This window comes from Melopsittacus undulatus, chromosome 2 (assembly GCF_012275295.1).
Source record: "Melopsittacus undulatus isolate bMelUnd1 chromosome 2, bMelUnd1.mat.Z, whole genome shotgun sequence".
Classification (NCBI taxonomy): Eukaryota; Metazoa; Chordata; class Aves; order Psittaciformes; family Psittaculidae; genus Melopsittacus; species Melopsittacus undulatus.
This window is the reverse complement of record NC_047528.1, coordinates 88,368,163-88,512,341: the sequence shown is the minus strand read 5'-3', so window position 1 is coordinate 88,512,341 and position 144,179 is coordinate 88,368,163. Positions and strand designations below refer to the sequence as shown.

Genomic DNA, 144,179 nt, shown 5'->3' with positions numbered 1-144,179 from the left:
TAAAGACGTTTATGACAGAAAACCAATGCAGTTCTGTGTAGTAGCAAATGATTTAATTTCTGATGAAACGGTAGGCTTTTGTAGTGTTTGTGTATTTGTCTGGTTGGCAGTTACGAGTTGTATTCTTTCTGCAGTAAGGCTTGTACACTTGATTGTAGAGAGGGGCAATAGGATGGTAGATACCATTGTTTAAACAGAAAACCCTAAATATTGCTACTACCTTATCCATTACAAAATCAGGTGAGGTTTGTGGCATAAGCCTGAAATTTAGATTTTTGCACTGGAATAAAACATCAAATACATCTAGGGCAGGTTAAAAGTATGCGATGAGGGATCTGTTTATTAAATTATGTAAGACTTGGGGACCTTACAAGTGCTTGATAGCAACATATAAATGGACGGGCCAAGAGACTGGAGCAAAACTTGTTTTTTCCCTCAAGAGTTCCCAAGCTCTGGATATGTTAAAAGGAAAGTTCTGCTTTGCTGAGTTAGCGAGAAAAATAGCATTGATATTAATAATGCGTTGTGGAGATGAGAGACTATGGAAGGGAACAGCCATGCTTTGCATACTTCGCTGTGCCTGGATTTTCCTCCCCTGCGAGTCTGCGGGTGCAGCGTAGCTGTGTTGGTAGCAGTGACTGTTGTTGCCTGCACCTTCCTTTGGGGAAATTCAGAAGAGTAATTGAGCAAGTGGGAGATGAGTTCTCTTCTTATGAAAGTAACACACAACTCAGTATTTTCATGGTGAATAAGAGAAATGTAATTTTTTTTTCAATAAAATACCATTTCCTAATATTTGTGTTGTTTTTTGTTGGTTTTTTTTTTTTCCTTGGTGATATGTCTCTATTCTCAGTTTAGTGTAAGTTCCCAGGGATGGTAGCAGTGGGATTCATGTGCTGGCATTTTCCGCCCTCTCACAAATGCCTCCTGTAAGTTACCTGGAGCTGAGCCTTGTGCCTGTCCTGCTGGGTGTTACCTCTCCTCTGCTTGCCATCCACCTCAGGGAAGCAGAAGCAGATGCTTTTAATTTGGGCTGCTCATTAGCAGCAGCAATCAGTCTGGGAGGTAGGTGGGCCACTGCTCTGCCTCTTGATGCATGTGCTTGTTAACAAAAAAATTCAGAGTCGAGTTTAGAGCTTTTGTCTTGAGTGTGTATGTACAGTTTGATTTCCTTGTTGATGCAGAATTCAAACTCAGTTATCCAGAGTTTAGTGGGCAAACTGGTTTTGGTCCACATTACTGATTTAGTTAAGGTAAATGCTAAGGAATGTAATGTTTTGAGTAGACTATTTTTTTAAGCTGAGTTATTGAATAATATTATTAAGCTGAGTTATTGAGTAATCCCCTGAGTAGGGGATGGGATGTGTATATACACATGTATGAGTATGTGAAAAGGAGTTTGCTGGAGGTAGAACATGCTTTTGTGATCTGAAGAACAGGCCTGCTGTGAGGGACTTGGATGCTGGCTAGAGAGGATTTAGCATGGCTAGCGGGACAACATGATGATTTCTCCATCGAAGCAGGACTTTGTATCGTGGTCTTGTTAACAAACAAGCTGACATAAAAGTCATCTGATGCTGGTCTCTGTTTCTTCTCACAATTAGAATAATTTGTGAGTGTCTCACTCGGTCAAATAGAACAGCAGATTGAAAAAAAAATGGGGTTCTGAATCCATCCAGAAGCCTAATAGTGGTCTGGTTTAGTCAGTGATGAAAACCTAATCCTTTCCTATGATGTTTGTCGGACGAATCATGTAGAGGCAATAATACATCCTTCTCATGGGGAAATGAGAGCCCTGAAGTGCTCAGAAGGGGTTCTTGAAGCAGCTGAGCATGGGAACAACCGCTAACTGATTTCAGAGTTCAGCTGGGGGAAAGGCTTCCATTTAAAAATAAAGAAATAATTTTCTTTTTCAACGAAAACTGCAAGTCCGCAGGTTTGGTTTTTTTTAAACCTGACCCAAACTTTTACTATGAGAGCACAAACTGGGCACAGTGTTCCTGCAAGAGGAAAACAGGAATCTAGGTGTCACTGGAAATTCTCTGGCCATATAAGAAATTAACTAGACCTAAATACCTGATGGAGCTGCCATAATATCTGTTCAAATAGAAGCTCTTCTCACGAGAGCTTGTTTTATTACCCCAGGCACTTTGAAATTAGAGGGTTTAAAGTAAAACTTTTTGTTGCCGAGCTGTACATAAAATGGAGGGTGCTTTCTTAAGTAGTTTTGCAGGACATCAGCTATTTTGGATAAGCCATGTAGGTTTTGCTTTTTCTAGTAATAACCCTTGGTGACCTTGTCCTGGCTCCATCAAGAGCGGATGTCTCAGCCTGCTCCCGCCAGTGTCCACTGACAAGTGCCTGGGGGAAGCAGCATTCCTGCACCACCAGGCAGCTCATGTGCAGGCAGAGCCCCTTGTCTGCAGTTGATCCAAAACCAGTCATCTTTTTCTGTCCTCTACTTCCACAATGTTGATAGAGGCCTGCCAACTGCCAGAGCTTTGTTCACCTGCCAGAAACAACCTGTGCCTGCCAAGTTGCCCACAATGAGCTTCAGAAGCTCTGTTTGCCAGTGGTGCCGTGGTCACAGTCACAGAGGCAATGCTGTAAAAACCTAGTAGCTTTTACAACAGGACAGCCTGTCTAGCTTCCAAATGGCTTTTCTGTGACCTCCAGTGCTATTTTAATAACATGCCATCTTTTCAATATGCTCAAACATTTTTTTCTTGTTTTATTTTGCCTTTAGAAGCCCAGCCCATATGTTGGCACCCAGAGCAGATCGTAAAGATGCAGAAAACCCTGGATGGCTTATAACTAGGAAATGAGAAAGCTTCATATAGATTGCTTCTGCCTATGGCCCCTCACCCTCCCAAGTTAACCCTTCTCCCTTTTGGTTCTGCCAAAGCTCCAGTGCCTAACACAATGCCTAGACCTGTTTTGCATAACTCCTGAAGAACGGTGCTTCCAAAAGCTTCCCGGGGAAGCCTGCACCATGATTCACTGGGTTTTGCTCTTCTTGTGATCAGCTGACACTACACATGCTCTTTCAGGGTAAAATGGGCAATTCCCCTCTCTCACTGCAAAGCCCATACTTTAAATAGCTGTGGAATTTTACACCTTTACTTCACCAGGCTAGAGATCCAGTGGTTTTGCCTCTCCTCATTGATCCCTGCCTACCCGTCTGACCTTCTTATCTCTGCATTTTCCCACTATCTGCTAGTGCCTCTCTGAAAACATGGTACCCATGGTGTCAGAGGGCCATTTGCACAGGGATATGCTCCTGTCCTCTCCTCCTCTCTGTGGGAATTCTTAAAGAGCCAAGGCCACGTAGTGAGTGATCCCAATACCCTGAGCCTTCTAACTGTAAAGTAAGATTTTTGGTAGGCATAAGCAAGGGCAATTGTCTTGTTAGGCCTCTGTAATTTTCCACTGAAAACGTGCAGAGAGTGATCTCTGTCAAGGTTGTAGTTTCCCAGTGTATTTTTAGAGTAAGGTATTTAATCGCAATTATAACAAGTTATAAACATTAGCTTTGTAAATGTTAGTAACCTCTAGACTAACCAATTAGAGCTCAGTATCCAAGGCTGTTACATAAGAAACCTAAGGGTGTAAGGGTATAAAAGGAGCACTGTATCTGAATAAACTTTGGCAATCGCTTGATCACATTGATTGTCTCCGCATTGTCCGTGACTCCTGCATCAACACCTCCCCTCCTGTAGGACACCCTGCAGCACATCAGCCCTGTGGGAGCCTCGCCAGGAGATGTGAATGAACACAGTTTATGGCAGTTCAAGCCCCAGCCTCAGATACAGCCCAGACATAACAAACTTTGTTCATCACTTAAATCACAGCATAAATCTCCTGCACTAATATTCACCTAAGGTCTTTTTGTTCTATCTTCTAGGTCCCTAAAACTGTCTGACTCAGAACAGAGGCACTTTTAGCTTGCTAAAGGCTGGATGCATTTCATTTTCTATCCAGAAATGAAATATTGGTGCTATTATAGTCTGGCTTGGAATTCTGCCATTGGATTTAGTGGGGCCAGAACACTGAACTGTATTTTAATACTGTTGAGGTATTTCAAGCTACAGAATGATTTTTCTTAAGCAGGAGAGCTGACTAAATTAAACAAACAAAGTTCACCACCACCAGAAATGTCTATGACATTTACTGATTGTCACTACATCCTTCAGCTTTTGACTGGTGAAAGAGAGGTATGAAAACTGTAGTATTCTCTATAAAGTTCTGTAAGCTTTACATCAGTTTTGTAACTGAGTCTCATGTTTCCTAGGATGGTGTCTGCAAGCAGTTTCCTGGATGTCTCTTGATTCTTGCCATATTCACCTTAATACCTGCCTTCATTATAATGAGTTTATTTTCAGTATGTGCAGATTTTTATGAAATGAAACTTGTAACTTAAAGCATTTGATAGGAAATCTTATTATTTCCAGAAAGAAAGATTTTATCTGGAAAAAATAAATGCTTTGTCTACAAAGCAGAGAGTGGGTAAGTGTGCTTATGGTAAAATATTGTCTAGATAAATTTAACATTGAGCCACTTACCTATTATCAAGTCAGGTATGACTATTATCCAGGTCCTGTTAGTACAATGCAAACATGTTAAAGTTCTATGCAATGTGCAAAATAATCATTAAACATATACATTACATTCCTGTTAATACAACACAATATGTTAAAGTTCTATGCAATGTGCAAAATAATCATGAAACATATACATTACATTTACATGTACTTTAAAATGTGAACTGGTCATGCATGCATATGTGGTGTATATTGGACAGCCGGTCTTTCAAATGTACTGTACCAAAAGCTGATAGCAAATGTTGTATCCTATTCTGATTCAACTTCAGCCCTAGTAAGCGATAACCAAAACAAAAGGTAACTGTAGTTCTAACATTAATAAGTACGCATCAGGAGACAATTTTGCAATATTTTTAATAACGTCAAAACTCAAAATGGGAAATCTGAAGAGCCTTTCACGAGTGTTTCCTGATTTCTGATTCAGTAGCAGCACTTTTTTCTGGAGGAGTGAATTTCTCGAGTGACTTGATCACAAAACTGTACGTAAGTGTGTGTAACAACAGCTCCAGGAAAACACTTTGGTGGTGTTTCCACAAAACTGACTTGTTTTAATGGATGCTGACCTAAATGCTGACAGATCAAGACTGACTAATCAGGTACAGGAATCTTTATATAATTGTGCTGGCTTTGGCTGGGGTAGAGTTAGTTTTCTTCAGAGCAGCTGATACCCAGCTATGTTCCAGGTTTCAGACATGTTTTAGTTGCTGCTGAGCAGCTGCTTACACAGGGCTGGGGGCTTTTCTACTCCTCACACCACCACACCACTGAGGGCTGGGGGTGCACAAGAAGCTGGGAGGGCACACAGCCAGTACAGCTGGCCCCAACTGACCCAAAGGATATCCCATATCATATGGGGTCATGCTCAGCATGTAAAGCTGAGGGAAGAAGAAGGAAGGGGGGAACATCCAGAGTGATGGCGTTTGTCTTCCTAAGTAACCATTATGTATGACAGGACCCTGCTCTCCTGGAGATGGCTGAACACCTGCCTGACCATGGGATGTGGCGAATGAATTCCTTGTTTTACTTTGCCTGCATGCACAGCTTTTGCTCTACCTATTAAACTTTCTTTTTATCTCAACCCATGAGTGTTCTCATCCCACCTGGGAGAAGTGAGTGAGTGGCTGGGTAGGGCTTAGTTACTGTCGGAGGTTAAACCACAACACACACCACAGCTCTTCCTTACTCTGACTCTTGTGGCTGGTAAGTCAAATACAACTGAAGCCATCCTCACATAGAGCCCACAGGCAGAGTGTATCTGGCACACACTGCCAGCCAATGGCCATATGATGTAGCACACACTCTTTTTTAAATTACAGAATATTGATTACAACAGACATTACAACATTCAAGGCAGGGAGAAGACACTGAGGGGCATTACATAAACACTGCTGAGTGCCTGGATGCTGAGACTGATCAAGAAAGATTCCTGCTACAGCTGCTGGACATGCATTTTAGCATTGCTTAAAATCACCTGTGTTCAAGTAGGAGGTATTTTCTTGGCTGTTTGGCCTGGGATATTTTCCCCTCCCCTCCATTTGTTGTGTTTGGTTTTTTTTTCTAGCAAGCTTTGCCATGGCTTTTCTCCCTAACAAAAGGTGAAAGCAAAAGGCGAAAGCAAAAGGCAATAGTTTCAAAGACAGTTAACTGGACAAAAAATTGCTTGTTCCTAATCTTTAGAAGTTTGAAGACAACATTCAGTGAACTGAGTGATGGATGTGGAGGTGATGGGTAAGCAGTTTGTCACATTTTGGTTTTTTTTTCTTTTGAAATGTTAAAATACACATGGAATACAAACACTCAGAAGGAATGTCTCAGAGAATGATCTCAGGAAACTTAAGATGGGCACAGGTACATTCTGCAATATGTATGTGGGTTAGAGATAATCAGTTGCTTGAAAAATTTTGGCAGACGGAATGTTTGCCAGAGGGAACCTTATAGAAATAAAAGGGGCAAGGGGAGGAAAAGCTGAAGAAAATGCTGTTTCTCTAGTCCATAAAATACAGGCACAGCTGCTTAGCTGGGATAATTCAGACTCTTTTCATTGAGTGCCTTAGAGACATGTTCCTTTACAAGGGAAAAGAAGCTGGCTCCTAATGCAGAAGATATTAAACAAAGAAGTTAGAGCCATTGTCACTGTTCTTTTGAATTCACTGTCCCTATGTATCTGTGATGTGTTCTACACTTATATGAGTTAACACTAGACTAGAAACTGAAGTCCAGCAAACCCTTGTCTGCAAACTTAGCTTTAAGCACACAGGTAGTCTTGTTAGCCATTACAGGGGTGAAGGTGAGAGATGGGGGGACGACAGGACATCTCAGGAGATGCAGAAGAGGAAAGAATTGAAAATTCATGCATTTTCTTATGATCTTTCTAGGCAATTGTGATAGGAAGGCATCTGTAGGAATAGCTGGAATGCAAAAAACACCAGTAACTTGTTGAACCAAATTAATGCAGGTGCTGCAGAAGAAGGCATTGGCTTTCAAAATTTTACAGTTGAAGTCATAGCTTCATTTTGTGTTTTGTATCCCTTGGGTCACTCTTATTTTTCAAAACCACTGTGAAATTAAAACCTCTCCAAATCTGTGCAAATACTGCTTCAGTCTGGGGAAGATATAGGAAAGAAGGGGAATGAGAAAGGGAGAAAAAAGGCCTGGGATAACATCCAGAACTATTTTGCTACAGAATTCTTCATCTGCCAAGGACAGAAGAATGTCTTTCTAAAATGAATAGCACACAAAATGCTGAATGAAATGAGCATAAGAAGCTCTATCAATCAACAGTTATTTGGTGAAAGGAGCACAGTTTTTCTGGGCTGATGTGAGCTGACATGCTAAAAATGTCTGCCAAATATTACATCTGGAGAACTGCTGCTGCATAGTCTGTGGAGATCTTTACAGGTTTTCATTCTGCCAAGGTTCCCTAGGAGACCTGCCTCCTGGTGTGAAGACTGGAGCATGACCCCCAAAACTGACCTAAAACAGAAGATGAACTACAATGCTCACAGTCAGGTTTTGGGGGTACTCTGGGCACTGTAAGTAGGAGAGAGATGACACTTGTCCTCATAATCAAAATACTGTTATTGCAATCCTTTTTATCCTCCAAGGTGTGTTGGACATGGTGCTGCTGAGCAGCTGGTTTTCACAGGTCTGCAGACTGTGGGTGTTGATGTGCACATTTCTCACCCTAGTGAAAATGAACATTATAAAAGAAGTGAATATACCCTAAATCACACAGTCCTACAGCAAGGCTCGTTTCCTTTCAGTTACAGAAGTCAGTTCTAAGCATGCAGAAGTCAGGAAAAGCAAAAGTTAAGATTGTTCTTGGAAACTGTTACTGACCATAATCAGTATCTGCTGCTTTTCTCCAAGGAACAAGGATGCTTATAAAATGAAGCCATACACCATACTTTCATTCATAAAACTGTACTGTTTTCAGTTACATACTTGAAATGCTTTCCAACTCTATGGATAACAAAGAAATTCCTACCTTTCTCAGAGTTCTCTTTAGTTTTATGTTAACAAAGGAGCTCCAGCCACTGCCTCATAGCAGCTGCCCTGGCCCCACACACCATCTCTGGGGCTGATCCAAGTGGAATGTGTGTGAGGGAATGAAAATGGAAATGGGGAGGCAAGGAGATTTCTAGAGCAGCTGCCTTGGCATGGCTTCCCATCAGCTGCACTTGTCAGCCTTCACATGGGCTTAGCTGTGGACAGCAAGGGCTGGAGAGCAGGGTTGGAACCAAAACAAGTGGACAGATCTCCTTTGCATTGCAGGTCTTGGACAATGCATCCTTTATCTCAGAAAAGTACTGGTATGAGATATGCCTGCCACTAAAGAGGCCAAGCAGAACAAAAGATGCAGGATTTGTGATGCTCTTTTGGCCAGCATTCCTTCTTCAGGGATTTGCTGCAGTATGAAGCCCATGGCAGAGCTGTAATTGAAAACAGAGATGCTAGAAATAGCCAGAGTTTGAAGTGGAGGGGATGTCAGAATTGTTTGGGGGTTTTTTAGTGCTACTTGAGGTGAAACCAATACTAATTAGTCTGCGGTAAACAAAATTATTTGGTCAGATAGTTTGATAATTGCAGCATGCTGCTTTATTTTTTATTTGCCTTCCTCTACAAGTCTCTTTCTATCTCTTTTCCCTGATTCCAGCTTTGGAATCCAGTGTGGATTAGCTGCCTAGGCTTCCAGGTGGAGGAAGGTGTCTATTTTAGTTGTTCCAGGTTTGTCTCCTTTGTCCTAAATAGAATGGACAGATCTTTGTGTGACATGGTTTAGTGTGAGGTGTCCCTGCCCATGGCAGGGGGGTTGGAACTAGATGATCTTAAGGTCCTTTCCAGTCCAAACCATCCCATGATTCTAAGATTCTATGCCTCCTTGTCTTTTCCATTGTCTTTGTTCTGCATGGAGCAAGAGCTATGTAGTGTTTGGGATGATTTTAATGAAGAAAAAATAATAGAACTGGGAATTAATTTGTAGACTGACTGTCTGCTCTGTGCCAGGTGTGTACATGGGAAAGTACTTAATTAAGCAACAGGAGATGGTTATACGGCATATCACAGATAAAGAAACAGCTTGGTAGCCCACCCTCTCCTCAGGTACATAGGCTGGGTTACCTGGTGCCTTGGTGCTAGCAGTGTTGACTCACCCAGCTATTAAAACATTTTTGTTTTACACTCCCTCCCCAAGCACAGCTATCATACAAAGCTCTGAGATTTTAAAACGTATATACATTTTGGAGTTGTTTTTAATCAGCCTCCCAATCTTTAAAGGCTTGTAATATTTTTCCAGGCTTTCATAATTCCTTTTGATGAAATGGAGCTTTGACCAGGCCTTGTCTTCTCTCTTTAACTCTTTCGTTTTTTATCCTTTTCCAGGCTTTGTGGTGACTCCCATCTGTCATTGATGGAGTCCCAAAAGTGAATGTTGATAGCCGTAAGGGTGCCTTAACCAGCCCGTTCAGTGGCTGTAGAATGGCTTTGTTGTCTTCTAGCCTGGTTTTTCTTGCCTCTGTTAGCACATTAATTGTGGTAGCCACTGGATTGCAGCTAATCTTTTTGCTATTGTGTTAGAGTAATATAATAAAAGGGGAAAGGGAAATCAATAAAAAAGTCTTCACAACCCATCAGTGAATCAGATGAGTGTCTCAGCAAGGCAGTGAGTAAAGCATTTATCAGACTGTAAGCTTCTTGTATTAAAAACTAATGAGAAATAATAACTGGAAGACTCTAAATTAGCTGCACTTATATCTGGCCATAAAAAGGAAGATGCAAAGGAGTCTCTTTACGAGGCTTTTGGGAGGAGGATGATTTGGGAAGTGAAGTTAAATACCTTCCTACCATTAAACAACCCCTTCAGTGCTGAACCTGGGACAGCCCCTCTTTGGTGTTAAAATTTCACCATGGAGGAGAGGGCAGCCCAAAAGCCTGAGTCAATTGCTGTTTCTCAAGGTCTCCAGAAGGTCCCTTAACAGTTCCTTCTGTGCTGACAGAAAGACCCAGCCTGTCCTTCCATACCTGAAACTGTGACTGTGCTGTGGCAGCACGACTCCTGAAGAGCTCTGTGCCAGGATCCTCCCAGGGAGTGATTTCTCTTCACAGAGGTATTCCTATCATGGGATGGATGAGATGAGAAGACCTCGGCTAAGCTCCTTTATTTCTTCCCCCTCTTCCCTCTTCCTTCTCTTTTTCTACCCTATAGAAAACAGTAATTTTACAAGCTGTGGACCTCACACAAGTGTCTGGGCCTGGAGGAGGAATCGCTTCATTACGAGAGGGAAAAAAATGTTTGCTTCTCTTCACAGAAAACTGTCTTATTGACACCTTCTGAGTTTTTTAATGGATTTTTTGAGTCACGATACTTGCTGGTAGACTTTATCTCATCTCAGTGGTTTATAAAAACACATCCTTTCATGTGTTCCCCGCACCATACCTTTCTTCACAATGAGGAATTGTTCCTAGCAAAAACATATGAATTCATTCCGTGAAGTCTCTTTTGCAAAATTAACTTGATAACAAGCAGATTGTGAGTCTGCCAAGGTGACTGTCAGTCGTGTTTGCCGACCCTCTCTCATAATTTCCTCTGTATGTCAAGCATCACCTGGCTGGAGAGTACATGTGCATTTGGATGGGTGCAACATAACTACAGCAAGGCCAGTTCTGAGCAAGCTGCTACTGCTCCTACAGAACAGAGAAACCACAGCAGCACTCATGTGGTCCAGCCACCCTGAGCACTTGATAAGTTTCTCAGGGACTTTTGCATCCCATGCTGAATTTGCTGAAGGCTAGCTACCAAGCTAGAGAATTTAAAGACACTGACCCATAAAACATCCTGTACTCTCTACAGCTGTAAAACTTCATGGAGCCAAAGGGGCTAGCATTATAACTTTATGTTTAGACAGCCCCCATAGCAGCGTGCTTCTGGTCAGTGGGACAGTTATCGCTGCTGCTATTATGTGGAAGGTGAATAATGGTAATGCATTAATGATGGCTTGCAGGAGGCTGACACACAGGGAGAGATGCGACAGATGGTGCACAAAAGTAGTTCCTGCTGCCGGAGTGAAAGTAATCTGTTAAAATCTGTAGGTTTTGTCATGTAAGGGTAAATAGTGTTTTTACCCTGGGGCAATGAGGTCTGGCAGGATAGCAAGTGCTGTGTGATCATCTTTTCAGCGTTAAATGAGGGTTTTTTGACTTTTAATCCTATTTATTTTTTGGTGACCCAACTTCCAGGAGATTTTCTGACAGAGCAAACACTGCAGCTTCTGTTCAGGATGATGACTTGTCAGACCATCAGCTCTCTGGCTCTATTTGTGTTCCTGTAATGCAGCTGCAGGTTTTCTTAGGCTCTGCTACTGGGAGCCAAGACATCAGGGATATGTCTGTACTTTGTTAGGTGTTTTTCATAGTAGTCCATTTTGAGGATTTTAAAAGCTATCCTGCTTGGTTTGCTTCTTGATGTGGCTGATTTTGCTCAGTTCTGTGCTACCAATTAATAAGTAATTGTACAAAACTGTAACAAATCATGCTGCAGGAGCCAGGGACTGGCAGAGTGCTTTCCAGCTTTTTTTAGACATCAGTGAACAAACATCCTGTAGCTCCCTTAATTTGCTTGAAGATCTTTCCTGACCATATACAGTGCTCAACTGAATCCCTACTTGGAAAAAATGACAATAGCAACAAAAAAAGATAAAGCTGAAGCTGATTAATTTAAGGAGGCAGACAGCAAGGAGCAGTCATGAATTAAAAAAAGCAAACCTTGGTCATCAAAGCCAAGAACAGATGTGTGCTGGCTCTTCTATAAAAGCTGGAAGTCTGAAATTTAAATGGGTAGAGGCTAAAAATGAAATTGGGTGGAGTTTTAAATGATGATATTGATACAATGGACATACTAGAAACTCAGAGATGAGTCATGGGATAGCATAGTTGTGGGCTGTGCCTTATAAAGGAATTGCAGATTATGTTGTCCTACTCTGAGTTTAAAAAGAGCTTGGAGTCAAACCAGGTAAATAAGTCATCTGTGTCATACAGGTAACAGAGGATCCCTGTGATCTGAAATACTGTGCCTAAAAGGGAAGAATATTGAACAGAAGGATGCTCTCAGCCACCTGACCAGACTGGTGACCTTGACTGAGAAATGGGAAGGGTAATGAGAAAGCATGAAATGGCAGAAAACGAAGGAGATTGGAAGTCTGGGTGATGTCCTGCAGCCTGGGTAAATGTTATGAGAAAGTATGAGGCAGAGATTATGTCTGCAGATGCCATAAATAACTCTGTTACAGCAGCTAGGCAGAGAACACAACTGGGAAAATACAGAGCCTGGCTTCGACTTGAGCCGTGAGAATACAATTGCTATGGCTGGAAGTATCACCCAAGCATTTTAGCACAGTGACCACAGCACGCTCAAATTCAGCAAGGCCACAGGAACAAAAACCCTGCAGCAACCACAGTGTAGACCTTCAGAAAGGATAAAAATGTACAAATGAGAAAAGTCCTTAAAGATTAATCACAGTTTAAAAAGTGCTTGTAGATGTCATGGACACATTTAACGATATATTGAAAATTCAGAGTAGGGATATATTATGTGTTGAAAAAAGACTTTCAAAGTTGGCACAGGTAAAGAGCAAAGTAAAGGAAGAAGAGTATATTTTGCAGAATAAGGGGCAAGGTACAAATGAGAAAGATAAAGGTGAGTACACGTTCTGGGAAAGGAAATGTAAACCCCTAACAATAGGTAATAAAAACGTTCTTGGTAGCAGCACACTAAAGGCGTGTAACTAATAATAAGAAAATTTTCAAACATGTCAGAAACAGAAGGTCACTGGCAGAAACTTGATATAGCTGATAAATGATCAAAGTGGAAAAGAAAGGCAAAGCAATAGCAGGAAAGCCAAACAGATTATTTGCATTGGTGTTCACTACAGTGTAGGAGTTCAGCAGAGTTGTCATACTGAAAACTTTAATTGGGCAAGTCTGATGAAAGGTCTCAAACTAAACTGACATTAAAAGCCTTTTTAAAACAAACCAGTGAAACATACCAGATCAACAGGACCAGATGGCACTCAGGCAGGAGTTTCAGAGCAGCTCTGATATGAAATTGCCAAACTATTAACTGTGGCGAATAACCCATCGCTTAAATTAGTTTTGCTTAAATTAGCTTCAAGGTTAGAGGAAGTGAGACATGTGATGCCTACTCCTGAAAAGGTTCCTAGAAGAACTGAAGGAACTCTACACTCAAAAATCTGATTCTCATTTGAGGGGTATTTGTGAGAAGCATTATGAAGAAAAGAATTAGTAGACATATGGAGAAATATAAAATAATGGAGAAGAGTCAGCACAGCTTGTAAACCATGGCTCATAAATCTGTTGTTAGGCTTTTTTTTTTGCAAGAATCAGCATGCACATAGATGAATCTGATCCAGCAGACACAGTGTACTTGGATTCCTCAAAGCTTCTGGTGAAGTCTCTTCCTTAAATAAACCAAGTTGTCATAAGAGTGAAGGTTGTCTTACAGATTAGGAACTAGTTTAAAGACAAGAAACTAAGGGCAGGAATGTCTGTCAGTGTGTAAGGCAGGGCAGGGTCCCCACTCAAGGTCATACAGGGATGTGTGACCACAGGGAAGGACATAGCAAGGGTGCACATTGCATCCAGTTCTGGGCCCCTCAGTTCAAGAAGGACAGGGAATTGCTTGAAAGAGTCCAGCGCAGAGCCACAAAGATGATTAAAGGAGTGGAACATCTCCCTTATGAGGAGAGGCTGAGGGAGCTGGGTCTCTTTAGCTTGGAGGAGAGGAGACTGAGGGGTGACCTCATCAGTGTTTACAAATATGTAAAGGGTGGGTGTCAGGATGATGGAGCTAGGTTTTTTCAGTGATATCCAGTGGTGAGACAAAGGACAATGGGTGTAAACTGGAGCATAGGAGGTTCCACGTTAACATCAGGAAGAACTTCTTTACTGTGAGAGTGACAGAGCACTGGAACAGGTTGCCCAGGGGGGTTGTGGAGTCTCCTACGTTGGGAGATATTCAAGGCCTGCCTGGACAAGTTCCTGTGTGATGTACTCTAGGTTACCCTGCTCTTGCAGGGGGGTTGGACTAGATGATCTTTTGAGGTCCCTTCCAACCCTTGGGATTCTGTGATTCTGTGATTCAATGCACTCATGAGGTGACAAAATTTGCCCACAACATGCAGTGACTTGAAACAATCAAAATCAAAACTGATTGTGAAGAGTTACAGAAAGATCTTGAGATTCTGAATAGCTTGAGAATAAAATAGCAGATGACAGTCATATTATCAAGTGAGGAGAAGTAGACTTAATTTTAGTGCACATAACTTTACATGCACAGTGGTGGGCCCTGAATAATTACCACTGAGGAAAACTATCTTGGTATTCAAGAAAGTTTACACTAAACCCACAGCAGTTGTTAAAAAGGTAAATGGTTGATTAAAAGACAGCAGGAAAGAAAAGAGGGAATAAAGTGGATTGTTTTGCCATTCTGTAGATCCATGGGGCGCTGTCATCTTGAAAGGTTCATGTTGCCCTGCTCATGTCATCACAGGAAAGATGCAGAAGAACCTGGAAAGACAGACAAAAAGGTGGCAAAGCTGGTGAGAGCTGTGGAGCAATTGCTAGATGAGTAGAAATGAAAAAGACAGGGACAGTTCAGTCTGATAGAGACAGCTAGCAAGAGAAGATATGACAGGGGTATGTAAAACTAAACACCACAGAGGAGGTGAATAAGGAATAATTACTTGCTCTGTTCATATTCAGCAGCTGCCAAATCACTCAGATGCTGCTGGCCCTTCACAGAGAAATGAGAGGTTGAGACACAGCAAAACCAGCTACTTAATCTGTCCATATGTCATTTCCCACATCCCTAAATTAGGATTTTTGTGTGAAGTACTGAGAATTTTGAGATAATATTGTGACATGCATGCAGATTGTTCAGGAATCCTGAATGATGGTGAGGTTGGACTGGCTGGCAAGTTGGATGAGGACAAGAAGAGCAACAATCAAAGTGCCTTGTGCTTTGGCCAAAGCCAAATGCAGTTCTGTATCCTGAATTCAGGGGTTGAGCTCTTCCTCTTGCCACCGAATCTGCAGGAAAAATGTTGTATTTGAACTGACAGTTTTGATCTGAAGCTAAACTCTGTGCTTCTCTGACTGTGTGGACATACACAAATTCAAAACTAGGCAGAAGCAAATGGGTCAGGGGTCATATGCTGCAGAGGGAATGATACTGAACAGGTGACTAAGATGCTTATCAGCTTTATAACAACATTTATTTCTAATATTTTGCTTTGTTACATACCTAACAAAAATGTTGCTTTAAATATTTTAGAGTGGATGTTCCAGCTAATGCTGGGAGACCTGTGTTTACAAAGTCTGTTCCTCTGCAAAGGGTTGTGTGTTGTGTGTCACTCCTCATTGATAGTTCACAGAAAGGGACAGAGAGAGAAAAAAAAGAGAGGAAAATAAGGTTCAGCTAGTGAGTCTTCACTTCCCACTGCAGTGTCATTTTTGCTGTTTACATTCAACAAGCATGCTAGCTTAGGGGTTATGTACTGCAGGAAATCTTCTATTTCCTGTCAGAAAGAAATACCTGCAAGGAGTTTGATAGAATTAAGGTATATGGTTAACTATTCAACTGTATGAAAATCGGTGATGCGAGGGTATCATCAGTATTGAAGTATGACTGATCAAACAGTACTGGAAGAGAAAGGCCACTGACACCCACCCACTCTATGTCCTTTTCTCTCTTACTCTAAAAAAACACTTTGCTCTTCAGTACTCTGCTCATTTCAGCATGACTCTGTGGGGAGTGAGACACTCTTCAGCTCATGGAAAGGCAGGCTTGAGCCATTCAGTACTGAAAGCATCACTCCTTTGATATGTCCAGGTCCAAACAGAAGTTTTCAGGCATTGACTGATGCTCATGCTTCCTAATGAGGCTTATCTTGGGCATGTAACATGCCAGCATGATGAGAGGAGTAAAGAACAGTCAGAAACAAGAAATCAGTTCCCAAGCTACACTGCAGGTTGTAATTTTAACCAAGTTTGAATTCTTACATTTCAGTGCCGTCTCTTAAGAGGTCTGTGACTCCCAGTGTTTCCAGGGTGAAGTTGGCTGTTGAGGTGTGCTTAAAAGCTTAATTTGGGAGTGGGCTTTGAAAGATTTGCATCTTTTATTTCATGATAATGCAGAGTTTGGCTCTGAGCAAATTAGGGAAAGATGTCTGGGAGAAGGCTAAGGTCATAAGAAGAGAATAACAGCCCCAGGATAGTCATTAAGAGTAAACATACAGCCTATAGCAAGACTGATGGCTTCAGATTAATAAAGTGCAGAAAGAAATTAAAAATTGCCAAGAATCAAGCTGGGATAAATGTTGCAAAGGATATTAAAAGAAATTGTAAAAAACCCTAAACAACCAAAACCCATCAAAAACAATGTAAAAAACTTCAGATATCAGGAAAGTGAAGAAGTGGGACTGTCACATGGTGAGGGCAGGATGGAAATTAATACAGTCACCAAAATGAAATGGGTATTTTCTTTCGTTCTCAGCAGAATCAGTGAAGAATACAAATAAGGAAAAAGCAGGGTGGCTAGTGGGAATGGGAGCAGAAGGCTATAATTTCTCAGATGAAAGCTGATTAGAAGCTTCTCAGCATGCTTATTTCCACAAAACATTGGGAACAGTGGTGTCTGAGGCTGGTGAAGAAATGGCACACAAACTCTGAGCATCCTGCCTTAGGGCAAAGGCAAAACAAAAAGAAAGGACCCATTGAGCTGATCTTACAGTGCACAAGACTTTAGATAGTTCGTTTTGTTGTAATGGTAAGTATGATGAGAGACCTAACAGTATTATAGCAAAGCTAAACACTCCATCACATTTACATGATAGCACACTACACTGACAGCTGTCTGGGGAAGATGGCTGTTTTCCCCAGCCAAGGGAAATACCCATTTGGAGTGCTGCAGAGTATGATACTGTACTAGATGGAAAACTGTAGCTTTGGAGCTGAGTGAGAGTTGCCAGGGCAGCCAGTGACCAGGTTGGAGGAGGAAATGGGCTGGATTGAAAGGGGAACAGGGATGCTTTCCTCATTCCTAGTAATTCCTAGGTGTCCATCCTAAGCATACCAACAAATCTACCCAGGATTGATCTCTGTGATGCTGGTACACACAGACAAGATGGAAGTGCTATGCCTTGCAGGTGAACAAAGCAAGATGGGACTGTGGAAGGCAAGTCCTGCAGTCACAGGTGACTCCCACATTTAGGCACCTAAGTCTCATCAGCATCTCATTCACATGGTTTTGCTCTTGGGCTCTTAGCTAAGGGTTGGCAGAATTTCCATTCAAGGATATTTTAAATCTGCCTTTCTTTCTTTTTCCCATAGAAGTGATTTTAGAAGGCTTTCTTCCAAGAGCGATAGGTTTTGAGGGCATTGCTCTTCAGGAATCCTTTAGGCAAGAGTCTTAAAAATTTGCAGAAACATTTTACCATTGTTTCACCTGTGATTTTTTTCCATCAGTTTTGAGAGAAATCTGAAGAATAAATAGCTGTCAAAACAGGGTGCACACCACAAAAGCCATCAACAATCTGTAAGAGCACTTACAGTGTGGAGCTCTATGGTTTTCATTCACATGTTGGCAAATGTGCTAACACAGTTTTTTTCGTTTCCAGAAGGGAGGAAAGCAGTCCTTGTGTTTCGCCCACCTGAATATATAGGACAGCAGAGTGGCCAATCCTGCTGGATCTGAAAGTTCCTGTCTGGTTGTCTCTGTTGTTCAGCATTATGCTGCTCAGCAGGATCATGAGGCTTGCAGAAATAGCTCTGGTTTTCCATCATAGGCAGCAATATCATATAAGATTTGCCTCTGCTCTGTTGTGGCTTTGTGTTTGGTTTTGGGATTTCTTTTAATCTAAACGATAAAGACTAGTCCCCCTGCCCCACGACAAAGATACTAATTTTCTAGGCTTTAAATAATTCCTGATGCATTTTAAAGAAGACAAAATTAACTTTAATGGAGAAAACACTCTGAGATTATATAATGGTTCTCTTCTTTATTTTTCCTACCTGAAAACACACTTATCTTCTCTGTGGAGAATATAATTATGCAAAGAATAATGACCTTCCTCTGGTAAGAGAAGACTGAGGTGCCAGTTCAACTGATCACAAATGAAACCCAGCTGGTCTAAGGGAAAGTCTCCTTTGCTATTGATGGGAGATGGGGCAGTCAAGTATCTGTCTTCTTCAGAGAAGTGTGAGAGGTCTTGCAGAGATTCTTTCTGGGCAATATTCTCATGTCTTAATGTCCAAACTGTGAACTGGCCAAATCATATAAGCCACTGGTTTCAGACCAGCCCACTGTTTGGTCATAAAACATGTCAGAGTGGTACAAAAAATAATTGAGAGGGTTGAGTTAAACTAAAATCATGCACACATGAATGCGTTCTAGTAAAAATGGGGAAAAGAGAAATAGGTGCATTTTGGTTTTGCTGGAAAGTCCTTGTGGTAGTGATCCTGTGCAGGTGATTGCTGGTTTTGGCTTTTCTTCCCAAAGAGGGAAGAAGTCTGTTAATTAAAAAATACTGAGCAACACTGTCCAATGAGAAAAAAAATATCCAGATTGCAAAGTTTTGTGGCATAGCCTGTTGTTTGTTGAAGCATATTTATCTTCTGATTCTTCCAAATCCCTTACCCTCTGCTATATATATTTGCTGTGGACCAGCTGTGATTCCTACAATAGCAAAGCTACTAACAACTCAGCTGCAGCAAACACTGTCCAGACCTCTCCCAGTTAGCATCCAAATGTTACTCAGTAGTTAAAAAAAATGAAAGAGCAATCCTTCGCACATAGAAGACATGTCTCTCACTGTATCAGCAAGCCTACATCATGTCTCTGATACTTTGAATAAGTGACTTCCTCCTGTGAGGGTTTGCTACCACATGGTGTAAAGCAGTTGCAAGAAATAATATATCCATCCTATTATTCCAGAAATAAGAGTGTTGAAAAGGTGTTTCTGTCTTTTGTGGCTGAGGAGTTCTCACCTTCTGAAAATCACTGGGGAAGTGCATAGTTATTTTTTTCTTTCCATATAACATGAATAATACAGGAGGGAGAAAGATCTCTGTTTAACCAGAAGTACAATAGCTACCACAGATGATTGTGTGGTCCAGAATGCTAACATGGATAATGAGAACTCAGTAACACTACTGCATAACTGAACTACTCCATAATTTACACAAGCTCAGATAAAAGTAGGTAGAACTGCCTTCAGTTTGTGAAAGCATTAGCTTTAATGCCTTGGCCAAGCTGAGCCCTGGCTGTACTTCTATTTGATATGTATCAACATTTTCTTCTGAGGTGATGCACTATCATGCATACATAAATATTTAAGATGAATTGTGAAATTTGCCATTCCTTCTGGAAGGCCTATCATTATTCTGATAGAAATACTCCACTTTTACTGAACAGAGAAAGCAATTTTCAAAGCCAGATCTTATTTCTACAAATGCCCTGGCAAGTAGAACCATAAAGCAATTCTTCTTGCTGACTACTGGGAGCCATAAGTTTGCATTTACATAGCCTGTTTCTTAACCCAGCTGCTCACATTTCTGCAAGCCCATGCTGGTTGCAAACCAAATAGCACGTGCATTATTTGTCTCTTCTTACCAGTAGGTAAAGGGGGGCAGTGATGGGTTCAAATATACACAGTCACAAAGCAAGTCTTTGAAGAAGGTGGGTTCAAATGGGGAGGCTTTTCACCTGCTACAAGAAGCTGCAGCAGAGACATAAAGCTTAAAATCCCCCAGTAGGCATACAAATAGGGATTAATGTGGGTGATTTTCTGCTTAGAATTTGGGCTCAGCTTCTTGCTGTAGTATTCCACCGGGCACCAAGAAAACCCTTAGCTTAGACTTACACGTAAGAGGGCAGGAAACCGTGCAGGGTCTCAGGATGGTTGTGGAGGTCTTCAAAAGGACAGGGAGGAATGTGGAGTCAGTGCACTTCTCTCAACAACACGAGAGAGGTGGTTAATCCTAGATCACACTAAGGGAGGAGGGGAGAAGGGAAAATCCCTGGAGATCCTGGGTAGCTCTGGATCACTCTGGTGAGCAGCTGTGCACAGTAAGGTAGGTCCTACATGGGGAGATCTACCACTTTGTCTCATTCAGTGAGCTCTGCTAAATGCCTTTTTCCTGCTCCAGTTATGACATGTCTCTGCTTTAACTGTTTCATGGTAAAAGCCCTTTCATGTCTCACATTAAAAGATGGGAAGATGCCCAACAAGATGGTATTTGCTCTCTAATTACCTTGAATCTCAACTTCCAAAAGAACAGGGAAGAGCCATTGAATCTAGGATTACTCTGTACCTCAAGTGGAAAAAAATGACCGATAACCCAAGAAATGGGTCTTGTATATAACTATCATGTGATATTGGAAATTATATTAAGCATTAGGAAGACTTAAAACAGAGGAGGCACCGAGCATAAGAGGGGACTCTGCAGGAAGTGTCTGTTCCAAAGGACAATTAAAAGAAGATTTCAGAGGGGTTTGGCAGGTCACAGCCTGATGCTTTTGTCATCTTGATGGAAATCTGGCTTCTTGCAGCTGTTTTTGCTGCTGTCATCAGATGAAGGCAGAAATGGGAAATGCCTAGGAGAAAAGGATAATTTACCTTGTTGCTGTGACAGTTCCCAAACATGGTGGTCTACAGCTGAGACTAGGGTGGGAGAATAAGGATCAGGGGACACAGCCTACCCCTTCCATTAAAGCAGCAGAAGAAAGAGAAGACCTGGAAAATGGAAGAGATGGACTTGGAAAGCTGCCAACTTTTAAACCCTTTCCATTGCTTCAGATACTCCATATATACATATAAATACAGAAACAGATATAGATAAATGCTAATATAAAAATCAGCTGATAAGTGTAATCGTTTAGGAGAGTATAAAGCTATGAGTGAGGGGACTAGCTGGTGAACAGATGGGGTCTCAAGAGTTGTGAACCATTTTATTTCTTTATGCTTTCCTTCATGTAGGAAACCAATGCAGCAGAACGCAAAATGAGGTCTTAGAGAAACGTAAGGGATTTTATATTAAGCAAAATTGATTTCATTTACACTCATTCTTGGCCAGATTTCACCCTCTATGCTCATACCCTGTTACAGTCATGCCCAGTGAGGTAGATGTGCATGCATGCTCAAGTGGTCTGGCTGAGGACCACATGTATGAAATGTGGAGAACAAGAAACACAGGCTTGCAGATCTTGTTCATTAGTGATGCCAAAGTGGGTTTGGACAGGCCTTTATATCCATTAGGAGCCAACTGTTACGGTACCACCGTTTTCCCTCAGAATTTTGCTTACTACATCTTTCATGAACATTATCAAAATCTGCTGTGCTTTGCCTGTGCTTCCATTATTGGGGTATCTGAGAAGTATCACCAAGAAGAAGGGCCTCTGCAATATCCTGTCGTTTTGTCCCCTTCCTCGTGTGGGATCTGCTGTTGACAAACCATATCAGCTGTAGCTGTGCCTGAGCACAGGCCTTCTGATCTTGGCATAAACACCTTCACTAGTACATCATTGCTGTCAGTCTGCCCTCCAGTACTAGCAGAGGCTGCTTTTTAACCCTAGTTTTGCTGGTTTTTTTTTCTGGTGTTTTCACATACATGTTTCCATTTATGCTTCATTCAAATCAGACTTACTTGTGTTACAGACCTCCATGGTTGAGTAACTTTTGCTTGGTGATGGACATGCTGTGTACATTTGGCTTCCCTATTACCTCCCGGCAGATGTTTTAAGAAGTCCCTGGGCTTTTTGTGGGTTATTTTTTTGGTTTTATGGATTGATTTTTTTCACCTGGTTGAGGATAATCACCTCAGTTTTAAGCAGTGACTACAGTGGCTCTGTAAGTCAGGTTCTCAAGCCTGATTGTGTCTATGTGGTCATTTTGCTGGCTCATATAAGACAAGTTTGTTCATACTCTGAGCTGCAGCAATGAGCCTCAAGGTTAAACTCAGTTTCTCAGTTAGGCTTACTAGCTTGGGTACAACACAATGATGCTGAAGGTTCTGTAGCAACTTGTTTGTTTGCCTCTGGGTATAAAGCCCTGAGTGGAAATAGCCTTTGAAAACAGGCAGGAGTACAGCTGCTTTTCTTTTTCCCTAAGGGATAATACAGGGTTTGCATTAGGGCCGCTAATGTGCTGAGTTGTCATGTCTTTTCAGTCACTGAGATAAGCTGTTGTTTCTTTGCCTTTGTTAAAGGGAGCTTTAACAGATGAGGTCTGCCAGCTGCTTCTTGCAGCTAAGGGACACCCTCATTATCCTGTCTTATTTGGAGCAAATGACCAATGGCAGTATTTGGTTGGCTTTTACCTCCCTGATCTGTGAGGACTGTGCCCCTGCATTCAGGGCATATTTAATAAATGATTCCATAGCAGCAGTGCTGGCTGCTTAAGTGATTACTGCCACGTACTCCATTGCTCTTGGACCACTTATGCCTACCCCATTTTGCCTTTCTCTTTAAGTTTTTTCTGCAGTCTGATCAGCTTCCAGGTTTGGTTCCTCACAGGACTGCACAGACAACTGCTGTCAGCCCTGCGTGAGGGGCTATTACAAGAGGACTGGATTGGTGTTGCCAAAATTCCTGTTTGCAAGCCTCTCAGTGATTTAAGCTATACGTTCCGAGGAGAAACACTCCTGCTTAGGGGCTGCAGGGAAGGTCAAGCTAAGTAGGTGGCTGGGTTCTGCCCCCTTTGCTTGTGGGGCAGCGACTGTCCAGCAATAGCCAGAGAAAGGTTGGTTCCAGTTGTCAAAGCTCTGCTGAGATACAGATCCAGAGGAGGGCAACAAGGACGATCAGGGGACTGGAGCACCTCTCGTATGAAGACAGGCTGAGAAAGTTGGGGCTGTTCAGCCTTCAGAAGAGAAGGCTGCGTGGAGACCTCATAGCAGCCTTCCAGTATCTGAAGGGGGCCTACAGGGATGCTGGTGAGGGACTATTCATTAAGGACTATAGTGATAGGACAAGGGGTAACAGGTTGAAACTTAAACAGCAGAGATTTAGACTGGATATAAGGAAGAAATTCTTTACTGTAAGGGTGGTGAGGCACTGGAATGGGTTGCTCAGGGAGGTTGTGAATGCTCCATCTCTGGTGGTGTTCAAGGCCAGGTAGGACAGAGCCTTGGGTGATATGGTTTAGTGTGAGTGTCCCTGACCATGGCAGGGGTGTTGGAACTAGATGATCTTAAGGTCCCTTCCAATCCTAACTATTGATTCTATGATAAAGGTGATATGACCATCTTTATATTCAGAGCAGGGGGTGTGCAGCAGGAGGATTTATCACTCCCCAGATATCAAGTAGTGATGTCTGGGATGGCTAATGGTGTTGATGGGCTCTTCTCCAGGTGGTCTACTGGACTTGGAGAGCTGTTACCAGCCTCTTGTCCCCTTTCCCTCTACAGACAACCAACTTTCTCTCAAACCTCCTCTTGCATAAAGCCACCAGCCTCTACCAAGCGTTGTCCTGCTGATCCATGCACAGTGTGGTTTCTGAGGGCTGCCCAGGAGTTCTGGTTTTAGGCTGCTTGTTATGGCAACTGCCCCAGTGTACTGCTATTCAGCCTGGTACCCAACTGTATTTGTGCCTGTACCACTGGCTTGGCTCCTGCTATGGTTCTGCCTTGGACCCCTGGCCTCCCCCTGACACTGTCCACTTCATAGTCCTGTGGCTTTGGCTTCTGATTCACATGGACTCCACTTTTATTCACCCATCACGCAGCATGCACAACCTCTCAGCATTATTCTGCCTGGCTTCCAGTCTGCTTTGTACCTTGTCAAGCTCCTTGATGTCCTGCTTGCTGTTGACTGTAAGCTCCTGGTCTAGTTGCCCTCTTCCTGGGTAGGAAAACCTCTTGAAAGAGTTTTCTAACCACAGTTAGCTGTTTACTCCATCAAAAGTTTATATGTGTGGGGGAGTGAGGGCTACTGCATGTGAAGGGCTTGTAAAAAAAGGTGGGAAGAGAGTGAGGGATGTGCAAATGGGAAGCAGAGGGGCATGGTGTGTGTATCTTTGGAGCTTGTGCCACCTTCTTGGGGTTTTTTTGATGTGAGATATTTTTATTTCTTATTTTTTTTTTAATTAACAAAGTCCAGGGCAGTTTTCATGCTTGATAGCTTACAAGCCTCCTTCTTAACATAGCAGTGTGATGGATACCAGATGAGCTCATGGGAAGAGTCCACTGTTTTTAGAAGCAGGTCCACATGTACATTAAACAAAACTGAGACTCGTGACCTTCAAGTGAAAGACCAAAAGCTAAGCTAAGGTTTGCTTAGGATTTTGTTCAGTGTGGGTTTTGTTGAAATAGTATCTCTGGAAAAGAGGATGCACAAACAATATTGTGCCACTGGATTGCTTTCCCTCCACTCAGCCCCACAAAGTCAGCAGAGGATTATTACTGACTGCTGTGAGGTTGAGGTTTTATGTGGGAAATTTATCCAACTGGTAAGGTCTCTGCAGTAACTAATAACCCTTAATAAAAATATACATTCTCTGCCCTTTTTAGCATGTGTATTTTAAAGGTACTTTACAAAGGAGAAAACCAGTGTGCAGGTGTAGCAAAATGGAAGAAAAAATACTCCCACAAGTGACAACAGTTAAGTTTTTCAGATACATTTTCCCTTTTCTCTTGTGTCTGTATTTAAAACACAAAACAGGGAAATTCTCTGAGGAACCTTGAATAATAGCCAATTTTAATGCAGAATCCTCCATATGGATCTACTGGGTTGTAGACAGTGTGACCCATATTATCCTCAGAGGAAATATCAGATCAGCCCCTTCATAGCTCTCTAGCCCTCCAAATTAAACCCTCTGCAAGACTATGCATAAGCAGCCTTACACTAGTAATGTTAAATGGTACTATGTGACTCTGCAATCCAACAACAGACTTACATTAATATTATGAAATTATTGTTTACATTGCAGTAATTCCCAGATACTCCAGTTGAGAGCAGAGCCCCTATAGTGCAGCTCAGTTGTAAATTAAAGTTCAATTTAGGCCCTGGGAAGCATACTTGCTGAAGCAAAGGAAAGGGTCCCTGCTGGTGTATAGAAGAAAGTTTAATTGCCTTCTGCATGAGTGTGCTGCATTACCTCAGCTGAGGGTACAACCCAAAGGAACTGAGACAAAAGGGGCATAAATGCCAAGGGCTTGGGCTGGTTGCACACACAAGCAGTGTGTGCTTCTGCTTTCCCCTCCCTCTTTATATGTCACAGCTAATGTCATCCCACCTCATCCACCCTTTCCTTTGAACGTCCCTTCTCCAGCTACCCCACAAAAGTTCATTGACTGACCTTTCTTTCTCTCGATACATATGTCCAGCTCCCAAAGGAATACTTCCCTACCAATGCCTCCTCCAAACAAGACTCTCCTTTGCCCACAGTGGGAGCCCTCTCCAGCTGACCCCTTTCCCACCAGAGCTCCTTCCAGAAGGTATCCCATATTTGACACGTTTGAGAGATGGGCCAGTGCCAGCCTCCTAAAGCTCAACAAAGAGGAGTGCACATGGGTCAGAGCAATCCCAGGCACAGCTACAGGTTGAGCGGAGAAGGACTTGGGGGTGTTGGCTGATGAGAAACTGAACATGAGCTGGCTTCAGTGTGTGCTTGCAGCCCAGAAAGCCAACTGTATCCTGGGCTGCATCAAAAGAAGCGTGACCAGCAGGTCAAAGGAGGTGATCCTGACCCTCTACTCTGCTCTCGTGAGACCTCACATGGAGTATTGTGTGCAGTTCTGGTGTCCTCAACATAAAAAGGACATGGAACTGTTGGAACAAGTCCAGAGGAGGGCCACGAGGATGATCAGGGGACTGGAGCACCTCCCATATGAAGACAGGCTGAGAAAGTTGGGGCTGTTCAACCTGGAGAAGAGAAGGCTGCATGGAGACCTCATAGCAGCCTTCCAGTATCTGAAGGGGGCCTGCAGGGATGGTGGAGAGGGACTATTCATTAGGGACTGTAGTGATAGGACAAGGGGTAACAGGTTAAAACAGGGGAAGTTTAGATTGGATATATGGAGGAAGTTCTTTACTGTGAGGGTGGTGAGGCACTGGAATGGGTTGCCCAAGGAAGTTGTGAATGCTCCATCCCTGTCACTATTCAAGGCCTTGGGCAACATGGTCTAGGGTGAGGTGTTCCTGCCCATGGCAGGGGGGTTGGAACTTGATGATCTTAAGGTCCTTTCTACAAACCATTCTGTGATTCTATATCCCTGGGGAAGTATTGCTCTGAGCCTAACACCAGCATGCTTTAATGGCTCCAGACCCACGCTCTGCCCCAAGAGACAGAGTTGCTGCTTAGGGAAAGGTTCTGGGCAGTAAGCAGGGAGGAACTCACCCACACCACCATGTATTGCTGCAAATCCTCTATTAATTATGCTGAATGGAAAGCAAATGCCATGAAAGGCTCTCACCCTGTGAATCATAGCCTTTCTCATTAAGACAGAATAAGGGAAATAAAAGGGGAGTCTGACTTAATTTCTTTTCCCCTATATTACACGGAACTCAGACATGACCGCTACACAAGCAGTGATCCAACTGTTTAAATGACAAGTTAAAGCCCCAGGGTTCAAGTGCCATGGCTGCTTAAAAGTACCACAGTGCTTGATTTTGATTTATGTAAGTTTTGCAAATGGAGCTTGTAGAAATGTCTTATTCCCTTTTCTCTCTCTTTGGCTGCTGATGTATAACGCTGTAAGCTGACTGGTTTCTTATAGTCCTACAAGGAGAGAAAAAAGATTAGTAAGAAAATATTCCACAATATATCTGACTGTACTAGGGTGGAAATATTCCTTCTCCAAGTCTGACTGCTGTCACATTTTTGTTGGAATTTGTAAAAAGTGCATTATTTTTATCTTCCTATGTGACACAACATCACCTTTGCTACCATCCCAGGGACCTAGCAAAATCCTAGCTATGTTTTTAGCACTGCTGCTTACATGCTGTGACTCATGAGAGCTGTTCCACTGGTATTCTTCATTATCGAAGCTAAAAGTAGGTCCCTCTAAAGAAAAAAGACACTGTCAGATAGGAATTTTTATTAAGCAATGGGAGTTTGGGATTTTTGTTTGTTTGCTTGGTTTTATTATTTAGGAGACTCAGGAACACAGCTACTTGTTTTGCACAAAATTTTCCTGGGAGAAAATCAATGCATTTAATTTGGTTTTGAACCTTGCTGCACGATCAATACTGCTTCAAGACTAGAAGCAAATCCCATGGAAAGTGACTTCAATGTGAGATTTCAAATCAGTATCCCTAAAATAAAAAATGTGAAATCCCTTTCCCAAAAAAATACTGCTTTTGACCAAATCCACATTAAGAAGAGGGCTATACATGTTTGTTAGAAGAGACTAAACTCTGATACTGTTCTGAAAAGCTGCAATAATAAGGTGTAGAAATAACCTAAGAAGTGCACTCCATGTGTTGGTAGCCCTGTGAGGTAGTCTGTTCTCATGTGAATGTACACTTCTTCTGCCAGTGGTGGTCATGCCTGTTTGCCCAAATCCTTGGGCCCTAGACTCTAGCAATGTGTTTGTACATTCTCTTTTTATTGTGTCTTTGCCCTGATTTTTCACAAATCAAGGCAGATCCCAGACACATTTGCACTTTGCAAGTCTAGGCAGTGCTATCAGTTCATCTTACCTTGTGACTTCATCATTCACATTACTAGCTGCAGGAGGCTAAGGATGCATTCACCTGTATTGGGACTGGAATAAGCTACTGGCCAGTCTCTGCTAGAACACTGCTTCTTTTTCTAAGCACCAGTTGCCAGGTTTTCAGCCCTCCCTTTACCCTTTGTCCAATTTAATCTATTTTCTCCTTATATTATGATCTGGTTTAGCCCAGCCTATTTGTGACAGGGTGAATTTGGGTGCAATTTTTTTAAACTACCAGGTTTACATCTATAGATTCAATGATGTGACAGTTAATTTTAACCACAGACCTCCCATTTGTCTTCTGAATTATTTAAGTTTCTTTATGTTTACGTATACGTGAGAAAAATCTCTACAGAACATTGTAATTTTACCAGTGATGGTCTGCATAGTTCAGTGTCTCTCGCACATTTGTGATTTCAAAGGGAACTGTATTTAACGATGATGCCTCAGTAAGGGGCTGCCAATATTTTGACAAGCAGTTCCCACAAACATTTACCCCTTTAACCTGTGAAAGATCCTGCAAAGCACCTTGAGCGGATGAGTTTGCACAAAAGAGGGATTTGCGGATTACAAACTACATGAAGTTTTGATTATGTAGGATAAGCATCTCTACAGTACAATCCATCTTCCCAAAACTCTTGCTAGAACCATGCCTGTTGGGTGAAAAGACACTCAAAAAGAAAAAACCCATCAAACCCCAAACCAAAACCAAAACCCAAACACAGCTTTTGTGTTTTGGTTTTGTTTTTTTTTTTTTATTTTAATATTGTCAGAAGTAGGAAATCCACCATTACTATTGCTACAGCTTTCTAACAGCCAGAAATGGGAAATCCAACATTAGGACCATGGTAGTGGTTATCTATCCTCACATTTCAGATTTCACTTGCCATTTGTAGTCTGTGTTTACAGCTTTAGCTAGTCAATTGGACTTTTTGTTTGGTAGATGGAAAAGCCTTTATTTACCAGATTTCTGTTCCCGTGTAAATAGCTATTTAGAGCCTATGATGTAATTATCATTCCCTCCTTATTAAGCTGAACAGGCTGAGCTATCTGAGAAATCCCAAATCTTATTTATTGCCCAGTCATCAAGAACTGATGTATAGGAAACCAAAGACATTCTTCCTGTCACATCTTTGATGCCTTGATTAAATTTGTCTTCTAGCATGATTTTGTGTGAAACCAATGCTTATTTGATGGTTCTTCTTTCCCATTACTTGTTACCATGTTGTTCTCCTGAATAATTCAGTCAAGTCTACTTCCTTTGAGGATAGGTCCTTATTCTGCTGCAATAAGGCAACCCTGACTGCAGAGGTTTCTGTCTACATAGAAGCTGGAGCACAAAAACTGAATCCCTCAGCCCACATCACACTTGCAAGTTGTGTGTTGCTTCCAGAGCCGTTGGCTGTCCACCCTCCTTGCAGTGATTCAGAAACTGGTTTCATTCAGTGGCCTCCAAATTCCCAAAAAGTCCTAAAATTTCTTCAGTGTCACGTGAAGCTGTGATGCTGATGCTGGTGTGCACCATTACAAATGAAAGGCCTGTGAAGTTTGGAAGGTTCTAGGATCTGGATGACTCCATGATGCTCAGCTCCAGAAGAGGAAGAGCACTACTTCTCTGGTCTCTGCGTATGCCTTGGGCAGGATGCTGGTTTCCTTTTGGTTAGAGTGAACTTCCCAACAGGCATCACCTTTCTTTCAGGGGTAGTCAGATCGCTGTTTTGAAAGCAGACTTGACTATTCCATAGGTTCTGTTGAGCAATCATCAACAATTTTACCCCATACCACTCTTCACTGTCTTTGATCAAGTGTATCATCAGTTATTTGCTTCCTAATGACTTCCAGCTGTGCAGAGCTCCCCAGACCATTTTCCTGCAGCCTGTGGGCCTCTGTTCACCCCCCACCACACAAAATACTGCCTTGTCAAAATACATGGCTGGCAAATTTCACTTAATTCCGTTTCTTGATTTGGGGGAAGAGAAAACAACATGAGCATGACATTTGCTCCTTTCTGACAAGGCAGTTAGACTGAATTAATCCTTCTTGAGACCTGTCTTAACTGTTTCTGGTTTGCTGCAGTACATTTGTCCATGTTGCTGGATTTGTTATGTTGCTTGGTTTGGTTATTTCCTCAGAAAGAAGTTGCCCTTAAACTCCTGATTTAATAATTTCAGACTACTTTGAATGGCAGCTTTTGTAAAACAACAGCTATAAAATTTAAGGCTGCTAAGGGAATAGTTAGATATGACATCCTTGTCTCTAAATTGGAGCATCATCAATTTGATAGGTGGACCACTCGGTGGATAAAGAACTAACTGGATGGTCGCACTCAAAGAGTTGTGGTCAACAATTCAATGTCTGGCTGGAGACCAGTAACGAGTGGTGTCCCTCAGGGATCAGTGTTGGGACTGGTCTTGTTTAATATCTTTGTCGCTGACATGGACAATGAGATTGAGTGTGCCCTCAGCAAGTTTGCCGATGACATCAAGCTATGTGGTTCTGTTGATACACTGGAGGGTATCAACATCAACAATGTTCAGAGGGACATTGATACGCTTGTGAGGTGGGCTGATGCCAACCTCATGAAGTTTAACCATGACAAGTGCAAGGTCTTACACCTGGGTCGGAGCAATCCCAGGCACAGCTACAGGTTGGGCAAAAAGGAAATTCAGAGCAGCCCTGCAGAGAAGGCCTTTGGGGTGTTGGTCAATGAGAAAATGAACATGAGCCAGCTTCAGTGTGCGCTCGCAGCCCAGAAAACCAACCGTATCCTGGGCTGCATCAAAAGGAGCGTGACCAGCAGGTGGAAGGAGGTGATCCTGCCCCTCTACTCTGCTCTCATGAGACCTCACTTGGAGTATTGTGTGCAGTTCTGGTGTCCTCAACATAAGAAGGACATGGAACTGCTGGAACAAGTCCAGAGGAGGGCCACGAGGATGATCAGGGGACTGGAGCACCTCTCGTATGAAGACAGGCTGAGAAAGTTGAGGCTGTTCAGCTGGGAGAAGAGAAGGCTGCGTGGAGACCTCATAGCAGCCTTCCAGTATCTGAAGGGGGCCTACAGGGATGCTGGGGAGGGACTATTCATTGGGGACTGTAGTGATAGGACAAGGGGTAACAGGTTGAAACTTAAACAGCAGAGGTTTAGACTGGATATATGGAGGAAGTTCTTTACTGTGAGGGTGGTGAGGCACTGGAATGGGTTGCTCAGGGAGGCTGTGAATGCTCCGTCCCTCGCAGTGTTCAAGGCCAGGTTGGATGAAGCCTTGGGTGATATGGTTTAGTGTGAGGTGTCCCTGCCCATGGCAGGGGGGTTGGAACTAGATGATCTTAAGGTCCTTTCCAACCCTAACTATTCTAGGATTCTATGATCATAGTAAGCATATATTCTTCAGACAGTGAACATAGAAACCCTTTAATTTAAGACTGTAGATATTTCCTCTTATCTCCATGACATTTCAAAGCATAACTTAAGCAAAACTCTTCTCTTCTGTATTATCCCATGCTGATGGCCAGAATCCCCCAATACAGGTACAGCACTTGATAGTCCAGCAGTGCTGGTGAAGCTTTGAAAGCTTATTAACAACCCAAACCCAGGCAGCCCAAACCTGCTGTACCTCCTAATCATGGTCAATACAAAGGTTCCTATTATTTTCACAGGTGATGAATTGAGCTCACAGGAGCAAGTTTGAGTTAAGGAAACAGCAAGGTAAAAAACACCTCTACACAGACATCCACTGTGAGAAGGTGTCTGTATCCCCTCTACCCGATAAGCAAGGACTTATGGGCCAGGAAGTGGGCCAGGGGGATGGAGCACTGCTTGGTGAGACGAGCCAGTCATCAGCAGCTAGAAATGCAGCAGGGAAAGGTATGCTCAGGACATCAACAACCCTCGAGTGAATTTAGGATTGCCTCTCCATTTAACTAGTGAGGTTGCTGCACAGGGGAGGCCTGAGAGAATTTCCTTAAAAGCAGTCAAATGGCAGAGGAGGCATTTTTCAGGCACAGGTATCTCACTGTACTTTACAATCAAATAATTAACACCTACTAAAAACTAGGAAGACCATTCCAAGTTTAGAGGTAGGTAAATAAACATTGAGATGTTGGTGTGCAACATCCACTGATTTAATAACTGCTATCACAGCAGAACCAAGGAGTAGTTAAAGAAAAATTATAGACAGACAAGCAGATTTATTTGTAAAGTCTCCAAAAAGTAACTGAAAGCATCCCCTTTGTTAAATATGTCTTAAATTTAAAGCGAAGAAAATAATCCATACTAGTAACAAACTACCTTGGGATCTTTTTGCCTTACTGTTTCTCCCTCTTGGCAGAACTTGAGCTATCTCATGTCTTTTAATGAGCCGCCTCTCAGCTGGAAATGACAATTTCTACTATTTTTCCAAAAAACCCATGTTCAGACTGTGTAATGAAAGTCTAATCATCAGTACTTGTTCAGTAAACTGCATGGTGGAATATATTGTAAGGAAGTAATGTCTTGTTGATCTGAAAAAAATCAGAATACGCTCTACCTTCTTTACACTTTCAACAGTCAGACCTATGACTGGAAAGCTGGTCTCTACACACCTGAAATAAAATCAGGTTGATATAACCAGTTAGGACAATGATTTGTTTTCTTTCAAGACCCAAACCAGAAGGTTTGTTTCTAGAGCATATTTTATAGCCACTCAGGTAACCTGGGAGAAGCCAATGGCATGCCAGCACTGGACTTCTAAGATAACCTTGCAGTGTGCCAGGAGCACACTGCACAGAGAACATTTCTCTGCTTTACTTCAGATTTCTCATCCAGTTGGAAGGCAGAAGAGGTTGTGATCAATGGCTCTTTTTGATTGACTTCTCTCTTGCTTTGTCACACCTCTTTTTGCAGATGTATGTTGCAAACCCAACCACAGTGGGCAGTCTTGGGTGAGATCATGGCTCTGTGCAGCCTGGGCTGCCTGTGAGGTGGGAGATGCAGTTTGCTCATCCCCAGTCTACGTATGTTTTCTGTCTCAAAGAGTAACTGGGGAGTGGGGAGCCAGGAAAATATATCTGCATATGTTCAGGTATGTGTGTATGTCTGACCTTTAGCACTTCAACAGTTAGCATTTTAAAAGCTCTGCTGCAAGAAATACTGCCATGTCAAATTCTGTATGAGGGAAAATTCCATTTTTGTAGGTAAAAGGTTTTCATAGATTGGAAGTTCTGCTACACAATAATTCTAATTTTGATTCCATAGTAATTTCAGTCATGATTTAAGGCCTTGTTTGATGTTCACTGATTTGTATAATCAAGCTTTTTTTTGTCCTTCATCTTTATGCTATTTTCATTTTTCATTTGGAAAAGTTATTATTGCATTAAAACCATTAGAATAGGTAATTTTGCAATCATATATAGTTTTACAATACTTCATACTTCGTCCTTGTATGCAGAATCTCTATATATACTAAAATAATTAACTACTTTAAGACACATTTATCCAAATGCATATATTTTGCATTCCTAATGTACTGATTAATATGTCAGTAAAAAAAAGAAAATTAATGTGAACTAATTTGTGCCAAGCACTTTTGAGGAAGAATGGAACTCATTAAAAAATGGGATAAGTCTGTATTTCATATTTGTGATTTATGTGCTGTAGAACCTTCTCTGGTACCTGTCTGCATTTAAATTATTAAGCAAAGGAAGGACTACCCGCTCCTTTCCTCTAACTTAAAAACTTCAGAAAGTATTTTTCTTAAGTAATTGGACTTTTTCACATTTTAAGAATCTGCCAAGAGCTTATACAGTCACTGATAAAAAGAATGTTTCAGTTACACATACTCCATTACTGAACAGCTGCTGATGTTAGTATCTTGTATGTATTCCTTTTTTTTCTGTTTCATGTTTTGAGGATACTGTCTTTTTATGAAGTTCTCTTGAGATGGCAATGTAATAGCAGCAAAGCCAGAGTATGCTGCTGCTGCTTTTATTCTTTAAGGGTCAGGTAGTCAGTGAGACCAGTTTGGAGATTTTGGCTCTTAGTATCACTGAAGGCAGCAAATTCTAAAGATGCCTTGTTAGAGACTTCTATGCTTTTAGGCTAGGTTTAAATATGATGAATTTCTTGTTAGTCATTTATCAGTAATTAATGTTTAGGGCTGGAAGGGACCTTTCAAAGATCATCTAGTTCCAATCCCCCTGCCATGGGCAGGGACGCCTCACCCTAGACCATGTCTAGGGTCAAATTGACAAGTGATAATTTGATGAATCTTGATTAATAATAGGGCTATACAAAAACGGTCTCTGTTCTTAGACCTTTGTGTGCCCTGTGGGTGTGTTATGGAAGAGAAATATCATTTGCTTCTTGCAGTGCCTTTATTGTTCTTATCTGGCAAATGCCAAATGCCATGTCATATCTACAGCTTCCAGCTTCTCTTCTAGAGTGCTAATAAGGAGAGATCTTCTGGAAGATCTGCAAATATCCACTCATCCTTTTTATTAGGTTCACTCTGTAATGTAGAGCTATTTCCTGGGATGGTTTCAGCTGGCCTTCTGTTCTCTTCTGCTTGTGCACTTTCTCTCGCAGTGATTCACATGGTGTTAGCAGTGAAGTTAACTCTTGGCCATAGTGCTCCTCTACTAAAAAACTTTTTGCCTGTATATTGCTTTGGATTTTCTTGTTTTGAGTTCTGCAATATATTTACCACCAGATTATAGATGACAAATTATCTGAATGTTGCTGTGGTTTGGGGTTATTTGATTCTATCTCAGCAGGGTAGTTCCCCAAAATCAGACTCTGGTTTACAACAGGAAGTGCTTCTTCCATTAATCCTGTTATATGATTTCATAGAAGTCTTACTGTGAAGTCAGTCACAGTTCTTGCATTTGGATTAATGGATATCCTATTTTTAACCAGAAAATGTTTGCATGAAGGAGTGCTTTCTAGTCTAGTCTCTAGATTCAGTCCCATCCTTACTTTGCTACAATGATATCTTAATTCTCAGTGTATATATGGGAGCAGGCACAATGATAATGGGCTTTTGTAGCTCCAATGTCCCCACTGAAAGTTGGGAAGTACCTGCTGTCCATTTTCTTTGCAGATTTTCTCTACAGATTTTCTTCTCTGACATTTGATTACTGTGCATTACACTTAACTAGCGCTTCATGAATCCCCGTTTCTTTCAAGCACATTTTTATTTTCATCTGAAAGCAGAGACAGTCTGCTTCATATGATGATCCACTCAGTCATTGCTGCTTTCCTGTTCTGACACAAATGCATCCAAGCATTTCTTCCCAACTGCATATATGCTAAAGCACTGTTGATAACGCTGGATCTGCTGTACTTTACTCTCGTTTCCATTTCTGGCATATCCAGGCTGTAACATGACTGAGGAACTGGCATTTCTCAGAACTTGCGGTTTGTAAATGTAGGTTTTGAAGCAACCATGCCCGAGGCATGGGATTTCTAAGACTGTGTGAATTACAAATGCCCTTATGCTCTCAGAGGGAGGGGAGGGATGTTCACTGGCTTCTTTCTCTTCTCTATTTAGCTTCAGAAATGTGACAATTACATTGAAATCTGCAATAAAAATGTATGTATTCTATGCTGCACAACAATTCACCAGTATTATGTAAACCAGAGCGTCAGTAACAGATGTACAGACCAAACAGATACTGTGACATTTAATTTAATTTTGGTGATGTCTCGGGAAAATTACTCATGTGGAAAGATTAACACATACAGAAAGACTACAAAACCATACAAATAAGCTTAATGGAAATGTTTCTACAACCTTGCATAGTAGTTCCCACCTGGATCTGTGGGCTTAATTATATCCTTAGCTTATGGCATTAATTAATGGCACAAATGGGGTTTTATTTTCCTCTTGGATATATTGTTGTAATGCCAATCTGATGCCACTTGTGTCACCCACCAAACCACATCTGAGAAATCAAAGAGTCACACCTATAGAGCAGGGATTTTATATGATGATGACAGATAATATTGGACAATCTCCTCTGGCTACATTCATACATTAATAAATCAACTGAAATTTATTTTATGATACATACAGCAGTACCACTAAATCTTTATCCTTTTAAAAACAAGTTTATTGAGTTTCAGGATGGCAAAGCGACAGATAACTCCAGAATAGTATTTTGAAGTATATCAAAGCCATAGTGGGAAAGCATTTCCCCTTCTGTAGAGCAGCAGCTTACTGAACTGTAAATGCTTTAAAAACCAAGGAAAGCAGGAAAAAGCAACTTCTTCTATGCAGAGGTAGGAAATCAAGTTTTCATCTGTATTAGTGATCTGGCACATTGCACTCTTTTTTTTGTGTGTGTGTGTTTTACATGTGTATATGTAACAGAGCAACTTGCCAGCTGCTCCAGCCAAAACCAGCAGCAATGGCTTAGCTCCGAGTGGATAGGTTTTTACTGGAGCAGCCCACAAAATAGGTTCGTTGGTCTGTCAGCATTTGGTTCTGAATACTGAGGCATTGCATACAGTGCTGACTGCCACTGGAAACATAACAAAACTGAGCGGTATGCCAGTGCCACTAGAGCTAGATAGCCAGGTACTGCAGTTGACAGAAGCAATCCTAATGCAGTGCTAAAGCTGAGGAATCTCATTTGCCATCACATTTTGGTCCTCATCCACCATTCTGGCAATGCAAACGAAAATCAATTGACTAAAGTCCTGGTTTGAGCAGTAGCAGTCATTTTTCTCCTTGGTAGCTGGTGCAGTGCTGTGTTTTGACTTTTGGTCTGAGAACAGTTGCTGATAGCAAGTATGTTTTGAGTTACTGCTCAAATGTTTACTCTGATCAAGGACTTTCTGAGCTCATGCTCTGCCAGGGAGGAGGGGAGGCCGGGAGGAAGGAGAGACAGGACACCTGACCCAGGCTAGCCAAAGAGGTATTCCATACCATAGCACATCATACCCAGGATGTCACCAGGAGAGACCCAGAAGGGCTGGAGCTCTGCAGGGATGGAGGAGGTATTGGTCGGTGCTCGGTCGGGCAGGGTGGGGTGAGTTATGGGTCGGTGGCTGGTGAGGTGTTGTATTCTCTTCACTTGTTATTGGCTTTATCATTATTGTTTGTAGTAGTAGTAGCAGGAGTGATTTGTGTTATACCTTAGCCATTAAACTGCGCTTATCTCAACCCGTGGGGGCTACATTCTTTGGATTCTCCTTCCTAACTCTCCGGGAGTTGGGGGAGCAAGGGGGGGGGGGGGGGGGGGAAGGGGGGGTTGTGAGTGAACGAGCTGTGTGTGGACTTGGTTTAAACCACGACAACTAAGCTTCCAGAATTTCTTTAAAAACTCAGATAATACCAAATCTGTTTCCTATGTCTATGGCAAAAATCAGAAAATTCAGAATTAAGAATATACAGCAAACTCAGCTCTGTCTCCTTGATCCTATGTGTTTAGTAGGGTTTCATTACCCTATCCTATTTCTTTGTACAGAGGTTTTCTACAGGAATCTTTTTCACACTGTAGTCTGGGAGCCATGCACAATTCATAACCTGTCAGAAGGCGGAATGGGCCACTAAAACTCAATGTCAGACATACATGCATCTTTGCATACATGCAAGCAAGAAAATACGCAAGTTCCTTAAAGGAAAGCTAGTAAATAGAGACTTAAATATGAACCTAACACTTTCTCTTTGTAAATGAAAACCAGAGTGGGTGCATTACAAGGTCCTTTAATTTTATGTGAGGTGGCTATGTAGCCCTTGGACCAGATAAAAAAGCACCAGGCTAGGTGATGTCCAGCCAATACTTATGCAGCCACATAACACAACACGTGCTGGACTCATTTCACCTGACACTCATGATGCTCACACTGAGCTGGGCTCCCTGCATTAGCAGCGGGCAACATGCCTTGCTAGAAGACCAAGCCTTGCTCAGGCTTTTGAGGTTGAAAATACATCACTAAGAGAGGGATTAAATATATGCTGCTAAGAGGGGTTAAATCAAAGTAGTGTTTATCTGACATTTCCTCAGATTCAGTTACATGTATGACTGTGATCTGCTTTCCTTGTACAGAAAAACTCCCACTAAGTTAACTGGTATTTTTTCCTTAAGTAGATGTACAAGATACAGCTCTTAGATTACAGGAAAAAGTATGCACTTTCAGTGTAAGTCAAGAGTGTTTGGTTCAGCTTTAAGTGCCTTGCAATAAGAAGAGAACTAAAATTCACCTCAAGGCAACAAATGCATTTTCAAGAGAAAGTATAGATTTGTAGTTACAGCAAAAAGTGTATTGTGTCATTGTGTTGTGTGAGGTTTTGGTCTTTGCTGGGCAGCATGACCTGTTTCCCAACATCATGTGATTTTTGCATTGGAAGACTCTTCTGTAAAGAAGTACAATTAATTTTCTAGTGGAAAAGATACAAATCTGTTTTTCCTTAATTCTGCAAGATAAAATAGCATTATGTGGTATTTCTTTCCATTTGTTTATTTAAATTTCATAACCCTTTGAAAGATACGTATGTGTAAAGCATATGCACACACTTGTGTGCTGCTGGCAGCAGGTAGTTTCATTAAAGTTTTTATTAAAAAGAAATGTACAAGGCATCAGGAAAACCCAAATTAAATTACACTTGGATTTAATATGATTTAGAATCCATCTCCACCACAGTGACAGTTAAGCACTTAGGAGTCTAAAGTGCATGAAGGGAATTTAAGCTGCTTTCTACACCTCCCAAGTGATGCCTAAGTTTTCTGCTTAGATTTTGCTTAGCTGCCTGACATGTTTTCAGCTTAGCACTTGGAGATGGAGATCTAGGGGTGTCATCTCTGGCTGAAATGATCTGGCATCCCTAAAGCAGGAATTCCAGTGTCCCAGTCTCATAAGCAACTCTGTCTATTAGACTTCCTCAGTTCACTCCTAATGGCCAACAGTAGAGCTGAGAGAAGAGAGAAAATAATCAAGCTATACCGGAGACATTCGGAAGGGAACTGTTTACACAAACTCAACAACTTTTGAAAAGCTGTCCCCTTAAAGCATTCACAGTTAGGCACTCCAAATCAGCAGTCCCTTCTGAAATAACTGCTATATACATATTTTTAGCTTGTGCTTCTTTATTTCTAGTCATATTTCTTCTAACATACTGGAAGTATTTGTAATTACGGTGATAGGACTTTTTTAATGCTTATGGAATTCAAAAATGACCAAATGAAAGCTGACTATGCTTTCTGAAAGGGTGGAAAAAAATGTTTTATGCATCAATAAATTTCAGCTCTAACAGTAAATAATTTTCAGGTAACTGTTAGAAAGCTGTGTTCATAGGGCAGGTTCCTGTTCATTTGTCAATATCAACAGCACAATCCTACTGAGGACACAACAAAACAGAGAATACTGTAGTAATGATTATAAAGGCAATGTTGAACATTTAGTAAGATAAGTGGATATTCAGTTAGGTTGGATTTAAAGTATTAACCTCTTCAGGATATGAATTCTGCCTTTATCTTTTGTATCACATGCATGTTAATGCATTGCATCAGCATGTGGTTTTGATTAAGACCTCAGACTAATTAGAGCTTAAATTTAGGATAGGATGTGTTAACACTAGAATATAAGTGTTGTTGTTATGTCATGCTTTCACTTAGATAATCAATGCTGTATATCTGCACTTGCCAGAGCACACCTGAATTTTCAAGTACAGATGAGACCCAGTTCAGGGTCAGCTTCAAGTCTCCTTGACCTGCCAGTGGCTGGTGCAGTTCCTGCTGTACAAACCTGCAAACAGTTCCTTGCTTCTGCTCACTTCAGAAGTTAATCAGGGCTTCACTGCAGCTGATGGGAAGTGAAGAGGAGCTGCCTTTGGACCAAGGAACAGAACTCAGACACAGCTCAGTATTGAAAACTAACATGGAAATGTCCTCTGGTGATTTCAAACTAATGGTTTGAGAAAACAGAATGAGATTTGGGGCGGGAGGGGCTATGGCAGGTACAAAAGGGATGATACATCTAAAAAAACTAAGAGATTCTTTAGTTAGAGAGAAAATCTGCTTCTTCTACTTATATTCATGTTTTCAGAAAAATTGACAAATGATGATCATCATAAGAATCTTTTCAGCAGACCCTGCAGACCTATTTGGGTGACTTGAAATAGCTGCTTTCCTGATGCTCTTAACATACATTTCATCTGTGTTAATGTTAAGTGGTTTTTGCTCAACAGAAAAGGCTAATAGACCTTTATTTGAAATCTTGCTTCATGCACATGGCAAACACTGCTTCTGTGGAAGAGTTCATTTTAAGCCTGGGGATGATAATGGATAAATACCAGGACAGTTGGTCTCAATTTCACTCCAGACATAATGGTCAGCACTTCACAGAGCTCCCTTAGCATCTGAGAAAGGGAGAATGCAATTTGCCAGTAAGGTGTCGGAACACAGCTGGGCAAGAAAAGTGGAAATTAATTTCTTGGCAAATTTTACAGGTGTTACCTTTTGGAATTTTTCTTTTTTTTTTCCACACTGTTTCTGTATTCATCACTTTCATTCCCAAACTTCACATGTATTTTCTCTTTTTCTTCTTTATCTGTCTCATGCTAAAATACCCTGTGAATGCACCATCCTTTCAAGTTTTAGTTTTCATCATTTGATTGTCATATGCATAACATTCTCACTGAGCACTATCAGCACGTAAACACTGTGAAGCAGAACTACCAGTATATTAGAAAAATGCAGGTAATTTATACTTGGCTGTAGTTAAAATTCAGGTAGAGCAGAGACAACATGCCAGGCAAGCTTAACTGTCTTCACATTAGTGATACAATCTGAAAACCCTTCTGACTTAAGATAGTATGTCATGTTCTGTTTCTGCAGTCAAACTGTGATAAGCTATTTCTATTAGATAATTTCCTTGACAGAATTATTTCTTATTTAGAAACAGACTTGTGAGGTATGGTTAAAGTTCATACAGACAAAAAACCCACAATTATCTGTGTATTACAGTGTGGAAAATTAAGACAAACAGGAGACTCAGCGCCAGGCCCCTTAGAGGAATGCCAGTTGCCTTTATCCTGTCACAATTCTGAGCTACACAAGGGACTGAAATCACCTGTGATGTTCTTCAGGAAGCCACAGAGGCTGCTGTTATTTACAGCAGCCTACTCTAAACCTCCACCAGCATAGGAAACCAGCCAAAGATTTTGTGATTGGTCAAACCTGTATGGGCTGAGCAGCAGTAGATAAGGCTCATCAGAACTGCTGGCAAGATGCTGTGTGGAGATAGAAGAAAAAACAGCATATGCACTTGATCTAAGGGCGGAATCTCTGCCTGGTACTAGAACTTATGTAAAACTGGAAACCAATAGTGAGTTCTGTAATGACAGAAAAAAAACAGCAATTAAGGATTTTACATCATTTCAAGTAAACCCAGAATATAAATATTTAGACATTACTTGTGTGTACTTTCCTAAAGCAGGTCAAGTTATGATGTTCTGAATGCTACATACCACAGGTGAAAGATGAGAACATTCAGAACCTAAATAACTAATAAACCAATTTTACTAGTCTTCCACAACTGCCCTGGGTACTGTTTGCTTTACTGTGATGATGCAGAGAGCACTTATAACCACTGTCTTTTCATGTTATTGTCTAACAGTGGTCTCCTCGAACTCTCTATTCTGGAGCCAAATAAAACAGACTTTCAGAGGTAATGAACACATACAATCTTGGACAAAAAGATCTTAGAGTTGCAGGTACTCCCCATTGTGAAAAGTAAGCCCAGTTACTTAGTGGCACCAATAAGGTGTTTGAAAGATAACTTTAGATACCGGTATTTTAAAATGTTGCTCCAATTACCTTTCCACCCCTGCTCATTATCACCTGTAAAAGCCTCACCAAGTTGGATTTCTCTGGCAAGAGAATGAAGTTGCAGCAGCCTTGGCACTCACTCCCGTCACACCCTGAGAACGAGCAAGATTCCAAACGAAACCCAATATATTTCAACACTTATTGTGAAAACCAGGCTAAACTAGTACTCCTTTTGATATGTTCTGACGTGCTTCTTTATGATGCACACAACACAATGATATTGACAGCTTTATATTGGTTCGAAATCAAATAACCTCGGTGATATCCTGCTCCTTTCTTAAAGGACTTCCACCAATCCAGTCCTTGACAGGGCACCCGATTTACCGCATATGGAGCATCACCCCTGCAGCTGAGAGCGCTCCCCCACTTTTACCACTGTTCCTCACTCGGACCCGGGATGGAATCGTTATTTATTAACACAGTTATGTAGGGGTTTCCTGTACTACTGAGAATTCCCGTTATTGATTCCTCGCGGTGCCACCTTCGCGTCCCTTCCACACAGACTCCCCCCGTTCCCCTGTGCGCACCCGGAGCTCCGCTTGCACCCCCCACTCCCAGTCCAGCGAGACAGCAGCGCTGGCCGGGACAGGCCCCGCACCTCCCTGCCGCTGCGGCAGCCGGACGGAGGAGGACACCCCTCTCCTTGAGGTCAGCCGGCTGGGAAGCGAACCATGGTTCCGGTGAGCGGCCGTGCGCCAGCGAAGCGGCTCTCGCTCCTCATGGAGGGAGCGGGGGCAGGCGGATGGAGAGTGGGCTTTCACAGACTGGGAGCGCTGTTTCGGCACTCCCCTCCCCGGGCCTTGCGCTCGTTGCGCACCCTCCAGCGGGGAACACCGGCCCCGAGCCTCACACGCGCTCGCCGCCAACGGTGACCGGAGGAGAGGGCCCTCTGTGAGGGGCTCCTCGAGTGGAAGCCGCGGCGCCTCCTGGCGGCCGCCCAGCAGTGGGGGGCGCTAGGGGCGGCTCCGCTGCATCTCATTTCTCCGCGGCGCGGCCAGAGGGGCCGGCTGCGGTCCTGCCGCGCTGGCCGGGGGTGGAGCAGGTCTGGCCCGTGCGGCAGAAACTGCAGAAGCAGCTGCTGCTGCCCGCGCTATCTGACCCGACCTCCCGCCTCTTCTTCTCCTCCGCCCCACAGCTTCTGCCCCCAGCGGCCCGGGAGGAACTGAACCATCGCTGCACAGGAAGTAGCGGCTGCGGGGAGCAGCGGCGGCGACAGCTGGGGCTGCCGCACTCAATGAGCGAGGCTCCCGCAGCCGCCCGCCCTGCTCGCCCCTTCCCCGCCTCCCGAGGGCAGCGGCGCCGAGCCAGCCCGCCGCCGCCGCCGGGGGGGCACCGCGGGCAGCAGCAGGCGGAGGCGGGCAAGGCCGTCCGCCCTGGGGCTGGAGGCTGAGGCGGGCAGAGGCAGCTCTGGCTCTTCCCGAGGAGGCGGCGGCGAGGACTGCAGGTTGGTGCCGCTCGGCCGGGGAGGCGCGGGTGCCGGGCTGCGGGCGGAAGGAGGGCGGCGGACCCTGCCCGTGCCGTGCCGGCCCCTCCGTGGCTGGGGCAGCGCCCCCCGCCTCGGTGCTCCCCTTTGTTGGCAGCGGTGGCAGCTCCGCCGGGCATCCCCCTGAGAAGGCCCCAGAGCACCGCCCCCCGCTGCGGCGGCACTGGAGGCTCCGTGCCGGGCCCGGCTCGGTTCGGTCCGTTGGCCGCGGTGCTGGTGCCACCGGCACTACAGCCCTTTGTAGTGCTGTAGGACTACAGGCCCGGCGGCGGGTACCCCGGGTGAGGGGGGGACGACTTGGCGGCGGTGCTGGTACGGGCACAATGGTCCTGCCGGCGCGGCCGGGCCCCGGCTGGAATGCAGCCTGCACGGACGGGGGGAGATGGACATCCTCCGCGGGTTGCGGAGGGACGGAGGCGCTGGCTGACGGCTCGCCGCTGGGAGGATGGCAGCTGGGCTCTGCGCTGAGCCTGAGGGGAGGGTGGGAGGGAGGACAGGAGGAAAGTGGGAGAGTAGTTTGAAACAAAAAAGAAACAACAAAAAAATAATAGACGGAAAGCCCGTTCCCGAAGGGCCGGGCTGTACCCGGGTGCGCGGCTTGTGAGCGCAAAATGGAGAAGAGCAATCCGTATTGATCTGAGAGCAGCAACCAAGTATGATGCTGTTGTGAATGGATTCTGTTCAGATGATGCTGGTGGGTTTAATAAGCTGCTAACCTAACGTGTAGGCATCTATATCGATGAACACGTTGATTATCCCCTTATGTTAAACAGACTGTTTTGTGTTGAGATTGTTACTTTTTTGATGACACACGTGTGTTTTTTGCTCTTTGAATCTTCATCTGCCCTCCTCGATCAGGGAGAGAGCAGTGAGAAACAAGAAAGGAAAGCAGCAGAGTTTGCAGTAATTTTGCAGCTCCTCTTTCAAAGCAATAATAATCTCATTAACTCATCATGTCATCAAACTTGTTAATTTCAAGTCCAAAATAAACATCGTGGCCTTTCCCCCACTCTCCTGCTCAAAGGGAGGGAGGCTGGAGTCCAGTAATGCATGGTTGCCATTAGTGAATTACTGATATGTACAAGCATGTTTGGGAGTGGTGAACTTTCCACTTGTCTTGGCAGTGTTTCTTTCGTGGTGATGGTGTTCACTCAAGGCGCTTTGCTTGAACTGCTGCTCCTCTGGGTGAAAGTTCAACATCATCACAGATAGGGACATTCATTTATTTTTTTCCCCATGCAAACCCAGATGGGTCCCATTCATTTTCCTATCAAGACCACAGCTGTATATGAGGTGATTAAGTTACATGGAGTTTTTTTTCTGTTGTAACCTGCAGTGAACTTACTTTGCTGTGATGCGTGTTGGACTGTTAGAGTTCCTTGTTCTAGTCCTTGGAGTCTAAATGTAAATGTTATCATCTTTTCCCTTAAGTTTCAGAGCAGCCTTGGCTTTTGGGTCCCTTCTGTGTGCTCTGGTCTTGTTCCCCTTCACATCTGTTGTTACTGAATCTTCTCAATTTAAATTATGTGCATTACATGTCAGTATCTTTTCTTCAGCCTTTTTAAGGGAAGCCTTATCTACTCCAAGAAAGTCTCATTATCTCTTTCTCTCTTAATTCCCACCTTCACCTCTGCACCCTTACGCACACACTTAATTGGAGAAAGCTGGGTAGAGAACAGTTGGTCTCCAAATATAGCTTGAATTCAACAAGCACAGGAAAAACACCTGACCAGCTTGTCCCTGTTGAGCATGATTAAAATGGCTTATCAAAACTTTGTGCTGCAGTTCAACAACACATGGCAGAGAGCTCAGGCGAGGGTGTGTGCGTTGTACCTGACAAGGACTGAAATCAGAATGGGCTTGAGTTGAGGTAATGCTGAACAGAAGTAAGGATGCTGTTTCTTCTTTCCTGTGTGATTTCTTTTATCGCTGCAGAGATGCATTAACAAACAGGACAAATTCCACTTACAGGGAACTCTGTCCCAGCACCAAGTGTATGTTCTTTTCCCAGTCAGAGCCAAAGGTTTCTGCTCTGTGTTAATCTTCTTACAAAATGAAACTATTGCATAGCCCTGTGCTAGCTTCTTGGGCTATTTTTTTCCCCTGCCTCTGTTTTCAGAAAGATGCATTGTTTTCAAATCCTAAATGGTGTTTTGTTTACTTAGAAAACTATTATGGAATAATTGGATTTGGGGCTTACATTTTGTGGGTGACTGGTGTGAATAAAGTGTTGCTGCTTAATGTAATAAGTTCACCTATACTAAATTTATGATAGCCATAAATTGTGGTAGGCTGCTTGTAGGCTTTCTGCAAATACAAAAACCCACAAGAATGTTTGCATTCATAGAATCACAGAACGGTTTGGATTGGAGGGATCTTAAAAATCATCTAATTCCACCTCCCTGCCGTGGGCAGGTGCACCTTCCACTAGACCAGGTTGCTCAAAGCGCCATCCAATTTGGCCTTGAAGACTTCCAGGGATGGGGCAGCAACAGCTTCTCTGTGCAACCTGTGCCAGTGCCTCAATCCTCACAGTAAAGAATTTCTTCCTTATATCTAACCTAAATCTACCCTCCTGTCAGCTTGAAGCCATTCCCTCTTGTTCTGTCCCTACATGCCCTTGTAAAAAGTCCCTCTCTGGATTTCTTGTAGTCCCCTTTTAGGTACTGGAAGCTGCTGTTAAGATCTCCCTGGAGCCTTCTTTTCTCCAGGCTGAACAAACCCAGCTCTGTCAGCCTGTCTCCATAGCAGAGGTGCTCCAGCCCTCTGAGCATCTTTGAGGTGTTCTCTGGACTTGCTCCAACAGATCCATGTCCCTCTTGTGTTGGGAGTCCCAGAGCTGAATGCAGTACTGCAGGTGTGGTCTTACAAAAGCGGAGTAGAGGGCCAGAATCACATCCTTTGATCTGCTGGTCACACTTCTTTTGATGCAGCCCAGCATCAGTCTTGCTCCTCTACCTTATGAGAACATAATTATTGATAGGAGTGGCCAAGGTACTGACAAAGAAATGTAGCTGTCATATGTAAAGGCTAAAAATGTTCTGTTCTTTCAGTGTTCTTTATTTTTAGTTTTAATACTGAGTGTTGGTGCATGTGTGTTACTCTGTTTGTAGTAAGCGCCCAAACAAAGAACAGGTGACTAGGTAATCGCTATCTTGAGTATTGTGAGATAAAGAACAAAAGAAATAACAAAAAGCAAAGTGAAGCCAGAAAGTACCTGTATCTCAGACTGTTCCATGACGTTCTGGTGATCAGCCACTAATAATAAAGATTGTCTGTCTGTCTGTGCTTGTGTTTCAGGCTAATACCAGGGAACTTCTGCTTGTGGGTAGCTCTTCATAAGGAATTGACAGTGTCTTTGTAAGCAAAGCTGAAAGGAAGCAAATAGAGAGGCATTAGAAGTAATTATCCAAAGTTTTTGTTTACCTGTGATACTAACCAACATAAAATGAAAAAACAAAAAAGCACTAATCCCAAGGCCTCTGCTGTGTGCTTGGTGAAAATACTCTTAACTGTGTTAAATGTGTTACATGAAAATCAGTTTGCCATCTGATGCATGATCATGTCAGGATTCCAGGAGTGAGTTACCACCTAAACTGGGGACCAATTATCACTAGGACACAGGGTCTTACAGGTATAACCAATGTATTCTAGGGAGTGTTTAATTTGCTGGAGCACCAAACTACTAATCTCTGCTTCTTGTTTTATTTTATTGCAGGAGTTCAAATTTAGAATGGTTAAAAAGGAAGCAAACCCTTGCTTGCTTTTTTTCTTTTTTCGTTTTTTTTTTATTGATGCTGCTAAAATCAGTGGATGCTTACTATTTATGTGTAAAATTTCCTTGTGCCTCTGAGCTTTGACACATTTAGGAGGGTGCAAGACACGATGGTGATGAGAAGCTGGGCATTTAGAGCTATTACACACATGTCATAGCAAAAATGAAATAAATGCTTGTCTCTTTTGTAGAGACCAGTCTAGGAGGGTTACTTTTGGATCTGGTCCTTCACAACAGCATCTCCTTCTGCTGTGTCTTTATCTGTGGCTGCCTAACCTTCCATGGAACAGACAGCCCAATTATGCAGTTTAGTAGATGGGACATCCATCTTGGGAAGCAGGAGGCTTGGGTTCTTGTCCTCTGACAAATGGGTATTCAGTGTTGTAAAAAGGAACCAAGTACCATAGCAGCTTTTCTTTTGTCTGTAAACCCATGCAAAACCCAGTTTTAGGAGGAAAGTGTGGTGACTGACTGTCCCAGGGTATCCTTCTGCTTTACAAGGAAGTCCTGGGTGGAGGTTATGATACCTGCCAGAGAAAAGGCAAGGAAAGCTGTATAGAAACTGTGCACAGATCAAACTATGAGAGTATGCTGCCTGTGAGGCTAATGTTCAAAGGAGTCAATCAGTCTTGCCTTTCTGCTTCATGCTGGTGTTTTATGAGGGTGTCAATGTAGTCTTGGCACGTTGAACTTTCCCCTAAAGTTGCTGATCTCTGTGAGACATAAACTGAGGAAAAGCTGGGATCTATGGTACATCTTCTTGCTGTGTGCTATTGGCCAAATAACCTAGGTGCTCGTGTTGCTTTTTTGTGCCCCCCCACTCCCTTTGCTTATTCTCAGGCATGCAACATCCTTCATGTATTTTGTAGGGGGAGCAGGAAGAAAATTTTGGGCTGCCACTTCCTCTGGGATTTGGGGAACTTGGGACCTAGTATTTGTGAGGCGTGGTACTGCTATGCTGCACTTTTTTTGTGCACCCATTTCTGCTAGTTTCTTGTTGGAGACCTAGGGTGAAATAAAGAGAATAAACTTTCTGTCATGTCTTGGATGGGGAATAAAAGCTGGTGTACTGACTAGTCCTAGTGCTGTTGTTTATCTTGCAGTAGTATCAGTAATGTGGTGTTTGCTCTCCAAACAAAAGATGTGGTTTGTGTCCCAAAGAGTTTAAAGAGCCTTTGAAGCTTTGTGTAGGGGAAATGTTAGTTCTCTCAGCCAGATCCATCTTCACTCAGGGCACATCCTTGTTGCCTAATTGTGGCTACTGCTGTAGTTTGAGACTGCTCAGAAAAATAGAAAATGCTTATTCTTGGAGTAGATGTTGAGCTATTTATGTTTTCTGAGAATGAAAAGGCATATAGATTCCTTATACATTTGGAGTGAAGCGGTAGAAGTTTTCCTTTCAGAAGAGGTAGATCCGAGTGTATAGCAGAACTTTTAGAATCCAGCACCTCCTGTGTAGTTGTATATTCATGGGGAAAAAGTAAAAGCAAACCTAATTAAAATCTTTACAATGTTTCTGCATCAGTGTTAAGAGCTCTTTAATAGTCGGGCATAAACAGTATGACATTGGCCTCTTTCTGTGTGTAGCACCTCTTCTCCATGCAGACAGACTTTCTCATTTGCTGTAACAGAAATGGGATTTCAGTGAAATTTTTAGTTGCTTTTTTCCCCCCTGTTGCTGTTCTTGTGTGTTAGCATTACTTAGGTAATTACAGTGTGCTCTTTGGGAGCCCTGACAGCCTAAACTGAGTTCTTTGTCAAAAAGGCAATGTTTCCCGTAATTAAGAGAGACTAGAAACAACACCTGAATCTGTTAATTATATAGTCAAAGTTGATGGCAATTCAGGATATATTAACAGGCAAAATAAAATACATTTCTGAATAAAGTGTTGCCCAGAGCAAATGAGCTACTGGGAGGCTTTTTTTGTGAGGAAAAATAATCTATTGGTGCTGAAGCTGTCACACATGCACGGTTGTGCAGAATTCATGTGAGATCTTTCCAAATTCTATGGTACTCAGAATAATAGCCACTGTTTCTTCTTCAGAGCTCTTCAGAGATGTTAAATCATCCTTGTGGCAACCCTATGAAGTGAGTATTGTAATGTTTTATGGATGGCAAGACAATCGGCATTGTTTCCAGCTGTACTGTGAAAGCTGGATTTTCAAAGTACCTGCAGTGTGGCCTGCTGCTAGAACTTGTGGCTGTGTGAGTAAGCGGTGGGTGAGCATGGCTTTCCACCTCTTCTGCTAGCTGTGGTTTGCTGATGAAAACATTTGGCAGATGCAGTGGTTGTCATTGTGTGAGTACATCAGGCTGGACCCTATGCATCCTCATAAAGGATGAACTTAGCTTTTCTGAATTATTCTGCCCATGTTACAGGCATATCTCTTCTTGGAGAAGAGATATGCAGAGCTATTGGCTGTGCTGGTGTCTTTAAAGTCTGTCCACATGCAAAAGTTGGGTTGCTTACACTCACTGAAGAGCACAAGTTTTTTAATTTCTGGGATGAGATCCTAGTTGAACTCTTCCAGCTGAGCTCTTGCCAGGCTGGCCTTGCTCAGGGTTACAAGCTGCCTTGAGATTGGGCTCCTAACTCCCTTTGATCTGACAAATCTGCAGACCCGGCTGTTTCCTTCAGTATGTGAACATCATCACTATCTGCAAGCTGAAGGAGGTCTGGATAACCAGGATGTAAGTTCCTGTTAGGGTCAGACCAGCATCACAGCTTTTCTGAGAAGCCCGTCTTGGGTTTCTGAGATACGTCTCTTCTCCTCCACCAGCTCTGCTGGCTGCCCTTCCAGGAGTTATAAATGCCATAGCAGATGGCTTGGGGAGGCAGTGTCTGTAATTACTGTTGCAAGACTTGCCTAAGCTTGACTTTGTACAAAGAAAGCTTTTTTTCCCCTTAAAGATTTGAAGTTGTCGGTACTTCAAATGCAGATTTGGTCTTTTCAGGAGAATGTGATGGTGGAAATGTGTGCATTATGTACTGGTTCAAAATCAACCTTTCTTTCCCTTTAACATAATTCATATGGTGGTTTAGTGTTACCAGTTTTTCAGTCTTCTCCTGCTAGACTGCTAAAGTAAAGGCTGGACTGGTTATGGACCCAAATGTTGAGAACGGCTGAGTTGTGAAAGGGCTGAAACCAAAGGAAAAGGAAGGTTTTCATTTCTTGAGGTCAGAGAAGATTCCATGACCCAAACCACCTGCTGAGCAGTGGGTTTCTGGTGGTCACAGCAGAGAGAGACACCTTCAAACAGCTTCCTGGGGTTGCGCAGAGGGTTGGAGCCCTTCTCTTCCCAAGCAGTATGAGTCTGCCGTCTGTATTTCAAGGTCTTATTTTTTTTCTAAATTAACTTTTCTTGTAAAATACCTTTAGTTAAAATTACAAGCAGCTGTGGGAATTTGGCCCAGATTCCAGATCCTTACTGATTACTGGCACCCCCCATTTTCAGTGAAATATTCCCATAATTTGGATCATAGGATTGAGTTGGTTCTTTGTATTTTGTGTTTTGAAGTTTTCATCTTGTCTTTTGTTTTACTGGCCAACTCGTGGCAGTGGGATAGTGCCATGCCTTTCAGCAGCTTCTGTTCATAACTGACTCTTCTGAAACTTGTAAATGTATTTCATGTTGAGTTTATGTGTGGTGTCACTCCTACCTGTGGAGAAGACAGCTACTTGAATACAAACCTAGCACTGTGACAAGGATAGTTGTATGCCCTCTCTTAAGAATTGAGACGGACTAATCTGAAATAGCATGTACTTTAAGTAGTGCAGTTTGCTTTTTGTCCTTTCAAGGTGTGCTGGTTTTGATGGTGGAAACGAACCTGGCTAGCTTAACTCTCCAGTAGTGTTTTTTTCCCAACATCTTTCTGTGATGGTATGAGACCTATCACTGCCAAATGCTGCTGGAGTCCTTTCAGACTTTCCTGTCCAAATACTCACCAGAAAACACTCAACAAGCCCCCTCCCTCTGCCTGTGCTTAAAGGACTGACTTTGCATTCATTTCCTAACATTACGGCAGTGTGTCTTAAGCTGAACTCTAAAGATAGCTGTGTTCCTTGTACCTTGAGAAGTGCCTTGGCTGCAAATTGCTAGATGCTGGGAGGTTAGGCACAGTCCGCTTGGCCTGGTTCTCTGTTCTTCCCTGGCCATTGTCTCCTTGATGCTGCCAGGGACATGTAGGGAGATGGGGGTGGACCTTGGTTCTGACCTCGTACAGATATGCTTGCTTGCAGCCTGGTTCCTGCTCAGCTCTGAAAAGGCATTCAGTGTTGCACTTGAAATGAAGACTGGTTACAAATGGCATTGCTTCAGCTTGCCTGTTGCAGCTGTAGCTGTGGCTGGGAATTGAGGGACATAGCTTAATTAATGGGAAAGGGCTTTGCAGCATATATTCTTAGAATGAAGATATGTCCATTAAACACATATGTATGATTATGCTGTTAGATGTATACTGATAGCAAGCTCTCCTGTGTGCATCTGTGCCTATAGCAAAGCCCGCTTGATGATACTTTTCTTTTTCTTAATTTAAAGCTTCTGCTAGCAACTTACCAATAAGGAAGACCTTTCCTGGCTGAAAACTTTCATTTCAATTTGTGTACTATAGGTTTTTTATGGTATACTCCAGTCCACTGCTGGAGTAGTATATTGGCTTTTCAGTAGCAATATCATACTAGAGAAAGAGAGCTGACCAAAGTAGTGGTGATATTAAAGGGAATTTAATGTAACAGCTTGGAAAGCAGATTTTATAGCTTTCCAGGACCCAAAAGTATCGTTAGCTTTACTGGCAAAAAAAGAAGGGTTTTGCTGTTTACCTGAAGAACTGCCATTGACAGTGTCATCTTGGTTATATTTCACAATAAAAACCAGGTAGTCAGTGTTCATCATCACTCACCTGCTGCATGCAACCCACTATGAACCTTACCTCATTCAGGTAATGTATTTTGCTGTGGCTTTCTCTACAGCAAAAGAACATAACATCATTGTATTTCCTTTTCTGTGTGTTCAGGTTTCTTCCTGAACAGTGTGGGAATTAGTGGAATAGTGAAGTACTCCTCAGTGAGAGCATTTTGTCACAGGGCAGAAAAAAACTGGCTGCTTACCTTCGATCTAGTTGGCTCCCCAGTGCAATAGGAATACCAACACTGATAAATGTTGGCAGCATCTTTTCTAGTGGGACTACAATTTAGTCTGGAAGGGAGGAGTCTGCTTGCTGGTACTCTTAATCACTCTCTTTGAATAAGATTAACCAGATCTTACAGACCAGCCTCATTTTTTTGTGATACCATTGCCTACATTAATTTATACCTCTGGATTTATGGTGGAGTGTCTTCTTTAATACTACTCATTAGCACAGCTAGTTTGGCAAAACATCTAAAGGAAAAACTAGCCCTAGGTTTGCCTGTATTCCTGCCAAATACCTGTTTTGATAATAACCAAAAATGTAATGCTTCCACTCAGCAGTTTGCAGACTTCAGTGTGAGTCAGTCTTAAGTGGTTGCAAAAAAAAACCCCAAAAAACTGAACCAACCAACCAACCAAACTCCCCCCAGACCCCATCCCCAAACCTTTCCCCTCTCTGACCCCTAAAATAAAAGCAAGCTCACTAGGTGGGGATGCACGCACATTAGGCTGGGGTGCATACACACTCCGGCAGAATGGTTCTACTGGGCATGAGCTGGGCTATGGCATGCTACTGAAAGCATCACTTTTTAAGAAACACCTTTTTCTGTGGACAAAGCTGTAAGAAAACTTGAGTGAAAAAAATCACATGTATGTCTAGAAAACATTACCAAAAGGAAGGTTTACAGAATGAAAGTTGATTTACATAGAGAATACCCGAAAGCTTGCTGCAGGAGAAGGGAATGAAGTGCTCTCTGTGCTGGCTGTAGAGAGGACAAGAAGTTATGGATTTAAGATGCAGAACGAAGAGCTGGAAAGCTTTGGAAAAAGCTTTCTGTTGCCAAATGGGAGTTGTGAAATTTCAGTTGCTGGAAAGAATTAAAAAAGATCCTGGCAGATGCCTATGAGAAGGGTTGGATTTTGGTGCTCCTGCACTGGGAATCAGAGTGCTGGGTTCCTGGTGGGAAATGCACCCTTACAAGATGTGGACAAGGGGCAGGGAGGATCCAGAGAACAGAAGTTCTGGCTGTCCTGCTCATTCCTTCTATTGCTGTGTAAAAAACACGTGGGAGGTGGTTGTGGGAGCAAGTGGTCAAGATGAGAATGAGTTACAAGTTTTGAAGAAGCTTGGCTGTCAAACGCTGGAGACAGCTGGGTTAGATGTCCTCTTGAAACCCTCTTCAGCTGCACACACTGCAATTTTATTTTGGTAGAGACTCATGCTCCAAGCCTGCTCCACTCTGGAAGCCTCGCGTGCTGTGAATTCCAGCACGGGGCAACGCTGCTCAATCTGTGTGTCAGACTGACCTCAGCAAGGGTATATTGGTATTTTTGCTTTTCTGATAAAGGGTCCTTTTAATTAGTGGCTGCTTCATATCTTCCTCTTTTAAGTGTGTGAAATAATTTGCTTGTGGTGAATTCATTTCCATGTGTGTTCCATGCAGAAGGTGGAGCAAAGCCTTGAAGGTGTTTACCTTAGACATCAGCCCCAAAACTAAAGCCTGAACCCAGCTACCAGAAAGAACATGGTGCCTGTTTCCTTTGTTTTGCTATTTTTTCAGCCATTTGGCTCTTGGTGAATTTCTGTGGCAGAGAATTAATTCCTGATGACCAGCCAAAGTACCTTAGAGTTGCCCTGGCCAGAAGCAGTAACTACCAGCAATGTGTGGAGGGCACTAAACAAAAGCTGAAAGGCTGGCTAAACCCCATTCAGAGGCTATTTGATGTGTGCCCACAGAATTTAAATGTAAGTGCTGGTTCTTTCTCCAGCAGAGGACTGCTTGCCTTTTTGGTATTACAGCTATTGCATGAAGCTGGTGGGTGCTGAAGTAGTTTTGCAGAATGATAAGGAATGAATTAAAATCTGAGTCAAGTTCCTGGCTCCCTGTACTGGCGAGCACGTCGCTAACAAGTATTAGAGGCGAGGTACCAGAAAATTTATGGGCTGTGATGGTCTGTCACTCTGTATGAACAGAAAAGAAATACCATTCAGCTTCCTGAAATGTTTTCTTTTGTGCGTAGTATGCCTAAAATGGTTTGGCAGGACATATGGGTTTTGCATGTTGGTAAAGCACAGGCGATCTAAGATGCTCCACGCAAGGAACTTCTTGTTCTTTGAGTTCTCCCCCCAGTATGGACAGTGAGTAAACTTGGCAGTGCTGAGCTGTCATCATCTTTGTCTGAAAAACTCACCGAAAGTGTGAATATATTTAATATAAATGGGACACAACTTGTTTCCTTATGACCATAAGGAACTTTGGTCTTCCTCTTGCTGTGGAGTGTGTGCCTAGGTAGGAGAGACAGCTAAGATAACTTGAGCCTCTATTGAATGACTCAGTAGCTGTTGGTGGAATTTGTAATGCTCTGCTTTTTAAAATGCCATATGCTCTTATGAAAGGGGAGCCCTACTGTGTTTCTTCCTTAATTCCAGAACAGTGTTAAAGTAGGATTCTGTGTATTGGAATTATTTTGGATGCTATTGTTTGGTAAATTGGCCTTGTATCTTGGAAGACTCCATCTTTTGTAGTTAATGTTGTGTTTGGAGTTCACAGATCTGGTGGAATTACATACATGGCAGAGGGTATAAACAGCAGAAGGCCAGTACTTGCCCTTTCAATACATGTTTGCTCTGGGTAGCCAGTGAGTCCTCATTAGCTATGTGCTTCTAAACCAGAGAATAATTGTTATACAAATTAACAACACACTGCACTGATACAGATTCTCTCCACAAGGGTGTCTGACAGCAGCTTTGTTTAACAAGTTCTAGTGGTGCCAAGCACATGCAACTTGGTTACAAAGCAGGATTTTATTTTTTTTTCTCCACCGTGTTTTTTGCATGAAACTTCAGTTTGCAGATACTCTCTAGAAGAGGGTGGATCTTCTCAGGCAGGTGAATTTGTGTGTCTCCAACTTAATCTTGATCTCTTGGTGCAATTTTCTTTCTCATGTCCTCCTCCTCTTCCTCATTTAATCCCACTCATTGTGTGGTTTGTCAGGGCTCTTTTTAAGCATTTGATTCAGTAGCCAAATTACAGTAACGAGCAGGTAAATTTAATGCTGCGTTGGATGAGAGATGAAGTAATTGTACTAGCAACACTTAGTCTTCATGTAGTCCGTTTTTGTACTTCCAGTGTAATTATATCAGGTTTTCTTTATTGTACATCTAACCTTTTTTTTCTATAGTAGATATAATTGGGAATGGAGGGAAAAGAGGAGAGGCATGAAGGGCATAAAAAGGGCCTTTAACTGTTCCTAGGTTTCCTTGGATTTATGTTTATGTAAGCACATCTGCCTTGGGTGGTGCCTGTGGATCCTTACTCCTGAGTGCATTGTGTAGATAGCCAACAGACCTGAATGTAACTGGGTAGATGCTGACATTATTTCAGCTATAAACTAAGCCAGCAGGTTTTTGAAAGGGTTTGGGCTCAAATAGAGGAGAGGGAGAGGGGAAATGCTGTGGGGGTGTGCAAGTTCATCTCTTCAACCCACTGATTGTCGGACTCCCTGTCACCTTCTTGCTCCAAATTCCTACAGCACATCTCTGTTGGCCTCTTACTGCTTCCTGGGATATGTCTTTCACATCTTGAATATGCAGTTTGTCAAATTTCTTTATTTCTTCCACCATGATCTTGTGGGGTTTTTTTCTGCTGCTTCCTTCCCCCCCCCATGCCCCACCAAGGCACTCTCTTGGTTTGTCAGAGGGTGAGAGGCTAGGACTGCTCTCTGGAGGGGTGTCTCGGCATTTAAGAGCTGCTGCCCAATTTTTAGGAGGGCACCATCTCTTCTTCTTCTCAGGAGTCCTAGTTTCCAGCTTCAGGTCTGGATGCAATCCTAAAATATGTAGGGATCCTATCTTAAGACTTGTTCAGATGTTAACTCAGCACAGACAGCTTTGCAGTTCTTGAGATGGAAGTGATAGTTTCTGCGTGTGGAGGCAGCTGTGTAAGCTTGCTAAAGACCCTGGTTATATTGGGCAGTTCTTGATGCAGCCTTTCTAGCTGTTTGATAAGAGGTTGTTTTGGGAAGAAGAATCTAATCAGGTCAAAAGTCAAACTCTAGCCAAGGCTGATTTATTTTGTATGTGTGTGTTTTGGTTGCTGGGAATCACTCAGTAGAAGTTGGAAGAATTGAAGTATTTAAACTACTTTATACTAGTGGTCTTTTCTATTGGCAATGATTTGCTTTCCTGACACGGTTTCATTTCAGATTCCTGAATACTAAATTCTGTTTTGTATTAAATGTACTTTTGACTGTCTAACAGAAATACTGTGGCAAAAATACTGAAGGCCAAAGGAGAACAAAACCATTTCCTTTAGGCTTAGTGTTTTATTCTGTGGATTAGCTGTGTCTATATTTTGGATTGATCTATTTCGTTCCTAATAATTTGAAATTTGAGTACTGCTGCTGGGCAGAGTAGACTTAATAAACATTCAAATACAGTAAGGTGAAGTACTCGGAGTCTTAATGCATACTTACTTTACCTTTGTCCATGGTGTCATGATGATTCCCATCAGTAATGGCAGTGGTTGTGGAGAAAAGGATACCAGTTCTGTGCAGGTAGGAAACACTTTCCAAAAGTGTGTGTATTGGATAGTTAATGTGTTTGATACCTAAACCCTTGGGTTTTGAGTTTGTAATGTGTGCTCTTCCATACTGGGGCCTGACTTTGCTCTTTCTTTTTTTTAATCTATTTTATTTTATAAATGGAGAAATTGCCATCACAGAGAGATAGTGGGACATAGTGATGTAAAATTCTTGATGGATTGTGAAAGCCTAGTCCTTTCATGCTGCTATCTTCTATCTGGCTTCTGTGCAGATCAGTTTTTAGCATGTCTCTTCCTCTCATGGTCTCTAGTCCCAAAAGTTTCTTCAGTTATTTGTTGGACCAATACCATGCAAAGTATTCCAGATATTTACTCTGAGAAAGCCGCTTTCTTTTCTTCACACTGAAATCATATGGCCATCCACCATATGAACTGGCTGGAAGGGGGTAGGGTGGAGGGACTAGGCTGGTTCTAAACCCAGCTGTAATTTTCCCTGCTTTAATTAAATGCTGTAGACTAGTGGAGCTACTCAGGTATCTAACATCTAGTGTCACTTTAGGCACCCTGGGGTATTTCTCTTGGTCTAGAACCACCACTCTCAAAAAGTACAGATTTCCCAGTGTTCTGGTGTTGCATCTGTCAGTCCCATGTGGATGGTGTGGATCTTGGAAGAGTTTAAAAATGGTACTTGGCACCTGTGCTTAGAAACCTACATCTCTTCCTTAAGCCTTGATAAGAATTTCAAGAACAACTTTTCTTTGCCTGTTAACCTAGAAGCTTTCATAAGAGATAGACGTTTCTTCAAACCTCAGTTGTCTTTTCCCCTCCCTGCCTTAGTGTTCGTCTTTGTGTTTGAAGTCAAAACCTTTAAGTGGCAATACAAAAACACACCCATAGGTCAGTGTTAATTCAGTTTGAGATTATTTGACTGTCATGAAGATGCTATTTCAGTGGTGTAAAGCTCTTTAAAATCTCTCTGAAATGAAGATCTTGGAATAATCCGTAATTGAGGAATGTTCCATGAATTCAACACTCCAAAAATGCAGGTGTGTCAGTGTATGAGTAGTGTGCCTTCACAGATAGCTACTTATGGGGAGTAAGTGCTGTAAACCTTAACATTTTGGTAGTAGTGGTGATCAAGACTTTTATTATGTATTAAATAGTTTCTGAGCAAAGTAGTGTCTGATTGCTTGCTTTCTTCCCTATTCCTGACCCACACTGTCATATCCAATTTAATGAAATAGCATGCCTCTACTATGGTGAAGGCAAAACTGTTAAGGTAGTGATTTTATTGTTAAGGTGAGAGTTTATTTTTTGTTTCCTTGGTTTTCCACTGTCCTTTAACACAGTACTTCCAAACTAATGAATACATTGGAACACTATGTGATAACTTTGTAATATATTTGATGTTCTGAAGAGAGAGAAGAAAACGCCTCCAGAGGTTTCCAGCTTTGGAAAAATATTTATCCTGTGAAGAGCAAAAGCATTCTCTAACAAAAATTACTTCTGTCTCAGTGCTTTCTAACCCTCTGTTATTCACTAAAACACTCAGATTTATGTGTAAGTCCTCTTGATTTCAAGATTCCCATGTGTCCTGAATGAAGCTGCTTTATTATTATCATCAGTCATCATCGATCATCATCCATGAAGAGCATTTTGGACTTTGATGAAAGGACCATAGTTGCAGAACTGCCTTAGAAATAGTGCTGTGGAAAGAATGGTTAGTGTGGATACTAAGGGAAAGTCCAGCCTCTGAAAAGCAGTCCCATCAATGGTGCATAGTTGGGTAAGATTCAAGGAGTCTCTGAATGTTGTTCTTGGTGTCTGAATGGGTATCAGAAATCTAAAATGAAGCAAACTATTTGGTCAGTAAGCAGTCAGTCTTTAGTAAGACTTCTAGTATGCAGGTGCATGTAAAGGATCTATATACATTCAGCTGTTTAGTATTTGGGGTAAATATTTTATGTTGTAGGAGGTAAGGCATTCAATGAAAAGAGAAGAGGGTGGGGGATTTTTAAGTGTATATTCCTTTTCTGTTGGTTTTGTGGGGTTGTTTGGTTTTGGTTTTGGGTTTTTTTCCATGTCCAGAAGAGAGACATGAGCATAGTTGGCTGTTTTTAAGAATCAAACAATAGGCAGAGCTTTAAGTCTAGTAATTAAGAGTTCCCTCCACCTCAGTAGCTCATGCCCATCTTTGTAGTAACTAGCATTTCAAGTCATGATCCAGCAAACATCCTTTCCTTTGGAAGGCATTAAGTGCTGGTTGCAGTTGTAGTTAATGCATTTAATTTCAGAAAGTGTTAACAGTGTGCCTGTTCTTACCTATTTTCATTTGTCTAAAAATCAGCCAGTGCTTTGTATATGGGTGAAAATATATTCTATTCACCAGTATGTACACTGAAAAGGAAAAACTCTTTTGACAGCATGTTATAACATAATAATGGAATGGCTAAATACTACTATAATTCGTGTTTTACAAATAGTTCAAATTGTGTTTGAGGATTGAAATCAAATGCTGCTTTGTGATGTGACAAACCCCTGCCTGTGTTTGCAGGGGTGGATGCAGCTTGGGTGGGAGGCAGCAGAGCCTGCAGTGCTGTGGTTGGGGCTGGGCAGTGGGGCAGGACACTGGACTGAAAAGCCAAGCCTGGCAGCTGGGAAAATGCCTCCTGAGAAATCATAACCATTCCTCCTGACTGTAAAAAGCACTAAAAGAGAAACCTGCTCATACTGGCTTGTGCTGATCGGTAAAATTAGTTGAAGGCTGTGACAGTATTTCTCAGTGCCAGGGTTGGCCACAGAGATCCAGAGTGCATTTGTATGTTTGCTTTACCTGTGTACTTTACCCTGATTATGTGGCTTTTCCAAATGGTATTTATATTTTAAGCAACATGAGTTTGCAGCTGGACCTTTGAAAGAGGTGAGTGGTGATGTGCACATAAGGGTCGGTATATGCTTGCCGTTCTTCTCCAGACATGCTCTGTATATCCCTGCAGGCCCAGGTGGGCTGGGATTTAATATTTTAAGGTGATGATTGTGCTGGGGGGCAATGTTGAAGCTGGGAATTCATAAAAGAAAAGCTGTAATGCCCTTAGATGTGTCTTCTGAAGTGTGTGTGAGGTCTTAATCCATTTACCACAGAATGTGCTATACTTAGGTTGTTTTGTCAATGTGGAATTCTATTTTCCATGTGCCAGTAAATATTGTGACCTTTACTTATTTACAGGTTCCATATTCTTCAAACAGCAATCTTTTTTGTAAAATCTCTCATCCACTTAGGAAAAGTTGTCTTTATGTGTGAATGCCTGTTCCCTGTGAGGATAATGAGACTTTTTTTGCCTCCCATGATATGTGAAAATAGATGAATGTGATAATGTGGAAAGGCATCTCACTTTTATTTAATTAAACTTCTAGTTTCTCAGTAGGATAGGAAATGCTCTACTGTTCCATTTCAGCCTTTTGTGGCATCTAGGAAATGAGAATGAGAGAAAACAACCCTATGTTTAGGCTGACAATGAGGTGTGAAAACCTGCTTCTGACATGTAGGTGCCATTGACTCTTTCTTGGAACTTGAAGGCAGTCTGACTGCAGGACCCAGATCTGTCACTTAGAAACAAAATTAAAAGTCTGGTTTTTCTGGATTTGACTGTTAATTTCTTTCTTTTTCTTTTGCCCTTCCTTGTGTTTAGAAAAACTTGTACAGAGGAAAAAACAAAACAAACTGGATTGTTTGTTCAGTGGTAGTTTCATACAGTCAAATGTTTTGGGGTTTTTTTCCCTTTACTTTTAAAATTTTAAAAATCATGCTTTGAAATGAACCTGAAAAGCAGTAGGTAGATTAAAAAGGAATACTCTTTAACATGATGTTGCGGTTTAAACCCAACCACACAGTCTCTCTCTCACCCTCTCCCCCTCTTTCTTTCCTTCCCCTCCCCCCAACCCCCTGCTCCTGGAGGGATGGAGAGGAGAATCGAAAGAATGTAACTCCCATGGGTTGAGATAAGAACAGTCCAGTAACTAAGGTATAACAAAAATCACTGCTGCTACCACCAATAATAATAATAAGAGAAATAACAAGGGAAGATAATACGATACCACCCGTTGAAATGAGCCCGACCCAGAAGAGAGCAAGGCCTTCCAGGTAACTCCCAGTTACCTACCTGGGCATGATGTGCTGTGGTACGGAATACCTCTTTGGCTAGCTTGGGTCAGGTGTCCTGTCTCTGCTTCCTCCCAGCCTTCCCTCCTCCCTAGCAGAGTATGAGGCTCACAAAGTCCTTGGTCATAGTAAACATTACTGAGCAGCAACTAAAAGCATTGGTCTTATCAGCACTGTTCCCAGGCTGAAAGTCAAAACACAGTACTGCACCAGCTGCTAAGAAGGAGAAAAATTGAATGCTACTGCTGAACCCAGGACACATGAGTAATGGAGCTCCCAGGAGCAGAGTGACTGGAAGCTGGGTGAAGCACACTCATGAGAAGGAATAAATCTATGATTACGCTGTTTAACACTTAAAAGCCTTTCTGTGTGGGGCATGAGTACTACCAGCTGTCTACAGTGTTCAGGAAGAATTATTCTCCTTTCTTTGAGTCATTCTGGAGTCATTCAGCTGTATCCATACATTAGCAAGGTTTTTTCTGCTTCCTTCTGATACTTCCAGAGTGAATACTGCTTGGGACCACATAATGCAGTGTGGGGATCACTGAGCTGATCCACAGTGGTATTACACAAGTTGTAAAAAGACTATTTGGGATTGATTGGCGAGATGGGACAGACCTGTCTTTGATTGTCTGCGTGTTTACTGCAGGATTTTTTTTGTCTTTATTTTTTGTGTTTTGTTTTTTAAATCTCCAGTGGAGAAAGCTGTGTGAATGAAAAGTAAATGTAGGTGGAAGCAAAAGGGGATGTACCAACCCCCCTGTGTTCCCTAAGACTTTCAGGAGGCTTATTTTCCCAGAGTTCGAGTTTTGCCCACGACTCTTTATGTACTTGTATGATGCTGTGTGTTTTTTCTGCTTGCAGTAGTGCTCAGTTGCAGAAAGTATAAGCTTTTGTGCAGTGTTTATCCACTTAGAAATTTCTGTGTGTGTGTTTTGTTGAATGTGATTTTTAGAGCAAAGACAGGAGGGAACTTGGATCTGATGAGGGAATTGATCCATCCCCCCCAGCAAATTACCATCCCATGCCTAGCAGAGGTGACAGAAGCCTGTGGTGCTGCCCTAAATAAACTTTCTTGCTGTGTTCAGAGAGGCTGATTACTTCCATTGATAGAGCTGTAAGTGAGACAAACCAGCCTGCTTTAAAACCTCCATGGCTAATAAATCAGTCAGTATGTTTTGATCTCTCCTTTATAGTTTGCCACCTCAGCTACTCTTAACTATAAAGATGTGAACCATTATATGGAAACCCCTTTTAATTTGGTTATTGTTATTCAATCCTACAGTTGTTTAGAGCCAACAGAAAGAGCCGAGCTAGGTAGTCCTTTCCTTCCTGTGCTTTTGTGTATCTGTACCTGGTGTCTTGGTGTCTCCTTTCCTTTTGCATAGATCACAATGCCTGCACACATCTGATCCCCCATAGAACTGGTAGCCAGGTAAAGTTTCGCTGCTGTACCTTGTCATGGACCTTGAAACAAGTAGTAAATGAACACAGCTGTATTGATCAAGGCAGCATGCAGGAATACAGTGACTTTAAAGAGCATCTGCTTCCACATTTCACTTGGACAGGGGATCACTCCATGTAAGGATTTGTCACCTGGAAGAAGGCTGTCTGTGAGTGTGACTGGGGGCATGTTTTAGCTGTAGCATTTTTCTGGCTTACTGTCATGTGGCACTGTGTACTGCCTACACAATGAGAGTACTGCATAGCAAGCTGGACCTGGGTTTTGCGGTGCAGAGAATTTTGCACTTGGAAGCCTCACACTTGAAATACTCAGTGACCTGAGGAAATAAACAAAAAAAGATCTTTTCCCTCGTGGCCTCTCCTTCCCTCCTCTCTAGCCTCAGTCTCCTGTTCAGGACTGGTTTTTCTTGTTCTTTTTCTTTCCTTCCTCCCATGCATCTTCAATTAAAAGAAATCATTATGTACATCCTTTGTCTTTCTGTTTGTAAGTGCTTTTATGATTTGTTTCCACCTATGTCTTTTTCTGTACTTTCTCTTATTTTCCTGCTGTTTTCATTCCCCAACCCCTTCATACACCTACCCCTTGGCATCTTAGGCCATGAGGCAAAGGTTGAGGGTGTAGGAAGTATACCAGGGTTAACTGTGTATCTCATAAATCTGTATGCAAACTGTCACTTGCCTCCATGAAAAACTTCCAGGCTTGATTTAGAAAATGATCAGTTAAGAAGACTATCCTGGCCCTTGATAAATTGTTGCAGTGGTTGGTGATCTTTACTGAAATACATGGCTTGTGACCTGAATTTTTTGTTTCATTCAGAAGCTGATGGCTTTTGTTTAGCAGGTTTTGGTACCAGCAGCTGAGGCATAATCTGCTGTAAAACCTGTTTCCATGCAGGGACTTAGGCTATGATCAAGTGTGTGGTGTTTTATTGTTTATTTGTTTATTTTTTGTTCATTTGTTTTATTTTTATTTTTTCCTGAAACTTGAAACAGCTTCTCCTTGTTGAGTCTCCTGCTGAAGGCTTGTTTTCTGGTGGATGAAGTTTGTTTATGAAGCTCTGCCATGCACACTTATCAGTCTGTAAACATAATCCTTGAACTTCTGAAGGCAGAACTAGACATAGCGATGTGAGAGATGTGAGATGCGTGTCAACCCCATCTCCTGTTTGTATGAGCTACAGCAAGGCCCTGGGTTGGTTTTTTTTTTTTATTTTCTCTCCTTTTCCATCCTGCTTCCTGACCTCCACCCTGCATCTTCAGCATCTTTGTGCACTCTTTCTTCTCTTGCCTTTCCTATGGAAGTTCCTTTACCTGCTCTGGTTCCCCTTGCCCAAAGACTGTCTCAGCTTCTGATGATGTGCGATTTTCCTCTTCATCATTTCATTGAATCACAGGATAGTTTGGTTTGGAGGGGACCCTAAAGATCATCCAGTTCGAACCTGCTGCCATAGGCAGGGACACCTTCCACTAGACCAGGCTGTTCCAAGCCCCGTCCAACATGGCTTTGAATACTGCCAGGGATGTGGCAACCACAGCTTCTCTGGACAACCTGTGTAGTGGGGAGGACCCCACAGGACCTAATTTGTGTACATTTTGGATAGAGGAACTGACTGTTTTGAAAGTCATTGAGCCAATATTGGGAAGACTTACGATGGTTCTACTCTTCAGTCGTGAGGCTCACCAGGCTCAGGAATGAGTTGTGTACATAGTGTTCTCCCTTTGTTTTCAGTGGCTCAGTACCTCTTTGCTTTTCCAAGTGCCTGTCAGGGCTTTTGTGGGAAAACTAGTCCTTTTGGTCACCTGGGAAAAAAATCAACAGGGCTCATACACAGGACTCTGTATTATTAAAATCTTTATGGGGAGGCAGAATGTAATAATTTTATTTGTACTACAACAGTAAGGCTTCAATTGCTTTAAGCTTTGTAATTTGCAGGGACTGAAACAAGTCTTGAAGGCTGTTGATTTCTCAGTTCTCAAAGGTAGTGCTGAAGGGTAATTGCGGAGAGCAAGTGCATTTTTTCCAGCCTTCAATCTGACAGTCAGACCAAGCCTGTTCTGAGGAAAACCATTGCTTGCCTTGGAAAGGTCATTCATGTATTCAAATAACAGCATGCAGGAACAGAAGACTATTTCAGAGCAGGTGTCCAGAGATACAACAGAAGATAACTTCTTGTCTTTTCTCATACCTGTCACCATGGAAATCTGGTGAAGGAGTTTCCAGTTGCCAACAGGAGAAAGAAGTTATAGTGAGCAATAAATAAGAGGCCCACTGGGAGCATCATCTTTCACACAGACTGGAAGGTCTTTTATGCCATGTGGAAAAAGAACAAATAAGTAAACCTTTCATATGCCGCTGAGGGGACATGTGAAACATTAGGAAAAATTAAAAGGTCAGGTTACTTGCAGTTCTTGCTGAAGTTAGATCTTTACCCTTGTGCTGCAGAGTCACAAGCAGCATTTCTTTACTTTTCAAAGGAGAGGGTCGGTCAATCTGGCATAGGAATACAAAACCCACTCTTGTACCTCAAATTCTAAAAATTGCTTGGTGGAATAGATAGTATTGTGTGAAAAGCCCATGGAGCATATGGACATTTGAGGCTGTAATTTTTTATTACATGGTTCTTTGCCTTTGCATGGAGTGTACAACAGTCCTGGAGGTGGGCTGTTATTTGTCACTGAAAATGTTGCAGGTGGGGAGTCCAGTGGTAAATTGATGTTTGCTTGAACAAAAATATGAAATGCAGTTTTGTTCCATAATATTTTTCTGTCCTATTAAGGCAGCTTAAAGCTCCTTGAATAAAGGTCTCCAAAGCTGAAGCTAGCTTTTGCTTTTGATTATTGGTCTAATTTAACTGATCTGTGACTCAGCTGGAGTGCAGTAGGATGTTGCCGATCAAATCTTTGTAACTGAAAAAAGCCATTTAAAGAGCAGTGCTTATTTGTCAGACTTCCTCTTACAGGTAAGAGTACCTGGGAGCTTTATCTTGTGTGTTGAGAAAAGTTCAAGTTGTGCAAGGTATTTTTTAGTATGGATGGTAGAATTTCGTATGAAGTACTGATAATATATTTCGATAAAGATTGTTCCATATAAGTACTCCTGTGCAGACATGTATTTGCATGAAGTTTTCCATAAAAGTGAAATAATCCAGAACATGTCCACCCAATGGCTTTGACCTACCTCTCTCTCTTATCAGAAAGTGTGCATGGCAGCTTGATTTTGCAAGATTAGCAAGATGTGGGATCTTCACTTACCTGTTGTTTGGTCTCTGGTGTTCACTTCCCAGTGTGTCATAGGAAGGTTTTCTAAGGACTTCTGTGAGGGCAAGCTCAAATACCAATTCCTGCTATTCTTCTGTCCTTTGGAGTTTCCATCTTTGTTTCCTGACAGACAGCAAGGTGGGACTGTTACTTCACGGCTCAATCCTTTTGCATATAGAAATGAGCATGGCCTGGTTGGGGGAGATCGTTGTGTGGGACAGAGGTGGCTCCTGATGGAGCGCAGCCTCTGTGTGCTGAAGCTCCGCTTGGTAGCGCTGGTGCTGGTCCAGGGGAACTCTGCACAGGAACTTATGGATGTGATAGTTTGTGGCTGCCTGGCTTTCTGCATAGCTATCACTGCCTTGGAGATTATTCATGTATCTCTGCTCCTGATCTGTTGCTTCCCAGTACAGTGTCTGCTTTTGATGGAAAGAGCTGCTTGGCACTTTTCTGAAGTGCACTGATACAGCAGTGGCTCCAAGAGTGTCTTGGGGTCACTGATAAAACCATTAGCCTTGAGCCTTTCCTTTCCCAACCAAGATTTCTGATGTGTCAGTACAGAATTGGTGCTAAACTTCTTGGAAATTTGCTAACCAGCAGCGGCCCATCATGTCAGGATTCTTAAACTCATTCCAGCATCTTTGTCAATGAGAACTACAGAAAGACTTTTCCTATGGTTGCTCTGGGCAGCGGGTTGCTTGCCATTCCCCTGATTCAGTATTTCCCAAGCAGTGCTTTTCCTAAGGTGGATGGCAGTCTGGAGGACTGCAGGGAGAGTGTTCGTGGCAAGGCTTGGTGCTGCAGTCTTGAGGGCTGCTTTACAGGTGCTTGAATTGGTCTGTATGGAGAATAAGAAGGGGGAAAGGTGGAATCCTCTTTGGCAGAAAAGGTGCAGTAAACTCTGCAATACACTGAAGAGACAAGAGAACTGCATCTGAAAATTGCAGCAAGTCCACTGTACTCCGGTGGACCTACCTGGGGCTTTGCACTTCTGTTTTATTCTGAAGACTTTTACAGGTTTTATAAAACAAGTTTATAGAAAACACTTGAAGTCCATTTTGCATTTAGTCTTACGGAAGGTTACAGAGTGAAGTTAACAGCGCAGACTGTAAGCCAGTGGACCTCAAGTTGCTGCAAAAACTATTCTCAAACTAGTATGGGTGTCATGAAATGAAGATGTAGATCTGTCACAGACTCATCACTTTTGGATACACATGATTGATACTATCTTTGAAAGGACAGTATTGATACAGGTTTCCCCTGATGTTTGCCATGTGATAGAGGATGTTTTCTGTCTTGCTGTTACTTCCATGTACAGTAGCAAAAGCCTTGGGTTTTGCTGTTTCAGCATTTTTGAGTTGGAAATCCTGTGGATTTCCAAAGGGAATGTACTTATTCTTATATGCTGTAGGATATGCTTGGCTGGGGATGATGATTTTGGCCAAGAACACTGCACCAAAATGTTTTCCACATGACAGACTTCTCCTGCATCAAACTCAGCAGCTGTTTCCTCCTATTGCTGTCTTCTGCAGCACTGTCCTCTGCCAATTCTCCTCTCCCTAAGGAGAATGCACACTGGTGAGCTGATTCATCCCAGTGATTAGCTATGCTCAAATTAGTCCTTTCCCCAGGCTTCAGAGTAGTGTCCAAACATGAGCAGAAATGGATGGTACTAAGGTATTAATGTACAGCTCTAGTCAGAATTTATCCTTTGCATTTCCGACAGTCCTGTTATCCCATTTGGAGCCATTTCTGTCCCCTTTTGCAGGCAGCTGCCAAATCTGCTTAGTCTGTTCTGTACTTCGACCATTTTGATTCCTTTTGCCTCTGTCCCTCAAATTGTCTCTTCCCTGTTGTCTGCTACGCACCCCTAGAAGAGAAATGAGCTGCCTGATAAAGGGATTTTGTTGATTTGGGTTTTTCTTTTCCTTTTGTTCAGGAGCTGTTTCTTCCCTCTTTGGGAAGAAAACACTGAGGTCCACCAGAGGATTTACATCTGGGTGATGATAATGTGACTATGTGTGAGATCTGGTATCTCTTGGATTTCAGTGGCTGAGAGATGCTTTTTGTTAGGAGGATAGGTCAGCACTTCTAGTTTAGGAGCTGGGAAAGCACAGAAATAGAACAAGAAATTACTGGAAAAAATATTTCAGTATCTAGAAATAATTATAAAGGTTCAGGGTTTCTTCACCTCCCCTTAGTTAAAATGTTTCTCCTCATGTCCCTCAGTTTTGGAGAGCCCTTATAATCACTTTGTGTCACAGTAAGCCTGGATGAGAGGAAACGTTCTCTCCATCTCTCAATATCTCCTTTATGTAGGATATAGGTACCTGTTCAGAATTGTGGAGAATGGGAAAGGTCAAGGCAGTTGACATCTTCCATGCATATTTGTAGCAGAGCCCTTGGCGGGAGGCTCGTGATGGTTCATGGCAAGCTGGAAAGGGGTCATGTTTGGGAAGTAGTGGATGCATCAGTAAAGCACTTGGTGGTGTTACTTGCTGGAGTGCTCTGACTTCTGTGGAGCCCGAGAGGGGAATACTGTAAAAACAGTCCACAGAATCATCCTAAGAACCACAGCCCTTGTCATCCACCCTGCTTAGCTGTTGGCTTGCCCCCTGACTTGTTTTGGACCAGTCTTGGCCTTTCTTTTTGCAGCATTGGTCTAGCTGTAGACTAGTGCCTCAAGCAGCAGTGACTGCATTACCTGGCAGGGTGCATGCCAAAATGGAGTCCTACCCTTGCCTTAAACTCTTCATGTGGCTTGTGAATTGGTACAAAATCCACCAAAGAAGAAATAGGCTTCTATAGCAATTTGCCCTGGGACCATGGTATGTGGCTCCTGAGAGGCTAATTAATACTAGCTCTGTGTTTGATAACTTCTGGGGTTCTGAATGTCATGTTTGGAGGAGAAAGGGGGGAAATACACCCATGTGAAATGTTCAGACTCAGGATATTACTGAAACTGGAAATCAAAGGACTATATGGTATGCTTATATGGTATGCTGTCCTTATCAGTTGTTCAAATAAACATGCTGGTTCCTGGTTTTCTCTAGTAGCTAATAAAGGTACACATTTAAGGAAAGGCGATTGAAAAGGCACCTGTCTGTCAGATACCTGAAGCAGAAGTTTATTAAGACAAACAAACCCTCCAGGCAACAGAACTATACTGCAGTATGACACGTAATACTTGTAATGCTTTTTAGCAGAAGTTGTCTCTTCCCCGCAGTACTAGTGCTGGGCTTTGGCTGCGGTTTTGGAGCTGCTTTCTCTGGATTCTTCTCAATGGGGGAGAGAATCTTTTTGCCAGAGGAGTCATGCCTGTGTTAACTGCATGTTCAGGGCAGTCGGAGCAGGCCAGGAGATCACATTTCAGTTTTACTTGCTTTGTCTGCTTACTGTTCTTTGAATTTGAGTGAGTCTACTCCCTAGACCAGCTGTCCTTCCTGTGTTTGTGCTGCTCTGAAGGAAAGCTGTCCCACTAACCTCTGCTCTTTGGACTGTTGCTCCAGGAAGTGTAAAATTGGCCTGTTCCCCCTTTCACAAGGAAAATGCCAGCATGTCATTGCCCTGTCAGCAGTGTCTGTGTAAACTTCTTGTGGGAACAAACAATTTCTCTTCCTGCTCATCTAAGTGACCTTTGTAACCTGCTGCCTGCATCCCCTCTTAGCTCTTGAGATCAGTGCTGGAGACAGGTGTTTTTCACCATCAACTGCTCCAGGAACACACTCAAAAGACCAGACTCTCGCCTTCCAGGACATCCTGTTGTTTGGGAAAGAAGAACGTTCTCTGAAGTTCTGCAGCTACTCTTTCTCTGATTCTGGTGGACAAGATTGGTGCAGTAGGATGCCGTAGGATGATGACACCAAGGTATGTGGTGCAGTCAACATGCTGGAGGGAAGGGTGACATCTAGAGGGACCTTGACATGCTAGAGAGGTGAGTGCCAGCCTCACGAAGTTCAACAAAGACAAGTGTAAAGTCCTGCACCTGGGTCATGGCAATCTCAGGCACAGGTACAGGTTGGGTAGAAAAGTGATTCAGAGCAGCCATGTGGAGAAGGACTTGGGGTGTTGGTCAATAAGAAACTTAACATGAGCCGGCTTCAGTGTGCACTTGCAGCCCAGAAAGCCAACCGTATCCTGGGCTGCATCAAAAGGAGTGTGACCAGCAGGTCGAAGGAGGTGATCCTGCCCCTCTACTCTGCTCTTGTGAGACCTCACCTGGAGTATTGTGTGCAGTTCTGGTGTCCTCAGCATAAAAAGGACATGGAACTGTTGGAACAAGTCCAGAGGAGGGCCACGAGGATGATCAGGGGCTGGAGCACCTCCCATATGAAGACAGGCTGAGAAAGTTGGGGCTGTTCAGCCTGGAGAAGAGAGAAGGCTGAAGATGAGCTCTTCATTAGGGCTTGTAGTGGTAGGACAAGGGTTAATGGCTGCAAACTTAAACAGGGGAGATTTAGATTAGACATATGGAAGAAATTCTTTAAAATTAGGGTGTTGAGTCACTGGAATGGGTTGCCCAGAGAAGCTGTGAATGCTCCATCCCTGGCAGTGTTCAGGGCCAGGTTGGACAGAGCCTTGGGTGATATGGTTTAGTGTGAGGTGTCCCTGCCCATGGCAAGGGGGTTGGAACTAGATGATCTTAAGACCCTTTCCAACTTGAAGCATTCTGTGATTTTCGGATTCTATGCAATTGCTCTCTAGAGATGAAACGACCAGCAGTGTGCACAAAGCTTTTGTGTGTGATGAGGCATAGTCAAGGACTTCTGCTGTCAGAGGAAGCAGCATCTCTGCTGTCACCAAAGGAAATTTTAGCAGCCCAGACCTTGGACAAAAGAGTGACTGTCAGATGTAAAGTCTCTTGACCCTCAGTTCCCACTACTAGTGTGGATGGGATGATGCATCCCAGTGGGGATAGCTGATGCAAGGTGAGCAAGTCTGGTCTTGGTGTATCTGTCATCAAGGTTTCCAAGGTCATCTTCCAAACCTTTTGCCTCCATGTAGTGTAGCTATCAGCAAGATAACCTGGATGTTTGCCTTCTGTGGATCCCCAGGCAGTGTGAGCAGTATTGATTCCAGCCTGGTTTGTGACCCAGCACTGGTGTTAAATAAAGTGTAGGGGCAGCCCTTTGTTAGTCCTGCTGGCTACAGACCATGGTAGGGAATTTCCAGGCCATGGCTTTGTATCTTGCTTTACTGAGGTAGAACAGGCTCCCTGATTCTGCCTGCACAAAAGGTGAGACATAAATAAATTCAGCACCCTGCAAGTCGCACAGGTGGCTGCTGTGGACACTGAGGATGTGGGTGAACCTTTTCTGAGGCTGTAATTTCAGTTTCCCGTATCTGCTTCAGAAAGCTGGAGCACTTCATATGACACAGAGGAAACCCACTGTGATCAGTGGTTGGGAGCAGACAAAGTGGAATGAAGGAATGAAACAATGTGCTGTGACTTATTAGTGTGTGAAAACGTCAGTGCTGAATAAAAAGAGATTCCCGATGGACTCTGGATCTGTTTAACGTGCCCTCCCCATGTTTGCATCTCTGTTCCTGGTGGCACTCAAATCCACCATCACTTTTCTGTCCCTTTTAATCAGTGTTTTTTGCTGGGCTTCCAACCCTTTGGGCTGCTACTATAGAAGCTTTGGGATAAGATTCCTGGGGCTGGTGAATAGGGGCTGTCTTTGAGATCTCCTCTATGTGAGAGGACCTTAAAGAGGAGAGAAAAACAAACTGCAGCAGAGGAAGGCAAAGAAGCATAGGGGAGCAGGGCAAAAGGGAGAAGCAGAGAGGAAAAAGGAAGGAAAAGGGCTTCCTCAAAAATGCTGATCTCTTGGGGGTTTTTTTTGCTGGTCAGCACTGAAGGGAGAACCAGTTGGGAGTATCTGGTGGCCTTCGAGGGCATCCCATTGGTAACTGTTGTGACTCTGCTTTATGCCATACAACAATCCACCTGGATCAAGGGGTCACTTAGACTTACGTGCTTTGTGGTTGTGCCCCTACACTGGGGAAGGAGGGGGCAATAGTCAGGGCTTTTGTGGGCTGAGTTAACAGAATGTGCTTTATGCAGGTGTGCATTTGGTTAGCAGAGCTGAACAGGGCTTTTGTACAGGGCACAGTGTGGAGAGATGCTATCTAGTCTAGCTGCTTGCTGTGAGCAACAGCAATCTTCTGCCCTTGTGGAGTTGCCTTTAAATCCACGACAGCCTTCCCAGTCAGACTGCCGATTTGGCTCTCAGCAGACCCAGAATCAGTGCGCTATAATTCAGCTTGAAGACTTGTGCATACATCCTTCTTCCCTAGCAACAACTACAGAAAAGCAATGAACCTAACTGGGTTGGAATCAGAGGTGTTAATGCAGGAAGTTTGTGATGTTGTCTATGTGTGAATGAACAAAGGGAAGGGTCCATTCCCTGAACATCAGTGTTCCCTCATAGGAGCTACCTGCAGAGTCTGGGAACAGGAAGCATAGGGACTGTGTTGTCTTAGAGTATATGCTATGCAATGACCCTGGCCCCAGGACAAGCACATCCTGTGGTAGTAGGGGGTAGGGTTGATGGTGTGCCTAAAGAGCTGTTATGAAGGTGTGTGTTGCAACGGCTCCCTGCCATGTTGCTCGCATGTTCTGTGATCTTTAAGAAGGCAGCCTTCGTCCCCTTGATCTTTGTGATGCCAATCACCAGTCCTCTTGCACTTGCAAGTAAACGGTCTTTCTCCTTGGCCTGTTATCCTCCTCTTGCTGCTACAGAAACCTTCCCCTTTCAGTATTGTTTGACGATTGGTGGTGTGTCCATGTAGCTCCAGCTGCACTGTGCTTTTGTGAGCATGAAGGGGATTGATTTTTTGCCATGGGAAGGGACATTTGGAAGGAGTACAATACAAAATAAAGCTGAAAGTAGTAGTGGCATTCAGCAATGTTGGGGAAAGCAGCAGAAAGCAGGGCAGGTATTGGGGAAAGAGAAATGGCACAGGAGCAAGAGAGGCCTCAGCACAAGGTAAAGGGTTCACAAAGAACTGGGAACTGATGGTTAGTTAATATCAGACACAAAAGTACTTTATGTAACAAAAGTGTAAAGGGTACTATGTAGTCCTTTGTTTAGCATGAGGTACTCCAAATATTGCATAAATTTGTGTCAGTTGGGTCTCCTAATGCTTGGGACATGCTGGAGATGCAGTCTGCCTATTGCTTTGGGTGCCTGTGTGTTTAGAGTGGTACTCTTAAGTGGATTTTCCTATATGGTTTCATCCAAATGGAAACTGGCTTGTGCACATCAAACCCATCTTCTGATCCATGTCACAGAAGCAGTAGGGTATTCCCTTCAAAAGTAGACTGGTGCTGTGGATTAGTGTGCTATTTTAGATCAATTGGGCCTGTATCTTCCCTAGTGACTTTGATGCTGGCTATGGCTCAGTGGGGTCTCTTGCCGCTTTTTCTAGTCTCTCATGATAGGGCAGGTGCTGGAGGTCTTGTTGATGTCTTAATTTCTCTGAAAGAAGCTATTTTTGTGGCTCACATGCCTGTGATTACAGAAATACTGTCCTGAGAGTGACACCCTCAGTTGTTTGGATGTGTCCTTGTGAGTTTTGTTTTCTTGGCTCATATTAAGGAGACAGCTTATATCTGCAGTATGTCTGCCTGGATCTGCTCGGAGAAGCACATCAGACAGCTCTAGTACTGAGGAGGGTATGTGAGCAACTCTGTGTCTGTAATTACAAATGGGTTATACCTAGCTGCATATTGGCTTATCAGCACACAGGTTGTATATGGTCAGTTTGACACCCAGGTACTAACAGAAGCCATAAATCAGTCTAATTCGGGCACTGAGTAATGTAACACAAGGGAAGATTGCCAGAGACAAAACTGATTTAATTCACAGTGCATGTTTCTGGACAAACTTTTACTGACATGCTTATTCTGGAATTTAATCCATTTTAAAAGGGGGATTATCTAATTCACAAAAGGTAGATAAATTGTCTAACAAAGAATTGTCATGTGAACTCAATGGTTTTTAAACTAGGATATAAGAATAAATTTGATATGCTGTCACTTCTTTGACAGATGCACTTCTTTTAAGCAAACCCAAACTTGATTTTAGTCAGTGTATGCATTTTCTGTTATGTGTTTCATAATGGGAGAGGATATACAGCATTTGATTTCTCTCTAAGGTTTTGGATGCTTTTGTTGTCTTGCTTTGGGGTAGTTTACAATGATAAAGAAACTATTGTTTGGTTGTAGAGGAGGAGCTGGCAACAGTGAAAGAATTTCCTCTTTTTTGTGAATTTAATGTGGCAACGAGGAGAGAATTCTTGAATTCAAACTAGCTATTTCCTTGTCTGTAGTTTTCTACTGAAGACTGAAATGAAATCACAGCTGCATGGCAAACATTTTAATCAGTAGGGACAAAAGTATTTAAAAACTGGATGGAAGAGGTAGGTGGTGGGTTTCCTCAGTTGAAAGCCGCCTAGCAGCGTGTTCTATAATTGTGTAAGATTGACCTGAAGTCTTGGTGGTTTCTGCAGTGCAACAGTGATACAGTGCAAGGTCTTCACAGGGTCAGTCTGTGATTGAGGTAATCGAGGCACAAAGACTTTTAACTTGGAAAGTCTATGATTTTTTTTTTTTAAATCCTTGCTCCCACCTTATGGCAAGTTGCAGATTCAGGTGATTTGCACTGTATGAAAGTAGTAATAACCCACTCACCATTCACCTGATATCAGTGTGTGCACTGAGATGTTTGTGGTGTAGTTTGGTATTACAGAGTACCTCAACTATCTGTTACTTACCCTGTGATTAGAGGTGTCAAAGTGTAGGTAATGCCAGGAAAAATACTTGGAGGGTATGGCTGTGTGATAAGTAGTCTTGTAGTAGGGAATACCTGGAAGGAAGAGGATCCTTCCAAGTCAGAGGAGAGAGAAGTTCAAGTTTATATACAGAGATATGTATTCTCTTTCTCCACCTCTACCCCAACTTTTGCTGTTTTGATGAGTATGTTAAGAAGTTGAACTTAACACAAAATCTAAAATAACTGGGGGTAGATAACTGGTATCTTTCTAGAGCGGGAAACTGAAATACTGTTAGCTTCAGAATACAAGTTTTCTTCCCAGTTTTGTGGATATAAACACTGTCTTAAACTGCTTTATTTTCTCTTTATTTTTTAATGAAAGTTTATGACAATTAGGTGAAATTTCCTTGACACAGTTCTGCTTTTCTTGCCTAGCAGACCTATCTCTTCCCACACAAATAACTTACACCTTTGATAAGCTGTATCCTGTCCTTGACAATAAATCTTTAGATGATTTGCCTAAGATCAGGGGCACAATGTTATTGGGGTAGAATAAATACGTTTATTAGTTATAGGGCCTGAGTATTCAGGGCAAGGAGGTGATGGTTATTAGGAAAGAGAATAAAGAAGAGATAAGTAGTCTTTTGTTGCCTGAGGGGTTTGTATGGCCTGAGCTGCTGCTATGGCTGCTGACTTAAGTTTTTGTTGAGGTATGGTGTATCCTGCAGTTGGGGTGGTGGGTTTGCTTTGGTTTTAGGAGCTAGCCTACAAGGTGTCTTGAGGGGTTTTGGGGGGCTAGCCAATTAGAAACACTTAAAGGTGGAAGGTTTTAAGTATGAGTCTGAAGTGTTGCATCTAAGCAGAATGATAAAAAGATGATGCTGAGGAGTTTGCTTTCTGGGTTGGTTGGATTTTGTTTTTATTTGGTTGGGGTTTGGGTTTTTTTTAAGCACCTCTTTGAAACTGAGGAAATATTCTTCAATGTACATGCGTAACCCTTAGGTTTGTATGGTTGAATGGGTGGCAGGATGTGCTTGTTGCAGTTGCTCATGGAGCTAGGACTCATAAAGCAGACTTTCCAGTAGAACGTATTTTCTGGTAATGCTTCCTCAGAGATCATGCTGGGGTTTTTTTTTTTAGATATAAAGGAATAAATATAGCACAACTCAGGTGCTAAAAATAACCACTTGCATGACGTCTACATTTTTTTATTTGAAAGAGACCTTTGGATATTTATCAAGTTGCTTCATATCTGCTCAGAATCATTTTGGCTGCAATCATTTTGAGGGAGAGACAAGTCAGCTGATCTTAGAAAATAGCTTATCTTGCTTTAAGAGTGCAATGTGGGAATAGTGCAGATGCCGAGGAAGAGACTTGATGTGGATAATGGAATGAGAAGTTGGTTTAATTACTGCAGCTGTAGAAGCTGGGCATTTACAGTCTCAGAGATTAGAAGACTGCTCAGCTCTTGTCTTTATGGGGAAAAAAAAGATATGAAATACCTCAGTCAAAACCTAAGATATATAATGAATCTCACTGAAAAGATGGTCCTTTGATAGGAAAGCTGCTTGTGCTGAATGGCTTCAGTTACAGTCCAGGATATAGTAATTCTGGCATCCTTTCAAGCGTGAGATGAGGGAATGAATAATCTTCTAAAGGTGTCTAATCATAGAAGCTGATATTTTCGTAGCAGGAGAATAATTTACTTGAAAAGGATTTTGAAGTAATTATCAAACTGCAGATGATCTGCTGTCGACATGATTCCCTGTACATAGTTGGCCACTTGGTTACATTCCAAATAGTCCTTTGAGATCTGTGATGTGAGAATGAACTGCTGAATCGGTTAGACTATTGCTTCAGTGCTCTGTCATGCAGAACTTCACAATTTATTAATTCAGTGCTGCACTCCTTTATTTACAAACTATGCACACCTTACAGTATCCAGAAACATTAAATTAGCCTAAACAAGCGTGTGCTACCCGCAGTCTGGTTCTGTCAGAAGTGGGTTGTGTAATGCAGGGGGAAGAAAGGGTCAGGATTCTTGGTATCTCACAGGTTGTACAGCTGGTTTATGACAATTGGAGTGTTCCTGCAGACTGTTCCTGCAGCCCACCAAGCATTTGAGGGCCATGACTGCATTTCCCCGCTCAGCTGTAGCCTGCCCTTCTCCACCGATGAGATGGGAGCACATTGCTTTGCCTGCCCAGTGGCATTGCTGCATCGGCTTCTCCCTTTGAACTTAATAACAGGTCGGATGTAAATTGCAGTTTAGACATAAAAATAGCTAGCACCTGCTGCAGTCATGCTGGGCTGGAGTGAGCCTGTGCCAGCCCTGGGCTCGCATGACCCAAAGTGGTCTGGTGAGGTTTTCTGTGCTTGGTACACGTGGAGCAGCCTCGGGAAGGAGTGTGGACAGCCCCTTGGCAGGGTTGTTGGCTGGACTCCTGCAAGATTAATAAAACTCTCGTGCTGTATTACCCTTTGATCACAAGTATCATTTGTCTCCTCACCCTGTGCTCTTCTGTTTGACTTGTTTTTTTTTCTCTGCTTTTAACCTCTAACATAGCAATTTCCTCTCTTGCTGTGTTTGACCAAGACCAAGTTAGGACAGTGTAAAGATAATGCATCTTCTTAGGAATTACATCATTTTTTTAGATTGGAACTAGCTCCAGCTTCATCAGGCTTCTGGAAATCTGTTATGTATATTTCTGATTAAAAAATGCTGTGAAGGTGGCATTAAACTTGAAGGAAGACATTAGTTCAAAGGTTCAATGCACAGGTTCTCCTGGAGAAGATAAACGGGGCCTTTCTGCCTCAGCTGTTCGCTCTGTTGAAGATTGTATTTTATTTCTATTATTTTACTGTTAGCCATTGTACCTTTGAAAGGAGTATGCGTATCTAGGGTATGAGTATGCATATTTATGGGTTTTTTGAGATCCTGCAGAGCTGATTCATCCAAAATTATCGCCTCAGTCACCGTAAGATGGTTTCACCAATAACAAAGCATATTTTTTTTCCCTCGAGATAGAGTTGTATTTAACTGTTCTTTCCTTGTTTGCATTACTCAATGAGCTATGATAGCAAATGGAACTAGTTTCACAGTTGTCTGTTCATACTTTATCTGCAGCTGTTCAGAATTTTAAATTTTTCTTTAAAAGACTTTTACTTTCTTAATGCCGAATGCTGAGGGTTTTGGACTGGAAGTAAGTTTAATTAGTTCAAGTGCTTTATGATACTTTATTCCTAAGATGCTATTGATGTTCATTAAAGTTCTTAACTAGATTGCTAGATCCTTTTAATTTCATTTGTATTTGAATTATGAATAGTGAATAAACAGAAAGATGTGTAGTTAGTTTAGTCTAACCAGGGACAGTAAGTTAACTAGTGATGAGGAGGATCCCTCAGCTACAAGTAGCTGCCACACAGGTTTGTGCCCAGTGCTAGCAAGTGGCTGTCTCCTGGGATTTGCTGGTGCTAGCACTGACAGCAGTAGGTGCTTTGCAAGCAGTCTGGAAGCTTGAAGGATATCCAGCATCAAGGCAGAGGATGTAGTAGACAACAGTGAGGCACATGAGGAACAGTGCTGGAGAACATTTTTAGCCAAGCTCGTTTGCTCATGACCCTGTTGGCCGTCTCATGCTAAAAAAAGCTTAATGTGGATAGGGAAGTGGTGTGGAGGGGTGGGGAGCTCAGGGAGAAGACATAGGTCTGGTGTGCTGGACACATACAGGTTGCAGGGAATTTTAATCCTGATGTGACTAACACTTCACCTACAAGTTTTCGTTTTGGAACTTTGCAGATTCAAGACCAGTAAAGGAAAGGTACTTCTGCCAAAGACTTGCTGCAGTTCTCAAACCCCATGAGGTAACTCCTTCCAATTAACTTTATCTGTCAATTCCTAGGAAAATTGTTAATTTGGAGTAACTGGAAAGCCTGCTTGTGGAAGATCGGAGCATGACAGTTAATGATCAATTGTCTCTCATTAGTGGGTAGCTAAGAAGAATTGTGTTTGAGGATTATTTTTCTTCGCCCCTGACTGAAGGCCATTTAAAAACCTACAGCTCTAAAAGCTATCTATAAATCTATTGTACACCAAAGAAAATGCCAGAGCAATGGGAGAAAAACTCGTGAAGCTCCAGCTGTGCAGTGGAGGCTTCCCCAGAGTGCAGTGCAGGGACCCTCAGCCACAGGGTTTGGAGCTTAGCACAAAGTGGCGGAGGGCCACTGTAGTGAAAGGAATGTGCCTTTTTGAAGGTCAGCCAGAGGATATCAGTGGAGGTTGTTTGCAGTTGTTTTGTCTCTTGTAAGATTTAAAAAGTGAAGGAAGGAGGGAAATGAGGAAATTAAGCTTATCTGTTACCCTGCAGATTATTCCTGTGTATGTTTTCCACACTAACTCCACAGCAGGTCTCTCTATAGTATTGTGGTGCTAGATACAGCAGCTGGCTATCCTTATTTTGGTGAAGGCAGTCTTTTATGTAGCTCTGTGGTAGACAGAACTGTGTTCTGTTATTGCCATAAACATTTTATACTGGGCATATTCTAAGCAAAAGAATATTACAGTGTTTAAAAGAAAAAAAAATCCCTGGGATTACTCTGAACACGGCAGCCTTACATTATATATTGTGATAGGAACAAAACAGGTTTATAAGTAATTAGCCATTTAGAAAAATAATTCAGGCCCTTTTTTCAGAGCCTGCTCCTTCCCAGAAACCAATTTATGCAATGTTTTTATAAAGCACATTTAAGATTTATTCACAATTAAAATTTTATTAATAAACCCAAATGAAACCCAAGCATTCTTAAACACAAAGAAATACAGAAACCTTGCCTGAGCCTACTCAACTTTCCCTCTTACTCATTTATACAGTGGTTTTTATTTAGGCATTTAATCAGGGATAAGTCATGGCAAAACCTTAGAGACAGAATCATAGCATCATAGAAAGTTAGGGCTGGAAAGGATCTCAAGATCATCTAGTTCCAACCCCCCTGCCATGGGCAGGGACACCTCACACTAAACCATATCACCCAAGGCTTTGTCCAACCTGGCCTTGAACACTGCCAGGGATGGAGCATTCACAGCCTCCCTGGGCAACCCATTCCAGTACCTCACCACCCTTACAGTAAAGAATTTCTTCCTTATATCCAGTCTAAACCTCTGCTGTTTAAGTTTCAACTGCTCTCTAAGAAATTGCAGATAAATTACTAATTTTCTTGGGTATAAACCTGTGTTTGAACTGTAACTGTCCCAAGACAGTGCATGCTTGGTTCAAAGATGTTCTGCCCTAGTTGTTTAGGGCAGCTCTGGCTTTCACAGTTTATGTCATTTTAACTGGCCGTGGTTTCCTTTTCTATACGTCACGTTTGAAGCTAGAAGTGAAATGAAAGCTTTCCAACTAAGCACTATAGTGCTACACAGGCACCTGAATTAACTTGCTAAGGTCTTGCCCTTTTTCTGGTCTCAAGTATGAGAAGAATTATAGCCTCTTTAACCAAGAATAATTCACTCTCCTTAACTAGGATCAGGATTGTCTAACAGATCTTGCTGCAGTGATCTCAGAATTTGGTTGCTCCTTCAGATGTTAGCAACCACTGGCACCACAGAAAGGGCCATGTGCAGGTGCTTCAGCCACTGCAGTACACAGCTGGAAAATTCTGGTGGAGTTTACTGGCTTTACTTAAAAACAAAATAAAAATGGAGAGTCGTGGCAAGAACCCGCCTTCATCAGGGGTTTAAACCAACACATTGAGTTCTGAATTAGGGCAGCTAAGGTGCAGGCTATGAAGATGTTCCAGCTATAAAGCAGTGGTCCTTAGCAGACGGCTGGGATGGACAAGAGGGGGCAGTAATGTTTTAGGCTGCCACAGCTGAACCTGATGGAGGATGTTTATCCTTCAGAGCCCTGGCTCTGCAGAAGGCTCTGTACAGGGTTAGGTGTAACTGATCTTCTGCCGGTGCTCAAGCTCCCTTTTGATAAATAAACAGAAAATTTTACAGAGTCATGAGGTCACAGGTACTTTCTTTCTCTTCATTCTTGCCTATTTGCTCCTCACCTTACAGAGGGAAGCTCAGAACTGAAGGATTTGATTGCAAAAGTGCTTTGTTGCTGCAGAAGTCTTGAAAAGGGAGAGACTGTCTGTCATTGGTCCATCTAGGTCAGCAGTCTGGCTTACAATGGATGTCTTACAAAAGGATTTGCAGTCAACACAATGACTTGTATTTCCTCCGTCATATCCTCCTAATTTCCATTTCATTAATAATTCCAGTTCCTCTCTTTTCAGTCTACTTATACCACCTTTAACAGCCACGACAAGAAGCTTCACACTTCAGGCATGCATTATGGGGGTGTGGGGAAATGATTCTGATTTTTTGTTGTATACTCTTTATAATTTATTGACATTCTTCTAGTTTTTCCTGCTATGACTGAAGATTTATTTTTCTCAGTCAGTCATTTCCAATTATCATTAGGGAAGCATTTAGTTTTTAGGGTCTCTAAGAGACAATGGCCACAGTAGGTGGATGGTGGTAGGAAGTAATTTCCTGAAGCTGTTATATTCTCTCTGATTCCATAAAACATTGAGGGAGGTTTATAATGAAATCGGTTTTACCATCTAAGGAGTAAGTTAATTTGTGATTAAAAACATATTATCAAGCTTTTTCCCTGAGTGCCATTCCTTTATCAACATTGGGATATTATAATATGCAAGATGGTCTTTACAGAATGGACTGAGCTGTGGTTCAAGGAAATAATCAGAAGATTCAAAGATACTGATATTTTCTCTGGTGAGGAAGAAAACTGGCAAGAAAATGGTTTCAGTAATTTTAATAAATTATTTTTAAAAAAGGAGCAGGGGGGAGAGAAGAGACAAAAAACCGGATGAAGTGTTCCCCTTGTGAGATGATGCTGAAGGCAGAGTTGAATGTATCCACTTCTGAGTCTTGTGCGTCCTAAATGTTGGAGCACTGAGAATATTTTCAAAGCTGTGCTATCAAAGTAGCTAATGGAAACATGGGTTTGAAAGTTATCATATTGAATTCAATGCAAGGCACTATGAGAGAAACTGCTTAAGTGTTCAAGTGTGTGCATATGCATTTATATTTAATTGACTTTTTTTAATGGAAAAATATGTCTGTATTTAAATGTGACTCTTTTACCCTCAGTGTATTGCCTAAATCTGTTTGTTCAGTCATAGAAGACATCAGAAAGCAGTTTGATACAATTTGAAGGTATTTATATATATATTTCTTTTTAAGTGAGGAAGATGAGGATCTTAAATGGAAAGAGCTTCTCTCTCTTTAGGGCTCAAGTACCTTTTATGCAGGCACCGGTACAAAACCAGTGTCAGATCAAAACTTGTTCTTTTGCATAACACTGCTGTGCTTTAGTATTGAACCAGAATTTCTTCTACCAGTTGTAGTCTTTCTGGAAACTTTGGCCTCACTTTTATCAGTTTTAGTAAAATGTTACAGGCAGTGAAAAGGCAGACATCCCTTTAACAGGCCATAAAGGCTGTATTTCAGAATCCCTTCAAGATCAGTGAATGCAGCTCGGTTTGAGTGATACAGTTTGTTGAATGGTGGCATGCTCTGTTGCGTCGGTTCTACAGACCTCTTTCTTGTGGGAAGTGGGATGAGATACTGTTTTCATGGCTTGCTGATCTTTTTTAATGGATGAGTTTTGTTGCCATAGTTGCATGTGAGAATTTTAATGTAAACAAAATGGCTAACATTATTATTTTAAATTAGGAGATACATACTTGCCTTTTAGGTATGCGGAATGTTATGGTAACTGTTTACACTTTCCTCTATAACTTACCTTCCATCCCTTTCCCTTTAACTCACAAACCAGCACTGAGAACTGAAACAGCTGCTTTTGGTGATAGTTCAACAGACCCTTCAATGAATGTTTAGATGGGACAGTTACAAAAATGGTGGGAGCTATAGGAAATGGGTAATGTGTCATAATGTCCTTCTCATAACAAGGGCCTCCTTAAGCATGTAGGTTTATTGTTACCAAAAGCCTATCCCAGAGCCTTGTTGTTCTGATAGTCTCCAGCCTAAACTTACTTCTGGCCAGTTTATACCTGTTTGTTGTGGTATCAGCAACCTTTTTTTGGCTTAAATGGTTTATTTCCCTTCCTAGCAGTTAACTTTGCTGTCTTACAGTGAGCATTTACTTCCCCTGTAAATCCCCTTGCATCCCTCTGCTGAGTGTGCCCATCACCATGCATGCTGTCAGCACTGAAAATTCTCCTTCAGCCTCCTGTGTTTCTAATACCTCATTTTTAAACATGGTCAGCCTCTCTTGCACGGTATTCCAGATGGGATTTTAGGAGTGCTTCCTGTGTACTTCCCTGTACTTCCTGTCTCCATTGGAAAGGTTTCTGTGGATTGCATGTGTACTTTTCGCGGCTGCATCTCAGCAGTGACACACAGCCACTTTGTGCTAGGATGGGCTAGTGAATCTAGGCCCTTCTGCTCCAGGCACTGGTCAGCCTCCCTCTACCTGGGGCTTGTTTATTTTATATATGTGATTGTGCATTGTATGTTAGTGACCTTCATCCCACTCTTACAGCTCCCGTCTTGAAGGCTGTGGTGCCTGTTGTATAATGACTCAATACACCCTTATGTTCAAATTGCTTCCCAGCTTTGCCATCAGCTGCCATAATTACTTTTTTCTATGCAAGCCGTTAAGCAGTGGAAAATAAAGCAGAAGGCAGATCAGTTGGTTTTGTTTAGAGTTTTCATTAGGGATGTCCAGGATGTCTGCAGTTTTTCCTTCCTGGGTTGTCTGCCATGGTTTCTTTTAGGCAGGATCTTTGCTGCTATGAGTTCCTCTACTAGTTTCCAGCTTCACATTTTCAGTGTGATACTACATGGAAAAGTATTAAATAATGTTTGTTGAAAACCCAGATAACCGAGACTTATTTATATTTATTTTGAGTAAACTCCCTGAAGCGAACGTGTTGAGTCCTGATCTTTTTGTAGCTTCATGTTCTTATTTTGCTTTGTCAGTCTTTGGTGAAATTTTATGTACTTCGGGTGAGTTCTGTAGCCTTTCTTCTATGCTAAATCAAACTGGCTCATAAAAATACTGGCACTAAGTTCTTGAAATGAATCTACATCTTCCACATTGATAAAGGTAGTTCTGTATTTGTTTTAATGCAGTTGACTTTTAATTGAATGTTGAGCAGTTGCATGTGTTTGGTTTTGTTGGACAATTTTGAAGACAAAGAGTAGCAAAAAGTGGTGTGGTTTTGAAATGCTTCCCGGTCATCTGTTTTCCTTCTCTCTAATGGCAGCAGTGGAAGATGATACCCTTTGTTCCAAAAACCAGCAGATGTGTTTGAACATAAAACTGGCCTTGGGCAGCGTGCCATCCCAGATGGACTGGCTGCCAGTGTTGCCATTAACTGTATACAGACCTAAGGCTGAGCTAGATGGGTAGCTAGCTGAATAACTAACTAGCATTTCCTAGCACAGTTTGGTTTCAACAACATGTTTACACAAATTTGTCTGAAGTAAATTGTAATTGAGCAGTTTTGGAATGGTATGATAATCAGGGTAAAATATGTACAGTATAAACATACCTAGTCTTTTTTTCTGTTCCTCTGATAGCACTGTCACAGATGTGTTTAAGTGAATGATTCAGTGCTGGTTACATCCCATGGCAGACACCTGCTGGGCATCCTAATAGACACGTACATTTTCCTGTAGGCCTGCTTGGCATCCTAATAGGCATGTATATTTTCCTGTAGACCTTACATCCTGGTTAAAATAAGTTGTAAATGAAGTGATTTGTGTGAGGAAAGCTTTTTTTGTTGTTGTTGTTGTTCTTACGGCTTTAAACTTTACTAAAGGTAGTGGTGGGTTAAAAAAATGCTTTATATTAGCTTTTGACTTGTAGAGCAGATGTTTAAAGACTGTTTTTCTTCAGGTTTTTTATTTTTATGGAAAAACAGGTTTGCAGTCTGGTAAATTTGAGTTTCTTTGGGGGTTTTCTCTTTTTGAAGTTTGGTTTGTAGATTTCGTGGCATAAGGCTTCTGAAATTAGATAACATGCTTTAAACAAGCCACCTCTGGGTAAAGTACATCTCTAATTACTGACACTAAATTATGCGGAGATAGAGCTTGTGTCTGAAGTAAATCTCCAGTTTAACAATCTAAAATTAAGTAATGATTAACTTAATTGCTTCAGGATCATTAAAAAATGCTCTTAATATAAGGATTAATTGTGTGTGTTGAGAATGAATAATTGCTTCTGCTTCATTTTCAATAACTTATATTGAGGCAAGGTTTGTAGGTAAAAGAAATACCTTTTGTTATGCTGATTAGTAAAGCTAGGAAAAGTAGGCTAGTTCTTGAGTATGCAAGCTCTTTCTCTGTTCTGAATAGAAGCTGCCATTTTACTGCTAAATATAAGTTGAGAACACTTGCTTTTAATTTCATAGGTATGTGCCAGTTAGACCTTCTAAAAGCAATAGTGGTTGATACCTGTGGAGCAGAGTGTAGTATTAGTACATGGGAAGGGTGATTAAACAGGGTTTTTTTTTCCCCAAGGAAAAGCAAGAAATGGGTAATTTTAATAAGAATTTCAGTTAATGATTTTTGACCTGGGTTAGCAGCTGCATGTTGTTTGCATTGTGTTTTGCTTCTAAACAAAATACTTTTACCTTCATTCATTCAAGAATTTCTTCTTTGCTTATAGGCAAATGAGAAAGCAAATCGCTTGAAACATAAACAGCGATACTTCCCTGGAGGGAGGAGATGGGGATTCTCCTGTTGCTCTGAGTGTTGCCAGGTGCCAGAAGTGGTCCCCAGTGGTGGTGGTAAGAAAGAAATCTTCCCCCACGTTTCTGTATTTGCGTTTTGTCTGTAGCAATAAGCTGCTTTTAGAAGAAAAATGGGGGTGCAAATCCTGTTCTTTTCATAGAACTTACGAGTTGCTGGGGGAGGCGTCAAAAGTCTCCCACTCTGAGAATTTTAATCTGGGGACAAAATCAGTGCTTTAGCTTGTTGCTTCCTCTAGTGTTTGCTCCTGCTCTCTCATGTATGCTTTATCTGTTGGTAATCAGTGCAGCAAAGATTTAACCACAAAACCCCTTCCGGACGACTCTAGAAATACTTAACTATCGTCTCCCGCCTTAAATGTAGAAGGAGAACTGTGGCCTTGCAGTACTTTGAGGATATCCTTTAAAGAATTCTTAGAAATCTCTTGACTGCTGACTCTGGGATCATCTTATGCTGTCTGTAGCCCAAACACCCTTTAATTTTGTCCAGCAGCCAGGCATGGAAATGTTAAGCTACAGGAGCAAAGTTCCTTTCTTTCTTTCTTTTTTTTTCTTTTTTTTTAACTTTTTTTGTAGTCTGGTCTGCAGTGACAGCAAAAGTGAAAGCTGATGAGACCCCATCTACACAGCATTAGGACAAGGTTTTTCCAGGGCAGGATCTTAAAACCCCAGAGTGGTTAGTGTCAGATATTTTGTAGATGTAGATATTTTAATGATCTCTGATACTCTGCCCCTTCTTGGGCTGTTAGTAGCTTTTTCTAATAGGAAAGTCATCTGATCTTGATGATTTTGAAAAGATCCAGAGTTTTGATTTAGTATTCAATAGCATTTCAAGGTCTATTATAGGGCAAGTAGACTCCCAAGAAACTTTCATTTCTGTGAAATGTTTCTCAAAGCTCTGATTCACAGGGTAGTACAGCCACCATCTGTGATCAGGGCACATATTCTGACCTCATGCAAAGTTACATCCCTTTTGAAGTTGTACATTTTCCTGCTACAGGGGAAGTTAAAGCATTTATCCCAGATTGCTTTAGGTGGGCAAATAAGCACCCTGTGAGCCCCATATATTCTTGGATCAAAGAGGGGTCTCCTTCTGGGTGTCCCTCAATCCTGAAAATTAGTTATTGCAGCAGAATCTGGTTAATGCTGACCAACTGCAGCTTTAGTGGGTAGAGGGAGACCCAGTAGGCTGATCAATGAATGTAGCCTTGTTACAGTGTCATGGTGATCAGCCACTTTCAAAACCAGTTCTGCAAAATGCTTGTGCCTGGGCTCATTGCCATTGGTGTGAGAGCAATGCCCCAGAAATACACAAAAGCCTGTTTTTATGCATTTGCTGGTTTGTGGCATATTTTGCAGTTTATATGACTGCAATTTTTTGCCTGTTTTTGCATGTGAGGCCTGAAAAGGCCATCAGTGTAAGTGTTACTGAGAAGCTAAGATATGCTTGGGGGGCAGGTTTTTATGTACAGTTCTTGAATTTTTAAGCTCTGCTTCTGTTTGGAGAAGAGAGAACTTGGGCTTCTCAGATTCAGCCCTGCAGGCTGCCAAGACTGGTGCCTGTGCTCCTTTTGTAGTGGGTGCCTGTGTGTCTTATCTCAGATTGCTATAACCTGCAAAGGAATAATCTGGATATTAAATATTCTGAATGTGAAGTGAATGACCATGCTGGAAGCTGCATGGGTTGAATAATCCCATGACTAATTCTTTCAGCCTTTACCTTCTTGATTGCTCAGATAAATCCTGAGATAGGTATTAATATGGATTAACAGAAATTGCATAAAGAGAGAGCTTTTCAGTGTCCCAGTGCATGCTTCTTTTTGTGGAACAAATCCCCACTTGATGAACCAAAGCACAGCTGGTACCAACAGTCACACAGGGGAAGGAGGTGAGGTACTTAATTACAGGAAGGCCAAATTATAACATTTGCCATAGTAGCCGTCCGCTCCTGCGGGGGTTTACACATAGGCAGAGGACCTATGGGTATCATCTGCTGCTCCTGTCCTCATTGTGTGTCTTTGTGAGAGGATTTCTCTTACTCAGACTTGGATGAAGATTTGGTTTTCATATAAACTTGATTGGGGGCCACAGGGAGATTAAAAAAAAAAAAACACCCAACCAAACCCCAGAAAAACAAACCAAACTACAAAAAAAACCCCCAACCCAACAAAAAACCACTGATCTTTGCAGAGCATCTGTGAACGTAAAGGTGCAGCAGGCAGAACCACAAAGCAGTCACAGCAGCCACAATTTCAAGAGTTTTTCATAGTTCAAGCAAGGAGAAATGTGAAGTATATTGGAAGAAGAATTACATTCTGCTTTCATAGTCGATTTACCAATGTGGAGTCTATGGTAACAGGCTGTTTCAAAGCCTGTAAAACAGAGATCTTTTCTCTGGCAGACAGGTGTTCTGAAAAGCTGCTACCAGAGATACAATCCCTGCTGTTAGTCTGGTGTGGTACAGTCTTTAAATTGAGTCCATTTTGCACAACATGCAAAGGTAATGTTCTCTCCTATTTTGTTTTGTTTGTTTTTTCTATAGATAACATGCTGAGTTGAGACTATGAAAATCAGAAAGGAGTAGTTTTCCATGGTAGTCTAGGAGCACTCAAGAAGGTCTGGGTGTGTTAAGTGCATCATAGAACGGAACACTCTTGCAGAGCAGAAAACATTGCTCTAAACTCTTTCAGGACAGGGCAAATACTGTGTGCATGTCCTTCACTTGAGTATGTCTCCTCTAACTACTGTGTGTAAGGGGCAGGCACCAAAAGACCATCTCCTTGTAGCATTTATTTGGAAGAACCAAGCATGCCATCTGTGTTTTGTGAAGCACTCTGTTCTCTGAATCTCTGAAAGCACTCAGACTGCTTCACACTAAGCTTTACTCCCCAGAAAACTTAGGGGAAGAGCAGCCTTGTTGGACAGCACTGGCTGTGCTTCTGTCCAGGACCCAGTGCTGTTCAGCCCTGCAAGGGTGGTCTGTGCTCTGGGCCAGCAAAGGGACCACTTCTAACTTGGGGAACCAGCTGGTGAAAATCAGAGACCAAGAACCTATATGCTGGATATTCTAGTGATGCTTATTTTGAGAAGAAAAAATAAAACTAAAAGCTTCTTTATAAGAAGCTGTAATCATGGAATCATAGGATGGGCTAGGTTGGGATGGACCTTAAAGATCATCTAGTTCCAACCCCCCTGCCATGGACAGGACACCTTCCACTAGACCAGGTTGCTCAAAGCCTCATGAAGCCTGAGACACCCACTTTTCTGAGCAACCTGTTCCAGTGTCTCACCACCCTCATAGTGAAGAATTTCTTCCTCATATCTAATCTAAATCTCCCCTCTTCCAATTTAAAATCATTCCCCTCTTGTCTCATTACTACATGGAAGTCCCCCTCCAGCTTGCCTGTAGGCCCCCTTTAGGTACTGAAGGCTGCTCTAAGGTCTCCCCTGAACCTTCTCTTCTCCAGCTGAACAGCCCCAGCCCTCTCAGCTCTTACTCTTTTCTAATTGTTTTGAAACTGTCACTGGTGCTGTGGAGCAGTTGTTTTTGCGTTATTTTTTTAAGTTGTGAAGGCCATGAGTAGATGCTCTTTGTACTGGCTTTGTGAGCTTTATCCTTGTTCAGTAAGAAATCGTGTGGGTACTTGGGGTCTCTATTGCAAGATGGGAGCAAAAGATCTAAGCATCTCCTTGTGTGGTGCTTTTTCCTTTTCTGAAGGTATATCAATGCCACTTGTTATTGTCATGTGTATGCCAGAAGGAAAACATCTTAATTGTTTATGACTGTGGGCCAGTGTGTTGTCCCAGTGCTGGGACATTTGGTAACATAAATTTATAACCTGGTTGTGGGTGCTGCTCTGTTAAGGCTGATCATCCCTTTGTGTTTACCACTAATTTCTCAGCTTTACTAGGTTAACTTCACTGATGTCTGGCAGAATTATCTATTTGCTGAAAATTGTAAACAAATATTAAAAAAACCCAACCAATCATAAATCCCCAAACAACCCCAAAAACCACTGCCAACCCCTCCAAAAGAAAAATTTCACTTAAGATGTATCTTGTTACCACAGACCTGGGATGAGTAATAACTATAAAAGCAGTTATACAGTCAAACCCCAGGGTAACACTGACCTTAGGCCTAAGTTAAGACTGAGCCCATAGCAGTGACTTGGGAGCAGTCAGTCAAACCAGGCATAGGATAAGCTCCCAGTTGCCTGAAAGTAATGAACTTAGAGAAAAAGACTTATTATTAATGGAGTGACGTTTCAATTATTACAGGTGTTTACAAAATCTGGTTTATTATAGTAAAGTTACAAGGAATTTAAATAGAATTAATCAGATTAAGTAATTCATGTTAATGGGCTTGAAAGTGAACACTTCAAAGCACAGACAGCAGACTGAAGAAGCAATTATACATTGCTGACTAAATAGCACAAAGGTTCTTGTTATGTGTCTTGACTGGAGAAATATTGATTCTTCTAGATTAGTTCTGGCAATTAGACCAGTGTCCTTGTTTGTTTATTTTAAATGAAGGTAGCCTGGTTTGCTAGACTCATTGTCTAGAAGTGTGTCCTGTATTAACATATCATGTGGAACTGCAGGCACTTTTTAATATCCTTGAATATCTGATTTTTTTGGCATACAGTTGCAGACGAACTAAGGGTAATTGTGTCAGATAAGAATGAATCATAACAGCATAAATGCTGCTTCTCAAACCAGTACTCTGCCTGGCTGAGGAGCTTGTGAAGAGCAGTGCCAAGCTAGAAGCGGTGACATCCAGAATTGGAGTATGGCACACAGGCTCTATTCAATATGAGGCTTTGGTACAATAAACACCTCTGTTTACTAATTCTTATTTTTCAGATGATGGGGAGCAGTTTTTGACTTGGCAGTCAAACTGTTCTGAAATGCTGCAAGCTCCAAGAAAAATGGGTGCTCACTTTTATACTAGTAAATTCACATTTCACATCTCTTTCAGTGCTTTATAACTGTGCCAGGTAGCAGAAAACATCTTTCCTGTGATGTTGTACATATTTGACAGAAGTGGGAATGATATAGTGGCATGTACAGAGATGTAGAAGTTTCCATGCAGGCAGCTGGGAAATGTCCTCTGGTCAGATTAGTATCAGTACTGTGGCACTTGTAGGACTGAAAAGTACTCGAAACATCAAAACTTTTTAATGTCCTATTTTCTAGTTCAGTCATAGCTAGCTTACATGAGACGATGATAAAAAGAGCAGAGAGCATCTGTGAAAACTCCTGTGCCTTTGCTGTTGGTTGTGGAGCAGCCCTCATGCAAAGTAGGTGTCTGAATTGTGCTGGTGCAGGGCAGGCACAACTTTCCAGTGGGGTAGTCATTTGAAGGATCCCTGCAGCCTTCAGTAAAAGGATATGTAGGTCACCTCCCTCTCAAACACTGTGTTAAAAGGCTAGTGTCCAGAAGAAGCTGAACAAGTGAAACTGAATCGTGACAATACTGCTCTGTGCTGGTTTTCTAATCTTTGCTGGCGGCATCTTTCAGAGACCAAAGACTATGTGTTAACCGTAGAAGGGTCCCTTGCTCTGCAAAATTCATAATGGTTTGAATTAACTGTATGTGCTACAAGAGGCCTGTTCAGCAGTAAGATGCCAAACTACCAGGAGGTGGAAGATCTTAATGAACAGGGAAAGCTGTAGATGTTTCTATTCATGTTTTCCTCTTACATGGATTTTAAGATAGGTGGGCTGTTTGCAGAGGGGCTGCAGCTCAGTTTCCCAGCTGAATGGCCAACGACAGCCTGAATTTTAACCAAGTACAGACTTCCCACTTCTACATTAATGTTCTTGGATGAAAAAGTGTTCTGGTTGTAATTGATAAAGATTTCACCATATCTGTACGTGCACATTCCTGTGCAGGCAGTTCAGCTTTATGTTCAAAGTGTGGTCTTCAGATTTGAGGTAGGGAGAACTTTTTTTTTCTTTTTTTTTTGTCATGCTGTTTGGTTTTTTTGTGGGTTTTTTTGTGTGTGGGTTTTTTTTGTTGGTTGGTTTGTTGGGGAGAGTGTGTGTGTTAATGTGCCATTTACACTGAAAAGATTGTGTGGCATATGGCTGCTGCCAGTACTGGTATTCAGGCCAGAAAGGGCTGGTGGTGTGATCTTGTCTGATAAAGAAGAGCAAAAAACTTTGTCCAGCATTTATTTGTTTTGCTGTCAGTCTGCGTGATAGTCTGCTCTTATCTTTTTAGAAAGATACCTGCTTTTGTGTACATGCAGAAAAAGATCTGACCACAAGGATAATTATGAATCTAGACCATAACAGCCTCATAAGGTATTTGTCAGTGAAATAATCTGAAAGAAGTGTAGCCGTTGTGTTCAGGTAGAAACGTGCTACTGATGGCAGCAGAGGTGAAGGAGAAGAGAATACAAGTTGGATCCCATACAAGGAAAAAGGGGGATGATGTGGGGACCTGCCCAGGTACAGATCTAGCTTTCTTGCTTTCTTCCCCTTTGGGTTGTGAATAGCAGGCTGCACACAGCACTGTATGAAGCAGTATTGCACCAAACATCCTCCTCTTCCTCTGCAGGATCAAGCTCCCTGGTGCAGTTCAGGCTGCCAGTTCAGCTTACGTGACCCGACTGAGGAACCGTTTGGGTTGTGTACCTGTTGGTTTTCCAAACCACATTTTTCACCTATTAGGCCTTCCTGATTGCAAAACAATAGGGTTCTGTTATAAGCTATTGTAAATTCAGTAACAGTTCGTCACCTAGGAGAACACTTATTGCTTCCGGTTTTAGTATTTTTACATCTCTTCCTGTCTGCCTCGTACTGGAAATCTTCCACATCCAGATACTTCAGAACAGTGGCTTCCACCTTCCTTCCCTTTTCATGTGGCCCCCACCTCCATCCTCTGTTGAACTACAGAAAATTTGATGGTGGAAGCATAGACTTCCTATAAAGAAATGTCTAGAGGAGGCATCCTTGTCCATGTGACAAATGTCAGTCTGGTGACAGAAGGCTAGTTGGTCTTTCTCACTTGTCACAGATCTGTCAAGAAATATGGGGACCATAAATTTACAATTGTGTGACATATATTCTTCTTCTCAGCTATCTTCTAGAGCATCCATTCTCCTTGCTGATAAGCTGTGAGGAGTTAACAGCTTGGAGGTACATTGGTGGGGTGAAATAATGCAAATGCTCTTCTGGGAAATTTGTGGATTTAGTATAGCACAGGGGAAAACATTCCTGCTGTCTCTCAGTTTTGCAGCTGTGATTCTTACAGCGTATGGATAGCTCTAATGTCATCTGGGCACTTTGCTTTACTGGGTTATTCATTTATTTAATAATCATGATAATAAATAATTGGATTTCTTTAAGCTTTTCCATCCTTGCAGTTAGAGATTGTGGTAGCAAATACTGGAGCAGAAGCATGAGGCATAAGTGAACAAAGCAGGCATGCTGATTCTTGTGTCTGTCTCCTAGCCCTGCTCCCGGGAGAGGGTAGGTAATGGGAGGTGATGGATTTGCTGCTGGCCAGCCCCTGCCTGCTCCTGATGGTTCACTTGCACCAGTGATCATGTATTATTGTGGATGCAATCACAGGATAAATCATATTGCTCCTCTAGTATTTTATACCTAAAATTTAAAGCAGTTCAGCACATCTTGAAAGACGCACTTCCAGTTTCTTCCCAATTAGTATGCAGTAATTAAAAGAAAAGCTTTGAACTTGGGTAGGGGCTTGTAGGCCCACACACAGTGTTTGCTGAAACTTCATTTAGCAGCAGTCAGAAGCTTCTTCTTGTTCAGCCACAGCACATTTGCATGTTGACGGATATCTCGTGGTTGGCTCTCTGTTTCTTATGGTTGAAGGTTGATTTTTTTTTTTTTTTTGCATAATTTTCCATGCAGAAAGCAAAGTGTATCATTCATCTTATAACACTTATCTCAGATGATTCCAGATGAGATGGCTTTTGTTTATCCTTTGTTTGGCATCTCTGTTTTAACAAGTAAGGAAACTGTCACAAAACAATTCTCAGGTTGACACAATCTCTCTAGAAGTAAATGGGTCCCTAGGTTTCACAGCTTGGTGTGCAGATGCACTTACAGTGCTGAAAGTTCTCTTGTAATTTATTTTTGTCTGAATACAAAGGATGAATTCCCACTTGCCTCAAAAATTCAACCACTTGGAGTGAAGAGGAGCATTTTGCATAGTCGTAGGGATGAGTAGACACTACTGAGGTTTTTGTTAATCATCAGAGACTAAGATTGGCAACATTATATAATTACATAACATTGATCTATTTTATACAATACAAGAGGCCTATTACTCAAATCGTTTTGCACTAATAAGACTTCTGTTAGATAACTTCTTTTCTGTTTGTTATATAAGGGCTGTATTACAGAGTCACCGTTTGAATGCCAGCACTATAATTTTAGAATTGCTTTTATAATAGAAATACCAAGTAAGCCTTGCTCCCAAATGTAGGCAATTATTGCACTATCCTAATTATTTTTTTTCTTTTTTCCTTTCTTTTCCCAAATGAGGCCTCGTGATAACTGCTGCTTTGGGTTTGTTTCTTATTTATAAAATTCTAAGGCTGTCCTTTGCCCAGTCGTATTCCATTATATGCATTTTCTGTAATGAAAAAGTATTGATCAGTGATCTTAGAAACTGGTGATTGAGCTTCACCTACAAAAACATTGCAAGTGCTACTTTACAGACTCTGCATGCCTGGAACCCTCCTGTCACTTTGAGCTATGTGTGTGTTTCTCTTGTGGTTTTGGCATTGCTTTTAATGTAATTTTATTTCTGTGATTAAGAAAGAAAACAGTGTGAGCAGTCTCAAAGGGAGATTGGGGAACACAGTCAGTAAAAACTCATTTGGAGCCCACGGGAACTGAATACTCCTAAGCAAGGAGTTTAGTTGCAAGCTATCTCCTTCACTCGCTAATATGTAGATGGTACTAAGACTTTTATCTATGCAGTCACTTGAGAAGTGTGGTTGAGCTATATGTGAGTTTGAAAAAGATTTTACAATAGGCCTGGACTTTGCACAGGATTTAAGAGGGCAGGAGGACCTATAGACAGTGCATAGAGACCACCCAAAACTTTTCATGAATGCTGTGATGCTTCTGTCCTGATTGAGAAGTTGGTTTTCACTGGACCCTATTCACCATATTTTCTGGAGTATGTCATATTTATTTGGTGTGTACTTTTAAACTCAGAGGTGGCAGCTTGTATTCTTTTTTGGTTTTGACCAAATAATTTCAGATATTGTATGTTTCTCGTATTGTAAAAACTTTCATTTGCTGTATATTAAGTGGTTTTGTACTCTTTTCTCTTTATTGAAACCTCACAAAAATCTTTCTGACTCCACTTAACAAGGCAGCCAAGCATTTAAGAGGAGCTAACAGCATGTTGTAGCTTTCTTTAGTGCTGCTGCTAGTTTGGTTAGAAATGGGAGCATCAGGGTGCTGCAATTACCACTTTAACCTTTCTTTAGCACTTAAGGTATATTTTGTTTGGATTTTGTTTCTTGCAGAGGCTTAACTCCTCAGGTGAGGATTGGTTACACCAATGAAAACTGTATCTGCACCAAGGACTGTGTTGGTGCAGTGTTAGGTGAATAGGAATCACACTCTTGTGTCCAACTGTTGATATCCCTGTGTGGACATTGCATCAAGTCTCTTTATCGGGACTGTGTCTGCTGCGGCTCAGGTCTCCCAAAAGCCCTGAATTTGGAGGAGGGAGAAGAAAAATACTGATATTTAGCTGGGTAGAGGTCTCCTCGGAGACCTGCAGAGAAAGGCAAAGGAAAGGGCAGTGGTGTCCCAGGTCCCCCTTCAAAGAAAGCACCCATGAACCTACTCCCCTGCTGGCTGCAGGGTCCCTTTAGTCTGTGTAGTTCAAAGATGTCCCTTCATCATGCCACAAAGGCGAGTGGTCCTGCCCTGCAAGGACTGTACTGTGGATGCAGACCAAATTCGTTCTTTGCCAGGGTGTTCTCTCAAGCTCAGTGTTAGCTCTTCATGGAGGAAAGACAGGCTTTGGGGGGGGGGGGGGGGAAGGAGGTTTCTTTGTGTTAAAATCTAGATTTTGTTAAAATCATTTTGTCATCTGTTAATAAGTGTCAAGTAGCAGTGCTGAGAATATATACCTCACCACATGAGCGAATCCAGTTGATTGTAGTCTGGTAATTTGCTGTAAGAAGATTATTGGATTACAGCAAAAGCTTGGTTTGTCAGCAACACCACCTGACAGTAATATTTATTGAGGAGTATTACCTATTCTAATTATTAGTCCACTTATGCCTCAGTCATACCTTCGTTCTTGAGGTAAGAGGGGCTTTTTTAGTAGGTTGTTCTCTGAAGCCATGTAATGAAGAGGACACCAAGCTTTTTTTGTGTGCTGCTGAGCGGGCTGTTTTAGTAGCTGCAGCGCTTCCAGATTTACCTCAATGTGCCTTTGTCATCATAATCCCTCCTACATGTCAAGACTGATTTGCGTTCCTAGGCAAGATTCACATCGTCCATTTTTGCCGTTCCATTTCTTCTCTTCCTTTTTTTTTTGTTTTGTTTGTTTTATTAAGCAATAACAAATTGGGAAGATGTTGGTAAGCCAGTCAGGTATATGCTTGCTAGCTGGAATCTGTGCTACGCTCATCGCCCTGGCTTTAGCCTATTACTTGTATTGGTAAGTTGGGCTTTTGTGTTGCAACTGCAATGGTGGGTTGTTCTTTAAAATGCTTGGAGTAGGCTTAGAGAGTGGTGGTCCTTTTGAAGTGCTCTAGAAGGCTGATGTAATGTGGGATACCTTCCCTGATTTGTGCTGGTACCCTCTTGTTTTGTCATGGTACTTGGTTTTGCTATTGTTTGAGGGTTTTATGTTTTTATTGAGCTGAGAGCATAGTAGCTAAGGACACAATGGCACACATTGGGTAAGATGGCAATTTTGTCTTCCCAGTTTGTTGTGAGAGCCTTTTTAAACTTCTTTTGCACTTACATTGTGTTTGTGCTTTGCGTTCACGTGGCTGTTTCTCTGAGCATGCAGCTTGGGAATTAGGCTGCAACAGGCTCACAGTGCATTAGGGTGTTTGTGGGGCAACCTGTGTCCTTAGTACTTTAGAACAAATGTTTCAGGCAGGTGCAAATTAAGGACTGCCATAGCTTTTCCCACCACCAGGAGCTCAGCAGATTGCTTCCCCTTGAGGATGAGCTGGGGCCCAGAAAAGTGGTGGTATGGAGTGGTGGGAGTATTCACCATGCTTGAGGAGCATGTGGTGATGTGCCTTTGTGGGTTTGGGGAAGTTAAGAGCAGTGCAGGGCTGCCCTAGATTTCTGAGCTGGGTCTGTTTCTATGCGCCTCTACGTATGTCCAAGACTTTGAACCAAAAGAAGCCTCAGAACTTCTTAGAGCTGCATCTGGAGCAAATAGCAACTTACAGAAGAAATCTGAGTGCAATCTGTGTACTAGTTTTAATGAAAGAATTTCATGTCACTTCAATTGTAAAAAGAAAGCCTGCTGGAGTTGTAATTAGTATGCTTACAACTGGAAACCTTTCCATGGCATGTGATGTTGCTAAGAACAAGTCTCCAGCATAACATGTGGGTTCTTTTACTTGTTTTGTAAGTCAATGAAGAGGCAAATAAATTAAATTGGTGGGGTGATCTAGGCTTTGTTTTTGCCAGGCAGTTATGCCTATGCTATTTACAAGCCTACAATCCTCTGCGTGTGTATGCACACACTTCTAATATTAATCAGTTTATTTCCATTTAAGCTTTACAGTGAATCTCTGCAGATATGTAGGCTTTCAGCTATATAGTGTAGCAGCTCAAATTAAAATGTGTGTGATTACTGGCCTCTACTCCTCAAAATGTCCAAGAAAACAGGGTGTATATAAGTGACTTAGTAGCTTTAATGTCAGAAATCAGGAAGAGCAGAGATTAAGGATTGTCCTGTTAAATGTTTGTTAGGATTTTTTGTTTTTTGTTTTTTACTGAAGAAAGTGCATATGGTAGGTGTGTGTATATGTATATGTAAACACTGTAGTTTTTAATTAATTCTGCATGTCTTGAATCAATACTGGCATGTAGTATATGTATCTTATACCTGATATATTATGCTTTTGTATTGACACAAATGGAAATTTGAGTGCATGTTACACATAGGCATAGTGTGTACATTTCTTGGAATTTTTTTTCTTTTTGTCTTTTTCCCTATTTTGCTCACTCTTCAAATTCTTGACTTGAATCCAGGTCAGATCTGGTTTGTAGGAGAGATTGCAACTCTGCACACAGCAGGAATTAACCGCTATTAGGTCAGATCCTCTTCTTCAACAGCCTCAAGGTTCAGGGGGATAATTAATGACATCATCTATTTGTCTGTGAACAGAAAGCTCATTCAAACCTCTCTGATTACATATGGATGAGGCCTAAGGGGAGTACCTTAGAATGCTTTTTTTGGCTATGTTGGTTTGGATATTTTTAACTCTCTAATAGGATGCTTGAAGAAAGCTAGTTTTGGTAAGTATTTTAGTTTATTAATATTTTACCATAAGACTGCTCTGTAGGAAGTAACTAGAAAGAGTATTTTTTTTGCTTTGTCTTAAATGTGTTAGTTTGGCTGTTGCAATTTTCTTAGAATATTGTCAGACAGAGCTAGGGTTTTGAGATCAGAGATTGCCAGATCAGCAGGGAATCAGTTTTGCATATTGAGAGATTAACCCATTTTTTCTGTAATTCCATCTGTGATCTTTGGCTTCTCCTGGATTGGATCACCCTGATTAGCTTGCTGGACAGGATGTATTTTGGTCACCTTCTGGGGTAGATTTAGTTTGTACCTTCTGAGGAACTTGGCTTTGTTTTTCTGGAATTTATGTGGCACCCATATGCAGGCCTGGGGCTGGCTCCCGTGCTGTGTGTCTGATGTAAGAACACCAACAACCTCAGAAACAACCTAGGAAATCCAGCATAACATCTTTCCACCCCCCCACCCCCCACCCCCCCCCCCCAAAAAAAAAAAGAAAAAAAAGGAAATTAAAAAATGCATTGCTTAGATCCGTGAAGGCTGCTGCTCAGGCAGCAATGAAAGATGTGCAAGGGACCACCACAGTAATGCTGTCCTGAAGTTACAGGAAATAGTGCAGAGGGCTCACATTTGTATACCCTTATGTGTCTCTTCACGTAGACTTGTTCTGATATCGGGCATGAATGTTTCACAAGATACACTGCAGCCAACCCAGTGTGTAATCCACAGTGCAAACTAAAGTCCACAGATATTACAAGAGTATGAGACATCACATTTTCTTTGGTCAGTCATCACTTCCTCAGGAGTTTGTTTGGTTAAAGTGTCTCCACAGCATGAGACCCTAAAAGAATTGTCCTTTTTCACCAATCAACAAATTGCTTAGTGCACAAATAATGGGTTTATCATTCTGTGTGTGCTTGTCATCACTTAATAAATAGGGTAAGCTGATAAGAATCTGCTCTTTTTTTGTGGCTTTTAATTATCCCATTTGAAGGTACAAAATGTTTGGAACAAATGCCTTTTTCCTCTGTTGCAAAATCTGCCCTCAAAGTTTCATCTTCAAAGCCACCACAGAAGCCCCAAACACCAATGTTTAATTTGATTAATTGGCGTACTTTCCATTAGAACTTAAGGCAATTTAACTCCATCTCACCATGTTCCGAGACCTGCCTTGTAGCTTGAGTGATTTGTTCAAACACCTGAACTTGCCATAAATTATTTGATTTCATTTTTTAATGCACTTTGAGTTAAGAGCAAATTAATTCAGATCACACTTTTGGTTACTGTTGTATTTTGTACTGCAGTAGTTTATCATTTTTTGAGACAGATTGAGAGAGGGGAGGCCTGTGCTAGGCTTTCACTTATATTCAAGCAGTTTTAATAAGCCGTTTAATTTCACTGCCATTTATTTTATTTGCTTATTAACTGTAATTGTGCTTTGTTATCTTGATTTCAAGTGTTTGAAGCAATAGTTTAGCACATGATCTCCATCTTCGCTTGGATGTTATTAATATTCCCTATCATTGTATTTTTGGAGTGAATGTGTTGTCTGTTACTTTAGGCAGAATAACCTGGTGGTTCCGCATTTGTATGTGCTGGTGGGGATGACTTGCGTGCACGGGGGACAGGTCATTTTCACATTGATGAGGAGCCCAGTGCTGCTGGCCCTGGGGATGGTTAAGCACTGTGGGAAGTGTTGCTGTGTAAATGGTGAACTGATGAAACGTGAGCTTTGAGCCCTGCTCCTGTTAATTTTGGTGCTTTGTTTGTGTTTTAATCCAGAGTAGTGCAGCAGAAGACTGCACAGTGACTGCCTGTTAAAATTCTATGTTAAAGGAAGATAGACTTCTGGAGGAGATAAATAGGCGAAAACTTGTAGCCGGGTCATTTGTTAGTGTGGCTGCACCAGTTCCCCAGCCTTGAGGGGAGGACCAGAGCAATGAAGAACACTGATCTGCTGTGGGTCCTGCCATCCACATTGGCTGAAGGGAGGGCACTCACATGGATGGGGAGCTCTTGGGACAGAGATTTAAAAGATATGTCTCATCTATCCTTATTTTATTATTCCCGTATCTAAATGCTAGTCTACTTCACTGATGGTTTCTCCTAATGGTGAGGCAGACGATCATTATGCATTGGCTAGCACACGCTTTATCAAGCCTGTCTGCACCACCATTAAGGGAGACTGAGGAAGAACGAGCCAAGCCTGGTAGAGGAGCAGTTCGTTTTTTCTGGGTGCACCTGTACTGATTATCACTTGATACACAAAATGCATCATGATCTGTTTCTATATAATGTCTGTTAGCTGTGGGCAATGTGCCCATAATGTATGGGCTGCTGTGCTTGAAATGCCACCATGTTAGTGTAAAAGTCACTGTATACTCTGATGCTTTATTTAGCAGCTTAAACAGAAGCACTGAGAAGATAGGTGTCCTACATTGACTTGGTAGTTGTCTATGAGATAAGTGGCTAGAGATTAAAGCAGCCAGTATCTTTCTAATACACATAGCACCAAACCATGGAATTTTAAGAACTTAGATTATTCAAATAAATCAGGAGTTTGCAGAGAAGTTGAAGCTTTAAGCACTGTTATCAATGTGGATTCTGGGGGGTTGTTTCTGTGCTGTGGCTGCTGCTCGTGGATCTGCAAACCAATAAAGGTTAACAGCCTATAGAGATTCAGCTTGACAGATTTTCAGCCTGCTTCAACTGTAGAAATCAAACTTCGTATTGCGCTCTTGAAATACATTTATCTGTGTCCCTCTCCTTGGCAATATGTTTTGAAACCACTGAGGGGTTTCCAGCCATGGTTGGCTGGCAGGTGACAGCGAGTGTACCCAGAAATAACTGGAATACTGCAAGTTTCATGGAAGTAGCTAGGGAGAGGAGAAAGGGGCTGCTAAGAGCCTTACCTTAGGGAAATGTCATGACATAGAGTTGGGTGTTCTTTGATACCCAGGTCTCCACATGGCTATGAGCTTGTAAAAGTGTCAGTCAACATTAAAATACAATTTTGTACGGAATCAGGCTCCTGGAACTACTTGTTAAATTCCCTTCATCAGCAGGCTACTGTCTCATGATGTGTGGCTGGCTACTCAAGCTCTTTTCTGCAAACAGAGCAATTGTTACACATGAACAAAACAGACACTCCTATATATTGGTCAGAGTTGGAGCATAAGAGGAAGGTGAGATAGTAAAGACTGGGGGAACAGCTGTCAACACTGCATATACTGTTTTACTCTTGAACACAAACCAAGTTGACCTTGGGGACTTTGATCATACCCCTTACAGTTGCTCTGCTACAGACTGTAGTCTGGAGAGGCAGGCACTGTTCCCATTTCACTGGGGATGTGCAACAGTGCAGTTCCCCACGCACTTTATCCCCAGTGGGCAATTTGGATGCCCTTTGCAAACATATTATGTCAGACTGTGGGGTGAACGTGATGTGACTTAACACACTGAAATTTGGAAGGTAGTGAGAGAGACCCATCATTTTAGTGCTAGCAAAGGGATTAAGAGTAGCAAAACAAATGCTTTAAGTAATACTTAAACTTGCATCTGCCTTAAGAAGGATGAACTTGCTTTAAATCCAATCTTAGATTTGCAGAACTGGTACAGGGAAAAAAAATGAATCTGCAGCTGAGTTACCTGATAGGGCATGTCTATACTGCAGCTGTGATGTGATTAGTTTTAAAGGAGAGGTAAAATGCTTGTAAGAGTAGCCATGGTAACATAAAGCTCACTGCAGGCTACAAAAACCACCTGGGAAGTGGAGTGAAAACTCAGGCAGTTTGGACTAATTATTGTTGCTCAAAGTGCATTGCTTGCCTTCCTGTAGAGCTCACTTGGTGATGTTTCATGGAGGAAAGAGGTCTCAGAATGGTTTCCCATGGTCAAATATGAGGTCTCTGCATCCTTTCTTTCTATGGAGATTGCAATTGCAGGCTTGTACTTTTAAAAGCATTCATTATGCTGTTGGAACAAGTCCAGAGGAGGGCCACGAGGATGATCAGGGGACTGGAGCACCTCTCGTATGAAGACAGGCTGAGAAAGTTGGGGCTGTTCAGCCTGGAGAAGAGAAGGCTGTGTGGAGACCTCATAGCAGCCTTCCAGTATCTGAAGGGGGCCTACAGGGATGCTGGGGAGGGACTATTCATTAGGGACTGTAGTGACAGGACAAGGGGTAATGGGTTGAAACTTAAACAGGGGAAGTTGAGATTGGATACAAGGAAGAAATTCTTTACTGTAAGGATGGTGAGGCACTAGAATGGATTGCCCAAAGAAGTTGTGAATGCTCCATCTGTGGTGGTGTTCAAGGCCAGGTTGGATGAAGCCTTGGGTGACATGGTTTAGTGTGAAGTGTCCCTGCCCATGGCAGGGGGGTTGGGACTAGATGATCTTAACGTCCTTTCCAACCCTAACTATTCTATGATTCTATGATTATAAAATAATAAAAATATAGAAGAATATAGTTAGGTGGGAACTCTGGAGTGTGCCATTTGAAGTTGATGTGGCTTTCAGCAGGGCTTATTTGACAAATAGGTTGGGGTTGCTCAGGGCTTTGTCCTGTTCAGTTTTGAAAATGTCCAAGGATGGAGTTTCCTCAGCCTCTCTGGACAACTTGTTCCAGCACTGAACCATTGTTTGTATGTTGCTAATACACCTAGCAGTAGCACAGATCGCTGTCATCTTTTAATGGCTGCAAAGAGAGAAAGGAAGCCTTGGTGAGGACTCGACTTTGATGTTAATTCCTTTTGGAAGAAGTTCTGGGAATGTGAAGGCCTCTTGTAAGTAAGAAGTTTCTGATGTTCCCAATGTTTGTGTTTGGGCTTTTTGAGTTAGACACTTGTGAGCTGTCACAGGGGGAGTGTCAGGGCTTGGGCCCCTAACACAGGGAGTGGTGGCTGTCACCCCAACATGATGACCAGTAACCAGTAACGAGTGGTGTCCCTCAGGGATCGGTGTTGGAACCGGTCTTGTTTAATGTCTTTGCCAGTGACATGGACAGTGGGATTGAGTGTGCCCTCAGCAAGTTTGCTGATGACACCAAGCTGTGTGGTTCAGTTCATACTCTGGAGGGAAGGAATGCCAACCAGAGGGACCTTGACACGCTTGTGAGGTGGGCTGATGACAGCCTCATGAAGTTTAACCATGCCAAGTGCAAGGTCCTACACCTGGGTCAGAGCAATCCCAGGCACAGCTACAGGTTGGGCAAAAAGGAAATTCACGGTAGTCCTGCGGAGAAGGACTTGGGGGTGTCAGTCAATGAGAAAATGAACATGAGCTGGCTTCAGTGTGCACTCACAGCCCAGAAAGCCAACCATATCCTGGGCTGCATCAAAAGGAGCGTGACCAGCAGGTCGAAGGAGGTGATCCTGCCCCTCTACTCTGCTCTTGTGAGACCTCACTTGCAGTGTTGTGTGCAGTTCTGGTGTCCTCAACATAGAAAGGACATGGAACTGTTGGAACAAGTCCAGAGGAGGGCCATGAGGATGATCAGGGGACTGGAGCACCTCCCGTATGAAGACAGGCTGAGAAAGTTGGGGCTGTTCAGCCCTGAGAAGAGAAGGCTGCATGGAGACCTCTTATCAGCCTTCCAGTATCTGAAGGGGGCCTATAGGGATGCTGAGGAGGGACTATTCATTAGGGACTGTAGTGATAGGACAAGGGTAATGGGTTGAAACTTAAACAGCAGAGGTTTAGACTGGATGTAAGGAGGAAATTCTTTGCTGTTAGGGTGGTGAGGTACTGGAATGGATTGCCAAGAGAGGTAGTGAATGCTCCATCCCTGGCAGTGTTCAAGACCAGGTTGGACGAAGCCTTGGGTGATACGGTTTAGTGTGAAGTGTCCCTGCCCATGGCAGGGGGTTGGAACTAGATGATCTTAAGGTCCTTTTCAACCGTAACTATTCTATGATGCTATGATTCTATGACTGTGGGGTGGATCCAGTACTGTCTGTCTTTGCACTGGCCGTGTTTGTTTAGTGCAGACAGACAGATGGTAAATGGGAAAGCATTGTTAGCTTGGGAATGGGAACCAGTCAGTGGTTGGGCTTTGTGACTTGGTGTCCCAAGACAACTTCATACGTATCCAGAATTTTGGCAACTGAGATGCCTTCTTGTTAGTCTATGTCCAAAAGTAAATGATAGTTCAGATTTTCTGGAGGCTGCTTCTGGAGAGATGCCTGCTCCCAAGACAGAGCAAACATCTGAAGTTTGGTGGCCTTGAAACCAAAGTAGACCTGGAAGCACGCTGTGGGTTTTTTTTTTACTGGCAGCTTTTGTGCCTGGAAGGAATGGGTCAAACCCTATGCAGGTGTCCACAGTTTCCTTGTCTGTGTGTACAGCTGATCTGTCATCCTGCATTAGGAGTCTGTGAGGGAAATGGATACTGTCAGCAGTTGGGGTTGTTCTCTTTCTCCCACTTCTCCTATAGTCTGAAATACATGTCCATTGGTCATTGTTCAAAGGTGATTTCCCCCGCATCACTGTCATGCATGTATCCTGTATGCTTTCACATGATCCAATTTATTTATAAAGCTAGAAGCTGAAAGCAAAATTTTGAGATGTGCAGCAAAGATCATAAAGTGCTCATAGGAACTGTCATCCAGGGCAAGATAGAGGGGACTAATTGACTGTGGGTAAGATAACTATGAGAGTAGGTAAGATAACAAAAAAGTGTGGATGTCAAGAATTCATTAACACAGAGGATTAAGCTTTGCAAAGAAAATTAGCTAGAAATTATAGTACGAACCAAAATGTCAGAAAAAAAATGTTGCTCTTGAAATACAGTAGCCCTTGTTCAAAAATTTTTTGGCAGAAAACACAACCAAGGAAGTGGCTTGTTATGATAGAAAATTGGTGGGGACTTGAGTTCTTGGGAAATTACTGTACAAATAAAACTTGCAAACCATTAGGATATTGTTTTGTATCTTGTATACAGAAATAGCATCAAATGCACTGTACTAAATAGACAGTCTTGCTACTTGGTACATGTATTGCCATGGCAAGGGGAGAATTAGAAAAACTTTAATGTTCTCAAGAGATCAGTAATAGAAGCTACACTTCTGAAAATAGATGTTTACATGGAGAAGGAGAGAAGATAAGTAAGGAATATTTTAGGTGTACTGTCCTTTTGACACTTCTGAGAACTTTTTTGATTGACCAGCGATTGCTTTGCTGATGCATGGGGCAGAGCTGAAGAGAGCTGCACCGGTGTGATGTGTGAGCATGTGGATGCAGCTTCCTTCTCGTGTCCAGTGAGTCAGGAAAAAAACAGCCTAGTCTATAGTATTTTCTGGCAACTGGTAAGCTCTTCCTGCCTGACTAAATCAAAGTGTCATAGTGGTGACATTAACTATGTCTCTGTGCCATGGTAGTAGCTAGCTATGAAATTGATGTCAGAATACCAGATTGTTATTTACTCTGGATTCAGCGAGTAGGGGGAAAAGTGAAAGTAATGAGTATTTCTTCTGACATATAAATAACTCCTGTAGTTGCATGTAGTGAGAGGAGGGAAATAACATGCTAAATATACTGGTATGGAGGTGGAGAGTGATGGATGGAAGACTTGATCACATTCTGAATTCAGACATACAAGTTGCAGGGGAGAGCATGGTCTGGTAGCGATGTTTGCTACGCTGTTCTGCTTTCTTCCTGTATTCCACCTTCGTCTCTCAGTTCTTCAGCTATTGGCATTTCAAGGCTGCTATCTTACCCTTCCTCTTAGCTGCCTGAGCACTTGCAGATCAGGTTTGGACATCCTCCCTGACTTCAGCTCCATCGGGATGTGGGAAAGATGCTGTTCAGAGGGAGGTGTGTGCTCTCCTTGTGCATTTTTTGACTGAACTTACCGTTGAACTCAGTAGTGTTGGTCCCATGTGTCAGGTGTTCTGTTTTGCAGTTCTGTGGCTCACTTTAGGAAATGTCCCTCCATCCAGGGGAGGATGGCTAACTACTTTGTTATTTGCCACTTCAGCTAGCCCCTAGCAGGCCAGGGCTCTGACCCCTAGCTGCTCTCTCTTCAGCAAGGGTGGGGGCACTCTGGATTTTTTAGCAACTTGGGAATTGCAATCATTAGAGCAGGTGATTAAGGAAAGGATGCTCCAGCAAGTCTTCTGTCAAACTGTAAATCCCTACATCGAAATACAGAAATACTAAAGTTTCTTATTCCAATAGTTGTATATTAACCTGCTTTTAAAAAACAAACAAAACACAAACTTTTTTAAAATTTATTAAACTTCAGAACTAAGGACCTAATTCTTCATCTTAATCTCAATCTTAATCTCAAATTAGAAGGTAGGAGACAAGGTGATGACAAGCTACCTAAGTCTTATTACTCTTTAAATACTTGTTAGTGTTTTCCCCATAGCATTTATATAATGCTTTAAAAGTGCTGCAGTCAGCATCTAGACATAAATCTGACCAAATCCTATTTTATGGTACCAGTTGTAATTGTAGTAGCTTCAGATTTTTTGTATTCACAAAATTGCATTTTCATCTGTGCAGGCAAACTGTTGGCTTAATAACTTCAGAAAGAATTAAGGGCTTTGGAGGGGTATTGAATTACTCTGAAAATCCATTCTGGACAGTATTCTTCTCACTAAAGAGAGAAGCCACAGCCAGAACATGTTCACTTTGAGAAGAACAGAAGCCTACTATGAGTGAAAAAAGCAAGGTATAAGTACTAAGGACAGTCTGGCCCCATTTAAAATAGAGACCTCATATTCTCCCACTTATTTCTTCTTCAGGGATTGCAAGAGGCTCTTTCCTTCTCCAGCTCCCCACTGGGTTTTCAACTTGGAATGAACTAGCTACAATGAAGAAAATAGTCTCACTACACCTTCTAGCTCTGTTGAAATCAGAAGTAATTAAGGCAAAAAGTCTTTCTTCACAGGAGAAATTGCAAGTTTTTACATTTGAGAGGAAAATGTCGGTATCAGCATTTGCCCCATAGGAAAGGCTGAAAATAAGAGCTGCTAGATGCAGAATATGATTTCCTGGTGGCTAAATCTTGACTTGACCTCCAGTCAGGTTGTTAGCATAAGAATGCACACATAACCACCGGAATGGTTATATGAGGTGCTTGATTGCAGCGCTGGGAAACCAGGGGCACTCGCCCAAATCTGGCTTCGACCTTGTCACATCGCGTTCGCAATTTATACATCAAAAGTTTTGCAATTAATGCATATTCAGCCTAAATTGCTACCTTAACTAGTACATATGCATCAGGGATTACCTCATCAGTCTATTACGACATCAGCCTCTTCTGCGCTTGCGCAGCCCCCCTCTGGTGGTCGTCCTGATGAAGTAAGGAGTCTTCCTCAGATGAAATAAGAAGTCTTCCTCGCTCTGTCCTTTTCACCTTTCCGTTCTTTGGACAGGCCCCAACCATTATGTGGATGCCAGCATTCTCTTGTTTTCACTTGGCTGCTTCTGGTCAGTCTGTATGTTCTGCTTGGGTAAGGTTTTATAACACTTTCTTAAATCCACCCATGCCAAAATTACAACTAAGGTACAGAACAGCAGAGTTATAACTAAGATACAGAACAGCAAAGTTACAACTAAGGTACAAAATGATTAAGGTACAGAACAGCAAAATTACAACTTGTTGATACATAAAGGCCTTCTATTGATTTATAAACTTTTAAATATAATTATTTTTAACATAATATTTCACCCTTTTCTAAAAAGGTGGGACAAAAGTACTGAGCTCTTCAAAATAATAACAATGCCCGTTTTCAGCTCTGTTGAAAAGAACTCACTGAAACAACTTAAAGCTTCAACTTTTTCTGTGGTTAATTGCATGTGTGTAATAGATAATATAGTAAGTTTTGGTCTTTCATCATGGTAAGCAACTGGTGTGTTTGGGGGGGGGTTGTGGTTTTGTTGTTTTTTTTTTTAAATCAAACTAAAAAAACAGAATAGTGTTTCTGTCTTGCAATAGTTGTTGATTTTGCCCACCTTCACATAAAGAGGAGGAAGAGTTTGTAAGAATGAGTCTGGGGCCAGCTCAGGTGCAGGGTAGGTTACTGTGCTTCAACCCCTGCTCTTTTTGTGCCTCCTGGCCCATCACAGCGTTGAGAATTGCATCATTCCCTGGGCTGATCAGTTCAACAATGCCCCCTGATACTCAATCTGTTTGTAAAGCAACAGCACTAACCTTCAGAGAGAGCAAGAAGTAGAAGAAACCAAAGATCTACTACATAAAGAATTTCTTTAGCATTTGTGAAGTTATCATATGCAAAACAAGAATCTGTCCCAAGCCAGTTAAGAACTGGGAAGAGTTACTTCTTTTTGTTTGTCTTATTTGAAAAGAATATAAAATGTCCATTTTAGCTTTCTTATTACTGTGTATTGAATAATCTATGTGTTGGTGCAACAGGAAAAATTCAACTGGCATCAGTTACTTTGTGGAGGGGGAAGAGATTTTATATTCTTGTCACATTGCCTGAATAAAAGCAAGATTCATGCTTGTCAAAATGCAAATTTTATCTCAGATCTGTGGGATCGCAGTTACTGTGTAACAGTTGCATAGGTGTGTAAACTGCAGTGGGATGGAATAAATAATGAGCTCGTTTGAGAACACTTATTATGGCCAGCCTAGCCTCGTGGCATTACTTGTAAATCCTGAAGTCCATGCTCTTCTGGCTTCCACTTCCCCCTCTTTCTCTGAATACAATGCTAATTTTCTGCAGACCATTACTTCCCAAATACTAGCCCAACTACTGGGTTAAAATCAGTTCCTTCAGGCCTACAACTGCTATCCTGGAAATATCTTGTGCATGTTATATATATATATATATACATATATGTATGTATGTGTGTTTATAAATATATATATTTGTGCATATGTTTAAATAAGCAAAGTGATTTTCAAAACCATGTCTATGTGGAATTCTGCCCTACTGTACTGAGACCTGCTGTTAGCTGAGGGGTGTTGTTTGGGGGTGAATGTATGGTGCTACCCACCAAATCTACAAGACTGCCAGAGCATCCACATTGTAAGCACTAAACCTGACTAACATGGGTCATCCCTCCCAGCATTCTTCTTCTAGGGAGAAGCATGTTGCTTCCTGCTCCCTTTGCTAGAGATCTGGGGTTCTATATCACATGGGCAAAATAGGGATGTTCCCACTCCTGGGCACAGGAGTGTGCAAGCATGTTTTCATGGCAATGGTTGTTTTTTGTTGGTTTTTTTTTTCCATCCACCTGCTGCTGCATAGTGGAGAAGTATTTTGTATCTTTTTCTTTCTGTGGGAGAGGAAGGTCTCTCAGCAAGCTCCTCCTGAGGCTTAAGGAAGAGATGTGGGATATCAGAGCAGATCTGTGTGGACACTTGCAGGCTGTTGCCCCACTGTCCATTCCCCACCTTTAACCAGCTGAGACCCAGAAACCTTAAAGCCACATCATTCTGGTGCTACACACAAACTGGTAAATCATGGCTTAGCAGCAGAGAGCATGAGCAACACAAGCAAGTGGGCAATGGACAGGTGCCTGTGGGGATGTATGTGCTTTACATCTGCAATATCCTAAAGCTGTGTGTTGTCATTAAAGAAGAGATTTCCCATGCCTGCAGCGTAACTTTGGGAGTAAGTCAGAAGCATGCAGATGCTGTGGTTACTAGAGGTTTGTTGGCTTATTTTTCATGATGAGCATTCAAAACTGTTTAAATGTCATGTGGTGCTGGTGGCGATTTCATTCATTGCAAGTGCAGTGGTTAAATGATGTGTGAGCTGCTGCTGGGCTATGGAGTAAGCTCCATCTAGTTTTTGTTCACACATGTATCCTTTCCCTTATGTATAGAGATGCACAATGTTTACAGAAGGCTAACTTGGCTGGGAGAAAACAAAAGGGAGTATTTAGCACCAAGAGCATCCCAGTACTGCTTGGCAGGTATTGCATGCGGTATTACCCATCATCTGCCACACCTGAAATTTCGAAGGGCGCCCTGCTGTTGCACTTAGGGTGAAATTGCAGAGCAGTTAGTAGGACAGAAGACATTTGGCTGTTCTTCAGAGGCCTGGAGTGGACCTGTTAGACACGTTGGAGTGTGTAGAGTTCTCCAGGAGCTTCTCCCAGCCTGCTTTGCTCTCAAAGCCTGTGCAAGCCAGAAACTTCTTTTCAGAATTGGGGTTGATGTGCAAACTGAATACCAGATGGGTAGGCAATGCCTGTAATGCTGTGCGCAATGACAGAGCGGCATAAACCTGATATGGCATGCAGCAGGCTTCTTGCACCAGCCTGTAAGAAAAAGAGAGTATAACATGAGGGAAGGAATAGAGAGCTGGGGAGCTAGTAAAGATTAGGATCCTGTTTCTCCCTTGAAGGACTTTTATTTAAAGTGGCAGAGGAAGAGAATAGCTGCCCCCAAACAAACAAAAAGGGCCAGAGGGGGGTTTAAAAGCTCCCAAGAGAAGGAGCAGGACACGCAGAAGGTGTTTGACAGCTATTTCTGAGTGAGGCGCACTTAACTGTCTGTCTGGACCCATATGGAATTTGCAAAACTGGGTAATTGTTCCTATTTATTTCTTAAAATATACAGAACATGACAGTGTTCTAGCTCATGCATTTCAGCGTGGGCTGTGGGTTGGTATTTTCCCCTGGGCTTATCCCTTTTTCTTCTAAATTGCAGCCTCGCTGTCTTCTCCTCTCTGTGTAGGAGCCAGATCTGTTCCTGCTGTGTCTTGCTATGCCAAGAGGCTGTTGGGAACAAGGTGACAATCCCCTCACCCTAGATCAGTGGCTCATGTCCCTGTGTGTTGCTGCAACAGGGAAGTTGGCTTCTGTATGCAAAGAAAGGCAAATGCACAGCCCTGTGCTGCCCCCAGAAGAGCAGTCAGCTCTGGGGAGTGTGTGGGACCCTTACTATGCTCTTGGATGGCTTGTATCCTTTACTGGGGAAACTGGTGCATTACAACATGCATGTTAGCTTACAGTTTAGCTTAGCCGTGCTGCAGTAAGGCTTCTTCAAGTGCAATTTCTTTTTGGTTCAGGAGACGGGAATTGAAAAACGCTTATTCGTTTGCCACAGTTCTTGAATTTTCCATTAAAGATGAAACCAGGAGTAAAGTGTGTCTACCAGCCATTGGGTTTAAAAATGAGGCTAATTCTGTAAATATGCAAATATACATGAACGCTATCCATATCTTATGAGATGAGGCAAACTTGTGAAATTATTATCTAATCTAAATTTAATATGCAATTAAGGTTTTGTAATTATAACTTTAGGAAGAATTAACTTTGTGGTGTTTATACTGAAGCAAAAGCGCCAGACTGGAGACTGAACCATGACAAATGGGGAAAAACAGCATGTAAACACCTGCAAGCAGTTGTAAATGGCATACTATGATAGAAACTATGCTCAGATTATGAAACCAGAAGGCAGTTTTTCTTCCTGAGATAAAATCAAGTTACATGCGTGTACATCTAGGTTTTGAAGTAGTGGGACACCTTTACTGGAAAAATCAATGAAGAATCCTGTGGTGTCTTCCAAGTACAATGAGGCTGTTCTATGGAAAACATGGTATCAGCCCAGTTCAGTGGTATTCAGCCATGACACTGAAGTTGTCTGAGCTGGTTTGACCCAGAGAACTTATGACAGAATCTCTCTGGTTTCCCTCTTGTAAACAGAAAATCCATTGTTTTCTTCAGCAATAGAGATGCTTCCAATGAGAGAAGTTTCTTAAGCAGTTCTACTTCCTTCTGTTGGTTCTCTTGCAGCCAGAAGATTTCTAAGCAAGTTGGGATTCATGTCAGTTATTTGATTAAATAGGGGCTGAGTTAACTGAATTTATATGCTGAGGAGAAGTGGATATTGTGCACCCTTGCTCTGGAGTTATTTTGTATGTTCTGAGTATGCCAAAAAGAAATAGTTGAAATTAAATTTGCAAAATACCTATTAAAATATTGCTTTTTTAAAATCTGTAATGTTGTAGCAAGGAATTAGAAAAATACAGTTTTATCTCTAGCAGAGGCATAAGCACAGTGCTCTCCACAGCTGGTGAGGAGCCTTAATTGCGTCCATAACACTTTCTGTAGGGTGGGGAAGTTGGAAAATTGCCTCTTAAGTGCAGTGATGTGTAGTATCCAGAGCTGATTTATCTGCTTCTGGTTCCATTGAGTTGTTTGAATGTTTTTCTTTGCTTTGTTTACACATTCTGTGGTCTACAAAATATAAGTTAAACAACTCGTTATCTTTATTTTGTTTATATTTATTATTATCTTACAGCAACCCATATCTTGTTAAGAAGCTGCCCCTCATTTTAGAAGCAGGAAGGAGTGCTGGGGCTGAAGTTCCCAGTAGGGTGTGGACCTCTTCAGGATGTTCTCTGTGGTGTGGGCAGCTGTTCCGTTGGAGGAGGTTCTCCAAGCACATAAAGGCATTCCCACAGTGGGGCCATGCCCCAGCGTGGCATTTGTTACTTGTTGTGATCACTCCCCAATGTATTTCACAGGTACACAGAAACTATTCATGTATGCATTTTATTTTAATGTTCCATTTTATTGAAATGCTCCTAAAGTTTAATTGGTAAACTTACAGTCTTTTAATGGTAAAATTAAAGGTTTAGAGTGAAGGAATCATGAAGAGGGACTAATGTTTCTGTTGAGGGTGTGTGCTCCTCATGTGGTTGGCATTGTTCTAAGTGACCATCACATAATGCCTCCTGCAGTTAATGCCTACGCTTTACCTACAGCAGAATTCCTCATGCCTATTACATGACAGTGAATGTCAGCAATGTGCGCAGCTTTTTTATAACTTTAAAGTGTCAGCATCTCACTAAGAGAACAAGTCAAGCAAGCCATGTAGTGATAGGACAAGGGGGAATGGTTTTAAATTGAAAGAGGATAGATTTAGATTAGATATAAGGAAGAAGTTCTTTACTGTGAGGATACTGAGGCACTGGAACAGGCTGTCCGGGGAAGTCATGGCTGCCCCATCCCTGGCAGTGTTCAAGGCCAGGTTGTGCAGGGCTTTGAACAGTGTGGTCTAATGGAAGATGTCCCTGCCCATGACAGGGGGGTTGGAACTAAATGATCTTTAAAGTCCCTTCCAGCCCAAACCATTCAATGATTCTAAAAGACTATTTGATGAAAATAGACTAATCTCATCAAAAATCTCTACAGATACGGAGCCAAATCTATTGACACTAGTGGAAGTTTCTTTGGTTTGGTGGACTTCAAATTAAGATGGAAGTAATGAACATATTTTGATCAGATGATGGGGATAATATTTGGCTTTTGACCTTTCCTAGAAACTGGCTGTGGTGCTGTGTCAAAGACAAGTTTAACAACATTTTAAGGACTAAATTCTCATCTGATTTCGTGACAGTAACTCAGTAACATTTTTTTCCGTTTGAGATCATATTCCTTGTGCTCACTACTTGAAAGCAGAGTTGCATCCTTGTGACCTGAGTTTGGCTTAAGGTCCTCTTCCATACACTTTAACTAAAATTCATGACAAGCAGGATTTTTAATGAACCCTGAATCAGCTTTGCTTTTCACTGAGGGATGTGCAGGGAAATTAGACCAATATATTATGCAAGAAACTAAGATAATCTTCCTGTCATGCTTAGGCTTAAAAGGCTAGATCTGTAGTAGACAGTTTGTAATACTGCGTAGGATGTAATCAAATAGTTGTCTATTTTTACATCATATCTGGAGAATCCCTACCACAGGCTGTTCAAATGTATACCAAAACTGTTGTTGCACCTTATTTCCTTTCATTTGCTTTACTGACTCACTGCTGTTGATCTAAGCCATGTTTTCTAGCCTAACTAGCTGTGGTTGACAGTGTCTCTTCTAAAACTGTACTTCTAAAATAAATCAGGCCTGACTGGAGACTGCTTTTATTTGTGCAGTGGCAGAGTGGAAAGGAGCCTTGGGTTGCTTTTTGAAGTCTGGGGCAAAACCCTGGGTAAATACTCCATCTGTTGGTTTTGTATGACTTCTGCATCTTGTGGGTCAGGTTCCCAGATTCCTCATCCCAGAAAGAGATGTGACACAGTGCAGGAAGTGGAAGACTATCAGATACCTGCTTTCTTCCTGAATATTTTCCTATATTGAGGTATTTGCTATGAATAATAGATCATTACACTTTCAAAAGCTGGTAGCCACTGCTCTTGTGTATTTTATCTAGAAAAGTATTACATATTCTGCAAGAAAAAAAGTATTTTAGAGATAACTGAGGTAATCACTTCTAAGCATTGAATGCAGCTCATAAGATGATCAACAATTTTTGTGTGATATGTCTCAGAAATGTCCAGGAAAATAATCTGTTGCCCCTGTGACAATGTAATACTTCTGAGGGATGCTAGAATAACCAAACTGGGACCTGTACATTTATTTATCCACCAAACAGATATAGGCAGTGGCATTGAAAGCTCTCCTTTACATCTCTGCCTCAATTGTTGTGTAGCTGGTTAGTATTTTGGAGTTTTCTGATCTTGTAAGGAGAGGTGATGGAAAATACGCTGACACCAGTGATTTTCATAGCTGGTTTTAAATGTGGAGTAGCCTGAGACAGGTAATCAGAGAAATCTGGAGGGTAGAAAGTATACTGAGAGCAGTTTTCATCATCTCCTGGCTACTGCTGTTTGTGCCTGTCCTCCTGTCCTGGTTTGAGCAGTAACAATCATTTTTTCTCCTTCTTGATAGCTGGTGCAGTGCTGTGTTTTGACTTTCGGGCTGAGAACGGTTGCTGATAGCAAGTACGTTTTGAGTTACTGCTCAAATGTTTACTCTGATCAAGGACTTTCTGAGCTCATGCTCTGCCAGGGAGGAGGGGAGGCCAGGAGGAAGGAGAGACAGGACACCTGACCCAGGCTAGCCAAAGAGGTATTCCATACCATAGCACGTCATGCCCAGGATGCAACTGGGAGAAACCCGGAAAGGCTAGAGCTCTGGGGGATGGAGGAGGTATCGGTCGGTGCTCGGTCGGGCAGGGTGGGGTGAGTTATGGGTTGGTGGCTGGTGAGGTGTTGTATTCTCTTCACTTGTTATTGGCTTTATCATTATTATTTGTGGTAGTAATGGCAGTAGTGATTTGTGTTATGCCTTAGTTATTAAACCGTTCTTATCTCAACCTGTGGGGGCTACATTGTTTGGATTCTCCTTCCTAACTCTCTGGGAGTTGAGGGAGCAAGGGGGGGAGTGAGTGAATGAGCTGTGCAGACTTGGTTTAAACCACAACACCTCCTCATATACATGAAGCAGCTCGTAGAATAAATGGTTCTCCTTTTGAACAAAAAAAGTTTTAATTTTCCATGTGTGTTTTTTCCGTGAGCAGAGTTTGTAGAATTCTAAAAAATGGTGAGGAAATTCTTGATGAGGACATGGCCAACTAAATGCCTTTGTCTACTGCTTTTGACTTCCAACATTATTAGCCTTTCTTCATAGGCAGGGCTTGACAAGTTTATACAGACTTCAAAGGAGGCTTACAAAGCTCAGTCTGAAGAACACAGTATTTTAAAATATGATGGTAAAAAGGTAGAATTCAGTATTGTAAGGGTTTCACTCAATTCCTCAACTAGCAAAAACAAGGTAAGTAAAATACCAGAATTCAGGGTGAGCGCAACACATTCAGAATAAAAGATTCCTGTATTTAGTTTCATAAATGGAGATAAATATGGCACGGGAGGGTGGAAACAGCTGGAAAATGGCAGCAGCATGCTCAGAACAGCTGAAGGCAAAAGGCTAGAGATACAAGGATTGGCTGCCACAGTTTTTGTCAGACACATTAGTTCTCACTGAGTTGGAATATTAGGATCAGTGGACCAATTTCTAATTTCATGCCCATATTCCTGCAAACCTCGTGAACTTCAGAGGAACTGTACACCCGTGGCAGCAATAAATTAATTAAAACCTGGAGTTCAAGCTGGAAATACTGTATTATAGAATGATTAATGGCTTAATTTTTAATTTTGGGTTCATAAATACCTACGTGTTTCATGCAGTGTTTCATCAGTGCTTTTTGCACGTTGTGCTTCTGAGTTTTTTTAACCCGATTTTTTTAATGAAATGTGACTGATTCATTCCCACTTCTAGTGGCTTTTGAACTTGGTGACACATTTTAGCAACATTTAACAGAGAGACAGAAATCTCAAAGCAGCTTAATCATTAGAACTTTCATGCATGTAGAAAGCTGAGTAAAGAAAGAACATTGTATTTCTCCTTCTACTGAGAGGCACATAGTGTCTTTTGCATACCAAAGAATCCATATGAACACAGAGCCTTAAAACACACCTCTGTACCAGACTGTGTTGGGTTTGCATGGTAAGGTTTTGGTAATGGGGAACGCTACAGGGGTGGCCTTTGTGAGAAGCTGCCAGAAGCTTCCCCAATGTCCAATAAAGCCGATGCCAGCCAGCTCCAAGAGGAGCCTGCTGCTGGCCAAGGCCAAGTAAGGCACTAAAAGGCAATGGAAGTGTGCTGTTTGGTTTGGGCTGGGGTTTACACTAGTGCTGCTCTACAGCATGGCTGTGAAATGCAGGCATTGGGCAAGGATGTGAAAGCAGGGAAGAGTACTAAAATTGCCTGCAGTTCTCAGTGTGGCTGCACAGAGGAATTGGAGGTTTTGTGGTGAAAGTTCAATACTGTGAAGTTACAATGCCCTTCAGGAAAAGAAGGGAGAAACAAAAGATTTTATCACCAGGTCCTTGAATATGCACAAGATATGGGTATACTTAAAAAAAAAAGAAAAAAATTAATAATATTAAGACTTGGCTGTCTTCAACTAAGGCAGATGTTTACTTCCTAGACACTTCACTTACCTGATCTTAATATATGTGTTAGGTGCAGAAAAGTTTCTTGTGCTCTTTCCAGCAAATACAGATTTCCCCATCCTCTCTCCAGCCTGACCATGGGATTTAACAGAACAGCTGCTGACCACCCTTTGCCTGTTGGCCTGCCCCTGAATTGCCTGGCTGCCCTATATGGGCAGGAATGCAGAAAAGTAAAGAGTTCCTGGTTTAAGGTTAACTTCTAATTATCTTAAAAGTCAAATACAATTAAGTGAGGGATTGGCAAAAGGGAGACTGTCAGGTTCTGTATCCAGCATTGAAGCTGGAGGGGTCAGACAAGACTAACCCATTTTTCAGTTGATCCCTCTTTTAAGAGGAAGTACAAGTAAAGCAGCTGTGCTTTAGGAAGCAATTGGGCAAATGCTGTCCTTGGAAGGTGCTGGAGAGAAGCCAGCTACACTTTAGCTGCTGTTCTCTCTACGCTGTAGCAGTACTGGTAAGACCTGCAGTGCCCAGATGCAGAGGGGTGCAGCGAGCCCAGGTGCAGGCGTATGAGGCAACTGAATCACAGCTCTGGAGTCCCATCTGAGTGAGGTGGTGCCCAGCCTGTGCGGCAGGACACTGGCATAGAGTGAGAAGTCCTGTTTTTCCACATGTAATGAAGCTGGAGAAGCACCATGCCGCAGTGTCTCCAGCTTTCTGTCTGGTAGAAAGGTATGTATCCTTTTATATCTGTAATACAGTAATGTTCTTAATGTAAGGGATGAATACTGGAGTGCTCCAGACTTCACCTAAAGCAAATAGGCTATGAAAGTGGAGCCATTTTGTTTGAGGATAATACTTGATGTTTCTTTTTCCTCATGCCATTTGTGTGTGCTCTGGGCCCTTGTTTGGGAGGGGCTAAACTGTGCATTGAAAGGCAGTAAGTACTGGTCTAAGGATTGAGATAGAGGCAAATAGAGATTAATAAAAAAGGGGGGGAGGGGGGCGAAATTTGTTCTTTTCTGGTTTGTTTGAAAACAAACTTTGAGAGAGACCAGATGAAGAGAATAACTAATCTTGTGAGAATAACATGTTGTTGATGTTTGGCAGTACTTAATAGAATGTGCCAGTGGAACAGATAAATGATCCCATTGCTATGTTACAGATTCAAACACTGAATACCATGGCTGCCTCCCCATATGGTACATGTGAATGATGGTACAGTTTTTTTGCTGTATGACACAGCTATAACCTCCAAGCTTTTGGGAGGGGAGAAGAAGGAGGGCTCCACTTGTTTATTTTTAAACACAGGTCTCTGCTTCCCAACAGTTGTTCTTAATTTATTAGTGGAAGAAATGTTTCTTCCATTCTTAATCGCAGAATCATATAATAGTTAGGGTTGGAAAGGACCTTAAGATCATCAAATTCCAACCCCCCTGCCATGGGCAGGGACACCTCACACTAAATCATGCCACCCATGACTCCATCCAGCCTGGCCTTGAACACCACCAGAGATGGAGCATTCACAGCTTCTTTGGGCAACCCATTCCAGTGCCTCACCACCCTCACAGTAAAGAACTTCCTCCTTATAGCCAGTCTAAACTTCCCCTGTTTAAGTTTTAACCCATTACCCTTTGTCCTGTCACTACAGTTCCTAATGAAGAGTCCCTCTCCATCATCCCTTCAGATACCGGAAGGCTGCTATGAGGTCTCCATGCAGCCTTCTCTTCTCCAGGCTGAACAGCCCCAACTTTCTCAGCCTGTCTTCATACAGGAGGTGCTCCAGTCCCCTGATCATCCTCATAGCCCTCCTCTGGACTTGTTCCAACAGTTCCATGTCCTTTTTGTGTTGAGAACACCAGAACTGCACACAGTACTCCAAGTGAGGTCTCAGGAGAGCAGAGTAGAGGGGCAGGATCACCTCTTACAGGAAAACATTTGCAGAATTCAGGCTTTTAATGGCAAACTCCAGTATTGGCTTATTCAACTTACTTTGCTTTCTGTGGTAGGCATAGTACTGGCTATATTGAAACAGGCTTTTTTTTCTCATCCATAATGTGCTTCTGAAGTGGGCAGATTACTAACAATGCAAATAGATTTTAATTGTGCATAAATGAGACACTCTGTGCCTTGAAAGACAATACCTGATTTGTAGACAAGACAGTAGAAAATAAGCTTTCACTAGTAAAATTGCTGTTGAGTTTTATAAATAATACCATACTGTAAGCAGGTGGCAAATGGAAATGGTTTGGTTCCTCACTTCTGCCAGGTGCTTTATTTTCTGGCATCGGGAACTTCTGCATCACCTTCAAATGCCTGGCTTGTCAAAAGTATTTGTTACCATCTACTGGTTGGTCTGGTCTTGTGCAACGCTTGGAAAAGCTCAGCCTGAACACTTGTTAGCAACCTTTTGCTGTGGCAGAAAATTGGGGCCATGCTTTTATTTTTGGGATGAGGCATTGCATCTGTGGTTTGGGTGAGACATTGAGGTTGTGGTTTGATAGTCTGGTTGGCCTAGTTGCAGGGATTCTTGTACCCAGCAGGTCAAAATGGCCAATGCTAGATTAACATGAGGTTTGTAATGAACTCGGTCTGGTGGTTTGGTAAATAGGCTTTATTGGGCTAACTTTTTACTGGCAGGATTTATATTGGATATGGCTTGTCTGTCTAAACTACTGTGACTTTCTGCTGGTTCAGGCATCGCCTGTCTGTCTGCACCTGGTATAAATATGACACATGCTCAGAGCTGATATGGTGGAATCAAGTTTCTGCACATAAGCCCTTTACAGATCAAATTTGTACTGCTACATAGCCTACGGTTTTTCTGTTATTTTACTTCCCTCCCCTCCCCCCCCCCATGCTATCTGGTATATTTGATCATGGAACTGTGGCTCGACAAAATGAGATGTTATTAAGCTTGCTTCATCATGGTTTTGGATGTAGGAATACTGAATTTCCATTTCCATGCCTAAGTGTTTGCTAGAGTGACGCTCTTTGTGAGCAGCTGTGTTCTTTTCATCCCCAAATTCACTTTAAGATTACGAGCCTGCTCCCCAGATGGACTGTTGTACTCTTCTAGTCAAAGCAAAGTCTCTGTAGCCCCCAGCAGCCCTCTCTCAGTGCTTATTTGGGAGAAATGTGTACAAAGTGGTGGCTTTGAAGGCAGGTCAGGAAAGCTTTGGTCAGTTTATGCTGCTCCAGAGGCTCAGCATGCCATTTACTGGGAGAGGGGGACTGAGGCTCCAGTTGCAGTTCAGGGACAGCAACCTCAGAAAGCACAGCAATCACTGTGTAGCTTGTTCACCCCTCCCAGCTCAACTCCTTCACTGCGAATGCAGGGCTCTGTGTTCCTCCCAGCATCAAGTCCAATTATACGACCTTTGTTTGAAGAATTGTGTGAGATTCATCGTCAGCAAAAAATAATCTTCTTAGTGGGCTGTAAATTGAAAATAATGATTCCTTCCTATTTTTGGAAATGACTTGCACAATCAACAGTTTATTGTGTGAAGACCTGAATGAGGCAGGCTTGGAGAGCAGAGTGCTTCTTGGGTTGGGTTCCTGTTGTTGAAGTTGCATGGATTGTTTCAGGGCGCTCTCTTTCCCTTCTTCAGGGTTTGTAAATACAGTCTCCATTTGATTCTTCTCTTTCTGTTTCAGGACAATTATTCTGAGTGACGGCCCTTGCAAACGCTTCTGAGTGGTTATCATGGGCTTCATTGCCTTTCTGAAGACCCAGTTCATAGTTCACCTCCTCATCGGGTTCGTCTTTGTTGTGAGTGGACTGATCATTAACTTCATTCAACTATGCACACTAGTCCTCTGGCCCATAAACAAGCAGTTTTATCGACGAGTAAACTGTCGCCTTGCCTATTCACTTTGGAGCCGTGAGTATACTTGAAGGGGATGTGAACACTGGGGGTGGAGAGGAGAGTGGGTTTTGTTTCTGTTTTTTGTAAATTAAAGAGAAATATATGTATACATAGGTATATATATATATATATATATATATATATACACACAATGATACGGGAGAAAGAAGTAGTAAGTAGACTCAGAGCAGTTCAAAGCAGCCACCTTTTCTGAAATACTGGGAAAACATACAGAAATCAAGGGACTGTTACATATTGTCACTCTTATTAAAAAAAAGTGGGAGATAAAACTCTTCCCCAACCCTGTCTTGACTGGTAGGAATTGCTGTCTCAAGATCATCTTCATACAGCATCAGACCCTTTGCTAAGTGATGGGGAAGGAGGAATTCACGGAGACTGCTTCAGGAATTAAGCATGCATGCCATATTGACCACTTACTTATGAGCCCAGATCAGCTGTGTGGTCTGCAGATGGAGATGTCTGTCTTAAAGTATCTAGTGAATTGCCTCTATAGCTGAACTCTGTGACAACTTCAGAGTCCTCTTACATCCTACAATGTCCTTCTCTGATGCCAGTATCTCCTCTTGTGAGCAATTTGTCACTCTTTTCCCCATTTGCCCGTGGGATGGCTCTACAGTCAGTGCAGCTGCTTTGCTCCCTTCTTTCAGGCCTTTGCAAAACTTCCCCATGGATGCCCTTTTTTCTTATACAACTTAACAGGGGATTGGTTTTCTGAAATGGGTGTTTAGAAGGCTCCTTAGTCTAAATGTCACCTCCTGTTTCAGCAGTGAATCATCTAATTCCTTTCTGTTCTCCATCTCCTTCCAGTATGCATGGCCACTTACCTTAGTGTTCAGCATCCATCTCCCACTTTGGGTAAATGAGTCACCTAAATGAGTATTTAAATTACAGTTGTGCAGTCCACTGACAGGCACCCACATTTCTTAAATCATGGATGTGAAGCACTATCAATACAAACTCTCCAAATACCTAGTTCAGTTTATTTTTAAGCTTGTTCTCCTTGTCCTTTCTGTTCTTTTTGTCTTACCTGTTGAAAATGTCTGAGAAGCAAAGGAGAAAGGAAATTAAATAGTGACAGGCAGACTGTCAGGAGAAGAAAGTATTGTGATGGAAGAACTTACAGGTAGAAACTACAAGATTAGCTTTGTTGGAAGGAAGTTGGGGGTATATGGGATTTATTTTTTATGTACTTGTAAGAATTTCTTAATGTGATTTTAAATAATCTAGAATCTGATCTCATCTTGGAAACTATTGTTGAAATGATAGTTTGGCTTTTCTGAGAAACTGAGCTGCTTGTGCCTGTAAGACTTACAGGTTCATGCCCTTGATTTCTACAAGTTAGAATTTTGCATGGAAAAAATCATGTTTTAAATGCTGTTATATCTTCTACACTCAGGAAATAACTTATGCCATTGTTCAAAAAGATTTGGAGAAGCTGAGTAGATTATTGGGTTGTACCTAGGATAACCCTTCGTGTATAGCCTATTATAAATTAAATTATTGAGAAATTAAACTGTGAAAATTACTGTAATAAATGTAATAGGGGATTGCAGAGTGCTGATGCCCTGTAATGGAAGAGCTGACAGAATATGTGCTTCAATTGTGATTTATAATGAATTAAGTAAGCCGTGTAAATGCAGCAGTTCAAGTGTTACCATTCATAATGAAATATATTTCATTATGTGGAAGCCTTTTGGCAGTGAACCTGTAGATTGGTGTTCTGTTCTAGATGCTATGTTTTACTCACTTACCCCAAGATGTCTAGTTTTCAGCTGAAGTTGTTCATGTCAGTGCTGTCTGTAATGGAAGCTGCTCTGCCTGTCCAGCATGGGATTGGTGTGCAGGGGTAGATATGCAGGTGATTGTCTGTGTGGCCAGCTGAAAACCAGGTTTTATTCTTATGTATCTCTTCTCAAATGCATTACGCACAGCTTCAGAAGGAGGAGGCAGACTAGCCAGTGTTAGTGGCAGGTGTTTGCAGAGAAAGGTGTCAGGCTCTGGCCTCAGTGTAAATAAACCCTTTGCAGTTCATGTAGTTCGTAATGGGTAGTCTGTACTTCAAGCTCCCCTAGATCAGCTTTTTTTCAGATGACTCACGCCTTTGGAGAGCGCAATGCATTCGGTTTAGTCTGATTGCAAAAATAGTCTCGCAAATGTTAGTTAGTACTTTAAACTGCAAGGTGCCCTGTGCCTCTTGTTTGCTTTATTTCTGGGTGTCATGTGGGATCCGTGGATGAAGAATAAGGTTTGCTGTAGCAAGGTGTTGTTTGTCTTCTACAGGAGGTATCCCAAGCAGCGCAAGTGTTACCTTTGTTCAGAAGAATGGGCTTGCTGTAGCAAGGATTGGTGCCACACAAAATAGCTGTAACTCACACACTTAAAAAAAAAGGAAATAAGACCACTCCTGGTTATAATTACATCATTTATCAGTACACTTGTAAAGGACAGTCTGTTTCCTCTTATTAATTCTCTAGCTTATCAACTCTCCTCTCTCAGTATGGACTCTGGCAAATCTCTCAGCAAAGCTTCCTCTGTTATTTTAAAGTGAATGGTACTAGAAATGCTCTGCAGAAAATCATCCACACCTGCAGATTTTTTTTTCTGATTTTGAAGAAACACACCCATTTTATTTTATTTAATGTAAGAAAATGCAGCAACTGTAGCAGGTACTGGAGATGTTTCTCCTTAGTGCATGGACAGCAATAGAAAAGGAAAATTGCTGAGTATGACACTGTGTTTGGTCATTCTCCTGGCCACCAACTTGGTGGAAGAGCATACCTCTCAACTGAGGACACTCTCACTGTCCTGTTTCCCTTTTTACTGAACCAGGATAACCAGAGCAAGGAAAGGTAAGTGATCACATCATTTGCAAAGGAGTCAAAGCTGGAAAACAATGATAGAAACCTCTAGATTGGTATAAACTCTGATACTGTCTTTCCTCAGCTGTATTTCCAGTTGACTGGAGTTACACTGTCTTGATCAGCAAGTTGCATAACTTTGTCATGCCTCCAAAGGAATGAGTCTTGAAAATTATACAGGGGCTAACCTGGTAAATAAGTGGCCACACAGGGAATACAAGTGAAAAAAAAAGTAATGCTAGAGAAGCTATGTATCTTTGTCAGACCAGTATTTGTTTTCCCTATCATTCACCTAAATACTGCATCTGCCTTCTCCCTGATGTGGTGCAAAATTGGACCCCCTCTTGTTTAGTAGTATGGCTAGATTACCCTGCTGTGATCCCACTCATCAGAAGCTGTTGTGTAGGGAGGTACTGCCTTATTTTGCAAAACCAGGGCCTCCCAACAAGAAGTTGAAATACCACATGGCAGAACCTGACATAGAAAACAGAGCAACGTTTTCCTTGCAAGTTTGTTGTAGTAATGAGACAAGATTTGGAACTTTTTAACTGCCATATTTGTGCAACCAAATGTTGATTGCATCCATATCTCACTGAAATGAGAAAATACCAATGACTACAATTTGCATGGAAGCAAATCTTCCTACTGGAAGAATGAACTATTCTTACATTTTTTATAGTTGTCTCATAATACAAGCAATGCCTTTCATCTGCCTTGTTGTGCTGAAATGAGAGAAATAGGCTAACCATAGCAACTACATTCAGTAGAGCTTGCTGAATTTAAGTTTAAGGAATTTTAAAGATGAAAAAGGGGAGATGGAAAATTAGAAGAGTGGGTAACAAGGGAAATATTCAGGATAGAGTAAGAGAGATGCTGGGGTATTGAAAAGCTGGAGAAGACAGAGATGAAAGGGCTAATTCTTTCTTTGCGGTAAAAGAAAGACACAATTTACCATTCCTGTCTTTGCTCAGGTATTTTGATAAATTAGCTCAATTCTCTGGTGCTTCTGACTCTGTGTTGATGACCATAATACAGAATGATTAGAGTGTTCTGTTCTAATATTAAAATCTATTGCAGAAGATCTATGGTACTGTATCTCTTTAAAAGGCTTTTATTAGTCTGTTTACCTCCATAAAACTTGTTTCATGTTGAGTAAAAGCATTAGCCTGCATCTATGCATAATTTGTGTTCCATCTGGGAGAAGCTGTACTCATTTAGTGGAGCAATCAACAGCTCAACTGTTTCCAGGCACAAAGTTCGGGGTTTTTTTTTTTTTTTCAATGATGATGAAATTTTGTATTCATAATATAATGCCCAAACTTGTCACTGTTAAAAACTTGCTAAATTATCTGTAATGTATATAACTAGTGCCCTAAATACTGCTTAAGGATGGTGATGTGATTTGGTCTATACCTATCCAAGCTTTCAGTTTGTGTCTGCTGGGTTGGATTGAAAAGGTGATAGTGTTGTTGGGAATCAGAGGAGACTAGGCACTTAATGGGGCTGGAGAGGAAACACTAAATAGCTTTTTGTAAGCAGCACCCCTAACTCCTCTCTCCATCTTTGTCATGTTTGTTAGAGTTGGTAATGCTGCTGGAATGGTGGTCAGGCACAGAGTGCACCCTGTTCTCAGACGAGGCCACGGTGAACACCTTTGGGAAGGAACACGTCATCATTATCTTGAATCACAACTTTGAAATTGACTTCTTGTGCGGCTGGACTATGACAGAGCGCTTTGGAGTGCTAGGGGTATGTTGGGCCATGAGCTTTCTCTTCATCTGGAGTCAATTAAAAACTCCTCGCTATGCAGTTTCTTTGCATTTGAATTTACAGATATAACTCCCATCAACTCTTTATCATCGTAACTTTAATGTCCTTGATCTCATTGTACAAATTAGCAAATGACATTTTTGGATTGTTGTTTTGTTTCTTTCCAAGAGTTCTAAAGTCCTTGCTAAAAGAGAGCTACTATATGTGCCCCTAATTGGCTGGACGTGGTACTTCCTTGAGATTGTTTTCTGCAAAAGGAAATGGGAAGAAGACAGAGATACAGTTATTGAAGGATTAAAACGCTTGGCTGATTATCCTGAATATATGTGGGTAAGTGTTGAGTTCCTCCTCTAGTATGAATTGTAGAAGTAAAATGGTGATGGAGGTACTCAGTGGTACTGTAGCCTTATGTATCAGGAGAAGATCTGCTCACTGCTTTCTTCAAGTGTTGCCAAGGAAAACCCATGCTCTGAGGTCTTTTGGATATGCTGGTGAAGTGTTGCTCTGTTTGCCTGTTGGTAAGGGAAATTGTTTGGGAAACAGTTCAGAAGATTGCACAGATACTTAGAAATTTGATGATAACTTATAAATCAGGCTTGTGTAATACTTGTTTATCTGAATTTATTTTTATGTTTAAAACAAAATAACAGTCCATGTTTGACTAGTAAATCTGTATGACTTTAAGCAATGTTTTCTGAGGAAGGCTAAAAAAACATGAAAACGAAACCATCTTTTCTGGAGAAGTGAGTGAATTTGGGTGGGGGTGATGCGCAGACCATGGATTTTGGTAGGAGTTTTGTTAGCATGTTCACTGATCTGTGAAATTACAGGTTTCCCAAAATGTCTTTATGTGAACACATGGCAAGGTTACATCTGCTTTTCCAGTGATGCTTTTCCTTTTTATTTTGACATTATATGAGTCAAGGGTGAAACCTCTATGTTTCATTATGTGCGATGTTAGCTTTTACTGCAGCTACACAGTGGTATAATCAATCTATTTTATTTTTGCTTTGAATGAAAACGTGTTGATAAATTTACTGGTTTGCTTTTATAGTAGTGCTTGTACAGTTATTTGGCTCATAAAACATTTTAAGATGCTTTTTCTGTGCATTTTAAGTGATTTTTCAATATTATCCAGTACAGCTTGTTAAAATGAATAGTGAAATAGTAAGCCTTAACTAGCACATTGTGAATGTGTCATTTGTGATTTTTTTCTATCATTACAAAGATATAAAAAAGATACAAAAAATAACAATCTGGAGAATGTATTTTAAACTACTTAATTGCTTGAATATACAGATATGAACTATATTTAATGTATCATCCTGATTAGGGCTGAAAAAAGAAGTAAGAACCCAACCAATTATAAAATCTTAAGACTGAACTTTAGTTGCAAGCCTATACATTTTAATGATTCTATGATTGAAAACCATGGACAAGTCTCTAGGGAAAACAACTAGAAAATTTAAATGCAAAATGTAGTTAGCATTGATTATTTAAGTCAAGACTTCCTGCTTGGCAATTTAAATAATGAATAAAAATGACTTGAGTGGATCAATTTCATCATTTTTGTGCATTCTAAATGTCATAATTAGGGCTGTCTGTGCAACCTGCATTGGGGAGGTCTTTCTCACACATGCACTGCCGTTCATAAAAGGATCACTGCACCATTGAGTAGAAGAGGGTGAGAACTCAGTATAGAGGAAAGAGCTTGCACTGCAGACTGGAGTTGAGATTGTGGTGTTACTACTTTGTGCTGTCCTCACCACTTGGTGGTGGTTAGTCAGGTTTTCATGAGGAACATGGCCTGAAGGGCCACATGAAGATTGCAGGACTGGTTCTTGTTCTCCCACTGTGCTTCGGCAGGTCTAGCTCTTGTGTCTATGGTTTCGTGGTTCTAACGGTGCAATGGGAGCAATGTCCACTTTTCAGAAAGACCAGGGATAAACAGAAATTCACGCTAGGGGCCTCGGAAGAGCTTTGTTTGACTGCTCTTGGTTTTGCCTTGCTTCTGGTCTCGCTCTCAACTAGAGCAGAGGCCATATCAAGGCTGAAGAACAGATGGGTATTTTCTGCTACTTGAAGTCAGTGTGGGAGAGTTTAAGTCTTAATAGTTACCCAGGGTAGTGCAATCAGAATAGTGTCCTACAAGATGAACAAGGTAAAGATTTTGGGGAAAACCACCATTTTTCATGAGCACAACTGGTACAAATGAAAAAAAAAAAAGAGAAAAGCTTTCAAAAAAGTCTTGTTTTCAGATGAGTAATTCTGGCTGAACAGTACAAATTTTAAATGAGGTAGCTAGTGATTAATATGTTTTTTTCCTAAAGTGGTCGTGTACTGATACTTGGATTGCTTTTTCTGATTTGTAGAGTAGTCCATCACTAGCCAGCCAAAAGCCTTCAGGGATTTTTCTTTTTTTTAAGTAAAAGTTTTAGGTATAGCCATATTAAGACTTTTTGTCTCCTTAAATTTGGTACCAGTGTTGTTAAATAAAATTGTAAATGAGTTGCATGGTGGAGCTTATGCCTAATAATTGTTGATCAGACGAGACAACAGAAGTGTGTGTGCATGCATGGGTTTATCTTACACAGATTTTCAGTATTCCGCTCGGTTTCTTTTGATCTCAAGATTTTTGCCTTCTGTCTCCTTGTACTAGTTTCTCCTGTACTGTGAAGGAACCCGTTTTACAGAGACCAAGCATCGGATCAGTATGGAGGTAGCTGAATCCAAGGGGTTGCCTAAACTGAAATACCACCTGTTGCCCAGAACCAAAGGTTTCACCACTGCTGTCCAGTGTCTCAGGGGAACAGGTACTGGCAGGCTACTACTTGGTCTTTGCAGTGATTGTAACATGTTGCTTAGTACATTCTGTGGAGCACAGTGTAGTATACTCTTATTGTTCATTAGATCCATTGCAATTACTGAGTTGGCAGTGATAAGCATTCAGCGTATCAACCATTCATTTCTAGCTTGCCACATAACTCTCAGATACCAGTTGTAAAAAAGTATAATCCTTTCATGTATGTCATTGTTGCTTAGTTTGTCAAGTCTGTCTTGTGTTTTGATAACTTACGTGCTAAGGAGATGGGAACGTCAAGTGTGTGTTACACATAAATACAACATATAAACACAAAGTAGTGAAGGGCACTGCTACCTGACACCATTAGTGCAAGGCTTACACAAAGCTCTTTTGCTTTCTCATGCAAAGATACGAGCAACGTGGTTGCTAGAATTGCTATAACAGCCATGTTTTCTTTTTTACAACAGTTTCAGCAGTATATGATGTAACACTAAATTTCAGAGGAAACAAGAACCCATCTTTATTAGGGATTCTTTATGGGAAGAAATATGAAGCAGACATGTGTGTAAGGTGAGCATGTAATGATGGAGGTGAGCCCTAAGTATATGATGTAACACTAAACTTCAGAGGAAACAAGAACCCATCTTTATTAGGAATTCCTTATGGGAACAAATATGAAGCAGACATATGTGTAAGGTGAGCACGTAATGATGGAGGTGAGCCCTAAGATGCATGCTTTATCATGTTGATGTGTATTTGGGTTTACAGGAAAAGTCCTTTCCTGTTTTAGTGGTGAAGACTGTAGAAAATGACACTGATTATCCATTGTACTGAGGTACAGCAGCAACAGTTTTGTGAAAGAAATGCTATCTCAGGGAAGGCAGAGTGCTGCAGCCCTAATGGGGAAGGGAAGGAAATGTGTTCCAGTTACCAAATACTGCAACATTTTAACCTCTCAGTTGGGAAGAAGGCTGCAGAGGTGATGGGCAGAGAGCTGGGATCACTCATTTGCAAGTAAACTATTTACATGTGCCAGACATATTCCTGATGAGGAAAGTGAGCAGACGGCTTAGCAGCTAGCAAAACAGCTGGCCTGGCCATTGCCACCTGTAATCCTGTACTGATGGCAGATGCGTATACCATGTCTAGCTAGATCTGGGGCACACATGCATGGATGTACATTTCTGTAATTGTACATAGAAGAGCAGCTGCATTCAGTTAAGCATTTTATGGCTTGCTAATGGAGATGCAAGTTGGTTTTATTTATTGGTGAGGTAGTGGGAGGAAAGAAGAGAAATGCAGTTTTCAGTAGTTTTCTAGAAGAGGTTTGGGTTCAAGATGAGGATGATGTTGCCACTTTAGTTGTACACCACTAAAGAAACAAACTGCTATGTTCAGATAACTTTGAATTAAAATATGTTTGTGGACTGAATCAACATTCTCGAAGTCCTTTTCTACACTTGGAAGTTTTTCTCTGTATTGGAGGGGAAGCAGTGAGAATAAGGAAATTATTTTTATAGTCTTTTTGCTGAAAATTGAATGTATCGATAATCTGCCAACAGACTCAGCTTAGCTCAGACAGAGAAAGCGTGTAAGCTCTCGTTCTTGGCATATGTGTGTGCAGTTACCTGTGCAGATAAGAAACTTAGCTGGCTGCAGAGGATCCAGTCTTCTGACTGGCTGTAGAGAAAATCAGCTGAATTACCAGATGCTATTGCTGTGAGTACCCTCTAGTGGTGATAGCAATACAGTGACAACTTTATTACAGAGCTTTCAGCAAATGGCTTTCTACTGAGTTTTTACTAAGCATTATTTATATGAATTGAGCTGCTCCTCCTGTTAGAGCTAATGAAAGAAAATCTGTAAAATCTGGTGTCTGATTGGTTTATGAGGTGCAGAAATGATGAAAAATGTATTAACATATCTTCCCTCAGTGCTGCAGACTTCAAGGCTTTAATACATACTATGAAAATATATTCCCTGGTTGAACAGCAGCAAGTTGTATCTGGGATCATTGTGTCTAGAGCCCTCCTAGATGTCACCCTGCTGTAAAGGGGCCTTGATACAGCCTGGGTACTGCCAAAATATGTTTGAGCTGTGGGTGAGATGTGTGCCTGCCTTCTAAAAAACAAGCAACCTCTTTCTGAATTGATCCAGGACTGAGATGTATGCCACTGAAAAAGGAGATGAAACATTTTTGTGAGTGTGTTACTGGCTTATTTTAGAAAATAAAAGAATGCAGGAAAATGGTTGGCTCTTCACCACTGGAAAGAGGCTCTTACAAGGTGCTTGTTCTCACTGAGGTCAGGTCAGCACCTGAGCTGGGCATAATTTTTGTATGCACCCAGAAGTGCATGCCTCAGTCTGTAGGCTGGAGATGTGAGGAAAGCCAAGTGCAGCAGCTGTAGAAGAAGATGTTTTCCATAGAGTGGTACAAAGTGAATTTTTAACCACCCCTCCATCCATCCAAAATGTGGTTTCACTAACAAAATGTAACAAACAATTATCCTGGAGTTTGACACGTTTTTGTCTTTTCCAAGCTCTGGATGCCTCAGTCTGAGCTCACTGGGAATCAGCTGGTGGCAGCTCCAGTGAAAGAAGAACACTGTTTGAATGGGAAAGGGTTGTTTCACTTTGCTCTGAAGTTGGTAGGAGCTTACACAGTTTCTTTTGTCTTAGGAACCTGAGGTTTTAAGTGGAGAATCAGGTGTTAAAAAATTTCTCAGTTCTTTTCTGCTTTTAAGACCTCTGCCATCAGTAACAATACCAGTAGCTGATCCCCATCATTGAATGGAAGATCTTCCCTAATAAAGATCAAAAGTCAAATACCTGGATTTCTCCTTAATTCCTTTTTTTTCTTTTTTAATCTCTCTACTAAACTAGGAGGTTTCCTCTAGAAGATATCCCTCAAGATGAAAAGGAAGCTGCAAACTGGCTTCATAAGCTTTACCAGGAAAAGGTAAACAGCTTTGCTTTTTCTTCTCTTTTGGGAGTTTCATGGGGTAGTGTATTAAGGCACAGAGTAATGCACACTGTTCCACTGGATGGAGAGAAGAGATGGAAATATTCTATGTAATTAGGCAGCCATCCCTCAAACTGCTGGAAGGAGCAGTACAGAAGAACCCCTTGGCCACAGGAGGCTGGCTGGTGAGTAGGTATCAAATTGCCAGGAAGCACAATGGGATTCAGAGGTATGCCTGAGTTGCAGAATAATAGCAATCCACTGTCTTTTTATATTATCCAGCTATTGGGTCTCTGTCATAAATTTGTAAAAGCTTCATTCTCCCTGTGGTTGTTTTTAGACACTCAAGAAGAGTGATAGCTGTCTATCAGGGACAGGCGGTCTCGGCTCTTAGTTGCAATTGTCCTTTGCTTTCATGTGTTTTCCATTGTTTCTTTCCTTCTGCCTCCTGTTAATGCCTCTGCAGTGGTGTGTGACATGGTACAGACAGTCCCTGGGTTCTGCTCTCAGGGACTGGTGTGTAGCACATAGCCAGCATGCATTCAAACAGCCAAAAGCTTTTCTTCATCCCTTCCCTTTCCCTTTTTTTTCCCTTTCCCTTGTAGTTAATTTCTTGACAGATTTCACAGTTCTGTGGGGAGGAGGAGTGAACTGTAATTCATGTTGCCCAGCCCTAATTGGTGGATTGTTGAACTTGAAATGTGTATCTTGATTTTTGTGTTGCCTGTCTTTGTGGAAAAACAGGACCACAGAAGCTTTAACTGTCTTGGGCTTCATTCTGCTGTGATGACCTGTGCTGCAGCATTTTCAAGCTTACATTTAGTGTGTAGGTAGGCAGCAGATCATTCTGAGTTCACTTCATCTAATTTGTTTGAATATCTAAGCTTTAATTAAGAGGAGAGAAATTATCTCACAAAGAGCAGCAGCTATCATTTCACCACCTCCCATTAGCAGGCATATCAAACTAGTTTGTAGGTTGCTGATGTTGCTGGGCTGGAACATTAAGGTGTATGTTACAGAGGTGGCCTTCCTCTGCTTGTCTCCTGCTTTGCTGATCAGTAAACACAGAGCAGTAAATGCAGATGTGGCACAGAGCATTCACTCCTCTTGGTGCTATTCCTTAGGCAGAATGCTCTGCTTTGCTTCCAGATTAGAGGGCTTGGTGTTCTTGCTGGTGTTGACTGTACTTCTGCTCAACTTTGGTGTGAGCTGTTGCTGTGGAGATGTTACTTATATATGTGGGTATTTATATATTGATCTTATAGTGGTAGCAACATGTTGTAACTGGAATTCTTGAAATACTCTTCCTGCACAGAGAGTATGTCCTCAAAATGATGTGTTATTGGCAAGGAACACCTTGTGCTTCTTAGGCCTTTTAAGGGATGCTAAGGAAGTAAACCAGCTTAAGTGGGAAAAATAAGAAATAGCCAAACTCAAGACACCCTTAATAATGGCTTGGAAACTTTACAGAATATTCTTACAAACTGAGGGAAGACTGTGGGCACTCTGCTCCTCTGAGTGATGCATTTCATGATTGCATCTCTGCAGGCTAAGCTCAGTATGCAGCTGCTCTGTTGAAGACTTCGGGTTATGGCTAGCACAGTGTTGTCTCTGCTGGTTCGCTTGTGCTTTGTCTTCGTCTTCTGGCTGGACATACAGCACTTTTCTGCTGTGCTTTGCTAACATTTCTGGAATGAAAAACAGGAAGAAAAAGCACTCAGCAAATAGGCAGGTAGTGTCTGAATTAGCCTCTGGCCTGACACTGCTCTAAATTCCATTACAATTAAGAGAAGAGGTGAAGGTATTTTGTAATGGAGAGGCTGATACAATGTCAGTGGCTAAGATTTCCTTCAGAGACCTTATACAGTGGCCTCAGCAATCAATGGAAATGCCCAAATAAATGACAGAAGATGGAAATGGATACTGTGTACTCCGGATGAGTATTTGCCACAGATGCTATCCTTGATGTTGTTCTACAGTGGACTAGTCTTGGATCACTTGGTGTGCAAACATTATGAACCTGTTTTCTCCTACCTTCTCTTTGTCCCAGGATGCTTTGCAAGAGATGTATAATCAGGAAGGCATATTTCCTGGCCAGCAGTTTAAACCTCGTAGGAGACCATGGACGCTCCTAAACTTTCTTTTTTGGGCCACAGTTCTTCTCTCTCCTCTCTTCACATTTGGCTTCGGAGTTTTTGCAAGTGGATCACCTCTCCTCATCCTTGCATTCCTGGGATTTGTTGGAGCAGGTAATAAAAGCAGAGACAAAATTAAGCCCAGAGTGACACGTAACAGGATCCATTACCTCCAACAACTTCAGTGTATTAATTAATCTGGATGGGGCTTGCAGATGAGTATTTGGCGCTCACTCTGTAGTCTTTATATTAGGGTATATTGTACGGCATTTTTATTATTTCGAAAGCTTTAATCCAGGCAAGCTTGCCTTCATATCTTGGGTAATATCTATAGCAATCAATAGCAAGTGAGTCTTATAGCCCATTGTTATGATTCCTGAAGGAGGAAATACTTTTAATGGATACCTTGCCTGTGAATGAAAAAACCCACAACTGACCAACAAAACAAACAAACAAAAACAACAAACAGAAAAACCCCCAAACTCTCCCAAACAAAAAAACCTAAGGAAAAAAAACAAACCCACAACCAAATACCAAACCAAATGGGGGCTGGGGAAGGGAGTATACCTGAGTGTTCACACTACCTGTTCTGTTAATCAACATAGAAGCATTCATTATATTTTTAAATATAGATTGTCCTCCTCTTCTAGTGATACCTGACCTGTGATCCATATGCAGCCTCATACAATGCACTGTTGGTCTGTAGTCAGCTACTGTCTTCAGGATTAGGTTAACTCATGTTGGTTATGCCTGTGTGTTTGTTATTTCCTGAATCCTTGAACTGGTTTTAATATGCTCCCTATTTCTCTGTTATATTTTAAAGCTTCCTTTGGAGTTCGTAGACTGATAGGAGTAACCGAAATAGAAAAAGGCTCCAGCTATGGCAACCAGGAATTCAAGAAAGAAAAATAACTGACAGCTGCAGTTCAGCACATATAACCAGACTATGGTGTCCGATTAACTTCAGTTAAAAAACAACAATGAACACATAGAAACTGTATTTTCTTAATAACTGATGACTAATATTAACGAATAAAACTTGAGCCAAGAATGAAGAAGTTGGAGGCATCAACTGAAGAGAACGCATCAACTTTCTGCCTGTTTAAGGATTACTGTAGTCAAACTGTGGGAGAAAATCTGGGGTGGGATGAAAGAAGCAGCTAATTTTTCTTGCTTTGTTAGGGGACTTGGGAGTGGGGGAAGAAAAGAGGGCATTGGCCATGGCCACGTGCATCTTCAGATGACTGAATACACTTGTTTCTGTCAAGAGCACTACACTCACTTTTACAACAGGAGCCATTGAATGTTTCCTCTTGCTAAAGCCAACATGTTTGTTGATTTCCAACTTTTTTTATTAATGAGCCAGGAAAATCAACCCTTCTTAAATTAATTACAGATGTTTATTTGGTTAGAATAATTTTGGAAAGGCTGTGTTGTCGTGGCTGCAGATAAAATCCTACCTGTCTGTTACAATGATACTTTTTATTTTTAGGCAACATCTTAAAACTTCGTTAATGTGAGGGAATGGGTAGTGGAGTTTGGAAGCAGTGTGTTATTGATCAGCACATACCATAAAACAGATCCACTAGCATTAAAACAGTTTAAAATTCTCATCATACCTCCAGCTAATTGCTCAAGGCTGTTTAATTTTGAAGTATTACTTCAGTCTTGAGTGTTATTTCCCTATTTCACAACCTACATGTATGATGATCGTGTTTCTCTTTAAGGGCTTGTTATGTTTTCTGAATTAATGGTGATTGAGGAATTGAGAGTTGTGTGAAGAAGAAAGTTAATTCAGTTTTTCTGACGTTTTCTCCTGTTATTTCTATTTGAATCTCGTATCGCCAAAGTCCATTTCAGCCAGCCTCTCTCACTAAACTGGGAGGCAGCAGCAGAAATCAGCACAATAGTTTTCAAGGTGTCATCTTTTACAAAAATCTGAAAAGGAGAGAGGTCTGTAGCAATCAGATTTCAAATACTGTCATTTCTTGAACTTTTAATGAGAGTTTTGACATTGATTCAGATGGGGTCAGGTTCTTACTGACCCTGTGTACTTCAGCTATAGGGTGTGCTGCATTTTGTACTTGGACATGCTTTAGATGTTAGTCTGAAGTATATTGCAAGGTGAGCTGTGCTGTTAAGCATTAGAAAGAGTATAGGATCTCTTCAGGGATTTTAAATATCTTTAGTTTTGCGTGTTGACTTTTGGGGGGCTTTTTCTTCCACTGAAAATTAGAGATTAGAATCATGCTGTACCTGTGCTTTTTTCCAGACACACATTCTGAGATTTTTGTAGATTGCTGCTGTATGGGTAGCAGATGTGTTATCTAACCGGTGTACCTGTACATTTAAGTCTGAAGGCCACGATCTGCATTTGGCTATGCTCAGAAGTTGGTGAAATGGGTTGCAGATCTAAAGCTGAGGGCAGAAGCTGACTCTCGGGGTCTGTATTTTTAACCCAGCTGCCACTACTTATCTCACTTTTGTAAAGAGCTGATCTTATCAAAGCAATGATCATTATTTTCATCTTTGTTCTAGTAGCCAAGATAAGAGAGTAATAATTTACTTTTCATATTTACTGTAACTGTTGGAATGTAACCTCTTATCCTGCAGGTTTTTCTGTTTTCAAACACTGGAAAAGCAATTTTGTAACTTAGAAAAATATTTTACTTGGGATCATTAATCACTATTCTGTCAGGCACTTGATTTTTATTTGTGGTCTTTTCAACAAGAGGTTTTGAAGGATGACCTACATTGTCTGTGTCTTATTAGACTCATCCTCACTGAATCACTGCACCTGTAGCCCCAGCATTCATATGTCATCTTTGTCCCCTCAATAAATCTTTCCTAAGATAGGGGTGCAAAACTGTTGTTAATCTTAGTGGAATTTGGAATATGCTTTTGGAATTGAGGAGAACAGAGCTTAGCCAGGACTCTCTTTTCCTTGCTGAATGTTTTTGTACTTTGTCTATAAATACGGTTAGACTTCCAAATGCTGATGAAGATAATTCTCTGATTTTTCCTTGTGTTTTAACCAGAGGACTGAAAGCAGTGAGCTTTTTGTTCTTTTCTTTAGCCTTTTATTTCTTTTTCCTTAGTAATGGGTATAGTTCTTGCTGCTTAGAGAGATGTTACAAATGCTGTACACTTGCTTCCTGAAGATGATACTGAGTTTATATAAATTGTACTGGCTTAGCAGTGAGTCTTGCAAAGCAGTCTGACCACTGACATGTTTTATACTTACATTTTGAGCAGTATATTAATGGGCATGAAAAGAATTTCACAAAATAAATCCCTTCTTAATACTGAGAAGAGGGGAGATGCTTATAGGAGAGGGGAATTAATAACCTTTCTCTTTACAGGATTCTTTTCTCCTCTTAGTGCATGTAGCTCCCTATTCTGAATCATGGGATTAGTGCATGTACATCAAGGGGAGAATAATCAAGATTTCATATTTTCTTATGATAACTTACTGGTCGTGCTTTCTTTTTGAAAATATAATACATCATCACTTACGTAAATTTTGCTCTTCTAAACAGACATATCAGTAGTCATTTTGAAAACTGAAATATATAGCAATGCACAAAACACTACAAAACCAACACAAGTCTCTTCATTTTGAATTTTATCTCTTCAATAGGGGTTTTTATACACACGCACGTGCACATGTACACAGAGTATGTATAAATTAAAATGACTGGAAATAGCTGAAATTAATGTCACTAATGAAAATTAGCAGGTGGCTTGGATTGGAAAAATGAGCATAGATTTTATATCTTATTTTCTTCTGGTTTAATAGAACATAGCTTGTATATTTGACTACCAAGCCCTTTAAGAGCAATAATAAACAAAATATATCGTGTTTTTTGTCTTTTGATTTTCAACCATGCTAGCTTTAATAAACTTAAAGCTATGGGAGTGTTTTCTCTCTGCACTTTTGAAAACTTTCACTTATTGTTTCATTGTTTAGACTAAATACCTTATTCTCCAGGATGGACTTGCAAGCTGACTGCCATGGAGTTCAGCATTGACTCCGAAGATTAATGGTTCTCAGACTGATATGGACAGATGCTAAACTCTTTGCCTTGACAGCATTTGACATTGTCATAAAGAACGATCATGTTGCTCTCGTCACCAGTTCCAAGGTAGCATCACGTTGACCTACATCTAAGAACCTGGTGGGAGAGCTTGGAGACTGCTGGATTAGTGGCATCTCTCACTTTGGAAGGCACAAAAAGCTGATGCTGAAGGAGGACTGGATAACTGTTATCCAGAGGTCTTGGCTCAGTAGGAATTACAGTTCTCTGTTGCCCATTGTGGGCTGAATGTGATCTTGCAATTGACTTTGTCTGGCACAAAAAGCATGGGCAACGTTCCTTTGTTCTGCTTTAAATTATCTTGAAGGGCTCTACACTTGCTTGTTGACCAATGAATATAGCTACTATCTTTGTCCTAATTGCCTAGTATTCACAGAAAAAGTGAGCGTATCTGCTCGCTTCCACGATACCACTTGTCTCGGTCATGGATGTCTGTACTTGCTGGCCTGTATTTTCTGTAGATGGTTCAGTTACAACCTCTTAGCTGGAACTTAGCTTTCCAGTCCAACCAATCCTGTAGAAACTGTCTCATATAGCTGGGGTTTTGTCTTCCTGCATTTTGCCCTGGTTGACGTGCTCAGTAGGTCTGAAGTGACACAGTTTGTGGTAAGCAATAATGCAACTTTGCTGCTTCAGAGCCAAACATTCATTAGGGAAGATAAGTCCTTCCCAGGCCTGCTCACATAGGCCATCACTACCTGGTAACAGGTCCCTCTGGCATTGATGAAACCAACAGAAGGGAGTTGGAACAAGGTCTTTAGTAACACTTGGAGTAATTAGCAAGCAGGGCTTCACTGTACATCTGATAATTTCTAAAGGTAGTGTTCCTGTCTGGGACTACCCCAAAAAACTGTACATTTTGATTAAAGAAATGTGGGATTGGAGGCTTTTAATTGAAGGCAGATAATATTCACTTATTTTGGCATATTGGAGAAGTATGTACGAAGAAGTCTATGGCCAAGATTGGACAGATTTCACGCAAGTGTTTCATTCAGATGCTGGAGACCATTGCAGATAAAAGTGAAAAATCCATTCTTAGATTTCCTTTGAAAATTGGATGTGGTGGTGTAGGTCCACAGTGTCTCCTGACTTTAAGTCACTTGGTGTGAAGTTCCTGGCTTGCAGCAGATGATTACTACACATTCTGGTTTATTCCCGTGGAAAGAAGCCCATCCCCATAGTGGCAATGCTGAATTTATATGTTGTCCAGGTTTGTCACAGCTGCTTGTTTCCACATCTCTGAATGTTCTGATCCGCAATGGGCTGCCAGCAGTGAGTGAAGCCAGGATTTGAAGCAGGTGGCAGCAGGTGAGAGCTGCAAGGCTCATTGCTGAAGGCGGCAGGAACACCAACAGGTCTGGCCAAATTCTTGTCCTGAGAAAATGGAGCCATTGCCAAGAGTTTTGCAAACCAGAGAAAAGTGTATATGTGGGCAGCAAACTGACTCCAGTATGAATGTGAAACTTCCTTGTGACAACTTAAAAGGTAACCCTTAAAATATTCATGTGATCAGGGCTGGAATTTGTTTCAAGGGCTTCTTACAGATGGCAACTCTTATTCTTGCCACACTTCCTCCTATTTATCTTGAAGACTAGTTTGATTGTTTCTGCAATCTCTGCATCAATGCAGATTGTTGGTTGTGTATTTTTACCTGCTATGGTTTTGAGGGAGAACTTTCTGGAAGTCAGTGTTAGAGAGTCTGCACCCCATGTGGTGGCCACCAGCAAATGTCATCAAAATACTTCATACTTTGCAATTGGGAAGACAGTGGATTGGCATCTGTAAGACAAACATGTCTCATCTCTTATCCTGGGCCTCTGTGAGTCTATGGAAAGCTGCCTGTATTTCTTAAAATGTTCTACCTGTAGTTACAAGCCAGTCTTGAGATTTTGAAGCTGTGAAGAAAGTTAATTTGTGCACTCTCACTACTGAGAGTACTTGGGTGCAACTGATTTGTCATTTCTGAAAAGCTTTACATTAGCAGAAGCAGCATTTTATCTTTTTAAGATGAAATGTATTTTTAAAATAGACACTTTACTAGAAACCAGACTTTAATGGTACTTCTATAACCTAAATTGGAAGTATTCTTTAGTATGGGGGCTACCACTACCAGTTTGCAATCTTCCATGTTTTACTTCTTTTTTCATTTTGACCAGTGTGCATTTTCAAGGAAAACACACAGCTTTACCAGTCACACTAAAACCTAATTTACAGAGGGAGGAAGAGTGGGCAGTAGAGGCTTATCAGAAATTAATTACTCTTCCCGCAGGACGTGAACTGGTTCTAGAGGCTTCCTTTGTTTATGTGCATGTGCATCTGTGCAGAGAGCCAAGCAGTGTCCCCTCGTGTTATTTTGCTTTAGCTGTGCCAGAGCTGTACCTTGTGACAAGGGAATGCTGCTGCCTGAATGCCAGGCAGCCACCGTCAGCTGATGCGTCGCTTACTCTAAAGATCACCAGCAAGTACTGTAGCTTTAATGAAATACTTCTCTCCGAGAAAACTCACCCTCCTTAACCTGACTGATTTGTTACAAACCTGTCAAACATAGCCAAATCTAATAACACTGTACACAGGGTATTCATTTACTGGGCATGTGTATATATTTTTGTACGTTTTTACGGTTATTTCCTACACTTGATTTTATGATGTTCAGAAGAGATGCATCTGAATCTGGTTAAAAACAAGAAGCTATTCAGAAAAACCCAAACCTGTCACATACTGTAGTTTCTACTAAGATCTGTGCCCAACCAAATACGCAGATTTATAGTGCTATGCAAATACTACTTTGTAAGTTGTCTCTTAAATTTTGCTGAAGTAGTTCATGCTGTTTTTACTGGGCTTTCAGAAAAAGATTAATGCAAAAGATTCACCTTGTAAAATAAAATAGCTTTGGCTGTGTGAAAGTGCTGTATATTAGAATCTCATTCACACTTTCAGTTGCTTATTTTCACTGTATGGGATTTTGTATGTAATATGCTGGCATAGAGGGTTTTTTAGTGGTGCCTGAATGAGAAAGGGTGACTGCCCAGCATCTGGGTGTTTTGCAGTGTTACTAATTATGTGCTGTAACTGGGAGATCTGCATTCTTTTCCTGTTTGCCATTCTGGTCTTTGTAACTAAACATGCACTAAGGGCTGTTGTCTTTTTGCTTTTGTTTTCATTTATGCTTTTTGGTCTGTCCTGCAAACTGATCTGTGTGAGAGGCACGTCTGCAGCAATAATCTGGGTGGGTTGTTTTGTGCGGGCTGCGAGTAAAGAACAAGCTGAACCCCGTGTCCATTCCCAGTCATTGAGCCACTCATTGAGAGCTGCAGAGGGATGGTATGTTGCCATACCGTTTGTAGAAGTTTTGCATAGCTCCTCCAAATGACCATGGATGGTGGGGAGGGATGTTCCTTTCCGGAAGAGTCCTCTGAAGTAAACCCAAAGCTGTATGGTCTGAGATGGTGAGACTCCAGCAGGGTAAGCTGGTTGTATGGGTTATTAAGCTGTAGATTAAACCAGTTTTCAAAATCTGACATCTTTTAAGCTTCTGTTATTCACTGGAAGATGAACACCTTGTCCCTTCCTCAGCTGTATGCCAACATCATGCACTCCTACCTATTAGAGCAAACCAAGACATACTGGAAGTTCACTTAACATTTTTGCTCCCTTCCCCATACCTTTATGAGAAGGCTGCCCGATAGAAGTGGATCTCTACAATTCCTACCCCTAGTATAACCCTGACCTGCCTCTGTGCCTGCTTGGTCCCCTGAGACATCAGCGCTGCTTTGGGAGGTTTGTGCCTGTAACAAGTGACAGGCATGTGATAACACTATGTTCCTGTCATCTTTTTGCTAGAATGCAAGCACCCAGTTCTTAGTTTCTCCTGTAGGTTTTTCCATGATCCTTTGCTCCTTTGAATATTCCATGTTGTGCTGAGCCACCTTAAAGACCTTTTCGTGAAGAGGGTGGGCTCCAATTTCAAGAGTATGCACACAGAAGGTTCCTTTCTGTGATTTTGCACAAGCACAGCTTTTCTTCTCTCTGTGCCACCATTGAGACTCCTCAGACTCATACTTTATATTTAAAGGATGATAATTTTGACCTGGAATTTTTAATGCTTTGTTCCAGGACTACTATTTAAGCTTTAAAGTGAGAAACATGAGTCAAAGTTTTTACTAATACAGAATATGAAGAATTAATTTTAGTAAGATGGTATGATCCTTAGTACATGCACGCAGAAGCCAAGCCATGAAAAGCAAAGCCACAGCTGGTGCCAGATCAATGTGTTGTCTTGCCATGCACTGCTAAAAAGACATCACTGTTGTCAGTTCTTGTCCCCGGAAGTACCTATTTTCTCTCACTGCCTATCCACCTGCCCTTCTGCAAGTCCTCTTTCCTGAGCTGCTTTCTCTTGGTGAACCAGCCAGTGACAGACATCACAACCACACATACTGGAGGAGCAGAAGCGGTCATCAGTAGGAGGTATGGGCAAGGGTAGGTGAACAGGGCAGCGTGTCACCACAGTATTCAATGGCCAGCACCATGTGAGGTAGCCGTGGAAATGAAAATGCTTGCCAGCTGGATGAAGGAATGTTGTTGGGTGTTTTGTTTCTGTACTAAGCAATCCATATAGTGGTGACCTTTAGGTTGTGGGAGCTTCTTACACAACTTCTCTTTAAACTGCAGACACAGTAGGAAGTTCACTGTGATGGTGGTGGCACTTTGTAGCGGTAGCTCTTCTGAATTCCTTAATCTCAGTCCACCCTTTTGCAATAAAAGTTCCAATACTGCATTAATACATTTGGCAAGACAGCCTGTACATCTGAAACTGTAATCTGTTCCAGAGAGGCTTGTTAGACTGAATGCATCTATGAAACAAAACTTTATGTAAATATAACAGATTTTTATAGGTAAATATAAGCTTAATAACACAGTTACGAGTTAATTAAACACCCTTCTGGATTTTGCTACTCTATGAATTCACATCCATGAACATATATATATATCTATATATATCTCTATGTCAGAGTCCAATAAACTTTGACTGGGTTGTTTTAGATACCCACATGTGGAGGGTGTAATGTTTAACTCCCAACTATGCTGGTCTGCCATGGGTTGATCCACTCAACTGTTGATAGCTCTTTATCTAAAACAAAGTTCACCCTTCACTTCTGTTTGTGTTGAGCTGAAGTCAGCTTGCTTTGCAACAGCTGTGGTCAGTCACGCATTACAGTATCCCCTGAGCTTCACAGGCACATGCCTCTTACCAATCTCCACTCAGCCGCCTTCCCTTCAAAGGGGTTTATTGGTCAGCTACAATAATATAATCTCAATATATGATATATGGTATGATAACAATATATTACATTATATATATATATATATATATATATGTATATAAATCCCCTATAATACCAACATTATTGTGTTCCTGCTGTGATGGAGACATGTGCCAAAGGGGCAGGATTGGTGAGCTGGCTTGAGCTGCGCCACCTGAGGCAGCATGGCTGGAGCAGACATTGCTGCTTGCCACCATGTTGCTCCCCAAGGCATTTGCTAGAAAGCAAACTACCAAAAGGAGATCATAGAATCATAGAATAGTTAGGGTTGGAAAGGACCTTAAGATCATCTAGTTCCAACCCCCCTGCCATGGGCAGGGACACCTCACAATAAACGATGTCACCCAAGGCTTTGTCCAACCTGGCCTTGAACACAACCAGGGATGGAGCATTCACAACTTCCCTGGGCAACCCATTCCAGTACCTCACCACCCTAGCAGTGAAGAATTTCTTCCTTATATCTAATCTAAACCTCCCCTGTTTAAGTCTTGACCCATTACTGCTTGTCCTGTTACTACAGTCCCTAATGAATAGTCCCTCACCAGCATCCCTGTAGGCCCCCTTCAGATACTGGAAGGCTGCTAGGAGGTCTCCATGCAGCCTTCTCTTCTCCAGGCTGAACAGCCCCAACTTTCTCAGCCTATCTTCATATGGGAGGTGCTCCAGTCCCCTGATCATCCTCATGGCCCTCCTCTGGACTTGTTCCAACAGTTCCATGTCCTTTTTATGTTGAGGGCACCAGAACTGCACACAAGACCCCAAGTGAGGTCTCACAAGAGCAGAGTAGAGGGGCAAGATCACCTCCTTCGACCTGCTGGTCATGCTTCTTTTGATGCAGCCCAGAATACGGTTGGCTTTCTGGGCTGTGAGTGCACACTGAAGGAGGCTCATTTTTATTTTCTCATCAACCAACACCCCAAAGTCCTTCTCCTCAGGGCTGCTCTGAACCTCTTCTCTGCCCAACCTGTAGCTGTGCCTGGGATTGCTCCCACCCAGGTGTAGGACCTTGCACTTGGCATAGTTAAACTTCATGAGGTTGGCATCAGCCCACCTCACAAGTGTGTCAAGGTCCCTCTGAATGGTATTCCTTCCCTCTAGTGTATCAACAGAACCACACAGCTTGGTGTCATTGGCAAACTTGCTGAGGGCACACTCAATTCCATTGTCCATGTCAGCAACAAAGATATTAAACAAGACCAGTCCCAACACTGATCCCTGAGGGACACTACTCGTTACTGGTCTCCAGGTGGACATTGAACCATTGACCACAACTCTTTGTGTGCGGCCATCCAGCCAGTTCTTTATCCACTGAGTGGTTCACCTATCAAATTGATGACACTCCAATTTAGAGACAAGGATGTCATGTGGGACAGTGTCAAATGCTTTGCACAAGTCCAGGTAGATGACGTCAGCTGCTCTACCCCTGTCCATCATTTCTGTAGCCTCATCATAGAAGGCCACCAAATTGGTCAGGCAGGATTTTCCCCTAGTAAAGCCATGCTGGCTGTCACCAAGCACCTTATTGTTTTTCATGTGCCCTAGCATGCCTTCCAGGAGAATCTGCTCCCAGATTTTGCCAGGCACAGAGGTGAGACTGACTGGTCTGTAATTCCCTGGCTCATCCATTTTCCCCTTCTTGAAAATGGGGGCTATATTTCCCTTTTTCCAGTCGTCGGGAACTTCACCTGACTGTCATGATACCGGGTTGTCATCTGTGGTAAATGCCTCTGCACAGACACTGACACATAACTGGAAGGATATAATGGGCAGGTTTCCAGGGTACTGACTGTGAAGATCAAGGTACAGAGCACATTTGACTCTGATGACACGTTATTTTTCTTTTCTTCTGTCCTGGTTTGAGCAGTAGCAGTCGCTTTTTCTCCTTCTTGGTATCTGGTGCAGTGCTGTGTTTTGACTTTCGGGCTGAGAACGGTTGCTGATAGCAAGTATGTTTTGAGTTACTGCTCAAGTGTTTACTCTGATCAAGGACTTTGTGAGCTCATGCTCTGCCAGGGAGGAGGGGAGGCTGGGAGGAAGGAGAGACAGGACACCTGACCCAGGCTAGACAAAGAAGAATCCCATACCACAGCACGTC

General features: G+C 41.9%; 1 protein-coding gene across 3 annotated transcripts; it reads left to right on the top strand.

Moving 5' to 3' along the window:
- The first annotated feature begins 42,716 nt into the window (after positions 1-42,716).
- AGPAT3 (1-acylglycerol-3-phosphate O-acyltransferase 3) lies at positions 42,717-139,663 on the top strand. Of its 3 annotated transcripts, XM_034073910.1 has the most exons (10): positions 42,717-43,080; positions 84,937-85,057; positions 119,903-120,129; positions 124,573-124,742; positions 124,932-125,093; positions 127,423-127,576; positions 128,034-128,136; positions 130,450-130,525; positions 132,579-132,777; positions 133,487-139,663. In XM_034073910.1, exons 3-10 carry the CDS (start codon positions 119,952-119,954, stop codon positions 133,573-133,575), a joined length of 1,131 nt encoding a protein of 376 aa, XP_033929801.1. In that variant the 5' UTR covers positions 42,717-43,080; positions 84,937-85,057; positions 119,903-119,951; the 3' UTR covers positions 133,576-139,663. The 3 variants fall into 3 exon arrangements, with proteins under 3 accessions (XP_033929801.1, XP_033929809.1, XP_030907111.1); XM_034073918.1 differs by lacking the exon at positions 84,937-85,057; XM_031051251.2 differs by lacking the exons at positions 42,717-43,080; positions 84,937-85,057 and adding an exon at positions 116,939-116,977.
- Positions 139,664-144,179: the final 4,516 nt, after the last annotated feature.

What these genes read in the sequence shown, in the direction of transcription:
- AGPAT3 (XM_034073918.1), top strand. Translation starts at nt 119,952, where the DNA reads ATGGGCTTCATTGCCTTTCTGAAGACCCAGTTCATAGTTCACCTCCTC. An exon ending in AGCGCTTTGGAGTGCTAGGG is followed by an intron (nt 124,743 to 124,931) that starts GTATGTTGGGCC and finishes TTTCTTTCCAAG; the next exon opens with AGTTCTAAAGTCCTTGCTAA. An exon ending in ATTATCCTGAATATATGTGG is followed by an intron (nt 125,094 to 127,422) that starts GTAAGTGTTGAG and finishes TCCTTGTACTAG; the next exon opens with TTTCTCCTGTACTGTGAAGG.